Genomic DNA, 113,956 nt, shown 5'->3' with positions numbered 1-113,956 from the left:
CCTTATTATCCAACATTTTCGCTTATCCAACGTTCTACCGGTCTGTTTCTGTTGTATAAACAGATGTCTATTAATGTGGTTCTTTTTCATTTGTAGCTCTTAAGTTTGTGTAGTCAATTCACTAGTTCCTTGGATTGAAGCATTTGTTTCAGGGAAGTACTTGGTTTGCTTTTGTTCATACATTGGTTTTGTTTCGTGTAGCATCTTTCATAACATAATGTTGTAATGGGGAGTAACATGTTATCAGGAACCCAGCACACAACTGCAATGGGTTGCATTGTCTTTTCTTCCTAAATAACATCTCCTTTTTAATACTCAGAATGGTAATGCACATAAAATGGGAGAGGAATGGAGGCAGGAAGGACTTCAGAGGCGGTCCCACTTGCACTCAGGCTCATGTTTTGGAAGGTGACAATCTTGCGCGCCGACTGGATCCTGGATGGGGTGTTCCCGTTTTCACATGAAATGACAAAATGTAAACGGCAGGTGTAAGGAAGTTCAGTGTTGTGCAATCTTACTCCCAGTAGCTGTGTCACCAACAGACTTGGAATTGACAGAAAGGGAAAAGTCATCCAAGCTGCGTCTGCAATTCAAGATGACAAGCGAGGGGTGAGTAAGAGCTGCTTCACACTTTGGATAGGCAACATGTTTGCCAAAATTTACAGATGGTTCCCATATGGAATACAAGAAAAGTGTGAAGGACAAGACGTGTTCCTAAGCATTGTACAGTAGCACATCAAGCCCAGGGGACCCTGGCACATGTTGAGTATCATGTGTCACGGATGAGGGGCTGTCCACTAAACTTCCAACACTCGCACTCCTTCCAACTGGCAGGAGACTGACTTCGCAAGGAAGGAGATAGGAAGGCGTACCACCTGAATACCTCCTTGTGGGTTCATCTTGTTCTTATATCTGTCCTCAGGAGCCAGAAGATGATGATGATGATGATGATGATGATGATGATGATGATGATGAATTGTTTCTTACCTCTCCTCATGGCAGGTTACAACATAGCCAGGGTTCAAATAGCCGTTCAGCTGTGAAACACTCTCTCATCTTCAGAGAAAAGCCATGTCAAAGCACTCCTAAACAATTCTTGCCAAAAAAACCTAACAAACCCTGAGATAGATTCATCTTAGAGTTGCCATAGGTTAGAAATTGCTTGAAGGCAAACCACAATCATCTGTTCCACACATTACCAATGGTGCCAGGGGACCAATGTGATGGTAAAGTGGGAAACAGGACTACCAGAATTAGAGCCAGAATTTGGAAGCTGTCTTGAGTTCAAGGAGCTACAGTGGTGCAATGGGTTAAACCCTTGTGCTGCTAAACTACTGACCTGAAGGTTGGCAGAACAGCTGACCTGAAAGTCAGCAGTTGAAATTCGCAAGATGGGGTGAACTCCCGTCTGTTGGATCTAGCTCCTGCCAACCTAGCAGTTCAAAAACATACAAATGAAAGCAGATAAACAGGTATGCTCCAGCGGGAGAAGGCAAAGAGACGCTCCAAGAAATCTTGCCAGCCACACAACCAGGAGGTGACAATGCAAGCTCCTCAGCTTGAAAATGAAGAAAGCAGCTCCCCAGAGTCAGAGATGAGCACCACCTCCAGAAGCCTGGAAATGAAAGGAGAAGCCTCTGCCTTTGTTTGTGTTTGTGTGTCTCATTGTATATGATGGTAAAGGCATTGGATGTTTGCCTATGTATGTAAATGCTGTAATCCGCTCTGAGTCCCCTAGGGGAGAAGGGCAGAATATAAACAAAGTGTATATTAATAATAATAATAATAATAATAATAATATTGATTTGAGATATGGAGAAAAGGTGGAATGGTGATGGTGATGATATCAAGGGTTTTCTAAACCTCGGCCAATCTTCTGTCTAATGCCACAGAAAAAAGAAATTTGGACACAATAATTTTTTAAATCCTTGTAGAACAACATTCTTTTTGTCCAACAAAACTCCCACCGAACAAAGAAGCAACTTACTTTATGTAGTGGAGACTGGTGGCTCTGATATCAGTAAATGGCTTAAATCTACTCTGGGTTGTTGTATGAAAATGTAAAAGATCTTTCCAAAATACAGAAATTCTTCTGGTTTTAATTCTTACCTAAGTCAGCAATATAAGCGATCCGATGCCTCAGAAAACACACAAAACAAATCTGCAAAATTGAGTGTATAAGGTCTGAGATAATAGGAATAGGAAAAGAGTCGTAGGAATTCAATAGCAAGGATCTAAAATCCCCTCTCCCTTGTCTACAACACATTATACTCGAAACAATAATTTATGTATCTACTCAAAAGTAACAGCGAGCAGTAACACAGTACAAAAACCTATGTTATGCATGTCATATAGAAGGACTGAATTGTTATTTAGAAGTTAACATGGGCAGCAATGTCAGAATATCCAAAATCTTTTGTTTTGTATGTTACTTACTCGGACTATGAGGGATCACCTAAGTAAGTAAGTAAGTAAGTAAGTAATTACTTACTTACTTACTTACTTACTTACTTAGGTGATCCCTCATAGTCCGAGCATGATGGTCCCCCAAGTGTAGTGTCTTGGCGGTGGATCCTTAGGCAACTGTGGAGCCCTATTCTTGATCCGCATGTTCTCCTGCAGTGAGGACATCAGTTTCCAGGTGGAAGGCTGTCCTAGTGAGGGTTGGCTTGACGTGCCTTCCTCTTAGCCCATATCTCCCTTTCGCTCTCCATTCATGCCTCTTTGAATTCTGAAGCACTGCTGGTCACAGCTGACCTCCAGTTACAACGCTCAAGGTCCAGGGCTTCCCAGTTTTTGGTGTCTATGCCACAGTTTTTAAGGTTGGCTTTAAGACCTTCTTTAAATCTACTTTGGGAGATGGTGATCAGGCATTCAGACAATGTGACCAGTCCAGCGGAATTGATGGTGTGGAAGCATCGCTTAAATGCTGGTGGTCTTTGCTTCTTCCGACACGCTGACATTTGTCCGCCTGTCTTCCCAAGAGATTTGCAGGATTTTTCGGAGGCAAAGCTGATGAAATCATTCCAGGAGCTGAGTGTGATGCCTGTAGACAGTCCACATTTCATAGATGTATAGCAGTATGTAGTAATGAGTGGCAGAAGCAGTAGTGGTAACCATCATTACAGTAATAGGAAGAGAATACAACATAACCACATACAAACAATCATATGAATATATATTTTTCAGTTCCAGCAAAACATTTTATTTCAGAAGTGTCATTAAGCCTCGTAAGCTCGATTAGTGGGAACGAGGGACAGGGCCTTCTCAGTGGTGCCCCTCTGGCTATGGAACTCCCTCCCCAGGGATATTTGATCATCCCCTTCCCTCCTGACTTTCCAAAAAAAGAGAGAGGAAAAATTCAGCTTTTTGAGCTAGCTTTTGAGAACGCAGTGGAATAGTTGACATAAACCTATGATTGATGAACATGGAAAGGCTAGACGATGGATAAAGTTTTTAACAAAATGACACTGATGACTAGATAATTTAATGGTTTTTATCTATGTTTTTATATTTTTATGTTTATGGATTTTAATTGCACTTTTATGAGTGTATGGCATCGAACTTATACCAATCTGTAACCCGCCTTGAGTCGCCATATGGCTGAAAAAGGCGGGCTATAAATATTGTAAATAAATAAATAAATAAATAAGCCTTCAAGTGGAAAGAATAACAATGTGCGGGAGGGAAATACTATATATTCTCTCACTCTCTCTTTGCAGAAATCTACATATCTTCGAGGCAAGAGTTCATTGAACATTGGCAAAAAACCAAATGCTTTGCTTACCCTCCCATCCATATAGGCACACACACACACACACACACACACAAATACATACACACTATTTGTGTGAATAGCCACATGGGTCCAACTGTCCTGAGTTTTCCCCATCTTTTAAGTGCCCTCCTCTAAGCTTCTGTGCTGCTTTCACTGATGGTTTTACCCCACTTTCTGCTGGACAGATTTTATTCCTGCTCTAATATGTGCTGCAAATCAGGAGAGACTTCAGAGCAACAAAGGAGTTAATTTTTTTTCAAATAATTTTACAAGGAAGGACACCTCATTAACTGTCCTCTTGTTAAAGGATACATGCATTCTACTGTCAACTTTTCACCCTGGGAATCTACATTCAAAAGTACAGAGTTTAGCTTAGTATTACGTACAGATGTTACTGCAGGGATAGCTGTGGAAAAATAGTTCCAGCTTTGATGTCACCCTGGGAAAAATACCAGATATTCCAGGATGCAAAAAGGATAAGACAAACACCTGCATTCACCATTTAAGTGGTGAATGCAGCGATAGATTTGTGAGTGAAGATAAACCTTAAGAAGTAAACTGATGGCAGACTGGAAGATAGCACTGGAATGATGCCTACCATCAGGACCTTTTCAAAAATGGGATAAAGATAAGCCAAAAGTAGAGATGCCTTTGTTTTAATTGATCACCTGGGTGGGTGTCAGGAGGGAATAAAAGAACCAAGATAAAAATGAAAAATTGCAGTGCTTTTGGCAGTCTCCAACATAGGTAGGTCTTTGATAAACTGCCTACGCTCTTCCTAATTGCTACTAATTACAAAACGCTGCCCTAAAATGCTGATTGATACTGATACTGATCAAGCTATCCCAGGAATAGATACATGTTTATGTACTGCTGGATGCTGATGGCAGATAAAATGCTTGTGGGTACATCTACACTGTGTAATTTACACAGTTTGACACCACTTTGCCATAGCGCAATGAGATGGGATCCTAGGATGGGTAGTTTGGTGAGTCACCAGAATTCTTTTGCAGATAAGCCCAAAGACCTTGCAAAAAAACACACAACACTCATGATTCCATAGCATAGTGATAATTAAACTGGTGTCAAACAGCATTAAATTTAATTGTATTTTAACTTTATATCCACACACAACTATTTAATTGTTTTATATCTTTTTTTGCTTTGTTTTGAATTGTGATTACAGTGTGTGGTTGTTAGCCTGCCTTGAGTTCCCACAGGGAGAAACCTGGATATGGGTGTGAATAAGAAGATGCCGGGAATGCTGTGAATGTAGCATATCTTGATTTCAGTAAGGTCTTTTGACAAGCTTCCCAATGATCTTCTTGCAAACAAACTAGTAAAACGTGGGATAGCCTTCTTTCACCAAACTACAACTGCCAGGCTTCCATAGCACTAAGTCATGGCAGTTAAAGTGGTGTCGTTGTTGTTCATTCGTTCAGTTGTCTCCGACTCTTCGTGACCGCATGGACCAGCCCACGCCAGAGCTCCCTGTCGGCCGTCACCACCCCCAGCTCCTTCAAGGTCAGTCCAGTCACTTCAAGGATGCCATCCATCCATCTTGCCCTTGGTCGGCCCCTCTTCCTTTTGCCTTCCACTTTCCCCAGCATAATTGTCTTCTCTAGGCTTTGCTGTCTCCTCATGATGTGGCCAAAGTATTTCAACTTTGTCTCTAGTATCCTTCCCTCCAGTGAGCAGTTGGGCTTTATTTCCTGGAGGATGGACTGGTTGGATCTTCTCGCAGTCCAAGGCACTCTCAGAACTTTCCTCCAACACCACAGCTCAAAAGCATCTATCTTCCCTCGCTCAGCCTTCCCTAAGGTCCAGCTCTCACATCCGTAGGTTACTACAGGGAATACCATGGCTTTGACTAGGTGGATCTTTGTTGCCAGTGTGATGTCTCTACTCTTTACTATTTTATCGAGACTGGACATTGCTCTCCTCCCAAGAAGTAAGAGTCTTCTGATTTCCTGGCCACAGTCTGCATCTGCAAAAGTGGCGTCAACCTGCATTAATTCTGCAGTGCAGATGCACCCAGAGAGAATAATCAGGTCAGGAACAGATAGCATTGGATAAGCCACCTTGAGTTCTATGATGATGGAAATGCAAACTATAGATGAATGTACTAAGTAAATAATACATGTAAAGCAAATAAAATAAGAATATTACTCAACATTTATGCAATGGGTTGTTGTAGGTTTTTTCGGGCTGTATGGCCATGGTCTAGAGGCATTCTCTCCTGACGTTTCGCCTGCATCTATGGCAAGCATCCTCACTACCTCTGAGGATGCTTGCCATAGATGCAGGCGAAATGTCAGGAGAGAATGCCTCTAGTCCATGGCCATACAGCCCGAAAAAACCTACAACAACCCAGTGATTCCGGCCATGAAAGCCTTCGACAATACATTTATGCAATGTTTTCATCACTAAAATTAAGCCAATCAAGTCTGAAATTGCCTGTATGAAATAGCAGCATTAGTTTTAAATACTGTACATCATAAACCTAGATGAAGATATTAATGTAACATTGGTAGTGTATAAAAGGAGCCCCCAGTGGTGCAGCGGGTTAAACCACTGAGCTGTTGAACTTGCTGACCGAAAGGTCAGCGGTTCAAATCTGTGGAAACATGCAAATGTGAGTCGATCAATAGGCACCATTTCGGCAGGAAAGTAACGGCACTCCATGCAGTAAGTCAGGCTGGCCACATGATCTTGAAGGTGTCTATGGGCAACACCTGCACTTAGGTCTAGAAATGGAGATGAGCACCACCCCCCAGAGTCGGATACAACTAGACTTAATGTCAAGGGGAAACCTTTACCTTATTTAGTGTATGAAACATCTCAAAATATGCCTATATTTTTTTCCCAATACTGAGCACTTTTATTTGACCTATTCCGATCTGAACATGTACTTCTTCTCTCCCAACCTCCAAACTTTGTGTTTTTATTTTTAAAAGTGTCACATTAATTAATATTTAAACAATAAAAATTGGGGCATCGTGTAATCAAAGTAATTTTAACTATTTACATTTACATATATTTGCATATGAGTGAAACAAATAGTTCAGAAAACAAAACTGTCACTGTTTTCAGATGACGCCCGTGTGCCTCATAACAGATATCTTAGAACAAACATATTGTCTTGAGAGAAAATGGCGAGTGCCTTCAAGATGGCATCTGCCATATGCAGACTCTGAGTGTTCGCAATGCCTCGGTTACAACAGCAGAACTAGGGGTCATCTGAGGAAGCTGAAGCCGGTGGCACTGAGGGCAGGCAAAAAACAGCAGTGCTGAAAAATGTATAAACTATGGAAATTACAGTCATGGAGGCGTAATGAGGGATATTCAACTTGGATGAAGTTAAAAAGGAATTATACACTATATGAAATGCCTCCTGTGTCATAAAAATGTTATGAATGAACACGTAACAGCAGAAGTTGCTACAGTTCACAGCCTGAACTGTTCTCTACGCAAAACTACCCTCCAACACGGTCACTCACTATCAATTTGTACACATTTGCGCCTTCGTTTAATCCAGGCATCAAAACCATTTTGGAAAATATCAGGGTTTTGCTTCGTGACCCATGATTTTAAAGCTGTTTTAATGTCTTTCAAGTCATTGAATCTGAAACCTCATAGGTTGTCTTTCAGAGGTCCAAACAGGTAGAAGTCATAAGGAGCCAAATCATAAATATTCTTCAAGCGATTATGGATTTCCTTAGGTGCACAACCTTTTTTTGCAAGAAATTCAGTGACAACTCTTTCTTTTAGCTTCAGATTTTCTAATCAGTGAACCAGAAAAAGAAAAGACTATATCAGTAGAGGAAAGTTACCTCTATCATACCATGCATAAATAGTCCAGTAGCTGTGAAAGAAATAAAAAGTTAGAGCAATGGAGGCATTACTTTTTGACCCACCCTCGTATGTCCCGTCCACCAGGGTACATCCCAGAAGGCACATACTTAGATAGCTGAAACTGTGCATAATAGTGGACTCTCTTTATTTTAAATGGGCTGTTTTTGTGTATTTATTTAGTTTACTTTTATTCCACCTTTCCCCCAATACAGGGACTCAAGGCAGCTATCATAGAATTGCACTGGAGGACCCAGAAAGGCCCACAAATACATCCAAGAGATAGAGCAGTGGTTCTCAACCTGTGGGTCCCCAGATGTTTTGGCCTTCAAAGCCCAGAAATGTTAACAGCTGGTAAGCTGGCTGGGATTTCTGGCCAAAACATCTGTGGACCCACAGGTTGAGAACCACTGAGATAGAATATTGGTTGGGTAAGTTTCTGGTGTGAGAGAATTGGCCGTCTGCAAGGACGTTGCCCAGGGAACGCCCGGACGTTTTGATGTTTCATCATCCTTTTGGGAGCTTCTCTCATGTCCCCGCACAAGGAGCTGCAGCTGATAGAGGGAGCTCATCCATGCTCTCCCCAGATTTGAACCTGTGACCTGTCGGTCTTCAGTCCTGCCAGCACAAGGGTTTAACCCACTGTGCCACCGGGGTTCCTAGGTTGGGTAAGTGAACAATGGAAACTGAATCTGTGGATAAAGGGACCGTATGGTATGTCCAATCTATCAGTGGCAATGAGTTATGATAGCTCTGCATGAACTCTTCTATCTGAAGTAGTATATTGTTCAGCATCAATTGCTGGGGATCATATAGCATGTGCAAAATCACATATATATACACACAAAACACATATACACAGACTGGGTCATAGCAACATATGGCATGGGATGGCTAGTATATAATATATAATAGAATATATATATTGTGTACACATATAATATTGATAATAATATTATAATGTAATACAATACTAATAATAATACAATATAATACATATTTCATATTACATGTAATATTACTAAAATTTACAGCATAGTGGTGTAGTACAATATGGGAATGGATGGTACTAATATTGTGCTATGTTAATAATATAATATATTGTATTTACATATAACTTGTAAGCCGCTCTGAGTCCCCTTCGGGGTGGGAAGGCCGGCATATAAATGTTGTAAATAATAAATAAATAAATAAGCAGGAGGGTTTAATTGTCCTCATGTCTGTTTTGATGGTCTGTTTAGCAGCCACCCAACAGAATGCTGGGCTAGATAGTCCCTTGGTTTGATCCAGCTCGACTATTAACTTCTTAATCTTTTAATATCTACTCATAAATTGGGATACCTTTATAACTCATCAAAAGTTTCTAAAATAATCTACCTGGTTGATTAAACACTAGAGTCCTTATTAAAATTTAATTGAGGATGTATACTGTCGAAAAGCACAATAGTTAAGATTGTTAAGGCTGCATGGAGGACTCCGGTTCTCAAAGCATATTTGAACTCAGTCTTGAAGAGGAATAAGTTGCACCCAACTAGGTTATGAGTGTGTACAGCTAGAAGATGTTATGTACATTTGTAAGTACCTTTAGATATTGGCATCTTTCTAGACCAGACATTGATGCAGAAGATGTACACGTACAAACAAGCCCTGACCTATTTATTGCATTAACTGTGCTGAAAAAGCAGCTATGTCTAAGCATCAATTAACAAACACAGATATCTCTCTCTAATGACTTACATAATAGGCAAGGCAATAATTTATATATTTTTCTTTTTTTTTTCTATAAAGGCAGATGATATCTTCCTGTGCTTGCATTTTCACATTAAAATGTTTTGTTATTAGTGATTACCTACATATTGTACTTTTTGGTTGAAGTCATGCTATAAAAAGACATGTAGTTTATTAAAAGCATTTTTAATTGTTTTTCACTCATTAGTGACTTCACCTCACTTTCCGTCCCTGTGAGTTTTGAAAAAGTTGGCTTGTTGTAGAAACAAATATTAGAGATAAAGCTTCAGAGGAGAGACCTTTTCCCCATGATAATCCTTTCCTAGAGGGAGATTTCTCTCACTTCCTGTTGTCTCATTCCTGTTTTTAACTATGAGTCGTTTGTAAGTTGGATGTTTGTAACTCAGGGACTGCCTGTACTTTTTAGCAATGTCATTTTGTGGTCCATACTATGACAGATGTACTTGAAATGAGTTGAGCAAAGAAACCTAAGCAGCTAAACTTGAGCACATGAAACAATCTCTTAGTAGTTTACAAATATTAAAATGTGAGAGGCTTTGGTAAGAGCCCTAGCAAAGCGGTAGTAAATTCAAGAGTGTTTACTGATTTACCCTTTTCTCAATTTAGGCTTTTTCTGCTCAAAAATTAGTTCATAGTTTTCCGTCCTGGGTGTGTTCTTGTTCATGACTCTGCCATTATCCATCCCAGATATTGTTTCTAGTTTCAGGTGACATATCCTTTAAGCACTAAGGTGGGGGGGGGGGGGCATGGTTTAGAGACCAGATCAATCCAAGCATATTCTTGGGAAATTGGAAACGGCTTTTATTCCAATGGGCTTTTGAGAATGGGAGGTCTTCAAAGGAAAGGTGCTATACCGTTTAAAAGATATTTTAAAATAATTTTAATTATATGTTTTAGTCAAATGTCAGTGTGCTGGAAGAAGCAAAGACCTCCAGCATTGAAGTGATGCTCCTACGCCATCAACTCCACTGGATTAGTCACGTTGTCTGTATGCCGGATCATCATCTCACAAAGCAGTTACTATACTCCCAATTCAAGAATGGGAAATGTAACGTTGGTGGACAGGAAAAGAGATTTAAAGATGGGTTTAAAGCCAACTTTAAAAACTGTGGCCTTGCAGCTTCAAAGACTGGCTCTTTCCTGCCTGGGGCAATCCTTTGTTGGGAGGTGTTGGTTGGCCCTGATTGTTTCCTGTCTGGAGTTCCCCATATCTATGGCAGGCATCCTCACAACCTCTGAGGATGCCTGCCATAGATGTGGGTGAAACATCAGAAGAGAATGCTTCTGGAAAATGGCTATACAGCCCGGAAAACTCATAGCAATCCAGTGATTCTCGCCATGAAAGCCTTCGACAACACATTCTTTATTCTGTTGGTTTTAATGGTTCTGACAAGAGCAGCAGATATCAGTACTGTATGTATAATCACTTAATTAAAGCAGCTTGTTCTCTGGACTTGTTACAATAGAAACCTAATTAAGAATCGGAAAAATGTAAATACTTAACATCCACTGGGGTTGGGTTTTTAAAAGCAGAAGCAGAGTGGTGATATTTAAATATCTATTAAAACTGCAGCTCATATGTTTTTTAAACAACTTTATATATACTAGCATAATATGCACAATGAAAACTACTGCAGTTTATCTCTTGAAATGTATTTAAATATGAAACATGGCTTTTCAGTATGATTTCTCTGATAAAACCAAGCTGTAATGGTATTTGGGGTGAGTGTCATGTATATGAACTAAATTGAATTGCTTAAAATGTCAGTTTACTGCTCTTATCGGGTAAGAGGAAAAAAAAACATTTTTTCTTACCAATTTTTAATTTTCTTAACCATTGCAGTGCAAGTCAAAAGGCGCTGGGCTTTAGCACAGCAGGCTAAACCACTGTGCTGCAGAAAGATCCTGCTGATCAAAAGGTCAGCAGTTCGAGACCGGGTTGGAGATGAGCACCCGCCATTAGCCCCAGCTCACCTGTCCACCTAGCAGGTCAAAAGCAGAAATGCGAGTAGAGAAATAGGGACCGCTTTTAGCGGGGAGGTTATAATGGCGCCCTTAAGGACATCAATCGAGAAGAAGCTCCTTGGCATGGAAGGTGGAGCAACATCACCCCCTGTGGTGAGAGTCTAGCACAGCCTCCAAGATGCCAGAAATAAGATTGGAAAAGCTGCCTTTATCTCTTCTGTGTTGCCTGTCCTTGTTAATTGTATAATTAGCATTGAATTTTTCCCATATGTGTTCTCTAAGCCACTCTGAGCCCCCTTTGGGGTGAGAAGGGTGCGGTAGAACAACTGTAAATAAATAAATAAATAAATAAATAAATAAGGGACAGTATATTCAGAATACATGGATGTCCAATGCACACATGCATGTCTGCACATACAGGCACATATATACACACAAATAATTTTTGTAAGTTCTTGCTTGTATGCATTATTTATTTATTTATTTATTTCCTTTTATCCAACTTTTCTTCCATGGATGGGACTCAAAGTGGCATTATGTTGCCACAACAGTTTTGTCCATCAAAATTACAGATATGTCCAATTTCCTTGTTGGAGACCTGTGATCTGTTATTAAGACCCCATCTACACAATGGAAAGTATAGATTCATATAGTGCAGTTCAGTGAAGTAAAACGACATTATATGAGTCCACACTGACCATATAATGCTTTATTATGGCCAGATTAAACTGATATAATGCAGTTTCAAACCGCACTATATGGCAGTGTAGATGGGGCCCGAGACAATACAGGATATCACATTGGTGCAGAAACACCTACCGAGTTCATTTGCTCCTTTACAAAGCGATTTCAAGTCCTCCGTTTTTAAAACAATGGCAGCAGCTATGTTTATCCTACAGCAAGTATTGTGGTCTACTAATAATTTACACAGAAACACTGATATTTTTTAAATAAATCTTTGAAATTTTTAATTCTATTTTTTACATCACAAAGGAGCAAAAGTCATTGCTAGTGCTTCAGGATTTATAATATATGTGTCCATGGAATGATGTGTAAAAATATTTTTACATTATACATTGCAGCATTTAAACTTCTGGGTTACAGCGCAGCCATCTATTTGTTCTCCGGGTACCAAAAAAAGCAGTGCAGACCTTTCCTACAATTGTGATATGGTTTATCAAGTTGGATGCATGAGCATATGCAAAAGCCTTTTGTCACTGTCTTGCTTAGTGACTCTTAAAATCTGTTTAAAACCCAGAGAGGCTCTGTGATCTGAAAGTGCTTCAAAAGTGGCCAAGACCAAGGCGCATCAGCCGGCTGCATAGCTGCTCAGGAATGAGTAGAACATGGGGAGCTTCAAGCGCTGCTGGTCCTTGCGACACCAAGCAATAACAGTTCCTTCATTATTTGCCGTATACAAGTGATGTCCGTCACAGGAAAAGGTAAGGCTGTAAAGAATTTGGAAACAAAATAAAGTCTATCACAGCTTATATAATATTCTGGCATTGCCATGTCATGCATTTTCTTTGTGGCTTTTCCCTTCCTTCCTCTTGTACCTTTTTTCCTTTCTCTTTCTTCCTTACCTCCTTTTCCTTTTGCCCACTCCCTCCCTCTGTTCTCTCTCTTCACTTTCCTTCTTTTTTCTCTCTTTCCTACCTTCTTTCTTCCATTCCCTTCTTTCCCTTTCTTCCTTCTCTCCCCCTCACACCTTTTCCCTTTTCTCTTCCTTCCTTCCCTCCTTTTCTTTCTCCCCTTCCCTCCCACACTTCAATTTCCCTTCCTTTCTCTTCCCTTTTTCTCTTTCTTCCCTTCTCTCCCTTTCTTTCCTCTTTCTCTTTCTTCCTGCCCGCCTTTTCGTTTCTCTCTTTCCCATTTCATTCTCCCTTCATTGTTTCATTCTTTCTATCTCTTCCCTCCCTTCCCTCGTCCCTTCCTTCCTTCCCTTCCTTCCCTCCATCTTTCTCTCCACTCATAGCTTTCATCTTTCTTTTCTTTCCCTCATTTTTCTTTCTTACACTTCCCTTTCTTTTCCTTTTCCTTTCCCTTCTTTACTCTCTTTTCTTCCTTCCTCTCTCCTTTTCCCATGTCATCTAGCAGCAGCCAATTCTGTTTTGCTCCATTTGTTTCCCAGTCACGTCACAGAGGGCTACTTCACCTAGCCACATCCAATTTACTTTGTTCCTTTTCTGTCCCTCTGCTTTAGCCCAAAAAGGGTGGGGGGTGGGTTTTATTCCAGTTCAAACCCCAGAATTATTTTAAGTTGGATAATGAAGGGTATGTGTGCCAAGTTTGGTCCGAATTCGTCCAGTCATGTAGGCTTGATGAATGCTTTGGCTTTTATATATAGATATAGATACTGAACATTTACAAGACATAGGGATACAGTTTGAAAGAGAAGCAGACGAAATAATGGAATGCCTGTACTCGAATAGACATTACTTTAAAATATATATTGATTCTATGTTTTTGTTCTTCAAGACAACGTTTAAAGGAAAATTCAAGGTACTGACAATTTTACAATAGCGCACTACAAAAGCAACTGTAGATATAATCAAAGCATATGAAAATTGAATTTTTTATGTTGAATAGGTATTTCAAAAGTTATAACAGTAAATTCATATGAAGCAAATGTTTTGTTTTTTTTACCTCACAATAGGTTTATTTGATTTAGGAAATGTAATTTCCCGGACTGGTTTCAAATCCCATGTGCTCCACAGCCTAAAGATAAACAAATAAATAATTAGAATTAATGGTACAATATACAATCTAATTGCAGGCAAAGTTTTCCAGAGATCTGGAGGTAGTCTTGTGCCTTCATTAATGATCACAGTATAAACATTCTAATAATTGGTCTTGGTATGATCTCTAGGCATACCCATGTTGTAAGTTTTTGTAATTTTAAAATTTCATCCAGAAAACCCAAAATCTAACTCTCTGCAATGTCGCTCTACTGCAGTGGTTCTTAACCTGTAGGTCCCCAGGTGTTTTGGCCTACAACTCCCAGAAATCCCAGCCAGTTTACCAGCTGTTAGGATTTCTGAGAGTTGAAGACCAAAACATTTGGAGATCCACAGGTTGAGAACCACTGCTCTACTTAATACATATATATATAGTATATGGCTTAGGTCCAGGTTATCTGAAGGACATTATTTCCTTCTATGAACCTGGTAGACATCTATGATCAACTGAGGAGGGCCCTCTCTCTGTCCCACCACCTGCTCAAGTGTGCTTGGTGGGAACACAGGAGAGGTCCTTTTTGGTGGCTGCTCCCAGACTGTGGAACTCCCTCCCAAGAGAGACCAGGATGGCCGCATCCCTGATGGCCTTCCATAGGCACCACATAAGAAAGGTAGCTGGAGCTCAAATATGTCCAGCCAGATGCTTCTGGGAAGTCTTTCCTGTCATTGGCCTTTCCTCCCCAGCTACTGCTATTCAAACACATTTCATTTCCTTTTTATAGCTAGTTGTTGTTGAGAGATCCCTTCCATAGTGATGTGTCTACTGCCTCTTTTCAGAACACCTAAACCATGTCTTTCATATCATTTTGTTGTAGTTGATTCTGTATACAATAAAAAGTACTTTTCTTTGTCTGTCCTTAATATGTTGCTGATCCATTTCATTTGATAATCTCAAATTGTATTGGATGAGAAGCATAAGCCATGCATATTGCTCTTTGTCTCCCCCAAACACCAAAGCATGTAAGCTTTTCTTCATATGGAAGCCCAATATTTTTACCATGTCTATGACTCAGTAAATCCATCTCTCTTAGCCATACACAGAGAGAATGAATAGCTTTGGAATGATATAAAGTTTGAATTCTTTTTTAAAAGATAATGAAAGAATGGATGAACATTCATTTAAAAAGACCAAAGAGCAACCTGTTTCTTAGATATGTATGCCATTTTGATAACATTGTCTAAATACATATTTTGTTCAGTAATAAATATATTACCTGTTCTTTTAATTTTTATAAAGAGTAAAATACATTTTAATGTATTGTAAAATGGTCACATCTCTTCAATAACTTGTTACAAAGTTGACAAGTTAGGATCACGAAAATAATAACAATAATTACAATAATTATTATTACTCTGCTTTATCTCTCCAAAAAACAAGACTCAAAGCGGCTTTCAGTAAAACTAATACAATATAGTTTAAAAATCTCCAAAAATATAAACATTAAAATAGAATTAAATATTAAAGGTATTAAAATAGTTAAAAACCTTAAAATCAATTAAAAACCTATTCATACGTAAAACCACAATATTCCCTGATTTGATCTTAAAAACCTCCTTCTTCAAAAGCTTGCCTGAATAAAAAGGAAAAAATGGGTAGGAAGTACTTCACAGCAATAATCATATTTTTAAAAGAGATGTTAGGAAAGAAAAGGAGGGTAGATAGTTCCAGAATATGTCACTGTAGCTTTTTAAAGCAATGCATACAAGCAGAAAAGAAAATTATTAATTATAGCCACTCACCGTACAACCCCATTTTCTAATCCCCCAGCAATCACATTGATAGAGACACCTTCAGGCTGGTTAGAGAAGGCAACGGAGCATATGATTTCCCTGCAGTGCACATGCCCCACAAGGTCCCCGTTCACTGTCCACAGTCTGAGGTCACTGCCGCCACCAACTGAAATGCAAGAGAGCCAGAAATAAGATAAAATTATATATTTCCCCAAAGAACTGCTCAACTAAAAGTATTTAGTTTCCCTAGCTGCTACAAGAGCTGTGGACTAAAGGAAATGAGGTTGTAGCCCCTCCCACTGGCTATATACTATTTGGCAAGAGTGGGTGGGGCTTCCGCCAAATGGATCAAGAGCTTTCTAGAAAATTCCATTTCTGACTGCGCAGGCATAGGAAATACCATATGTGTGATTTCACAGAAACCATGTGAAAGATTTATACGATCTGAAGAGAAACCAGAGTATATGGAAATGAAGATAGTTTGGGATGATACAAATCAGACATTTGTGATTGTTCTCATGTCACTGCTACTATAATTTTAAAGAGCCAGTATATGGAATAAGTTATAATGTTTACATTGGAAAGTGCTTATTGTACTTTTAAAGGTTATATATTATGTCATGTCATGGCCTATGGTTGGTACAATAAACAATTCAATTCAGAGACCATGCTGAAGAAACAGCATTTTATAAAACAGCCCCCCCACCCCCCACACACATGAACAAATCTATTACTTAGAACAAATAGAGTCACTAGGAGATTCAAATCATACAGAAAATCCACAAACCTAATTTGGGGCTTTTCAAACATTTAATGTTATTTAATGTTATCTATGTACTTTGTGAGATACAAACCAACTACCCCAAACTGCATACAAACCAGCAGCAAGGTAAAGCTTTATTTCTAACGATATAGGAGGATAAACACAGGATAAACACTGAATTCCACAATGGAGTCCACAGCTTTGGTTTTCTAGGCTATGGTTAGGGATGTGTTGCAGAACAGTACTTACAATACCTAGTTTTTCTTGGGTAATCTTTTGTGAGAATATTAAAAACTGGGAAACAGAATACTAGAAACATTTCAGTTAGATTTCTATATTGTACTAAGATCTTACAGTTTTGAGTATCCACGAGAGATTCTACTAGCTGCCTGTAATCAACAAATGGCTAAAATCTACATTAGCGTTAGCTATTTTTTCCTTCTCTTCTAGATTTGCATCCATTTCAGAGGCAATGGGAACATCACTGCTATTTGTCTTCATTTTGTATCTATAGTTAATGAACACTTTAATACAATTCCCATGCTGCCAGTTACTTAGTATGAGCAGGCAAAGAGGAGATGTAATATTAGCAAAAGCAATTTAGGCTTGTATTCCCCCCTTAGGAGTTTCTGTGATGCAAAAGTTTGGAGAACAAATTTGACCCAAGGGTGATTTAGTCAGAGAATTTAAACTACCATGTACACTTGTGTACCCATGCGTATTGCTAAGCAAACTTCCATTTTGTCTATGAACATGCAGAGTAAACAAGCTGACTGGAATTAAAGTGCTGCACTGTGTTCTGCCCAACAGTACCTCAACCCTTGATCTGCACATACCAATAGCATCAAGCTACATGGGGGATCCAACATGAGGCAAACTGTGCCAAGGGGCTCTCCGGATCCCTGCTAATACCATCTACTGGACCAGTCTTTGTTGTTATGAGCCAGCAAGGATTTTAGCAATTAGATTTTAAAGAGGCATCACGGTTCAGTGAAAGAACATGTGCTATACAATGAAGATGGTCTCTGCAAGTAGAATGGTGGAAAACTCTTTGTATCAATCTAATGAAGTGACATTTTGCTTGTAAGAAGACTGTACAAAAAATCCCCATTCCCTGAAAGACACATTCCTGTTCAGGGCTCCGGCCAGATTTGAACACCAGCCGTATGATGTAATGAGAGGAAGTTCTGAACAACTAAATGATAGCATTCTGCCACACACAACCTGGAACCAAGATTTTGCTCTGTTGTGCTACATGGCAGCAAGTGAACAGCTACTGTGAGTCGAGACAGACAATACTGAGCAATACTGAGCAATACAGAGAACGAGATTGACCTTGTAGGAGGCAACATCTAACATATGTATTCATATGTCAGAACAAGTGAGTTGTCCTAACAATTTACCTGTCTGAATGCATGTCCCTCTATGAACCATCACAGAGGTTAAGATCTTCTGGAGAGGCCCTGCTCTCGGTCCCACCATTTTTGTAGGGGCGACTGGTGGGGATGAGAGACAGGGCCTTCTCAGTGGTGGCCCCTCAGCTGTGGAACTCCCACCCTAGTGGGATTATATTGGCCCCTTCTCTCTTGTCATTTTGCAAACAACTGAAATCTTGGCTTTGGGAACAAGCATTTGGCCCAGCATAATTATCGGTGCAATACAGTTGGAATTGACTTTGGATTGATGAATATGATTATCTGATTATCTGGCTTTGGATCTATACACAATAGATTTCTATGCACAATAGTTGTCTAACATTTACATACGTTGGTTTTAATGTTGTTTTAATTGTTGTTCGGGCATGGGATAATGCCACTCATGCAAGCTGCCCTGAGTCCCCTTCGGGATGAGAAGGGTGGGGATATAAATGTCGTAAATAAATAAATAAATAAATAAATAAGTATACTAATATGAACACTAAACACTATCATTTTATAGTTATATTATTGCAGAATATTATTATTGCAGAACAAAAAATGTGTCCTTTTAATTCTAATTGGTCAAGTCCCTCTGCATTTACCAGATACTCTAAATTGCCTCAGTTGGCTTAGGTGAGGCATTGTTTAGATCTTCCTTCAAGTTGTGCCATCTCTTCTCATGTTTCATAATTTCACCTGGCTATTTCCTGGATGTCTCCTTCGCTAGAGCATTTCATGTTGGGCAATGCACTATGAAAGTCCTTGCATGTATATGAAAATATCCATCCCATCCTTGCACTGGCTGCCTTATAGTGTTTTCCATATGCATTCAATTTGTACCAGATTAAGGATTCTCCTTATGTTTCTATATTTTCTTCTGTTTACTTTTCTAGCTTGGCCACGTGCATAACTGGGCAAGGAGCCATAGTTTCGTTACCTTAATATTTGTCCTCCTGTCATGTGACTCTTGCCTTTCCGGGTGGTAACAATAATCTAATCCCATATGATGTTCATACACAAGACTTTCATGGGACATACCAGTCTACTAATATTCAATGCACCTGAGAATCAGTTACATTTTCATTTAGCCCAGTTGAAATTTCTGGACAACATATCCCAACAGAAATTTGTTCCACGTGATTTAATTTTTTGAGTCTATATTTCTCTGTCTCTCTTTCTGTTTTATGCTGTGGTGTATTTTATATTTAGCCTTTCCTGAAGTTACTAAGGTTACAAGACCAGGCAATTTGCTTGGAAGCACCAACCTGAATCACAAACTGTTGCAACGTCCCCTGTGGTTTCACTAGCAGACACTGCTGTTACGGGGCTCTTGTGTCCAGCAAGACTTTGTACATAGCACAACCTGTGAAAGGCAAAGTTTTCAAATTAGACAATTAGATTACCACATCAGTACCAACACATTGTTTCACACAGCTCTTTCCCATACTAATTTTGAATAAAGGCAATTCCCAAATTACAAACAAGATGGGTTCTGTAGGTTTGTTCTTAAGCTGAATTTATGTGTAAGTCAGAACATGTATTTTTTAAAGTGTAACTCCAGATGTATAATGCGCTTTAGATAGCATAGGGAAGGGTTCACAGCCCCGTGGTGTTTGTTTTGCTGTCTGTGCCCCTGTTCAGAAGATTTCCCCTCACTTTCTGTCCCTGTGAGAATGGGATTTTGAAAAAGGTGGCTTATTGTAGAAACAAGAATTGGCGATGAAGCTTCAGTGGAGACACCTTTCCTCTATGATAACTCTTTCAGGAGTGAATTTCCCTTCTGAGGGGTAAAGAGTCATTTATATAAGTTGGATGTTTGTAACTCAAGGACTGCCTGGGTCCTACCACTAAAACTTTTCTGCAGTACCAATATACTAAGTATGGCACGGATGGAAGAGATGCACAGCTTACACATAAATGTTACAATTCACGAAACAAAGCAAATCCATCCTAAATCAATAAAAGTTCAGTACAATGCAGATATGAAGACCTATTTACCTGTTCAAATCCCATATGATGCAGGTTCCATCTTTGCTTACACTTATCATTATGCTGTAGGGCTTGCAGACAAACAAGCTAGTGATCTCTGCAGTATGGCCATATAGATGCACCTGAGATTCCATTTCAATCTCAGAAGGCTGAAAAACAAGATCACCCTATGGTCAAAATGTATTGTGCAGAGAAGAAAATGGGGCAAATACTGTCCAGTAAATGTAGTTTATGGTGAGACTTATGTGGCAGATATTTTAATACTTTACTTTCACTAGATTCAAGGGACTAAATCCAAATGTTAATCCCAAACACTGAATTGGTAGAAATTTGGTAAGTCCACTTTTATGTCAATTTGACTGATTTAATGGGTGTAGTATTCTAGTTAGGATCAACTGAAACGTTTTATAATTCTGATCTATACAGTAGTGTTTTTTTTTTATTTCACCGGGTTGTAAAATAGGTTGTTCAAGGCTCAAATCAAAGGCACTTATAACTCTTAAAAAACTAGAATACTTAACTGACAAAGCAAAGGTAAAATTTTCCCCTAGTATTAAGTCTAGTTTTGTCCAACTCTGGGGGGTGATGCTCATCTCAGTTTTTGTCAGTTAAGTCCCACTTGTGACTTTTGTGACTGGCTTCAAAGCATGAGTGGTACATTCCATAAACACATGTAGTATGCTCTTCTTTTGAGCAAAACCAGACTAGACACTTATAAAGGTAAAGGTTTTCCCTGACATTAAGCCTAGTCGTGTTCGACTCTGGGGGTGGGTGCTCATCTCCATTTTTAAGCCCAAAAGCCAGCGTTGTCCATAGACATCACCAAGGTCATGTGGCCGGCATGACTGCATGGAGGAGCACCGTTACCTTCCCTCTAAGGTGGTACCTATTGATCTACTCACATCTGCATGTTTTCAAACTGCTAGGTTGGCAGAAGCTGGGGCTAAGAACAGGGGCTCACCCCGCTCCCCAGATTCAAACTGCTGACCTTTCTGTAAGCAAGTTCAGCAACTCAGCAGTTTAACCTGATGCAACACCAGGGGCTCCCAAGCTGACAAGTAAAGGATAATATGGCATTATCTGTGAAAGACACCTTCTTCAGATCTCTCACACAGTTATTAGCATAAAAATGACCAGATGACTGTTTGAAGAACCAGTTACAAGTAAGCTATCTGTTGCTCTATATCAGGCATCCTCAAACTTTGGCCCTCCAACCACTTAAGCCTCCAACTCCCATAATTCCTGACAATTGAACAAGCCATTAAGGATGCCTGCTCTATAGAATTGGCCTGCCTCAATGTACATGTTCTTCCTTAAATTCATATTTTTCCCAGTGAAGAGCACAGTGATTTTATGCCATAGTGAAGAACAAACTGCTATGAGAAAAAAACCCAGCTACAATATTTAATTCCATTTCTCCCTGCCTTGAAAAGCCAGAGTGCTAATTAAGCTACAGGATGTTGCTACAGAAGGCTAATAATGGTACACAGTCGAGGTGAGAGACAACAATCAAGATACACTAGTTACACAACTCGAGAAGTCAGGTTTGCTAGACTTCAGCAGCCAACACACCAACCCTAAGATGTCTTGTGCCAAATGTTCAGGAATATAAATGATCTTTTCTGCTCATAGAGTTTTACACCTCAAAGCAGTATAGTAGCATATTGACAGAATGCTCTAGTTTTCAATGCACAGAGGTGGCAGTGCAAACAGTGTGGAATCGCAGTGTTACATACTTCAGTAAGTTACATATGAAGACTGTCATTGGTATTTTCTGTGCTGCACTGAAACACGTTGTTCCCTATTACTCTTATTCAGCTGGGACCAAAAGCCAAGACAGATGCTAGTGAGCATGTTGTCATGCCATATGGCCTTGTCTCAAGAAGCTGATTAGACCCAGAAGCTGCACTGCTTGCCTGCTGTGCTGACTATGTGCAAATGCAGGACTGTGGGGAATCTACAGGGGAGGGACAGACACACCTGTGCAGCAGTGTATATAATGGGCACTTAAACACTATGTAGGCCCAAACTGCAGTAATTTATTTGAACATTACATTTTGTTGTAGTTTAGTTGTTCAGTCACTTCCAACTCTTCGCGACCTCATGGACTAGCCCATGCCAGAGCTCCCTGTTGGCCGTGGCCACCCACAACTCCTTCAAGGTCAAGCCAGTCCCTTCAAGGATATCATCCATCTACCTTGCCCTTGGTCTGCCCTCTTCCTTTTTCCTTTCATTTTGTCCAGCATCATTGCCTTCTCCAAGTCTTCCTGTCTTCTCATTATGTGGCCAAAGTACTTCATCTTTGCCTCTAATATCCTTCCCTCCAATGAGCAGTCGGGCTTTATTTCCTGGAGTATGGACTAGTTTGATCTTCTTGTGGTCCAAGGCACTCTCAGAAGTTTCCTCCAACACCATAGTTCAAAAGCGTCTATCTTTCTTCGCTGAGCCTTCCTTACGGTCTAGCTTTCACATCCATAGGTTGCTACTGGGAATACCATTGCTTTAACTATGAGGATCTTCGTTGCCAGTGTGATGTCTCTACTCTTCACTATTTTATCGAGATTGGTCATTGCTCTCCTCTCAAGAAGTAAGTGTCTCCTGATTTCCTGGCTGCAGTCTGCATCTGTAGTAATCTTCACGCCACAACACTATTTTAAAACTGTAAATAAATCTACTTTTTGTGGTCAAAATAACCACCTGAAAGCAGCTGTATTACTAATCAGATTTTTTTCAAACCCAAAAGTTAAAAAATAGTTTCAATGTAATAGGTTTTAACTTGACATACCCATTATGTTCTGGAGAATTGTTAACCAAATGTCAAAAAAGTGTCTAATTTTAATGGGCAATCCTTCCCCCAGTCCTTTTCCCTAATAGGAATTTCTTTTCCAAATCACAGTGCTTTAAAAGGTACATGTTGCAGGTATTATCTATTTATTTACTATTTTTCTCCACTTTTCTTCCCATAGCAGCTAACAACTACATAATTTGATCACAGTTCAAAACATAGCAAACACAACATTAAAAAAACCAAATTAAATAACAATTACATATGTCTTCTACCAGTAGCACTCATCTCAGTAGATCTGCAGCCTCCTCCAGATACTTTGAAACACATACTCTAGCTACTGTATCACATAATCTTATTGTAGATATCCTACATCTCAAGGGAATTGAGGCCAATTATCTATTTAGAAAATCTATGAAAAGCAGAAGCATTTTGCTGTAATATTATACTGTAGTATAGCACATATATTACAATATAACTGGTGCATAGAAATGGGAAACATTTCCTTTTTAATGTTATCATGACTTTTAAATGATCTATAACAGTCTGATTTTTAGAAAGTTAACAGTTTCCTGGTTTACTTACTGTACTATTTGTGAATCTGTTCATATAGGCTGTGATGACACCACATTTGCTGCCAGTAAAAAGTTGACAACTGTCTGGCACCCAAGCACAACTTGTTACCTTAGATATAAGAACAGAAGAGACATTATAAGCATGCAATTTTAAATACTGGAAAATCCCTCAGCAATAGCTAACGTTCTCTTAGCCACAGAGGTACCTAAATGCAGTTAATTATCAGTCAGCACTGATTTACATAATAATTATGTATAAGCAGTTACTCCTGTGATACATATGATACTTCATGGGAAAAGGTGTAGCGATTGCAGAGGTGTGGTACAGAGCAACACAGACAAATTGGCTGCTGAAAAATGCAAAGTGCCATTTATTTTTTTATTTTTTTTACAGTATTTATATACTGCCTTTCTCACCCCTGGGGCCTATGAATGAATGTGGACATACATGAATTTCCTGTATCAAGACTCATTAACTTCACATTTTCTGCATGCCCTATTCCTTTACACCAGACATGGGCAAACTTCAGCCCTCCAGGTGTTTTGGACTTCAACTCCCAAAATTCCTAACAGCCGTTATCAAAAAACATCTACTCTCCATAAATATCTTGTTTCTATTTCATGCTCTCTGGAGACACAAATTTAAGCAGACATCTTTAAAACAACACATTTGTTTTACTCACAACTTTATGTATTTAAATAAACAGGCACATTTCTTGTTGGTTTAAAGTTTAAAACATTTCAGTTTGTGTCTTCAACTTTCAGTCTTTATCAGTCTCTGTACAACTCTCCTTTATAATCGTCTACTTCCCGCTGTCATCTTCAATGGTCATCTCTCAACTGTTATCTTTTAACAGTGTTCTAAACCACGCATTCACAAACTGTGGCCCTCCAGCTGTTTGGGCCTCCAGTTCCCAGAATTCCTGACCATTGAACAAGCTGGCTAGGCCTTCTGGGAGATGATGTCCCAAACAGCTGGGGGGCAGCAGTTTGAAGATGCCTATTTTAAACAGTTCCTGATCTGGTCACATAGTCTGCAGCCCCTCCCACAATTTCAAGAACATAGATTTAGGAAAAACCGCATACCAAAGAACACATATACACTTCAGTACTGAAACAGCATATTATATACAGAAAAATCATTAAACAGAGGAGGCTTGAGAATGTTGCCTACAGTTTTCTAGTATATCCAAACAAGTAAAATGTGGCTAGATCTGTTAACAAACCAGAATATTAAACCAGCATCAGGCCCTGATCAGTTTGTAGAGAACAGTAACCTTGTTCAAATGTAACTGCTAACTGTGCATTTAACAAACTATAGCATAAATGATACATCCAAGAGGAAGAGAGGGACAAAGACAGAATAAATATTTACAAGCCTTGTTTTGAATTTACTAACACAGTATTTGCCTAAGGCCTTAGTTGTAAATGTACCATAAAATTCTGGTTTTTTTTCTTGCAATGAAATGACTGTTAACCTTACATTTTTCAAGCATTGTAGTCAATAGATTAAAAATTAATTTACAAGAAAAGAATTAAGGAATTATACCTGATGAAATTGTGAACTTTGTACAAAGTTAACTGGAGGTTCACTCTGCTTGCTCTTCAGCCTTAAGATATTGTCGGCATAACCCCAACTCAGGATAGCTGACCACTGGATATCTGTACTGTGCATACTTCTGACACCTGCAACAATAGTCAAGACATTCAGGTGAAACAGGTAATATCCACTATTCTAAGCTATAACAAGCACTGCTCTTATAGTGTCCAGCTTTTAAAAACAGAATGTTTATGCAACAATATATGGCATTTTTGACTTTATCCGAGCAGTTCATATATAGTATAGATTTCCCTTTGACATTAAGTCTAGTCATATCAGACTCTGGGGGGTGGTGCTCACCTCCATTTCTAAGTCGAAGAACCAGTGTTGTCCCTAGACACCTCCAAGGTGAGTTAGAAGACAAATACCCAGAATTAAGAGGATTAAGGGACAACAGGTACTTCCCCTTTAGAAAATCAAAAGACCCAAAATCAAACTTTGCCGGTTTTTGCCTGGCACAACTCCAGTTCAACTTGGATCTACTGATCTTAAATGGATCAGCCTCAGAGGATAGCTGTGGCGAACTCACTTTCTCAAACCCACTCGGCTCCAGTACAGTGGATTATGCCTTAGTCCTGAGAAATGCCTTTTATAGAGTCCAGAACTTTAGCATTGGTACCAAAACTGATAGTGACCATCAGCCCTTGATTCTGGACATAATTGTCTCTGGTCATAAAGTTTGCTTAAAGTTGTACCAAGGATCACTACCACAGGGAACCCATTTAAGCTTAGTGCTAAATGGTCAGACGAAGCCCAGGCTCAGCTTACAGCCAGACTTAAATCAAAACCAGCATCAAGTCTAAGATCAGTAATTTCTCTTGGATCGACCAATGGAATCTACTCTGAGAGCTTATGGTGAGCTAATCATTGTACTACAGGAAGACCTAACTTTTGTCCCCAAGTCTGGCCACCTCCAACACACTGACAGCAGACCCACCAGACCCATCTGGTTTGACAAAGAATGCCAGATGATGAAAAAAATCCTTAAGAGACATTTCCAAGGTCATGTGGCTGGCATGACTGCATGGAGTGCCATTACCTTCCCCCTGGAGTGGTACCTATTGATCTACTCACATGTTTGACCTGCTAGGTTGGCAGCAGCTGGGACTAACAGAAGGAGCTCACTCTGCTACCCGGATTTGAACCACCAACCTTTCAGTCAGCAAGTTCAGCAGCTCAGTGGTTTAACCCACTGCACCATGTGAGTAGACCAATAGGTATCGCTTTGGCAAGAAGGTAACGGCATTCAATGCAGTCATAAGGGCCACATTATCTTGGAGGTGTCTACGGACAACGCCGGCTCTTTGGTTTAGAAATGTAGATGAGAACCATCCACTAGAGTTGGACACGACTAGACTTAATGTCAGGGAAAATCTTTACCTTTTACCACAGTTCATATATTTGTATTAATATTGCAAGCACATCTCAAAGAACATAAACTGTGTAACTTTTAGATTTTTTAATATGAATCTCTTTTCCTGAAGTTGCTACAAACAAGTCCACGTGTGATCCATCAGAATTGCAAAAGAGAGTTCAAACTATGCTGAAAATTGTTTACATAGACCAACTTCCTCATGGCTCCTAGAGGGTTTTTTTTAACTACATCTGGAGAATAAATTAAAGTCTGCATGATTCTGCAGATGTAATTAAAATTGCTGCAATGCACACGGGATCCATACAATTTCTTCCAACATAGTTCTGCTCCCATACAGTTTGGGATTTCCAGAAGAACTATACCATCTAAGCAGCACATGCCTCAGTATTATGTGTAATCTTTTGGTCTGTTAGATAACAGAGAATCTAGATAATCCCACTGCCATTACAATTTCTTTTTCCAGGGCTTCTACCCAGACAAACATAAGATAACATCCTTACCTTGCTCTTTGCTATATATCATCAGAAGGCAGAATTTTCGGGACAAGCCACAAATAGCTCTTGTGGGTAGAGCTTGCAGAGAGCCAAATCTTTCTCCATGTGGCTGGCTGAAGCAAACAACAGGATCAGGGGCACTGGGAGAACCTACATATTCACCCCACTTTAAGCCTTTGATCCAAGGTAAAGGGCTCTAGAAGAAAGACAATTGTCAATAAAGAAATTGTCAATAAAGGAACTGTAAAGTACCAGAATAGGAAGATAAACTGAAAACTTAAAAGTAAAGATACATGTATCTAGTTAGATATAAGGTCCTAAAAAGTATCAAAAAGGAAAGATAGGAGGACATAATGGAAAGTTCAGATGTAACAAGCCCAGTCTGTTTAGTTCAAAAGGACAGTTCTGGTTCTTATCTCAGATTTAGGGTTCCCTTTTCACCACTTTCCCATTTTGGAGTTTTTTTCATGTGTCAGGAGCTACTTGAGAAACTGCAAGTCACTTCTGGTGTGAGAGAATTGGGCGTTTGCAAAGACATTGCCCAGGGTATGCCCGGATGTTTTACTATCCTTGGGGAGCTGGAGCTGACAGAGGGACCTCAACCTGTTCTCCCATGATTCGAATAATGGAATGAACAGAGTGGAGTAATGGAAGCTATACTTTAAGAAACCACAACAGTGCTGCTGAACGAGGATTTGAGAGGATGAAGGAAGGGGGGGGGGGGGGAAGGAATTCTGTAACCAAATAGAATTGGATTTTTTTTTTTATCAGAATTGTTCACCGGGCAAATCATCTAAGGCAAATCACATCAGTCTGATCTTTTCATTTTCAGAGCCGATAACTGGTTTCCTGGGTAAAAGATGCACACTAAATCTTATCTTGGATTTTGGTAAAACATTTCTGCTAAGAAACACAGTGACACGATTTAAGGAAGTAGTATTCTGCTTAAAGCTTTAGAGAATTACTTAAAAGAAGAAAAATATCTGACCCACTTTCACATGGCAAAAATGCTCCACTCTTCTCCCATACAAACATTCATGGCCATTAAAATAAAGTAAGAAAGCACTTTAAAACACTAGTGATGATTTGATGGTTTGCAGTGCAGCAAAAGGAGGTTCCAATTCAAGTACAGTGGGAAACAGAAAATTAATTCTGCCTCCGAGTCTAATTTCCTTCTAGATGCTCTCTTGACAAGTTTCCCCCCCTCTAAAACAACTTTGTTTTAATGGAAAAAATGGCAATGCTACATACTAAATTGTGGATAACCTTAGGAATAACACTGATATACCCTTATGAATAACAGTGATATACCGGATAAACAATCTCTTTGGTCGGCTCCTTCGTTTCTCTGAAGGCGAACTGCACTAATAATCCCATGGCAGCAGGGAGCTCTCCTTCCATAATGAGTTTGGATCCAGGTCTGCTGACATGTGCAGTGTGGAACAGCTGGCGAGGGGTTTGTCCGTATGTCTTTATCATAGTCTCTAGGGCTCTTCTCTGAACAGGATCTTCAACAGCCGATACATCCATGCCAAAGTATGTCTAAAATATGAGTCAGAGACAGAAAAATAAAGCACTGTGTTTGTGTAGGAGGACACACACACTATATGGGTCTCACTACATAACCTGATGTTCTTAACATGTGAGTACATATTGTGTACTTGAATCTTTATTTATTAGGCAGAATTCTCAAATAGCCAGGCACAATTCAAACCTTGAGCAAAGTTCTACCAAAGCCTTGGAATTAACTTCGTTATTTTCTCTAAGTTTTCTGTATTATCTAAATAAAACATATTGCACACAGAAGAGAAAACGGAGAGTTCCAGAACTTGAAAACAAAAAGAACCAGTATCTTTAGACTACTGTGATGTTTCTGGACTCATGTCCAGGATACTTATCCTACCTATTTCTGTTAATTGTTATGAATAAATTGAAATTATTCTCAAGAGATTGTTATCTACTCCATGGCTTCTTGACCCCACTTGGCCTAATAAGTTTTTACGTAAACAGCACACAACAAATTTGTGTAGAGTCACTAGGTAATGTTTAGAAAACATTTGCTGTTGTCAAATTTTTGGGACCCCAACATGGAGCTAAGGAGATCCCGTTTGGGGTCGGGACCCACAGTTTAAGAAGCCATGATCTATCCCATACTTTCTTTAGCACAGGATGGGCAACTGCAGCCCTCCAAGTGGCTTGCAACATCCATCAACTCCACTATACAAGACTACTTTTCTCCAACCAGTTTCTATATTGTACCAATGCAAAAAAAAAAAATAATGGGGAAAAAGGATACTTACAGCAGGGTGAAACACATTGATAGCTTGAACTGAAGCTTTCCCTTTTTGCTTATACCCAAATACTAAATCAATCCAGTGACAGATGGTCTGGGAAACATGATCAGACTCTAAAGCTTGACGGTGGATCAGGATAAAAAGTCGGGGGTCATTTCGAGCCCATGGTGGGAGGTTCACGTGGTTTACTCGTTCACCATTCTGACGTACCCCAAAATCAAATCCTATAAAAATAGGCAGTAGTTGATACTATATGGTTTATATTTGTATAATTAATAGAATACACATTTCACTATTATAGATATTATATTATTACATTGTAGTGTTATGTTGTTTATTTTTATTTTTATGTTGTGAGGCTGGCAGGGAAGACATGAATAATCTATTTGCCTTGTTTGTTTATCCTGTAAGTTCCTAAAAATCCTAAAGACACCAGATACAATCTGAAACCAGGTGCTGTAGGTTACATTTCAGAAGAAGGAACTGGCAAGATCACCTCTCGACACTCCTTGTCTAAGAAAACTCTTTGAAATTAATCGGGCCACCACAAGTTGACAGGCAAATTGAAGACATAGACAGGAGTGCTACACTCTTGTATTCAACTTATATTTCTAACATTCCATTCAGATACATCAATACAAAATTATAATGGAATTTACATTGCCAGATATACCTCACAATTGGATGAATGTTATAAATGAAAACGGTTTCTATTGAGTTTATCCTAAACAGAGTTTTCTGGATCTTAACCAATAAAGATTTTCAGTACTTCAAAAAGAGACCTTCAGATGTAGAACTCAGGGTAAAAGTCACTAGCATTAAATGAATGGATCAGATAATATACAATGTTAAACATATATACAGACTCTGGGGCATGAATGTATATTTCCAATCCACTATGGTTGCAAGGAGATGGCTAAAGTAGAAGCAGATTCTTTCTAAATGCAGTTTGTGGCTGTGTTTTTACAGTTTTAGTAGGGAGATTAGGTGACTGAAGTCTGGCACAGGATCAATGACATTTTATGCCACAGCGATGGAACAGGAAAAGGTTCCCACATTGGTGATAGAGATAGGGCCAAAAGGAAAGGGAGGTAATAAATAATTAAAATATTATTATGGTTATTGTTGTTGTTAGCCAAAGTCTTGGATTCCACCAATTTATCCCATTGGTGGAAACAATGGGATAAAGACGAGGTAAGAAGCCTGCATAGTGGTTTGCTGTGAGTTTTCTGAACTGTATGGCATGTTCCAGAAGCATTCTCTCCTGACATTTTGGCCACATCTATGACAGGTATCCTCAGAGGTTGTGAGGTCTGTTGAAACTAGACAAGTGAGGTTTATATATCTGTGGAATCAATCAGGGCCGCTAACACCCCCCAACAAAGGATTCCCCCAGGCAGCAATCAGCCAGGCTTTGAAGCTGCAAGGCCATTAAATGCTAATCAAAGTGGCTAATTGCAACATTAACACTTGCCTCAAACAGACAAGAGTTCTTTCTCCCACCCTGGACAACCCAGTGGTTCCGGCCATGAAAGCCTTCGACAACCTGCACAGTGATCACCCAGTACAGTCCCCATGAAAGAAGCTGGTCTACCCAGAAATGCCAGTCTGTTCAAGTCCTGTCTGAAGTTTCTTCTTAGTAAAGGCACTATGGGAAAGATGGCTTGGGAAACTACTTGTTGAAAAGGCAGTAATTTCTAAACCCTCCCCTCCAAAAGTGGCTCTGAAGAAGTAGGCAGCTCTGGATACATGCAGCTTCCTGTGAGAGACACGTACTTGGCAATCTGCAGGGTGTTCTGCTCTGCTAGAAATTAAACAAGACTTCAAGTTGTTATTATTTTTTAAACTGATATTGGCTCAATATTTTATCAGCATACCTTCTCTGTTGACTAAGAACTCAGGAAGATAGAAAAATTCTGGGATCAGCTCCTTTACATCCGTCATGGATTCATAGGATGAAAGGCGCCAAGTTGTATTAGTGGAGTGGAAGGTTCTGTCTGGTATATCAAAACTCTGATCTGTAAAATAAAACCATATCAATCTGAAGAACATAGTATATCCTCCTAATTATACATTAAGGGAATGTATAATTACAATGGTGAAAAGAGAACACATATATTTTGATCTTAAGATGTATATACAGAGCAAATTTACCTTGATATGCTAAAAACATCTTTGTAAAAGGAGGCATTCTAACCAGGAAATGGAGCACTGTCCCACTATTGGAATAATGAGATCCATAGTGATAAGGCTGCACAGGTGGCATTGGGTCATCTTCTCTAGCTCCTTTACGGTATTCGTCTTCTAAATACTAGAAGAGGAAGAGCCCAGAGAACAAAGGTTAATTTCTCTGTAAGAAAGAATGGACATTGCTTATCTACACCAATATATATATTTGAAGCATTTAATACTCTTCCTTGTAAACAATAATAAAGTTGAAAGACATTATGATAAATATCAAAGTATCGGATAAAATTAAGAATAAATAAAATAGATATTCAGTGGTTCCCAACCTGTAGGTCTCCAGGTGTTTTGGCCTACAACTCCAAGGAATCCCAGCCAGTTTACCAGCTGTTAGGATTTCTGGGAGTTGAAGACCAAAACGTCTGGGGGCCCACAGGTTGAGAACCACTGGGCTAGATCAAATGAAAACGTTTTCACATGGCACCAATAGATTGGTGGCAATCAATGCACTGTGGAAATATCAATCCATGTGAGGCCTTTTCAGTGGTGGCTCCTCAGCTAAAGAACTCCCTTCCCCAGTGATATTAAATCAGCCCATTTCCTCCTGACTTTCAGAAAAAAGGTGAAAACATGGCTTTGCGGCCAAGCCTTAAGAAACTAATATAGTGCAACAGATGACTTGGATTTATGTGTAATGATAATTGGAATAGCCTGACCTTGATTGTGGATAACATGATTTTATAGCCATAAGTGGTATTGTTTATGTTTCAATTGCTTTTAATCTTGTTTAGATTTTTTAACAAAATGTTATTTAATTGTTGAATTGTTTAAGGCGTTGAATTTTTGCCTCTGCTGTAAGCTGCCTTGAGTTCCCTTCGGGGGTCAAAAAGGGCAGAATATAAATATAGTAAATAAATAAATAAATAAATAATCCCTCTCAATGAATTCATGTTTCACTTCTGAAAGCAAAGGAACTATGAGTAGAGCCTCTGGAGAAAATCACAGGAAGAAACAGTTCAGTAACAAACCAGTTCCAAAAGGACTGAGAAAAACAGTAAAGCCACTTTCTTGCAGAAGCAGACTTGGATCAATTTATTCCACTCCAGTTAATACTTTAGCAAGCCCAGAAATGATTAAACCCAGCTGTTATTGCAGTGGTCTCAGAGGGGGGAAAGAACCAGCAAAATCTTCCCCACTGTCCTTCCTTTTTCCTTGTGTGTTATGTCTTATTTAGATTGTATACCTGAGGGCAGGGAACTGTCAAATCAACAATTTGTCAGCAATTCTGAGAGCGTATTTGATGAAAGGGGAGTGTTTATTCTAGCCCAGAGATTTGCAAACTGTGTATTGAGACACACTAGGAGGAGGAGTAAGGAGGAGGAAACATGGAGGAGAACAAGGGTTAGTAAGGGCTTAGAGAGGGGTTTTGGTGAGAAGGAAAGAACAAAATTGAAAGAGACCCTCCTCAAAGGGCATCTAGTCCAACCCTCTTCAGTCAGGCAGGAAGACACAGTCAAAACCCTCCCAACACACAGCGATCCAGCCTCTGTTCAAATACTCCACTGGAAGAGACTCTCAAAGAGAATCTAGCCCACTCCCTTCTGCCAGGCTGGAATGCACAATCAAAGCAACCCTAGATGGCCACCTAGCCTCTGTTTAAAAACCTCTAGAGAGATTAATCACTAGAGAAGTGGAGTGCTGGTGCTGTACAAGTATAGGTACTGTTGCAACTTTTATAATTTGCAGAATTTGTTGATTGGGTTGCAGTAATTATCACTAACATTGATAAAATTTTAATTAAGAAAATAAAATCTGTTGAAAGTGATGTTTGTGATTTAACCATATGGAGCTGCTATAAACTACACAAGAATCAACTGTAGTACAGAAGTAGTGTGAATGAAAAAATTCCAAACCTTGTTTACAGACACACTCACACACACACACACACACACATATAGAGGGGAGGAGTTAAAATCATATAAGGGGTTGGGTTAACCTCCAGTTTGCTATTAAAATTGAATTACCATGTCGCAAAAGGATGCAAGTCTAAAAAGCATGTCCCCAACATAAAATGTTTGGAAAGATGTGCTCTAGTTAGAGTGCCAGCTACAAACTAGTTTTAACAACAAACCTTGCCACAGTTGTTGCATGAATGTCTGATTACAGTAGTCATAGACAAGGTTTTGTAGTATGGGCTAACTCAGGAGGGGGGGACAAGGGTTGTTGCAGGAAGGGAGGGGTTCACAAGCAGCTTTGTGGGGCTCTCGGGGGAGGCCCACACAGCTGCGTGTGCCTGCAGGGCACTCCTCTTCATGGGAGGACTGGGGCCAGGACTATGCCATGTTCTAGGGCCCAGGCCAGGACCTGAGGTAAGAGCCCAAGGGGCTGCATCTGGCCCGCGAGCTTGGATTTGCCCATGCCTGTGCTAACTCTAAAAAATACCCGAAGTTCAGTTTCAAGAAGCCCATGGTATAATGCTTTGGAGTATGTTTTCACTGTTTTGTTTCTTAAAATAGGGTCTGAGGGCTTTAGCCGTTTTATTTGGACCACCAAAAGAGGTGGGTGCTCTATGTGGTTTACAATTTCCCTACTACTGCCCGATATCAGCCAAGAAGCACCCACTAGCAAATTCTATCACTGCTTGCTTTATAAAGTTTTTTAATTAATGTGTCTTAATTTGTATGCATAAAAAATAACTCCTTAATTTATTTGATACTGGTAAAGCAAAGGAAGGAGGGCATCTTCTGCTACTGCTTGTTGGGGTTTCCAGGATCAGCAGTTCTTATCCTTTTCACCAAAAATACATGTGGAGGGAGCGTTGAGATTGCAAAAACAAACCCCCCCAAACAAACAAAAAACAAAAAAACAAAATCTTTGCAGATTAAGTACAGTTGGAATAATTCCCATCCTGCCTTAATAAATGAATGCAATGTATTGAGATCACTACTACATTGCGGAGCCATATTTTTAAAAGCAGATGGCAAAAATCTAGTCATGCATTGTACCTTTAACACAGATGAGGTATTTTTATATCAGCGAAGCAGCCAAAACTGTTACAGTCTGTTTTGTAATATTTAGTTCAAGACAATTGCACCTCAAAAATGACTGAGTAGCTCAACAGTCTGAAAATGGTTTGGAAGATGAGTAAACACAGACAAGAAAAATATTCTGTAACATCCTTCAAACAACACTGAGGTCAGTTGAGAAGATGTATGTGATGGCCTTTGATCAGAAGCCTGTTTAGAAAAGAACACTGATTCATATTTTACTGACCTTCACTCATATAAAACCACAGTCAAGAATGTATCAAAAACAAGGCTGTGGAATTCCCATATATCACAGGCGAGGTTTGCCTCCTCTGATTTTTTTTAATTTTTAAGTTTCAGGAAAAGACCTTTTGTTTACCTAGACTTTTGACTGAACTAGCCAATGAAACAGTCTTTTAATTGGGGTATGTTATATTTCCATTATAATTACATTTTAAATGCCTTTTTCAACTTTTTAAATCAACATTTTTAATAAGATTGGGTTTCTGTAGGATCCGTTGTTTTGTCTGCACTTGGTTTTATCCTGTATAATGAGCTGCCTTGGGAAGGCACCCCCGGTGGCACAATGGGTTAAACCCTTGTGCCGACAGGTCGGAAGTTCAAATCCAGGGAAAGCGCAGATGAGCTCCCTCTGTCAGCTCCAGCTCCCCATGAGGGGACATGCCTTCCACAAGGATGATAAAACATCCGGACGTCCCCTGGGCAACGTCCTTACAGATGGCCAGAAACAACTTGCAGTTTCCCAAATCACTCCTGACATGGGAAAAAAGCTGCCTTGGGAGAATTACAGGATAGAAATTAGAGAAATAATGATTACATGAAATTTATTTAATCATAACAAGGATAGGTTAAATATTTCCATACCTTGTAAGTGTCCACATAGCGGTCTTCTTTTTCTTTGGATTGTACAGCTATTGGTTTGATTAGATTTCTGGAATTATAAAAATATTAACATATTCTCAATTCCATAAGCTACTGATATTTACTGTAATTGTAAAAATAGGATAATAAATGCAAATTAAATTGTTTGTTAAAATATTTCTTATACCTATAAACAGAAGGATCATTTAGGTCCAGTGTCTCACTAGTATAGTCGGAAAGTATAAAAGGAAATACTGGATACTGCATGAGATCGTTGAAGGAACGGCCTGCGTGTTTGTTTAAATGAGTGAGGTATTCAAAATTAGTAATCTGTCCGGTGTACCAGAGATGGGTCAATGCAGTAATGTTTCCATACTCCAAGAGGTTGGGGAGATTGTTTGTTAAAATGTTGTGGTACACATCATCACGCACCTAAAAAAATTCAAAATATCATGGTTTTATCAAACTAAAAATGATTTAGTTTTCTGAAGCACATACATTGTCAGTTGACCTCATTTTATTTCAGCACTTTATTTTAGCACATCCTTAAAATCTTAGTATGCATTAGTTTTCAACACTCCTTAGGCGGTCATTCAAAAAGATAGCTATTCCTAACAAAGTACACAGACACACAGAAATATTTCTATCCTCAGTATGCGATTTATGTGCCAGCTTTAGAAAACTGCATCCTCTAATAATCAAGGTTCACAATAATACCTCCAATAATTCATTCAATACGAAAAAAACCCAGAGTGCCTTAATCTTCATCAATGGATTATTAAACTTTTTTGTTCGAACAACCCACTGAAAGAACTTGTTTTTATAAAGCTCTCTCTTTGGTGTAGAGGTGTTGAATGTTATTTAATCAATTTTGACCTTTTTTGGAAAAAATATGTAACATTTTAATGAATAAGTGTTTCAGTCAAGACCACTGAAGTAGTAATCTCAATACTGCCAGGACAGAGTCATCCTACTCACTGAAACAAACATGTTCTCTAGTAGCAACTGTTATTACATCAATGTCTGTACATATTTTTTCTGTCATAATTGGCACAAGGAGGATAAACCCAATTGGAGTGGTTTGCTTTTCTGTGCCATCTAAAGAACCGACCAATTTTCACCGACTTTTCCTCTAAAGCTTTTAAATGGGATTAATTCTAAAATGTTCCCATTCTTACAAAAAATCAAAACTGATTCCCACAACTGACGGCCATGCAACAGACTCAACGTAAGATGAAAATGAAGTAAAAAAAACCCTTGGTTATCATTTCCATACAATTGTTTTTTTCTTGCTTTGGCTAGCACAAAGATATCTATGCCTGAAATGTAGCAATGAGTCTGTCACTCTTTCTCTGTCCCATTTTGGATTCTTCCATAGACATTTTGGTGCATATTAAATGTAGGAAAACCCCCCATACAAATTGCAAAATTGTTACCTTTGTGTTATCAAAAGCTAATAGTAAAGTTCTCCCATTGGTTAAAAATATTTCCACGGCATTGTCTCTTAGTTGCCACCAACGCTTATGGACTTCTTTAATTTCTTCAAATGTCCAAGAAAATGATGCTGGTTCTGTTTCTCCATGAAAACTCTGAATAAGATAGAGCAAATTATGGTTATTAGCTTTAAAGTACAGCATGTTGTGGTTATTAGGTTTTAAAAGGGCATGATTTTAGAATTAATTTCTTTGACATGCAAATAGTTTCTAAACTTCACACATTTTCGCAATAAAATTTGTTATAAATGGGCATATTCTTCAGTATTGTTATTGTTAATTCTTTTGCTATTGTTGATGTTATATTAGAACCAACAAACTCCCAATACTTTCAGGGAATTTCCATTGGGCTTGGAAAATGTATATGTAGCCTCCAAAATGTCTTTTTTGCCTCTCCAACAATGTATCCCCCCGCCCTCCAAGTATTTGTTAGCCAGTGTTTTAGTCCACTGTGAAAACTGGTAGCAAACCACTCAAAGTACTAAATTCAATGAGGAAAGGAAGGTTATTGACTATGGCACTGACTCTCCTACTGTCTATTTAAACGAGGTAGTCAATATATACTCAAAAACCAAGATTATATCAAAATCAATTTAAGTAGATGGAATGTTCTTCTGCATGTAAATTTAATTAAAGTTATTTGATTATTGAAAGATTTTATTAGTAGATAATGAATGAATGTGGGATTTTTAAAAATTAATAATGCAATTTAAATATGAAAATATAATATAAACAGAAAAGTGGTTTATTTTCATCAGTGCTGTGCATTTGCTTCATTAAAAATACGCTAAGCTCTCCTTGGTCCTTGGCTAACTGAGTGTGTGGGCCTCACTTTCCCAATCTGAAAAGTGGCTGCTGGTTCCATAGACGTAGCCCACCCTTCCTTTAAACAAGAAACATTTTTTCATAAAGGTATCCTGCCTGCATTCTTGGCAGCCGATTTAAAGAAAACTGTCTGAAAATTGATACAGTTGCTTTCAGCACAATTCTTTCAGCAGAAAATACATTCAGGATTTTGAATATATAAAAAGGAAGTTTACTTCTTAAATTTTCACAAAGGAAATTTAATTATCCTAATTACATCACACATGGAAAAATGGTTTTGATACCTCAGCATTCTTAAAACAAATTATTATTGGAATTCCATTGCAAAGCAATTCACAGCTTTCACTTACGGAGCTTTCTACTGTATCAGAAGCATTGTCTTCCACGAAGTACATTCCACATTTGCCTGCATGATTAAAGAGGAGTATTTTAGAAGCACATGATTTATAATGCTTTTTAAAGCCTGCTTTGTGAAACGCAAACTCACTAAAGAAGGTACATAACCAGGAAGTAAACCATTGTCAACAAACTGACTTGAAAATATTTTACATTAGGTATTCAACAACTGAATGCTTTAAAACAGTAATTAAACTGTGTTTATTATACTGTGTTCTCCAACTGTAAAACCCTCTTAAATTACTTATTTCTCCAGTGCTTTAGGATCTTATAGGCAGGCCCTAGATAATAAAACTACAACGAGAGTATCATGAACTAGTAAGATGATACTAGAAATGTCACTGGAAACAGTAAACAAGTATACCGTATGACAGGAATTGACCAAGCAACTGTAACAGCAGTATTGCTATATCAGTTGAAAGAGGACAAAACTGTTTGTTTGTTTATTTATTTATTTATTTGCCATATTTATCCTGCCTTTCTCAACCCTGAAGAGGACCCAGAGTGGCACAAAAGGCACAATTTGATGCCATACATTACATACAATACATATCCAGCAAATAAAAAACATATACATTAAAACACCCGCTAAAAACATATCAACATATCTTTAAATATCATCGAGCATATAATCGAGCTTGACTCCAATTTCATCACAGTACCAGATGAGGTGATTGAGGCATCTGCTTGTCCAATTCTTTTAGGCTTGTTCTTCCTGAGACTGTGGAAGAGGTCCTTGGAGCTGTGAGGGCGATCACTTCGACTCTAGACCCTTTCCCATCATGGCTAATTAAATCGGCCAAGGAGGGGCTGGTTGATTGGTTTGTGTTGATCATTAATGCATCATTGGAGCAAGGGATTTTTCCATCTAATTTGAAACAGGCTGTGGTTCGTCCACTCCTCAAAAAGGCTTCCCTTGACTCCACAGTGCTGAACAATTACAGACCGATCTCCAACCTCCCTTTTTTGGGTAAGGTGCTGGAGCGGGTGGTCGCCTCCCAGCTCCAGGGCTTTTTAGATGACATCAACTACCTAGATCAGTCACAGTCTGGTTTCAGGCCTGGTCACGGCACCGAGACAGCCTTGGTCGCCTTGGTGGATGACCTCCGTAGAGAGCTGGACAGGGGGAGTGTGACTCTGTTGGTTCTCTTGGACATCTCAGTGGCTTTCGATACCATCGATCATGGTATCCTTCTGGGTCGTCTCTCTGGGATGGGTCTTGGGGGCACGGTTTTGTCGTGGCTCCGATCCTTCCTGGAGGGTCGTTCCCAGATGGTGAAGCTGGGAGACGCCTGCTCGGACCCCTGGCCTTTGACCTGTGGGGTCCCGCAAGGCTCTATTCTGTCTCCCATGCTTTTTAACATCTACATGAAACCGCTGGGAGAGGTCATCCAGAGTTTTGGAGTTAGGTGCCACCTCTATGCAGATGACACACAACTCTACTACTCATTTCCACCGAATTCCAAGGAGGCTTCTTGGGTGCTGGACGAGTGTCTGGCCGCTGTGTCTATCTGGATGAGGAGGAACAAGCTGAAGATCAATCCTGACAAGACAGAGGTCCTTCTGGTCGATCGCAAACCTGACAGGGGTATAGGGTGGCAACCTGTGTTGGATGAGGTTGCACTCCCCCTGAAACCACAGGTCCGCAGTTTGGGAGTCCTCCTGGATTCATCGCTTACGCTTGAGGCTCAGGCATCGACGGTGTCTGGGAGGGCTTTCGCACAATTAAGACTCGTGCGCCAACTGTGACCGTACCTCGCGAAGGCTGATCTGGCTGGAGTGGTCCATGCCTTAGTCACCTCTAGGGTGGATTACTGTAATGCGCTCTACGTGGGGCTGCCCTTGAAAACGGCTCGGAAATTCCAACTGGTTCAACGAGCAGCAGCCAGGATGTTGACTGGTGCCCCCTACAGAGAGAGGTCAACCCTCCTGTTCAGGGAGCTCCACTGGCTGCCGTTTATCTACCGAGCCCAATTTAAGGTGCAGGTGCTTACCTACAAAGCCCTGAACGGTTTGGGACCAGCCTACCTGCGTGATCGCATCTCCGTCTACGAACCCACATGCTCTCTTCGGTCATCTGGAGAGGCCCTGCTCGTGATCCCACCTGCGTCGCAAGCGCGTTTGGTGGGGACTCGAGACAGGGCCTTTTCCATGGTGGCTCCCCGCCTCTGGAACACCCTCCCCAAAGATCTCAGACAGGCCCCTACATTGGCAGTCTTCAGAAAGAACTTGAAGACTTGGCTGTTCTGATGTGCCTTTCCCGAATAGGAAACCTCCATTACCAAGTCCCACAAGCACTTTATTAAAGCCAAGACCACCGCACACTGCACTTGTCCATAAGCCTCATTTCCACCTGTCACATCAGCACTTTTAACCCTTGTACCCTTACTCTGGCCCGGCCCAGTTTTATTGTGTCTTAGTGGATTGTTCATTGCTTGTTGTTTTAGATTGCTTTAATTGTTTTTAATTTGCCTAGGTTGTATTGTTGTATTGTTGTTGAGGCCTTGGCCTTTGTAAGCCGCATCGAATCCTGCGGGAGATGCTAGCGGGGTACAAATAAAGTATAATAATAATAATAATAATAATAATAAATCACATAATCCAACATCATAGTCCAGACCATTCCAGTTATCACTGCAGTATAATAGAAAAGGTCCCTTCTTTAAAACCAGCTGCCTTTACCCAGTTCCTTTACTCCCCACTTAAAATCAATTTCACGAATTACTTAGGTTACTGCCCACCACACTTCTCTTTCTGAATAGCTGCTGCTGGGACCAATATAGGACCCTCTGCTATCAAAATAAGTAGCCGAGTACACCGCATTCTGTCCTTTTCCAAAATTATTAATACAACAGCTGTCAATATTTTATGCCCTCCAATGCTTGGATGGAAGATTAGTCTCAGTTCCTTTGAGTTCTAGAAACAGCAGTTCATCAGTAAAAAGTCAGAGAACACAAAAGGAGAATTTTAAAAAAGATCTGGTATAAAAGAAGAGAAGAGTGAAAAAAGAGAGAAGACACAAGTACCTAAATTGCAAAAACTGGTCACATTTAAACAGTTCTTGCTTTATCATCTCTTTATAAACCCTCACTGAAGCATCATTCGCAGCTACTTAGACAAAAACCAGTTTGTAGGGCTAAAACTAGACATTATATTAAATGTGGAACTATCAAAGCTACTTTTAGGCCTGCAAGGGGGTCTTCTACTGACACCAATTTTACTGGCATTTCATCAGGAAGAAATATTATTAACACAGAATATATCTGGAGCACTGCAGCCAGGGTTCTAACTACTTACTGTTACATGGTTGTTATTTAGAAGAAACTGGGCACATTAATCATCAGCTGAACACCATATCCAAACAACAGGTACATGTTTGTATCCAATAACGTATATGTCTAGTTAATTTCCACTCAATAACAACCATGTGGTGATCATCAATCAGGTTCTGGACAAAAGTGCCCTCGGTGTGTCCCACTTCATCTATATTTCCAGAGCATTACAAAACCCTCTTCACAAATAAACCACTGTTATGTAAGAACCCCATTTTTATAACACTAGTGAAAACAGCTTTCTTACCTAGTAGCAATTCCCCAGGAGTCTCTCTAGATGGTGCCACATTGATGCATCTTCGATTAACTCTGTAATGATATACAGAACTAGTTTTTATGGATACCTAACACGTATTTGAAACTACTATTCTCAGAATATGTTAACAACACACCATCTGTGTTCCAGAATTTCAAATACACCATTAAGAATGAACATATTGGTGCAATGCATTGATTTCTAATAGCATATTTACCTAGACAAATTTTATATTTATTATGGACTAGAATATCTCACAATTTTAAGACTAGATTATTTAGGGCACTTTCATGTTTTGTTTTGTTTTTTACTTGAGTTAGGTGAGTGATGGAGTAATAACATTTTGAAATTTCATGTCAGGCAGACTTAATTGCCAGTACTTACTTACTTCACACTTACTCAAACTTTGGCCTTCTGCGTTAAGCCAACCCCGACCGGGACTGCCTTCCTCCTGGAAATCAATGCCTTCACTGCGGGAGATGATGCAGATCAAGAATAGGGCTCCATAGTCACCTACGGACCCACCCTGGAGGATTATCCTACTCGGACAACGAGGGATTGCCTAAGTAACTAAGCACTGGCAATTATTTATTTACTTACTTACTTTATTTGTATACCGCTCTTCTCAGCCCTTAGGTGACTCAGAGTGGTTTACAACAGTTTCGGTATACACAATACAAAATCATTAGGCATTTAAAAGCAATAGCATCACAAATCATTAATCTGCCTGACATGAAATTCCAAAAAGTTATTACTCCATCACTCATCTAACTCAAGTAAAACAAAACAAAACATGGAAGTCCCCTAAATTCCACTTATATTTAAGCTCAGTATAATTCAAACTGACCTTATATGCTCACTGGCTGCTTTATCCTTTACAGTAGATGAGTGAGAGGAATGTGTTTTGTCTTCAGAGAGGTAAGCCAGAGGGGGTTTAATCATCTCTGTTAAAGTACAAAACAAAACAAAAACTTTAATGCTTTTATATTTTAAGAGAAAATGAATGAGATGACAGAAAATAGTAAAAATTACCTTCTGCCTTTTGCCTGTCTTTAAGAAGGTACTTATTTGGAATAGTTAAGTAGCACCTCTGCAAACGCCGCCTCTCTCTGTTAGGGCCTTCTGTTGGATCTAGTTGCCAAGATGTAGGATAAGATGCAGGGTCATACCAGAGTGCTCTGAGAGCAGAAGAAGTTGACAAATGATAAGACACAACTTCACTACTCGCTTAAGATAGTGGTACAACATGCAGAACATCTAGATCTTTCTGATATTACTTTAGGATTAACAGCTTGGTTCCGAACAGCCTTAAAAGATGATCATACATTCAATATGTTCAGTTAAACTAGAAACAGATAAGAAAAACATAATCCCTTCTCAAGAGATGTAAAGCTGGAGATGGTAATAGTTTTGGAACACTATCAGCTTGATCTGGCTTTCAGTGACCTGCATTAAACTAGGAGTAGCGCTGGCATATGTCATTTTGTTCATATCCTACAGACTTAACTGATCCTGACTTTTGGAAGACATGTAAAAAAAACCACCGACAAGATTTGCTTCTTTGAAGAACAGATTTACTCTTTGTAGAACAGGTTTGTTCCTTGTAAACACTGAATATGTAAAAGTACTGTACCAATAAAACAACAGTAACCAAGACACTACATTAAGTAGTTAATAAATGAGGAAACGTTATCTACATATATTTCAAGATTTCCCTTTTTTTTCTTTTTAAGATAGCAGCAGCCACAACTCATGCTTCAAAAGGCAGCTTATTACAGTGAAGTGGCTTACCTATCATGTGTAAGCTGCTGAATAAGCTCCTGCCAGTGCCTGCTGGCACTTAGGTCTGTTTTATACATCCCTCTGATGTGCTGAATCACCTTCTTTCTTTCCATTCCCTGGGACAGAGACACAGCCTGAGTGATGTCGCCAGCTATTTTAGAAATATCCTTTGATTTTGCATCCAAGCGCTGAAAGAGACTGAATGAGGATACCAGCTTAAAAGGCAATTCCCCTGATTAACTAATGACAAATAAATAAAACCGTTACTAACAACCTAAACTACTATATTTACTTGAATCTAACGCTCACCTTTTTGGCTAAATTAAGTGACTAAATGTGAGGTGCACATTAGATTCAATGGCACATTAAAATCGCTCACGTAAACCTACCTGCACCCCTACGTCAGGTTGAGTCTAGCAAACTCACCAGCCTCAGCCTGACAGACAGAAGGGCACAGCTTCCCAAGTGGCCTCATTCATGATGCCTTCAAAACCTCCCCTTTGGTTCTGAAGGTCTCCTAAATGAGGCCTGAGTTGGGAAGTTGCCGCCTAGCCTGATGGACAGAAATGGCTTTCCTTTGCCTGTCAGCCATTCTGAAGCAAGCAGAACAACCAACAGGTAAGGGGAAGATGTCTGTCAGGCTGAGACTGGTGAGTTTGCTAGATTGAACCTGACGTAGGGGTGCAGGTAGGTTTACGTGAGCGATTCTAATGTGCAATATGCAATGTGCACCTTCAAAATTGAGCTGTGCATTACAATTGATGGAGCATTATACACAAGTAAATACAGAAATTCAAAGAGCTACATGCAAACCAAAGTTTTAATGTCTCCCCTTTCCAGTCTTTGTAAACCCCAAATCCTCTCTTAAAGTTGCAGGATCCCCAGAATTGGGTTCAACTTGGCTTGTGATGATGAAAGTAAACAAGCAGTTTCTCCAGCTCACTTTTTACTTTTATAAGACAAATATTACATTATAATGCTGTGAGACCAGGTGGATAGTATCAATAGAGCCCCTCTGATCCGCTCTGAGTCCCTCCGGGTGCACGTGTATGTGTGTATATGTGTATGTGTGTGTGTATATGTGTGTGTGTCTATCTATCTCAACCATTTTGTGATTTGGAGCCTAAGGCACAACCACCAACACCATTGTAATTGAGTCCAGTAGTAACAAAAGATGTTGACAAAAACACAGGTGCTCTAAGCGGCAATTTAATACAAAGTCTACCTAATTTCCCCCCTCTAATGCATAATAATTCAGTCTATGATGTTTCCTAATTATCTGTTTTCGGTTTCACACCATCAGTTGATACAAAGACAGATGTAGGAAAATAAACAGTGCAACAAGTCATATATTCCTTTCATTCCCATAAATTATCAGGCATTTGGAAAGGGAATACTTTGGTGCTCCTTTCAGTATCAGTGCCTTTTATGATCGGCCAAAAAGAAAAAGAAAAAAGAAAAAGGTAATAACTTACGTTTGCCGGTTATTAGCCATAGTTTTCTCCCAAGCAGCTTTGTTTACATCTTCTTCTGACTCATATTTCTTTTGGTCCTGACAACAATATATATATATTTAAAAATATTAAATAAAATTTCCATTATTTCCCTATTACTGCATGTTACTTACATGGGGAAATATTGATTTTACATAATTGCATACCCACCTCCAATTTTATTTGCCTCATATACATAATAAAAACATCTTAAGAAATTAAGAACCTACATGATGGAACTACTATTTTCTATTATGTATAAACATATCCCAAATTGGAAGGCACATATATGCATATGAACAAGACATGCAAGGACTCTAATGGTGTCAAAGCTAATAGGTTAATATGCAACAGACATATGATGATCACAGATGTCCATCACAGATGAGGATTAGTATAGAAAATGATCATATAAATGTACGCACCTCTTTCATAGCTTTTATGAGGTCTGGCTTTGGTGGTGCATTGATAGGAATATATTTGTAACCACAAAGTTTTAATGCATTCATAAATGCTCCCACTAGTATTTGCTCTTCACTAGTTAATTCATCCTTGTGATTATGAATTAACTCAAATAAATAGAGAGACAACTTGGGCCCATGCTGTAAAAAATGTAATACAAGGAAATAGCTTATGTGATAATTCACACACATCTAATTTTCACAGGTAGCATTATACATCTTGTTACATGTATCCAAGAAGTTTTGCCTCCAACAGCAAGCAGTTCACTATGTAACATGTCAAACCATTTTGATATTAAGGAACTGGAAGGAATTTGTAATATAGCTTTATTTATTATTCTAAAAGGTATCAAAATCTCATTGAATCAGATTATACAAAACTGCCAATCAAGATGACAAAAAGAGAGTCAAGTCATTGTGAAAGTATCTGATTAATGTTGTACATATATAACTGGAACCACTGTGGTTATGCAAGTGACAATGGGTGGGACAGACTGACCAGTTAGGAAAACATTCAGTCTTGAATATATTCACCACCTCCTCAATTGGTAGGATAGTCTCTTGGGATATTTCTCAATTCCCACATGGTGGCTACAATCCTGGAATGTGCTTTCCAGCTTCAATTGACTAATTGTGCTTAGCTACTAGAGAGTTACCGCAATTACTATAATAATTTGTTTTGATCTTAAAGATCTCTTCAGTCCAAGTGCATAGGATCTGGCTAAACAGCTCTTATGGAAAATGCCATCATCTCATTAGGGAAATATACAATCTATGAAGAATAAAACGTTCTCTGGGAGTCCTGAAATATTCTCCAAAGCACGTGAGCATTTTGTAGAATAAATCAAGCAAGATCAAGCAAAACATAGCATACAATAGGCAAAGTGGAAATCCAAACAATTATTTCTTTGATTTGTCATGATACACTTCATAAAAGGAACATTTTGTCTGATAAATTTTGTGGCCCATAATTTGCCTTGAGAGCAAATAATATGGAAGTTTTAAACTGCATTATGCTGATTTTACCTATAAGAAGTGTCGTAATGCTTACTTGCAAAGTCGGACTCAGACAATCTCTCAAAATTTCTTGCTGATTAATTTCCATTAAAATCTCCAGTGTTTGCTTCCTTTCTTGTAGACAGCGTTTTGGAGACAAAGCATACACAAGCAGTCTTCCAAGCTGTGTTCGAAATGTATCCTTGCAGGCCAAGAGAATTCGCTTCCACTGTTGCTTTGGGGTGCTTATCCGGCTGGTACCCTAAATAAAGAAGAGTGAAATCCCCTTACTGTTTGCTATTCCCTAACCTTATAAATGTAGGCTTTAATGAACTATAGAGTTAGAAGAGACCACAAGGGCCATCCAGTCTAATCCCCTACTATACAGTCACACACAATCAAAGCATCCCTGACCGATCACCATCTAGTCTCTGCTTCAAAACCTCCACCACACTCCAAGACAGTATATTTCATTGACGAAAATGGTATCTTACTGGACTGATGCTGGCAGATAGGAGTCGGTTATACTGTTTTACAATTGTTCTGCTCCTATCTCCAAGGTTGGTTCTAGAGGGAGACATTGGGGGTAAGACTACTGAGCCCCATGGCTATGATGTTGTGCAGAGCCAGAGGGTTCAATCTTGTCTCCTATACTATTTAATATTTATATGAGGCATTATGAGTTTTGAAGCTAGGTGTCATCAGTACACAGACCTTCTTCTCATCAGAGTTCGCTAAGGTTGGAGCACTGCCTGGATGCTGTAATGGGCTGGATGAGGGTGAATGAATCAAAGCTGAATCCTAAAAAGAGAACAGCCCCTGTGGTTCTGAAGTATGGAAACTGGGTAGGGCACATGCCTTGGATGAAGGGTACAATCCCCCTGTGATGAAAAATCTGGGATTACTCCTAGATCCATTCTTGTCACTTGAGGGCCAGATAAACTTGGGGGCTCAGCAGGCTTGAGGCCAATTTTGACTGGTGCACCAGTTATAGCCTTTTCTTGACAGGGATAGCTCACCACTGTAGTCCATGCACTGGTAATTTCCCAATTAGACCACCGCAGTATACTCTAAATCGAACTGTCCTTGACAATGCTTCTGAAAGTTTGTGCAAAATGGAACACCTAGACTGCTCATGGGATTCCACTTGGATATTATACAGCATCAGTTCTGAAGGAAATTCACTGGCTGTCAAAATACTTCTATTCTGAGTTCAAAATGTTGCTGATAAAATAAAAATAAAAAACCCTAAGCCATTTGGGGCACAGATACATGAAATACCACTTTTCTATATACAGATCTACCCAAGAATTGAGACCTATTGGAGGGAGTCTCTCCATCATCAACAGGGAAATGTATTACAGAATGATATGGGAAAAGGGCCACTTCTGTGTTAACATTCTGTTTGTGGAATTCCCTCCCTCTGGGTTTGATGGGTGCCAATACTAGTATCATTTTGGCTAAAACTTGGCTTTCTATTAAATACATGTTTTATGGTTATATTGTCGAAGACTGTTTTAATTTATTGGAAATTGTATGTTTTTAATTGAGAAACTATATATGTTAAACTCAGGGGGCTGCTCTAATTTGTAACAATTATTTATTGTTTGAAATTGTCTTAAGCCACACCCTAAGATCTTTTGATAAAGGGCAAGATGTAAACACTTTAATAAAGTAAATAAATAAAATGAATGAAATTGTTCTTTGAAATTATTTTGATTTTATGCATTAAAATATAATGCAAACATTTAAATGAAATTAGTTACTCCTGGCATTTAAATGAAATTAGCTACTCCCCTCAATATACACCATATATTTGGTTTACAAAAACAACCAAAACAACTTAAAAGAACCACAGCAATAACCACAAAATCAGGTTTGGATCAGAAAACTTTGAGATTTTTAAAAAAATGATGTATGTATAAAAGAGAGAAACTTCCAAGATTATTCATATTGTGTTTCTTAAAAAGCATATTTACTTTTACAGATAAAAAAAACATCCAACAGAACATTAGAAAAGCAAAGACTAGAACATACATGCTCAGAGTAAGTAAGCAGGTTAGAGGTAGGGAAGACAGCACATTTCAGGAGATAGCATCAAACATGGTTACTTACAACTGATAATCCAATTCCTTCAATCATTATTTTAAACATTTCTTTCAAGAAAGGATTTTTATAAGTAGGTAACTCCTGTTGGTCTCCTTTATCTGTCTCATCCAATTGTGAAACTGAAATTCTGCTTTGGACAGAGCCTTCTATCATATGAAGATAGCTCTCAGAAAGTTCTGCAATGTTTAAATAGTATCATTAGGTCAGCGCCTTATCAGGCTAATTCAAGTCAGGCTACTTTTGTAAATACAAATCAAATAACCATTAAATTATAGGAAATAACATGTTTCTAAATCAGAGATGGCAATCACACAACTCAGGGGAGGAGGCAGTCAATTAGGCCTTTGACACAGATGATAAATCCATCAGTGTGCTTTTTAACCAGCTGGAATTTCACTTCTAGCTTCAGAAAAATGTTGGTAGCAAGGTCAGGAGGATCCAAAAAGGGCGCATGCATGTATTTAGGCTGCTCTAACCATATGCATATATACTATAAAATCAACAATTTACTATCTATGAAGGGTTTACTAGAATCTGGCAAGATTATCATACATTTCTAATGGAATGTAAAATACCCTTCTCAAGTCTGATTCCTGGAACGAGAAATAGCAGTTTCTATCTTTATTAATCCTTATGTGTTACACCACATTATTACATTATGATTTACTGACATCTAATCTCATCCAAATAGTAATACTGAAAGCTGCTCATAATACTTAAGTTATTTTATTTGGTCTCCTAATGCTGTGATGATTTTTCTCTCTTATCCTAAAATTGTAAATACAAATCATTTCAACCTTTCAACAATGTAAAATTAACTTAAGTGCTTATCAGAAATAAATCACTTCAGTCAAAACAATCCAAATGACCTACAAAGTTTGAGTTAAGAAAGATGCTACTTATGTACCTATTGGCAAAAAGGAGAGCTTTATAAGATCATTTCTGAAGTACTGTTACCTTGATACATAAACCTGTTGGTTGCTAGAACCGTGATTCGTTGTAGCCTCTGTATCATTTCTGCTTCAGTGGCACGGACAGGATTGTCTTGACTCATTCTCTGTTGCATCATCACATTGAGTTCTTCGCTTGCGATGGCACGCATTCTCATTAGCAATGTATCCGACAGAGCGAGAGAAAATTTTCTTGATGCTTTAAAAAATGAAAAAGAAATACAAATAAGAGTGCCACTGATAAGCATCTCATGGAGAAGTTTTATGCTTTGTTTTTCCAGTAATTCTTAACCATCTACAGTACAAGGGGTGACTATAATTACACTCCCATTTGGACGGAAACACAGTGTTAGGCATTAGATTTGATTAACACATCATGAACTAGAGGGAAGGGGAAAATAAGAAAGGTTAACTGTATAATGAATATAAACAAGTCTAATTCACTGGCATATCATCAAGTACTATTCTGATGATACAAATATTCTATATCTAGTTCTACAAAAACATTTCTTCAAAAATGTTTTCTCACAATGTTCTGGTAGACACAGCTACCATTACTGCACCTGTTTCTGTAGGGACTGAACAGAAAGTAGATCCAAGAGGGGACAGGAGAAATGACTCCAAATTTAACAGACTGATGGAAGAACGCATCTGATGGTGACTGTAGGAATGTGACTGTCTTGGCAGATCAGAAACAATGGAATCTTTCACTGAAACTGAACCTTTGTTTCAAACAATGAACAAAATGTATCAGTTTAAACAATAACTAACCTTAAATAGGTAGGTGCATATCTTGCTGCAAAGTCACATTATAAAATGATTCAAGGTTAAGAGATTTAAGCAAAGGGAAGTCTTGAAATGCAAATAGCTGAACTGCATGATGAACAAATATCACTTCATTTCATCAGCTTTAGCAGTGCAAGGTAAAGGATTTAAGCACAAGAATATTAAGATAAGACAAACCTACAGAATAGTGTGCTAATTAGATATTTAATCTTTTATATAGGAGATGCTGCCCTAGGGGGTTGAGAAGGGTGGGGTAGAAGTGCTCGAAACAAACAAACAAATAAATAAATAAATAAGATGTTATAGACAGACCTTAGGACCTCTTGTTTCTGCATGCAAAACACATGCTCTACTACTGATCTTTGCAGGCAATGCCTACTAATTGAGTGTGGCAAGGCAGATGATTCAGAAAAAATGTTCTGCATTTGCTCAAAACATTTCTGATTATTGATTCATTGACTGTTCCCTGTAGCTAGTCACTTATTATTCCACTTGCAGTGGATCAAAATCCTCTAAACGAAGTAAGCACATCACAGTTTCCAGAACTATTAGCCTCCCAACATTACTAGGTAACCATCATATTGAAAATGTTATGGCCTATCCAGGGGTCAAAGGAACAGTCTGGGGGAAGGGAATTTAAAAAAAGTATACTTGTGAAAGACTAATAAGACAATGTGTGCCAGGCTTCAATGGTGACAACAGCTCCATGGGCCACTGGGGGCTGCGGCCTTATTGTTTAACATCTGTTTATTAGAAATACTGTGTTCCAGTTTCTTCAAAATAGCAAAGTAAGTGGAAGTATTATTTATTTATTTACCATATTTATACCCTGCCCTTTTCACCCAAAGGGAACTCAGAGCAGCTTACAATAGGCAGCGATCTGATGCCACGCAAAGATAAAACCAATGAGATCAACATATATAATAAAACAATTCAATTTAAAAACATCTAAACTCAATATTAAAATCAACTGTTAAAACTATGTAATCCAAAACCATAGTCCAAAGCCGTTCCAGATGTCATTGCACTATTCCGTATTTCATTTCCTCTCATCTCTTAAGTGCAAGATGTGTTAAGACCATTGTGATCTGTTATTCTGTTCAAAATGAGGATGGGTTTAGTTTCTAAAACATTAAAATAATATATTGTATGTACATATATCTTGTAAGCCACTCTGGGGTGAGAAAGGTGTAAGCCACCTTTGGGGTGAGAAGGGTGGCATATAAATGGCGTAAATAAATAAATAAATAAATAAATAAATAAATGAATGAAAGCCATGCATTCAATTAGACTTAAATGTGTCTGTCCTATTCATAGATTGTTCAACTTCTGCTCATTTACTGTATTCTCCTGTCATCAGTGAAATAGTTATAACACATTTGGTCTATTTTTGCCCAAAAGAAAACAAGAGTTATGGATGGCTGAGAAGAATACAAAATGATTTCCAATGTAAAGGATAATTCCAAGGGAGTCAATAGAGTAGATTATATAGAATGCTGATTAAACTTGGAAACTAAACAGGTATCTGTAAACTGTAGGATTGGGCAACTATGGAGGCTCAGGGGCTCTAGTAAGCCTTCAGGAGACCGTAGAGAGTTGCATCCCCTATAAAAAAATAATTTGCCCTTAAATGCCTTCTGGATATGTGTTGGACATACCTGACATGTCTTTAGGTACACATGAGGCAATGTAGACTCACAACAAGCTATTTACTTCCATATCATATCATGGTCCTAAAATAACAAGGGGGAGCAAAACATAGCAAAACTGCCCCCTCAAAACCCAGTCAAAGACATTGGGAAGGAATTTTCTGACCCCTGGAGTGTATGGTAGCCACAAGACAGTCCCTGGGGACTGAATGTGATCTTTGCATCACATTTTGCTCAGGTATGCTCTCTAGAAAAATGAGTTAGGTTTCATTACAAAAGATGGTTAAGGGCTACTCATTTCAGGGAACTGTACCCAACTTCCATTACTTACCAGAAACACTCTTGCGCTTTTGAAATATAGCCTGATGACGTGTAACAGGTACATGAAAGGAATTGCTGAGATCTTCAGACTCTTGATTTCCTGCAGTCTTTATGAACTCAACAGCTGCCTGCAGGACTCTGAACTGCAAAGCAACCGCTATATCTGAAAGCAGAGATCAAATGAACACACGTTTCTTCCAATTATTCCAAAGATTATTCAACAAAAATAAAATTTCTCTCTAACACATCTACATAAAGGCTTACTCTGAGTCCTTTCATTCTGGCTGTTCTGAAGATGTCCAAGTAACACCATGAGATCTTCAATGATCCGAAAATACTGGGAACCCGAGGAGCTGCAGGCATGGATAGTTACTGCTACAAGTAACTGTTGTATATCACACACAAGTAGCCGGTAGTCATCAGAGAGGATGCTGATGAGGAAGTGAAATCAGTTATTAAAATTCCATATTTTAAAGACAGAGTGTGAGATAGTGAGATGTCAAACTATACCTCCTAATTCCATTGTTGTTTTGTTGACAGCCATATAATCCAGAATATCAAGGCAGAAAATCCCATAATATCTGCTTTGAACTAGATTATCTGAGTCTACACTGCCATATATTCCAGTTCAATGCAGATAATGTGAGATTTTCTGCCTTGATATTCTGGGATATAAGACTGTAGAATGGCCCTCAGTTCAATTATGTTTGCCAATTCCCAATGTTACAAAATATTATATGTATATGGCAAAAAAGCGGAATCACTCAGAATATTCTACCCACTAAGATAGAAAACAGACATATAACTAATTCAGAAATGGCAATACTTCTATAGAAATGTAGAAATACTTTTAAAAAGAAATGCAATTTGTCTGGATTATTTCTAATAAGGCCACGTAAATTATAGTAGTTCTACACTCAAAAACAGGGTTGATAAAATTCAATGTGTGTGTGTGTGTGTGTGTGTGTGTGTGTGTGTATAAAATTTATGGTAGTCATATTTAAATTTTTAAATTGGATTCTTAAAAATTAAAATCAGATTTCAATTTTGTAATAGTTATTTTTAAAAGCCAAGGTCAAATACATAATCATCAATATTATATAATTTTTAATCTGATCCATCATATTCTGCAATTCACATGCCACATCTTGCCCCCCCCCCCCCCCCCACTTCCCGCTTCTTTAAAGTTCTAGTATCTCTAACTGCAAAGAAGGAAGAATGGAGAAATTTGGAGACCTGGAACAGATATCAACAAACAGGCAAAATATGGATGTAAACAAAATCCCATTTTTGGTAAACTGAAAAATCCATTTGAAAATAGTTTAGAATTTCTTAGTGTATTTTGTTAATGAAACCTACAACTCTGAATATGTATTAAGGTTATAATGAACAATAATGTAGATGCTTCTAATAAAACAATGATTATAATCATGATTAAACAGAATCTTTCAGAGTTAAACTGTAATTTAATTCATTAAAATTAATATTTCAGAGAAATAAATAAAATCAATTCAACCATGTTAAAAACTGGCCTTGTATTATGAAGGCTGACCAACAGAGGATCTACTTGAGAAAGTCTTCATCAAAACTGTGGCCCATATTTAAAATGCAAAGCTGTCTTGTTCTTTGTGACTCCTCTGTGTGTTGTTCATTCATAGTATTTATTTATTTACTATATTTGTATCCTGCCTTTCTCACCCCAGTTGGGACTCAAGGTGGCCTTACAACACGCAGCAATTAGATACCAAACATACATGTATCAATAGCCCATCTTCCATTTGAAAAGTAAGAGAACTAAAGTTCCATTCTAAACAAAACAACATGAAAATACACGACTTACTTAGCTTCTAATCCATTAAGTGCTGCCAAAGTATTACAAAGTGCATACAACAAGCCATTATCTAGCAGCATGTCTGCCATTTTAGAGCAGGAATTTATTATTTGGAGCAGGAAACAGAAGGAATTGTGCAGCAGGTTGCTATCATACAGGGAATTCTCGATAAGGCCCAGAATAGGTATCACACACCATTTTTGGAAAAGTCCTGCATTTTTTACTTCTTCTAGGTTAAATCTATAAAAAAACAGAAGAAAATTTTGCAATGCAACTTTATATCCACAATCAGCACATGCCTTATTGACATTTCTATCTTAAGAATTTTAGGACAAATTGGCATTGATCATAAGATGAAAGCTGGATTTACACACTAATATACATATGGATATTTTTCAGCTTCTGTCATAAAACAACAGTATAATCTGACACACAGCACAGTTTTAAGTACTTAATTTACTAGAGGTAATAACTACAATGTAGATTCTGTTTTGTAGGCCAAAGAAATACTACACTAGTGTTGTTGTTGTTCATTCATTCAGTCGTCTCCGACTCTTCGTGACCACATGGACCAGCCCACACCAGAGCTCCCTGTCGGCCATCACCACCCCCAGCTCCTTCAAGGTCAGTCCAGTCACTTCAAGGATGCCATCCATCCATCTTGCCCTTAGTCAGCCACTCTTCCTTTTACCTTCCACTTTCCCCAGCATAATTGTCTTCTCTAGGCTATGCTGTCTCCTCATGATGTGGCCAAAGTACTTCAACTTTGACTCTAGTATCCTTCCCTCCAATGAGCAGTCGGGCTTTATTTCCTGGAGGATGGACTGGTTGGATCTTCTCGCAGTCCAAGGCACTCTCAGAACTTTCCTCCAACACCACAGTTCAAAAGCATCGATCTTCCTTCACTCAGCCTTCCCTAAGGTCCAGCTCTCACATCCGTAGGTTACTACAGGGAATACCATGGCTTTGACTATGCGGATCTTTGTTGCCAGTGTGATGTCTCTACTCTTTACTATTTTATTGAGATTGGATATTGCTCTCCTCCCAAGAAGTAAGCGTCTTCTGATTTCCTGGCCACAGTCTGCATCTGCAGTAATCTTTGCACCTAGAAATACAAAGTCTGTCACGGCCTCCACATTTTCTCCCTCTATTTTCCAGTTGTCAATCATTCTTGTTGCCATAATCTTGGTTTTTTTGATGTTTAGCTGCAACCCAGCTTTTGCGCTTTCTTCTTTCACCTTGATTAGAAGGCTCCTCAGCTCCTCCTCGCTTTCGGCCATCAGAGTGGTGTCATCTGCATATCTGAGGTTGTTAATGTTTCTTCCAGCAATTTTCACCCCAGCTTTGCATTCATCAAGCCCCGCACATCGCATGATGTGTTCTGCATACAAGTTAAAAAGGTTGGGTGAGAGTATGCAGCCTTGCCGTACGCCTTTCCCAATCTTGAACCAGTCTGTTGTTCCGTGGTCAGTTCTTACTGTTGCTACTTGGTCCTTGTACAGATTCCTCAGGAGAGAGACAAGGTGGCTTGGTATGCCCATCCCACCAAGAACTTGCCACAATTTATTATGATCCACACAGGCTTTAGAATAGTCAATGAAGCAGAAATGGATGTTTTTCTCAAACTCCCTGCCTTTCTCCATTATCCAGCGGATATTGGCAATCTGGTCTCTTGTTCCTCTGCCTTTTCTAAACCTAGCTTGAACATCTGGCAACTCTCGCTCCATGTGTTGCTGGAGTCTTCCTTGCAGGATCTTGAGCATTACCTTACTAGCATGAGAAATAAGGGCCACTGTACGGAAGTTTGAGCAGTCTTTCGCATTTCCCTTTTTTGGTATGGGGATATAAATTGATTTTTCCCAGTCTGATGGCCAGTCTTGTGTAGGGAATAAAAAACCCAATTGGTCATCCTATTGACGGTGATACCTCCTTCTGCAACTGGTAGCACCATAAAGAAGAAAGCAAAGAACTCTTTGCTAAATATAAAATATATTGGCTATCAACAGAGAATTTGATGCACTGCACTGATCATGGATGATACTATGAACGATAAAACCATATTCTTTTAATACCTTAGAGGCCAAGGTGATCCAACGGTACCCTCTGAACTCAAATCTGTTCTCTGCCCTGATTTTTCTGATCCTAACATCACATTAGAAACACTAGGTGCTCTCTCATCTTTCCATAAGCCTTTGGGGTAACCTTTCTTTTCTTGGGATGGAGAGAGAGGAGTTTCTAACTGAAAATACACTATCACTCATAATAGTTTCAGCCACTAAAGAACACAACAAGAAAATTCCAAAGTGCACTATTTTTTTAGCTGAAAATACATTGATCTATAGCAAGCCTGAACAGCCTGCAGCCGTCCAGGTGTTTTGGACTTCAGCTCCCAGAATTCTTTGCCTCTGGTACAGCTAGCTAGAGCTTCTGGGAGTTGGGAGGCCTAAAAACATGGATGACTGCAGGCCTGATCTATAGGGCAAATATAAAGCAATATTTACTCTTCATTAAGGCCAGCTGATCGGCCAAACAACATTTCCATGAAGCATTCCATAAGTTTCTGGGTTCCTCTGTGAAGATACAACTGGTTAGCTAACAAGGAGAAGCCTCGATTCTTCAAAAACTTCTCCTTTTGTTCCCTGGTTGCTCTGTTGAAATATGTGTCCAAGAGCTAAAGGAAGAAAAAAAAACACAATAATTTCAATATTTTAATTTAGTCTGTTTTTTAAAGATTGTTATTTTATCTCATTTATTTTTGTTAGCAGATCATTGTTAGCAATACACAATCCAGACATAACACTAATAAAGTAGTATTAAAATGCAAACAAACAATACTGTTGTTTATACCATTAATAATATGGAGGCTTGATGGTTTGCTATTGTCCCTCCATATTTGTAGTTTTGACTTTTGTGGATTTGATTATTTACAGAGCTAATTAAAATGTTCCCTCTAGGAATCTCTATATCCTCCACTGTGACTCTATGGTTAACTTCCTCTAGTAATTCCCTCTAGGAATTTCTGGGTCCTCAAATGCAATTCTACAGTCAGCTTTCAGTGGACATTGACCACAGATCCATGATGGAAGACTCAGAAATTCCCAGAGATGATCTATCAGGTTAAAAGAAATAGCAATTTTGTTATTTAGCGTTTTTCACTTTCACAATGTTCCTGTGTCCCTAACCTCAGTGATTGTGGAATAATAACTGTAAATAACTAGTTTCCAACAAACCTCACAACCTCTGAGGATACCTGCCATAGATGCAGGTGAAATGTCAGGAGAGAATGCTTCTAGAACATTGCAATACTGCCTGAAAAACCTACAACAATCCAGTGATTCCAGCCATGAAAGCCTTCGAAATACAATAACTGTAAAACCTTTCTGTGATAGTTAAAGTGACCTGTGTTGTGACTGTTAAAACACGATATTCTCTTTTCGCAGGTAGAAAAAGCCAAACAAGAAGGGACGATTCTACTACTATGGAACAGGTGCCCTCTGAACAGCATTCAATTTCAAACAATGGCCAGACAGATGCTTCTGGAGACTTTACATTATTTCCTACTTGTCTAGTAATTCAAGGTAGTTCAATATGGAGATTCTAATTAATTGTCATGACAATCCATAGTTGGTGGATATGTCTTCTAAAGCTATCTGAACTAAATACCATTTCATTTCTTGTGGTTGTCAATTCCTTACATTTTCAAAAACAAATCTCCCTTATACATACATTTCCCATCTAAAAAACAAATAATGAATTTCTAGTTTAGCTTCAACAATGGTGTAACATCAGCTGCTTCTAAGTATTCAATAGCATTTACACATTCAGTAGCATGTGAGAAATTGCCCTTTTTCTCTTCTGCACTGATAATTCCTATTAATTATGGAGATGGAATGATCATAGGCACCCAAGTTAAAACTTGAGTGACAATTAATACAACTGTTCATAGTTCTTACCCAGGCTATAATATTCTGCCCTGTTACATCTTATGAGCACCCACATATATGGAAAGAGAGACAGGTAGACACAAGCATACACACACACACACAGAGGTGCCTACTTTAATGACTCCTTCTTGTATGAGGGTAGATGGGTGATTCACAAGAACCACAAGAACATCAGGCTGTATAAGTTTGTCCATCACATCTGGAAGCATAACATCTGGCAAGATCAAAAGAACTCTGCGCAAGAGTTGATAAAGACCACAGCATATGAGTACAAGACAATCTTCTGTTGATCTGCCAGGGAGAAAACAGTACATTATTTTCCATTAATATCCACCAAATTTACGGGAGGGGGAGGGCATAAAATCTAGTGAAAAGAATAATATACTGCCAAAAGATAATTTCCCAATTGATTCATTCTACCTTATAGGGGCCATTTCTTTCTTGAGTCTATTAGAGGGAAGTTCACACTTCAAGGTAATAATGCTTAGATGTTTCTGTTAAGTTCAGAGCTACACTATATTTATAACTTTTAAATGGAAAGTCCCTACAGTCATTTTTGGAAATGGCTCAAATAGAAAAATGTCCCATGACATTACAACTCCTGCTTTGTAGCAATTGCTGAGGTAAGTGTGAGTGCACATAATATCATAGTAATCAATAAGTCCCTGCAGTATATATGAATAGCCAATTAACAATGTATTCTCCTGTGCAACTGCATACACAGGGACACAAAGTGCAGAGAAAATGACAGAATCGATACCCACAAGAAGCATCCAGAGCAAAAGCCATCAACTAAGATTCAGAAGAGGAAAAGTGATTGCAAACACAAATCCTACTTAACCTACAAACTGAGAATCCTAAGGATACAAAAGCACGATGTGAAAATTGTTGTGTCTCGTCTACATACCTATCAGAAGTGATTTCAGATTCTCGAGGAGCCTGCTCCCCAGCTGAAGAAAAGACAAGTTGCTCCCAGTCTTCAGGAGGTAAACTCTTATCCACCAGACTTGGCCAATGAACAATTGTAGATCCACCATGAATGGAAAAGGCCAATCCCAAGCCTGCAAAGTTGCCGTGACTTTTTTGGAAAGGAAAACTTGAAAAGTTCAATATATCAGGACGCCTCAGGGGCGATTCAGAAGTAACACTGTCTTCACTAGATTTTATTTCTGGGCCGACTTCTTGGTTCCCTGAGGTCTTGTCCAACACTTCCAAGTCTATCTTTGAAATATCACACCTTTCAGCAGACGTTGCCACTTCCAGATCTACAACTGTTTTTGCAGACTCACAACTACTGATTAAATGCTCCTCCTGGATCCTTTTAAAGGCCTCTAAATTCTTTACAAAGTGTTTCTTCTGCAGCAAGTCATTTTCACTTATTGCAAACAGGTTGTCAACACTCCTCATGGTATTCCCGCAAGCTTCTTTTTGATGCAATTGAGGAGAGGAAGTAGGGGATGCTGGTAGGCTTTTACAAAGCCGTTCAGGTGTTTCAGAAGAATAATGTCCTATGAAAACATGCATGAAAAGTGCTTTTCTCATTTCTGAAACGTAATCAATTAAAAATAGCTATTATGAAACAAAACATATCCACTTTTATTGTTTCCACACCAGATCTGTAAATTACCTTCAGAGAAAATCTAAGAGCATTTTAACTTTTATTTGAAAAACAGATGGCCCTCCATACCCATGGATTCGGTTTCCACGGTTTCCTCCATCCACAGCCTGAATGTCTAAGATGTCTAAAAAACAAACCTTGATTTAACCATTTCACATAATGAATATCATTTTACTTGAGTGGATTTTGGCATCCATAGAGGCCCTGGAACCAAACTCAGCAGGTACCAAGGACCTACTGTGTGGAGATTTGGAAAAAGCTCAAGTTTAGCTTAGAACACATCAGAGGTCACCCACTTCAACTTTCGATTCAAACGTTCAACTCTTTATACTTATCACTGTATTTTAAAAGTATTTTTTCATTGTGTGTGTCAGAACTGGATAAAATACGGAGGCACAGCAGTCTCTTAAAAAGTGATTAAGTATGTCAAATTTCAGGCAAACAGACACACAGAGAGATCAGAATAGTTCTTTTGCAGTCTGAGACATGCTTCTCTCCCTAGTCTTTTTTTGTGAGTAGTTGTTAAGACAAGTGACATTTGCAATACAGACAGGCTCTTAGGACTTTATCACAAAAGGCTGCTAAACTGCAATTACAGTAGAATAATAAAGTCTGTAAAAGGTAAAGGTTGTCCCCTGACATTAAGTCCAGTCATATCTGACTCTGGGGTGTGGTGCTCATCTCCATTTCTAAGCCGAAGAGCCAGCGTTGTCCATAGACACCTCCAAGGTCATGTGGCCAGCATGACCGCATGGAGCGCCGTTACCTTCCCGCCAGAGCGGTACCTATTGATCTACTCACATTTGCATGTTTTCGAACTGCTAGGTTGTAATTAGTACTTATTACATGACATTGTGCCTCACCTGTAGCTACTGGGAAAGGCCTTCTCTCTGTCCCACCATTTACACAAGCATGTTTGGTGGGAAAGTTGGAATGTTGCCAGCAGGTATTAGGAAAAGGATAAGGGACACACTGCTGGGGAGGTTGTGGGTGAGTTTTTGGGGGGATTCTGTGTTTTAAAATGCATTTCAATTTAATTTATTATGTTTTAATTGTATTTTTAACCAAATACACAATACTATTGAGTTGTTTTTTAATTCCTGAATTTTCTTTGTTTTAAATTGATCAAAGTGTGTGATTGTTAGTCTTGAGTCCCCTCGAGGAGAAAGTTGAGCTATAAATAGTACGTAAATAAACAGATACTTTGCATTTAAATTATTGATAGAGTGGACTTTTATATTGATGGGGGGAAACACCAATGGCTCCCAATATTGTTGATTAAGTGGCCATGATTATCCTGCTCTTCCCCTTCTTCCCCCTTGCTATTCCTAATCAGGATGAGATTGGTTTTACATTTGGAAAAGTAAACCTGGGGCAAGGGAGAGGGAAGTTTATCAAGAATAGCTCAGATTTCAACCCAGGAAACACCCCATTCCTTAATCCAATGCCCCTCATTTTGGGCTGATCGCTCCATACTCCAACTCTTCTCATATCACCAGCTGAGTTGTCTCTTACAACAGAGTGAGGGGTACTCAAATAGAGAAAAAAAGAAAGGGAGTTGCATCTGCTTCAGTTCGCAGTTGCTTTTGAAAAACAGAAAGGTAAATAGCTACTCTTCCAAAACAACAACTATACTATAAACGATTGTTTGCATTTTGTAAATGTAACTACCACACATTGTTAAAAATACTAAACTCTAGTAATCCTACTTCCTTTCAATTGCTAACATTTCACCCTGATATTAAGAAAATAGAACACACTGCCTATGTTTCCTTCTTACAAATCCCAATTAATGATGTTTTTCAGCAACATACAGATTCTAAGGAGTCCCACTATCTCCCAAACCTGTTCAAATCAGCCAAATTCACATGAAGCCAAAGCACACTTTAGTAAAAAGGTGCTTGAATGAGAAAAGTATATTGAAGGGTTAAGAGGTATAGACTACCGCAACGCACTCTACGTGGGATTGACCTTGAAGACTGTTCGGAAACTTCAACTGGTCCAACGAGCAGCAGCCAGGCTGCTCACCGGAGCGACATACAGGGAACACACAACTCCCTTGTTGTGTCAGCTCCACTGGCTGCCAATCCAGTTCCGAGCACAATTCAAGGTGCTGGTTTTGACCTACAAAGCCCTTTACGGTTCCGGTCCAGCGTATCTGTCCGAACGTATCTCCCTCTACGTCCCACCCCGGAATTTGAGATCATCTGAGGAGGCCCTGTTCTCGACCCCACCACTATCACAAGTGAGGCTGGTGGGGATGAGGAGCAGGGCCTTCTCAGTGGTGGCCCCCCACCTGTGGAACTCACTCCCAGGGGAAATTAGGACATCAACATCCCTCCTTGCCTTTAGGAGAAAGGTAAAGACGTGGCTATGGGACCAGGCCTTTGGGCATCCTGACAATTAGATATGGAATCCAGATAGATAGGACTGACAATGTGCGGAAAGTAGAACCTAACTATGAGTCTGTTAAACGCTGTCCAGCAATGAGGTTTGTATTGCTTTTACTGTTTTAATTGTTTTAATTGCTTTTACTTTATGGGTTTTTTGGATGTGTCGCCGATAATAATGACTGCTTAGGTTAATTGTTATCATTGTTATAATTGCTATTGTTATTGATGTTATGTTTTGTTGTCATGTAATGCGGGCATCGAATTGTGCCTTGTTGTGTAAGCCGCCCTGAGTCCCCCTCGGGGTGAGAAGGGCGGGGTATAAGCGACTGTAATAAATAATAATAAATAAGAGGTTGCAGTTCTATTTTAAGTAAATAAAATATAGCTAGCTTCTGGATCAATAGTAATATACATCAGAGTTGCAGAAATTGGCCTTTCAGCTGCTGGAAAGCATCCTTTAATATTTCCTGCTGCACTATAATTTATTTAGACTAAATGTAGATTGCTAGTTTATCAATGTAATGTTCATACAAGTAGAGCATTTCATAATGTGTCTCCAAGAAGAAAAGATGCCACACATATCTTCTTAATCCATTAGGTAATTAACATCAGAGACAGCAATATCCGAATTTAGAAGCATTAAAGAAAAATGATCCCAGGGCAGTGTTGATCACAGGAATTGTTATCTGGGCCATTTAAAATGTAATTAAAATTTCATCAGGATACAAGAAATGGAAATGGAAAATCTTATCCAAAGCTTTCTAAATCATATCTATTAGTTTGCTGCTCCTTCAGAAAGAGGGGGGGGGGGGGTATTATATGGGCTAAAATTAGTCCAGATGCATTCCATAATGCCTGCCACAGTCTTAAGAGGTGAATCACACGTCATCTGCAGGATGGAGGAAATTCCAAGGTGCACTCTATTTCACCCAACTTTCCTAAGATGAACCCGGAACAGCATATCTGGCAACAAAACATCACATACCAGACTCAAGCTGCTGTATTTCTACATTTGAGTCCATATTTTAAGTTCAACTTCTTCAGTTTGGAAAGCTGCCCATATACTTCTGAAGCTTCTGAATAATTCACACTTATAACTCACCTTCTTGATGGGCAGAAGAAAATCCAGTTTGACTTGTAATTATCAAGCCTGGGCTGTCAATAGATTTTCCACCACTGCTAGAATTTCTCAGATACATGATTGACTGAACCTTCTCTTGAAAAATTTTACCATCTTGGGAAAAAAATAAATATGGTAAGACAAGTCCCAAAATATTTTACACTTAGCACAAAAAAAAAAATACACATTAAATGAAGACTGTGAATTATGTGTCTGAACCACCAGAGTCTCTTTGAATAAATCTATTAATGGCTATTGTTACAATGGCTACCCTGATTCTTACCGGTACAGTAGTTACCTTTCTCTTTTAGATAGTCATCCTATGAACCTTCACTCATAAGTAAAGTCAGCCCTAAATATGCATTTGGCATAGGGGCACAGAACATTATGAAAGTTAAAAAAATACCGGATGTAAGCCACCCTGACTCTCCCCCCTCCCCCATGGGGGGGGGGGGGGTTAAGAAGGATGGGGTACAAATGTTTGAAATAATAAATAAATAAATAAATAAATAAAACCAAATGAATAAACGCATTTCTATTTTTAATCTGGGAAAACACAGTGATAGAAATTTCTAGGTCTTCCACCATGATTTGATTGTTGACTTCTGCTGGATGGTAGCCACAGAACTGAACTGGAAAACTTAGAGATTCCTAGAGAGGTGTCCTCTCTAGAAATCTCTAGGTCCTCCAGCATGGCCAGAGGAAACTGACTATACAGTCACGCTGGAGGGCCTAGAGATTCCTTGAGAGACCAAATCCATGAATAATCAAATCTGCAAGTCCACAAGTGTGGAGGTGACACTCGTTATCTTATATATGCATCCATAGGCTTGATTCCAATTAATTAGTTTCATTTACCATACTCACTGAATCAACTGCTAAATGAATGATGATGAGCAAACATATAAATAAATCCCACTGATTTAGTAGGCCTCTTATAAATAAGACTAACAATAGAATTTGTTTATTTTCAATGAAGCATTTATTTATACAGTAAAGGGATTTAAGCTAAATCCTATCTGCACAAGAAAAAATTCCAGTCAATTCGCTGGGACTTAATTATAAGAAGTCCCTAGTTACTTGGAACTGGAGAAAAGTCACATCAACAAAACAAATAAGCATCCCCAATGAGCAGTCCTTAATGAATACAGGCCTGATGAAAATGAAGTCCTGTCTGGCCCTCAAGCATTTTGTCCATTAATTGCAAAAGCAAAAACAACATTCTAATTGGAGAATGTAATCTCTACACAAAATTGAATGAAGAAACTTCAGAAGTCTGTTGCATGCCTTATAGTTCACATAAAATAAGGTAAAAATGAAGGAATAATTTAGACATATGGAAGCTGCCAAACAAAGGTACTAATATAGGAGTTAATGTACCACTTTCCAATGACAACCCATGTGAGTATAAGGATTAGGAAGTGTGCCCTCACAGTGACAATTACCAAGAAATTGTAGAATTTTCACAGCATTACTCCACAAGAGATCTAGGGTCATTCTTGCTGGGTAATTTTACCCTGAACAAGCTAAATGAGCGATAAATACCTTAGAAGAAAGTATTTCTTGTGAAAGCCTTTGCTTACTTTGAAATATCCTATTGCAGCTACACATGTTCCTATGACATTACATAGCAATGTGCAACTTTACATACACTGGATACGGTTTTTTTAACTGTTTCTAGCTATAAATACTGAACACTAAAAAACACACTCAACGTTAGTTACCAATTTGAAATGTTCTCTTGAGGATCTATGTTACTTACCTATGTGCAGGGAAAAATAAAAATCTCTAGGATTATGACAAACGTATGTATTAGTAGCAGGGTGAACTGCTACGAGAAAATTGAAGATCAGCGTCAGTAATTCCAGATCTGGTGGAGATCCAAGCACTTCTTCAATTATTTTTACAAATGATGTGCAAACCTCTGTAGGCATAGATGTGAGATACTCCTCTTTATGCTCCTAGCAAAGAAATATAGAGGGGTGTAACTGAGAAACATTCCTGTAAAGTTTATAATCCCCTTTTGTGTTCAAGGTTATAGACAGGAAAATAAAGTCCTACACCTAATGAAAATCTATTCCTTCACTTTATAGGGTACTCATATTTCTGAAATAGCTATGTATATCAAACAGGAAAAGTTAATATAATATCTAATAATTATTTGTAGTTTATTACCTCTAACTTTTTCTGGAAAAATTATGAAAAATTGACTTCTTTCAAGCTAGAAGATTGGACAATGACTTTGCCCCTTTAAAATCTCACAGTTTTTTTCCTTAGCAGTTAGACTGGAATTCAAAACATAATCAGTTATGCTTTACTTATTACCAGGAACTAACAATACCACCTGGGTAGTACTGAAATAATAATGGTATGCAGAACTGCACAGCAACAGCTCGAAACATTGTTGCAGGAACTATTTTCACAAACTAATTTTAACCTAACTTTGAAGCACATCAATAATCTCAGATATAGTATGATCCAGTAAGGCCTAAGGGACAAGAAAAGTTAAAGCACTATAAAGATAATTTTAATCAAAACATTTCACTGTGAAGAGCATTATGAATACAGGCCTATGATGAAAAAATCTTTTCAGCATTGTTTCTGTCCTAATATATTTTTGCTGCTGAATTTTAAAAACAGAATTAAAATGTTATAATACAGACAGTTATTTCACAAATTCAATGTTTTATATTAATTTTGTTGATACTCAGTTTTATTTAAGTGGGCACTGATGTTTCAATGTGATTGCTTTTAGTGCTTTTGAAAATATTTTTTCACATTAGTGAATTAAAGTGTTTTGAAAAGCTGTTAGAAGATTGACTGTTTATCCTTAATTCCCGAAAGAAATTTCCCTCAGTCATATATTACAAAATAAAAGTTTCAAAGCAAGTTGTAAAAAAAACCCTACATGATAAAGCAAAATATAAACTACTTTTTTAAAAAGTAATTTTTATTGAATTTTTAGGGGGGGAAAAAAGAAAAAAGGGGGGGAGGGGAGATAATAGGGGGTAGGAGAGCTTAACGGGTAGGAAGCTAACTATGGAAACTACTTTATATATTTTTAGAAAGAATGGAAAAATAAGAAACTGATACATTATGTATGTACTTTCTTCTATAATGCATACATAAATATATTCAAAACTTAAACAAATGGCATAGTACCTGTAGAACCTGGCATGTCCTCAGGAAATGAGGGACAACTCGTGCTTTGAGAAGTTGCTTAATGTTAAACATCTGCTGCCAATGGGTATCTCGAATAAGTACTTCTAGACTGGATAACAGCATTTCCCAGACACCTTGCTGCAAAACAAAAACAAGTCCTAGCACACAAAAAGTGTAACAAAGTAAAAAAAGAAGTTGTAATAAAAACTGTTGAAAATACTGGTAGGATGAAGAAGTAATTGGTAGCACAATTCAAATACTCAAAAATATTTCATTTTCATTCTTAGGTCAGGGAAAGTGCACCGCAATCACATAAGCATGCATGACTCACATTTTACATATAGGCACCAGCAAGGTTGTAATCTAAAGTAATATTCACATTGTTTCAACATTTCAACAGTCTAAAATAAATGGAGATGTGAAAACTACCAGAAATTGTAAATTTGTATTCAGTGTAGTTCAGGTCTCTTTAGTAACCAAACGAAATTACTAATTGTTACGTATTATTAAAGTTATTATGCAAATATGTGGCTTTTCTCTTTTTTTCCCCTTTACTTGCACTTCAAATAATGCATATAAAATCCTGCCTCTGTTCTATTCACATCCAAATATTAAGTACTGTTCTCCTCTTATATTTCTTTAAGCCTTTACTTGATTTTACCTATTACTGGGATAATAAAGAAAACATTTGCAAAGCCAACACTATTTTAATGAAAATCAGTGAAGTTTTTCTACTGACACAATTGCTGTACTGCCTAGTTAAATATGGAGAAATGTGATCACCAGATAACAAACTGGCTGCAGCAACTAGAACAGAATGACGATGTTTTTCCAGGAGGAAGAAATAAGAGAGAATGAGTTAAAGAATGAATGAATTTTATGCCTTTAAAAAATCTACTTTTGTTTCTGTTTTACAGTTATGAACAGGTTCCTGACTGCAAAGAGCCAACTCTTCCTTGTTTTGACTACTGCTAATGAGCAATGACAAAGACTTCACAGACTCTTCTGCAATTGCATATAGCTTACTACTGCTATTTAAGTGAGGAGCAATGTGCCATTCTTGTGTTAGTCCACTGTGGATTGGTGTACTCCTGTAAATAGGAAACCCCAAAAGCAAAAGCTTCTCTATGCGCAGTCTTAGAAGCATTGCACCTCAAATCTCTAAGATTACAGGTACACAGAGACCAAGTTAAAGAAAGAAATGAAGAAATAGCTCCTTAAGAAAAAAAATGGGATGGCTGCTACCTAAAGATAATTTATTTCTTCAATCTTCTAATCAAATCTTAATTGTTATTTTAGTATAAAACAAGTTCTAATAAAAATCATCAATTTAAATTATTGTTTTGAGAGTTAACATAAGAGTGTAAAAAACAAGGGGAATAACTGATAAACTTCTGAATTTCTAATTCTTCGTTACAAAAGCCATTTTAAATTGGAAGCCAGTTGAAATTTCCGAGATTGAATAAAAAGATATTTAATAGCTAGCAACATTAATATTTTAACTTTGATTTAGTTGGAGACCAGTCATTTTATAATCTGTTCAAATCACCTGGGATTTTGACCATATCTTCCAATCAAGTAACAGCTCTTCCAACAATTGAACATCTTGGATTACTGCTTTAGTTTCTACGTCAAGGATGAATTGCCCATTCTCATCCATATGAATCATCTTCTCACTGCAGCAACCTGCAAGGAGAGTCTTTCAAAGAGTAACAAAAGGGAATTCAGTGATCAAAATAAGAACTCTGCTTCTCACATCCTACACATGCCCAACACTACATTAACATTAAAACCTCAGCTCAAGATGGGCAATCTCCTACATGCCAGCATGCTTAGGCAAGGTTGGAAACATCCACAACAAGTACATTGAAGACATAATCCTGAAGCATAAAGGAACTATTTGATTAGATAGACCATTGTGGTCCAGAACAAACAAGAAAAACAATACTCTGCACATTACTATTTTTAGTAGGACTTGCACTGCACACTTGAAATAATTTTATTTAATATTTAACATTTTCCTTAATTTAGGTATTTTCTAAGGGAAATATTTACATAATAACCCTTAAATACACTTGCATTCAAGAAGGCTGGTGCCTAAGCATATATGAATAGACCTGCAACTAAATTCATACAAATTCTAATTAGAGCAATAGTTCCCACATCTAGAGAACACTGGGGAACATCATCTCCCAGAGATCTTGACACTGGCCATACTGGCTGGATTCTGTGGGAGGTGGTATCCAACAACTGGGGACACAGGTTTTGGAGCCACAAATTGGGGGCCCTTCCAGGATCTGATCCCAGGTTTTCTGTTTATCCCAGATTATCTGGCAGTGTGGACTTATGTTATTCAATTTTAAGTAGAAAACATAGGATCAGCTCCTGGGATATAGGGGCTGTCTGGAAGGGCCCTTAGAGGGATAAAGGGGTAGAATTCAACCCCATTGTAAAACAAGCACACTTAATGTTACATGAAGAAAGAGAGTTTGAGATTGAAATATAACAACTACTTTTAAAATCTGATCTAAAAGACAAGAGATAAGGACAAAACCAATTTAAGCTTACGTGTTACAACAAGATCAGTACAGTGTGAGAATCCCTAATAGGTTAAAAGTGTTTATGTATGAGCTGGTTCAATAAGATATGCAGCATTTTCATTTTCTTAAAACATTATTCTCTGCTCTATGCAAAAAAAGACATTATTACAGATACTAAAAGCCACTTGAACCCCCTTGGCAAAATCAGCTAGTGAAAAGAGGAAAATTCAGCAGACTGTCTTACCTGCAATATATGAAAGCCAACAATGCAATTGGGCTTCATCAACACCTGATGAATCATTGAATATCCATTGCAGTTTTCCAGCTCATTAATTCTTTGTTGATTATGTTTTGTTAAGGCAAGGATAACTTTTAAAGCCAATGCTTGTGTTTCTTCACAGCTGCTGATCTCTGCAACCTAAATGTAAGCCAATATATATTTGATGTAATAAAATATGGTTTACAGAGTGATGTGTTTTTCTTTGCTTGGCTTTCTCTTACACTGGATCTACACTGCCATATAATGCAGTTTCAGAATTCAAATTAACTGCATTGAACTAAATTATGTGAGTCTAAACTGCTATATAATCCAGTTCAACACAGTTAATATACAATCTGAAACGGTATATATGGCAGTGAAGATCCGATCTTAGTCACTGGAAACCACATGGACCTATTTGATCTACAAGTACCTATGGTGCACTTGATTATCTTTACTGGTGATCCATCTGTATCATATTGCTTGATTTGTAAGGGAGGAGCATATCCCTATACCTATCAAAAGATGTTTCAGAACTATTCCACAACAAAACTATTCTTTCTGTCATAAGTACTGTGGAAATGAAAGAAGCTTGAAGTGAGGTGACTAGGAGTTTCATTCATAATGGCTACTCAAGTTAATTGGACTTTCCCCCACTACTTACAGTTCTTGTTACTCCCAGTAGGGTGACTGGATCGTAACATAACAAACAACACAATACTTCCAATAGTATGGAAAGTCTACTTCAATGATCAGCAATTAATAGTTTGCACCAATCACAACAACAACAACAACAACAACAACAACAACAACTTTATTCTTGTATCCTGCCACTATCTCCCCGAAGGGACTCGGGGTGGCTTACACAAGACACAAAGTGCCTAAAACAAGACATGACACAAAACACAATATAAAATACAATTGAATAAAACACATAAGCATGTAACAACAAGATAACACTCAAAATAAAACAATGCATATCCATCAGTGGCAACAGCTAATGTAAACATGGCCAAGTTGTAAACAATAGGGCCAGAGAAAGGGAGAAGTACAGAGCTGTAACTATGGTATGAGGGCATGGGATAAAATGCAAGGCTGCATAACAAGTCATTCTTCAAAGCTTGTTTGAATAGCCAGGTCTTCAGGTCCCTACAGTCCCATTAGTAATACAAAGAGCTGTCTTTCTAGAAGGAGTATGCAAACTTATTGATCTTTCCTCTATTTTAATGGCTCACTACATCTTAGCAACAAAAAGCCCTGAAAAACTGCCATAACAAATGTGCTAATACACAAAGCAATTTTCTCAACAACTTACCCGGGCAAAAAGGAAGACAAATGACCCTGTTCCACCAATCTCATGCAGTACGCCCTGAAGACCTTTGTATTCAGCAGGCTGTAGCATTTTCAGGTAATGAGGATCTGGTAAATTGCCTTGTACTTCTTTTGAACTGAAAGGTCGTTGGGAAGGAATAGTTTTTCCTTGGCCTTTTAGTCGGATTACTGGTTCATAGATTGTGTAGTGGCCTGGGCAGCAAGTACTATAAACAATAGCAAGGCTTTCCTAGAATATAAAGGGCCATTTAATAAGCTAATATTTTATAATTTATCCACATATTCCTATTAAACATCTATTGTGCTGAACAACAGTCATCTTTATATATGCACTAATATTTCTCAGTGTTGGCTAAATATGTGCTGGAATAATTCATAACAATATTAAGATATCAGATCAAAGTGGATATGCCCTTCAGGAAAATCTCTGCCTTAGGAAGAAGCAGAAGCTCCTCAGAGGAAAAAAATTTAATCTGAATAATTTGGGAGAAGGAGATTTTGAAAGGGGTCATATTCATTGCATTCACACATTGTTGCATCCTCCATTGCAATTTATTCCATTTGTAGATATCAAAATATTTTTCACTTGCACTCTCAGCTGGTCCAAAATACGAGTAAAAACTGCAATGTACAGCACATCAAATACACAAGGTTGCAAGAGATGTCCTAAACATATATATTATTCCTAGTATGCTGTTAGTAGTGACAATACAACTAAAATAACTTCTTTAAAATGAGGTAGGCTAGATACCAAATAATTAGGAAAGCAAGGCACAGCACAGATCTCACTTGCTGTTTCACACTGTCATCCACCCAACATAATCCACAGCATCAAAGCTGTATACAGTCTCTAACTTTGAGCCTTCAGCTTAACTGAAACTCTTGATATTTTTACCTAACCTGAGACCCTGAAACAAAATGCAGTATCTACACCTAAAGACTAAAAATAAACATTATGGTTTGAAATACAAATATTTATCATGTTTATTCAGAATTAATGGAGCAATTTAGCTTGAGGCAATTACATAATTTTGCATTCATTAAAACATGAAAGGGGTACTTCTTCACCACAATGCAATTAAAGCATTGCAACAAACGCAGGCTCTACTGATATCCGTTTAGGCATATTAATTGCTCCAATAAATATAGATAAAGGTAAAGGTTTCCCCTTGATGTTAAGTCTAATCAAGTCTGACTCTGGGAGGGAGGAGTGCTCATCTCCATTTCTAAGCCAAAGAGCCAACGTTGTCCCATAGACGCCACCTAAGTCATGTGGCTGGCATGACTGCATGGAGCACCGTTACCTTCCTGCCAAAGCAGTACCTATTGATCTACTAACATTTGCATGTTTTCGAACGGCTAGGTTGGCAGAAGCTGAGGCTAGCAACGGGAGCTCACCCCATCCCGCAGATTTGAACCGCTGCCCTTTTTGTCAGCAAGTTCTGCAGCTTAAGAGGTTTAACCCACTGCACCACCGTGACCCCCAATAAATACAATAGCACTGAAGGCAAAGTCTTAGGAAATGTCCTAGCAATGTCAAGGTAAGTGAAATTCCATTAGCTGATAAATAAATAAACATTAAGATCATATTCTTGATAATGGACCGATGAACTGTGCTTATTTTCTTAAACTACAAAATAAGGACAGAAAAAATGATCAACAAGCCAAGTACTGTCAACAAGCTACCTTTTGACAGTTGCTCTTTCTAGTCTAATTCACCCATTATTTCTTCATTTAAATGTTGATATCCTGTCTTTTCACAAGTTGTCTTTCTTATTGCTGAGCCACTTAGAAAATAAAACCAATGACTAAAAGATATTTAGCACTGAAGTTACAACTTACAATTAAAGGTCCAATGTCCACTTCTCTCTTTGTCATTATGAGCTCTTTTATCTGTTCACATTGCAGAATTTCTTTATCTACATATCTAGAATAATCAGTTGTCGATTTGCCATATTTACAAGGCATTAATGAAGTGAAGTCTGGCCCAGAAGCATACAGATAAAATGCTTCTTCTGGGCCTATTTTTGCACCTATAAAAACAAAAGACTATGTAACAATATATGTTGCTTTATATACAAGAAATAGTAATATTACAGGTGTTATAGCTCATATTTCTGGACTTTCTCTGCTTTGTTATTACAAGGTTAAATTTCATATCACCTTGCAGACATCAATAGGAGCAAAGAGACACCCTGCATGAAACCTACAGAAAATATCCACACATACAGTGCTTAAAATTTCATATCACCTTGCAGACATCAATAGGAGCAAAGAGACACCCTGCATGAAACCTACAGAAAATATCCACACATACAGTGCTTAAAACATTAAGTACCATAAACCTGGTTTCACCTACCCACATCTGACAAAACATGCCCTCTCTAAGTACCTTCTCCAGGCAATTCTATACTATGTTTCTCCTGGAATTTACCAAGAGTTACCCTGGATGACCTAGCAAATTCCTAGAAAGGCTACCTCTCTAGGAATTTGGTAGATCTTCCAAGTAACTTTTGGTGGAAGTTGTTCATTTCAATAGATAATGCTATTATCCACAAGTTCCTATTTCCATTCTAAGTTCAGGAACAGATCCCCTATGGATATAAAAATCATACTGTATCTTCAAGATCACAGGATCTGGCTGAAATCCAAAAGCCACTGCTTAACAGAACTCCCTCCTGCATCCATGGAAGTAGATCTGAATGTGCAATCTAACCTAAAGTACTGTCGTATTGATATGTGACAGAGGACCTCCTCAGACAACATGTGAAAAAGTCACTGATATATTTGAAGTCTGCTTAATATGGTACAAGTGCAAACTTCAAAATGCTTTTTAAAAGTTAAGATTTAAAGACTGCCCCTCTACTTTGCAGTGCTAAAAAATTCTCAAAGAAGAAGATAGAAACCAACATTGCAGAAGGAAATAATGTATTTTCCATGTAGTGCCACAATGTCTCAGGGAGTTCAGTGGCTTTACCTTTGTTGTGGAACCTTCCTTGCTATATATATATATTTATTTAGTCTTTCTGTTTCTGGAGAAAGCATTGATTGTTTGCTCTAAAAGGCTGTTGACTCAGTGCTATAATTGAATAGAACTATTGTTTTTTTAAAAATAACTTCATTAATTTTTGTAATCTTAAGCACCATTATTGTCTCAAACGCTGCATCGTTGAGGCATTCCTAAAAGTTAAAATGCATTCGGCTCTTATTGAAACACCACTCTTCTATGATTTTTACAGATCTTTTACTTAACCAAACACATTTGTTAGTAGTTAGAGAATTAGATGTACAACAGCTTCCTACTTTTTTTGAAAAGCTACAGTTCTCAAAGGAAAGCGAAGACACAAACCACACAAAGCCTCATAGAATCATAGAGGTGGAAGAGACCTCATGGACCATCCAGTCCAACCCCTGGCAAGAAGCAGAAAAATCGCATTCAGAGCACCCACTACAAATGGTGGCTATTCAGCCTCTGTTTAAAAGCCTCCAAAGAAGGAGCCTCAACCACTCTCTGGGGCAGAGAGTTCCACTGCTGAACAGCTCTCACAGTTAAGAAGTTCTTCCTCATGTTCAGGTGGAATCTCCTTTCTTGTAGTTTGAAGCCATTGTTCTGTGTCCTAGTCTCAAGGGCAGCAGAAAACAAGTTTGCTCCCTCCTCCCTATGACTTCCCCTCACATATTTATGCATGGTCCTCATCATGTCTCCTCTCAGCCTTCTCTTCTTCATGTTAAACATGCCCAGCTCTTTAAGATGCTCCTCATAGGGCTTGTTCTTCAGACTCTTGATCATTTTAGTTGTCCTCCTCTGGATACATTCCAGCTTGTCAACATCTCCCTTCAATTGCAGTGCCCAGAATTCGAAACAGTATTTCAGGTGTGGTCTGACCAAGGCAGAATAGAGGGCAGCACGACTTCCCTGGATCTAGACACTATACTCTATTTATGCTGGTCAAAATCCCAGAGGCTTTTCTTGCCTCCCTCTTGCACACATGGCAAAAGTTAAGCACAAGATGATCAGCTATAGATAAAGGGAGAGGAATACAACATACCATTGAAGAGCAGGAAATTTCCCAAATCCCATCTCCCTGACAATTGTAAAAATTCATCTTGGGATGCTGCATAATGGCCAGTCATACAGAACGTCTTGTTACTGTCAGATGATAAACTTGTTTTCCTTGGAAGTGTATAATCTAAACTTATTTCTGGTTTTCTAAAAAACATGAAAGTTCAAAAATGCATGCTGAATAGTTTTTAAAAGTGGATAAGAATTTTACAAAAGGTACTTCTGTTTCTTATAATTCAGAATGAACAGATACACAAAGATTATATCAGCATAGAATTAATATTGTCTACAATTAGCATCATACTTTAGTACCATAACAAATTTACTAAGTTTTCTCAGTACATTATGTTCTTTCCCTGTTTCTAATGAGGTGCCAGCATGAAACATCTGATGCCCCAATAGAAGAAATATAATAACTTGGCGTGCATGTAGTGTTAATCTACCCCAGCCATCATCCTTACATCTTCCCAGTCATCACATTGCAGCTTAGAGTAGAAATCCCACTTCCCTATATACTGCCTTTACAGTGACTGTTTGTCGTGCTATTCTTAACAAGTGCTAGTCAAGCAGTTTTACATAATGCTTTTTAATTCTATGAGTATGTTATCATATTTACTGGTTGGGAAAATTACCTCTGACCAGAAATCCATAGTGACAACGTTCCATGGATGTTTTTCTTGCTTTCTGGCTGTTGCAAGTATGTCAATGCCAAATGCTGCCATTTGCCTATGAGAAATGTATTTTCTGGTGTTTCAACTTGTGCCAGTAAGCCAGCTTTCATTTCATCATTTGGATCCATACACATACTGTGATAGCAGTAAAGAGGAAGCTGTGGTTAGGCTAGTCCAACATCCTTCTAATAATTCTACTTTTGCATTATTTTTGTATCACATATGCTCTGAAACAAACACAAAATTCATGCGAAGACCTTGGAAACTTAGGAACTTTATAGTCTAGAAATGTCTACATTTATAAAGCTGCATTTCTCAAAATATTGCACTGATGGTCACCAAATCTGTGAAATTAATAAAGATTAACAGACCAAAAATTAACCCACCCTCTTACTATTCTTTCTTCTATAACAGTGTCCTCCTATTTTGTGCATGTATTTTTCTTATTAAAAAAGGTTTAGTTATGCAAGACTGTGGCCTTCTCTGCAATTCAGCTGGTTTGGTGTAAGAAATTACAAGCATGAACAAACTACACATGTGGCTACCTAGAAACAAGAGTGTCAGTAAGATTTTGTTGTTGCTGTTTTTTCACAAATCCCCATAACTCTCATACAAAAAGAATCTTGCATGTATTTCTGCTACAAGGCAAGAACTGCACAGAAATATCAATTTTCTCTGCAGAGTGGAGAAAACCATGCCAATTTTTGGCCTTGGTTTTGCTTGAGAGAATGAAGAAGTTGAAAAATAACATCCCCAACACAACCTCTATCCTGTATTCAAGCTGGCTACCACATTTTCATATCAAGACTAGCAACTTCTCAACCACTTCGTGTACCTTCTATGGTTGTTCAAAACTCTCTATAGTCCATTTCCCTTTTTTTTCCATATAGTTTATTGTGACTATTCATCCTATTTACAAGAAATAATTGAAGACACCTTACATCTTTTTCATTCCAATTTGAGTGACACCAGTAATAAATCATGAACTCACATGAGAAGAGGGATACATGAAGCTTCTTTAGACCAGTGTTTCTTTAACTGTGCTCCTCCAGGTGTTTTGGATTTCAGCTCACAGAAATCCCAGCCATTTTACCAGCAGTTAGGAATTATGGGAGCTGAAGTCCAAACCACATGGAGGAACACAGTTTAAGAAACCCTGCACTAGACTAAAGGCAATGCTTTCCTATATATCAGTCACCTGAAAATATTAAGGATCAGTGCAGCAATTCCTGACTTTTGTGGATATTCTGAAGCAGTTGCTGTAACAACATGGATACATTTTAATGCCAATTAAAATGTAATAAACTAGTATTTCAGTTACAGGATATTGCATTAGTTGAATTAGGAGTAGAACAAGCATTATATTTAACACACAAATAAAGGCTGCCATTTAAAGGAAGTCTTCAAGAAGTAGGTCTTTCATACTGCACAAATCTTCCTTTAAAAGCTTCTGACAAAAACATCTGCTAGCAATATGCTACTAATTATAACTGATTCAATGAAAGTGATAATTTCATATTTCACATTCTCTGAAATTGTAATAGCAACAAGTCTGACTAAATTGAACACATACAGAGGAAGCTAATGTCCTTCTTAGCTGACACTACAGCAAATCCCACAGAACAAAAGAAGAAATATATAATCTTATTAAAGGCATTATTCTGTTTGTTAAAAAAGAGCGTGGTACCGAAATATGAAGGCTCCAGTGTTCACATTTGCCCACACTTGAATCATCAAAGCTTTCGACCCCAATGAGAATATATGAAGGCAGCCATCTTCCAAAAGTTTGTCTCCCAAATTAAGGTAATCAACTCCAGTTTTACTTTCTTCTAGAACACAGAGTATTTGTTAAATCATGGGCACAGTTAAAAATGATGACAAGTATATCAGTCTTGCATTCTATTAAGTATAATAATGTAGCTAGCACTCCAGAACATAAGAAACTGTAACCCAAGATTGGCATGAAACATAGACTGTGAAAATGATATAACCAGGGCTACTTTTATACACTAACAAATAAATTACAGTATAGGGGCTCCGATTGTGAAGGTCCTCAGTGATGCTATTGTTTTTTTGTTAAGTGAGAATCGAATCTGGGGTAGTTATGCTAAAGAGCCTCTTAAACCTGACATAAATTGGGACCTCATCAGATCTCAATCCAGTCCTAGTAACACATATGGATTTCTACCCACATGATTTTTTTATTTTCTCAGGGTACAGAGAGGAAAGATAACCTAAAATAAGTGAGTTTTACTAAAAACCGCTTGTAAACTCTTAACATTTTAGCTAAGGCCCTTTTACACTGCCATATAAAATCCAGATTATCTGCTTTGAACTGAATTATATGGCAGTATAGACTCAGATAAACCAGTTCAAAGCAGATAATGTGGATTTGATAATATGGATTATATGGCAGTGTAGAAGGGCCCTAAGAGTCATGTTTGAGGCACTCAACAAACTAGGGGCTATTCCACATAGCTATATAACCTAGAATTTCAAGGCAGAAAATCCCACAATATCTGGTTTGAACTCGGTTATCTGAGACTACACTGCCAAATATTCCAGTTCAAAGCAGAAAATATGGGATTTTATTCAGCTGTGTGGAAGGGGCCTGGGAGTCAAAAACAAACACTACTGTTGCAGAACATCCCGACCAAGACAAATTTTATAAATTATGAAATTATTCAGAAAAACAAAATCCCATTTAAGTTCTAAAACATGAAAACAACTAAAGAGCTTGATAGTCTATAGCATGTTTATGTTAACAGCTTAATGTAAACACTCCACTTGCCTCATCTCCAACAGATCTCTGAAGATGCTAGCCACAGATATGGATGAAACATCATGAGATAATGCTACTGGGAAATGGCCATAGAGCCTGAAAATCCCACAGCAACCCAAACACAATTGGCAACAGTCACTAAAAGTATTTTTGCATCAGCTGCCTCTAGACTATGGAATGACTTGCTAGAAAAGCTCTGACAGCTACATGTGCTGTCAAAATGTAAGACACAACTAAAGACCTATTTCTTCCGGCAGGTCTACCCAGTCAATTTTGAACTGTGAATTTTAATTTTGTCTTTTATTGGTATTACGTTTTAATCTTTGTACAATAAACTGTATACATATCCTGAGTGAGAGTATCTGCTTAGGTACATTTCCACTAGTGGGGAAAAAAACCATTTATCCCAAATAATAACAGTAAAGATAATGATGATAATAATAACTACAAATGAATATGTTTCAATTAAAAATGCACTGTAAATGCTTTTCAAAGAAGCAACCATATTGGTCTGTTGCAACAAAAAAAAAGGAAAAAAGAAAGAGAAAAAAATCTAGTCACATGTACATATACCACTAAGTGCAATTAGAATAAACCTCATTTACTTTAAATTTAAAGCACATCAGAATACTTTACAGAATGAATTCCACTATATTAACAACTCAACAATATAACTTACCAGTTTCATCAAAACTGCTGTCATGTGAAATTAGTAATTTGCTTCTCCGTTTCGTTCTTTTTAATTTCTCCAAAGAACTGTCTGCTGCACTAGCACATTCCATGCAAAACCACAATGAGATGCTGAAGCCTTCAGACATATGTGGCCAACAGTTTTGCCCAACCAAAGGCAAATGGATTGGAGCAACATGCCAAGAAGAAAGAAGATGGTGGGGCAAGCTCTCACCATCTGGATCTTTCTTTGTTTGTGCAAACCTTGACCGTCTTAGTAGGCCTAAGGCCCTGCTGTTGAAAGTGAGTGTGGGTTTTTGGGAAGGGCTGCTGCCCGAACTTGATATATGATGAAAAGGAAATGAGATGTGCTGTAAAGGCTTCATGTCAGCATTTGCCTCCAAAATCTTCAAAATTCCTTTAAGTAGTGTACTCTAAGAAAAAATAAAGAAAATAAGGTAGTCACTGCAATATATGTCTTAAAGTAAAATATTCAAAAGATCTTTGAAGCTGCTCATGTAGTGTAGTTTTTTTTATTCTTTCAAAGCTTATAGTCAAACACCAAAACAACCTAGTAAATAATACATACGTTACCACACCCACATCTCGGGGGGGGGGGGGTCCCCAAATGTCTTCTAGAGGACATGGATGTGTTCAGGCCATGTTTTGGACCTCCTTGTGCCCTAGAGGGCTTAATGGGTCGATTTGAGAGCAAAAGGGTTTTTTAAAAAAACTTTTTGAAAAAAAGTATTTTCACTCAGGAGCTCAATGTGGATCTACCATATTTCTTCAAATGTAAGAAGTCATAGATTGTAAGATGTGTCCTACTTTCAGTACCACCACCATCAAAAATACATAAGCTATACCTGCAATTCTAAGATGCAGTCAATTTTAGCGACATTTATATAGGAAAAGGTGCACCTTAAAATTGAAGAAATACAGTATCTAGCACAGAAATGGCCTCCACTCCCTAGAGATAATTTGAGAGCATTTTGAAAAGCAAAACTGACCCTGGGGGCCCTGAGGGTTGCATGCAGTCTGCAAGATTCACTTTGTCCACCCCTGGTTTAAAGCTTAGAGGAGAAAACCAAGAATCACAATTTAAAGCAATGGTTCTCAAACTGTGGGTCCCCAGATGTTTTGGATATCAACTCCCAGAAATCCTAACAGCTGGTAAAATGGCTGGGATTTCTGGGAGTTGTAGGCCAAAACACCTGGGACCCACAGTTGAGAACCATTGATTTAAAGCATGGTAAAAAACTAGGAATCATAGTTTAACACACAGGGGAAGTATAGCCTGAGGACCATACCTTAAACCTATTTTTTGCAAACAGCCAAGAGTCCATGGTCCTCCTACTTTTAAGTGTTTAAGGCTCCCTCTTAAAACTGGCCCAAAGTCTCCCAAGGCCACAGAATGCTCGCAACTCAAAATTGTGGGGGAAGAGGGGGGATTCCAAAATGACTTAAATGGCAGCCATAAATGATGTGACTTTTTGCTCATGTGTTTAAACTGATAGTATGGCTTGCTGTGGCCCACTGTCTGGAAACATATGTTTTAGGCTGGCAAAATAAAGCAGCACACATCACTGTTAGCTCATACTCATATTAAAAATAATAAAGTGAAACCGAACCACAGTTTCCCTCCTTCTCCAGAAAAACAGAGGAGAATATGAGCCTAAGGCTTTGTTCAGGTGTGCAGTGACTCTTATAAAGTTAGGCCACATTTAATATGAAGTAACCTGCTAATTCCATAATTTAACATCATAGTTTGAATGCAAGCTACTAACAATGTGAATGCATTCCACAAACTGTGAAATGATAGGAAATATCTTATTATAGTTGAAATATTTTGGCTGAAAACTACAACTCAAATGATTTCCATCAGGAGAAAAATCCCCAATCCATGCTGCTTGTTAAGAATTTAATTGGACACTATTTACATAAAATACATATAAACTCATTCTTCTCTCTTCTCATTACAAGCATGAAAGATTTCTTATGTATGGAGATTATCTAGCACAACCTGCTTCTCAAAGACAAGATTATCCAATATCAAAAGCATTTTTAACAAATGAGAATATAATTGCCTCTTGAAACCATCCAAACAGCAGCTCCCTGACAGTTAAGCTGCTCTTATAGTCATGAGAGTTTTCCCCATTCATCAATTTATCTAACTGTATTCCATTCCTAGTGTTACGTATGCTAGACATATATTTGGAAAAGTGCCAGCGTATTACAATTTTTTCAGCCTTCCTTCATAGGAGCTAAATTTTCTTCACAGCTTACTCTGAGTTTCAGTTTGTCAGCATGCTAATTGAGGAGTAAGATGACAATAAACTTCTTTAAAACTACTTCATCTGCACAAATAGTACATTCAAACCAATATCCGACACAGTAAATCAGGTTTATTAGGAAATGGGAAGTTAAACTAATTCATTATAAGAGGTACTGATACATACCTACATTGTAATAGCAAAATATATGGAAAGCAACATATCTAATAACAACCTTTCATTTATATATTACAAATATATGATTATTGCTTATTTCACATAGACTCAGGTTTTTTTTGTTACATTTGTATGCCACACCTACACACTGCAGCCAACGTACTAGTGTGTCATGACACAGTGTTTGGAAAGCTCTGCTCTAAATGTTTTGGATTACAATTTTCAGAAGTGTTCAATGGAAGGGAATTATGTGAGCCATAGTCAAAAACATCTGAAGGATCAAATGGTTCTTGGGACCTGAGTTAGACAAATGGCATGTCGCTTTACTCTGAAATCTCTTTATAGCTATTACATTGACATCAACAGTTGATTTTACTTCAAAGTACCTTCCCATTATGAAATTCTTACCGTAGATGGTGTTTTTTCTAAAAAGATCCTTAAGAGAAGGGTTAGTTCTTCTGCACATGTACTTGAACTCATCAGAGACACCAACAGGTCCACGAGTACTTTTTGACATGCTGAAAAGCAGCATCATAGTTTGTTTATAAATGAGCACACATTACTCTGTTTTGCTAAAATGCTAAAACAGACTACAAGGCAAATACAGCTATAATCCAAGAAAGAAAGCTTCTAAACCCCAGTTACCACCTAACAACAAAACACACACTGGGTAACTGTCCTAAAATGCAGGGCAAAGGTTCACTGAATTTGGATCAAGGAGTGAAATATCTTCACCCATAGATTGAGGGGTGGGGGTCACATAAACTTTGAGTTAGAACTATAATCTGCTTGTAGTGCTATAATCTACTTACCCAAAATGGGTATAACAAAGAATAAACGGATTTGGCAAACCCTGTACATAACATTTTACATTATACTTAGAATCTTGTTTAAATGTCTGCACAAATTTCCCCTTCCCAACATCTTCCTCCACTAAATTTATAAATAAATAAATAAATAAAAATAAAGCACACTTAAATCTTAAATAGATACACTGAAAGTTTCTTAACATGTAAATTAGAAAATAATCATTCTACAGATGTAAACCTTAAACAAATTTACTATGAGTTTCACATCAAATGTTGGGGAAAAAAACCCTAACTTTATTATTTATTTATAACTCACCATGAAAACTGGAATCTGTCTCTGTCAATATGTGAAGAAATCCCCCCAAGATACTTTTTACAGCACCCTAAAACAAATCCAAGGCAGACATTACACATGGAACCAAAATAACTAAATTGAATTAACAAAATATACACCAAGAGATAGGAATGCCTTACTTTTTATTATTTATTTCACACATTTGTACCCCGTCCTTCTCACCCCTGAAGGGGCACTCAGGGCGGCTTCACGACAGGCAACCATTAGATGCCAACACATACGGTAAATTATAAATAAATAATCACAGTTAAAATCAAATGGTAAAAACATCAATTATTAAACATCCATTTAAAAATATGCAAGTTCAAAATGATAATCCAAGGTCAGTCCATTGTTGGTCACATAAAATCACTCTCATTTTTGTTGCTGCATCTACTGCTCAAATGCTTGGTCCCACAACTATGTTTACGTTTTTTCCTAAAGGACAGGAGGAAGGGGGCTGACCTGATTTCATTGGGGAGGGAGTTCCACAGATGAGGGGCCACCACTGAGAAGGCCCTGTGTCTTGTCCCCACTAGTCGCACTTGAGAGTATGGTGGGACCGAGAGCGGGACCTTCCTCAATAATCTTAACCGTCGAGATTGTTCATAGGGAGAGATACATTCGGACAAGTAAGCTGGGCCAGAACTGTTTAGGATTTATAGACTAAAGCTAGCACTTTGAATTGTGCTTAGTAGCAGACTGGCAGACTGTGGAGCTGGTGCTACAGGGGAGAGGTGTGCTCCCTGTACCCTGCTCTGGTGAAATATCTGGCTGTTGCCCGTTGGACCAGTTAAGTTTCCAAGCAGTCTTCAAAGACAACCCAATGTAGAGGGCATTGCAGTAATCTATTCGGGATGTAACAAGAGCGTGGACTATCATGGCCAAGTCTGACATCCCAAGGTATGGGCGCAACTGGCGCACAAGTTTTAATTGTGCAAAAGCTCCCCTAGCACCGCCAAGATCTAAGGTTCCAGGCTCAACGACGAATATAGAATCACTCCGAAGCTGCAACTACAAAAATATACTACAGCTGAGTGACTGGCTATAGCACAGACCCCAACATGCTGCCTGACATTTTTTCCAGTAGCCCCTTTTTCTCCTTAATTCTACATCCTTCAAGATAATTTTCATTTCAGCCCTGACTCCTTTCACCTTTCCCATAAACTAAAATTGATTTCTGTTACTACAGATATGACCAACATATTGAAATCTGCTCAAACAATGCATAAATGTTGAATAAGCGCAATTTGTTTTTTTGTTCCAGGTATTATTGTCAGATTTTCAAAATAGTAGTAAGGGACAAACAAACCTCAGGGTTGAGATACTAAAAATTTTATGTTCTACCTAAATATCAAATGAAAGTACAGGTTGAGCCTCCATTATTTGAAATGCTTGGGACCAAAAAGTGTTTTGGATATATCCCCCCCACCCCGGCTTTTTGTTTAATATTTGTATCTACATATACATAGTGAACTAGAGATGACAAGAAAGGAGGCTAGCTACACATCTAGCCCCTATAGAGCTTTATTCAAAGAGCTCTCGCTTAACCACTTCAAGATATTTGACAGGGGAAAGTGTCCTGCATATTGACTTAGACCAAGCCCCTGTAAAAAGCAGATGTCAAGGGAAGGGAAAGTCCGAACATGCCTGGCTGCAGCAGACTCAGGGAATGTTGAAAAGCTCCAGCTGCCCAGCCAATCAATATTGTGCTCTCCTTCTGCCCAGCCAAGAATAATGCATAGTGAGGTGGATATCCTGGAAACAAGGTATAAAGTGCAACCAGGGCACGGATTGGCTGGGCAGCTGGAATTTCCCCGCATTCCCTGCATCAGAGGCAGCCAGATACATTTGGACTTTTACCTAACCTGACACGTGCTTGTTACAGGGGTTTGGTAAAGGAGAGGACACAAGACTTCATTTGTTTCCCTTTCTGCTATTAAATATATGACAGTGTTAGAGCTCCATAACAAAAACACATGAACACTCAATGTGTAACTAGCTTCCTTTCCTCAAAGGTGGAAGTGACAACACTGACAGCAAAAAGTTTCTGTTTTTCAAGTCTTTTAGATTTCTAGACAAGGAAGACTCAATCTGTATTGATTTAAGTAAACCTAGTTATGTATTTTTTTTGTAAAATTTTACATAATTTCCAAATTCACAGATCCCATAATACTCACATTTCTGTTTCCATATAATCAAATAATTGATTTTTGGAATCTCTTTCAAAAGAGGGGAAATATTTCCAAGTCTCAAATATGGGATAGCCCTTATAAAAAGGGGCACATGCCAGCCTATAATGCACAAGCTTCCTGGTCCTCAAATAGCAGGTGTCCTTTATAATAAAGCCTATTACCAGGACTTAAACTGTGCATCTGTTTCCTAAAGTTGTGCATTATTTCTGCATTTCCTGTTAAGCAGACATACTGCTTTCTGATTGTCGGTTATAGCCGTATTTACTACAGATGCATTTTTTCTAAGTCATTTAAGCACAGTAATCTTTGCCCATTTGATTAGGAGGCTAACACTCATGCAAGTCAGTCTGAGACAGAGAAGACTTGGTGTAATTTTATGCTGCACAATGTTCTGGGAGCCCCCGTGGGCAGAAAGTGATTAATTCCTAATTTAAAAAAATAGTCACTGGTGATGACAGAGCACAGACTGAAGGTTCTCATAAAAACAAAAGAAAACAGTTCTGTGGGAGGGTAGTGATAAACTCTCTCCCAGCTGAAATGTTCATCAAGTGGTCTTATAGTCTTTCCATTCTTCATAACTCTAGCAGTACCTCTCCCACCCATGATTGCTATGTGGTTCAAAGGAGTGAATGTGAGGCATTACTGTAGAACATTTTGAAATGCTGCACAATTTATAGCCATATCACATACCAAGGTTAACACTAAAACTCACTAACCTGTTGCATTAATACTGTTGCATTTTTCTCCTTCAGCCTAATTACTTTCATGAAGCTCTGGAAGACGTGAGTAAGGACATCTAGGCTTGGGTTACCAATAGAAAGTAAATGTAATTCCAGCATGCAGATTTCCGGGTATATCAATTCTCCTTGAATTAGATGTTCAGCTAGGTCACTGGGAAAACTGGGAAAGCCAAAGCATCCTTTCTCTCTCTTAATATCTCTTCCTGGAAGAGAATACACATGACGATCCAATAAATCAGTAATTCAGCTATTTGTTCTATCTTCTAATTTATTTGAACATCATAGCTCATTACTTCAACAATGAAACTTTGTGTCTCAGTGTGTGGTGGAAACTCCTTGAAAACTTTTAAACAGAGGCTAGATGGCCATCTGTCAGGGATTCTTTGGGCTTTTCCTGCATGACAGGGGGTTGGACTAGATGGCCGATGTGGTCTCTTCCAACTCTATTATTATTAGATTCTATGATTCTGCTCTGAAGCAGACAATCATTTTATGAGAAGGTGAGCCTAGATAGAGAACACAACCATCATTTTTTTCCCTGTCGCAGGTGACACTAATAGTTTTTTGCCCCAAAATAAGCTAAAAATCACAGTTTTCAAAATTTCAGGGTGGGTTTATAATAACTATTTTATTATAAACTAAGGTTCCAAAAGGGCTGCAGGTATGATGGCTAAACTTTGCGTTTGTGTCCTTCTCCGATTTTTAAGATGACAAAAGTTCTGGCAGCCATACAATAGCTACATTTAGAGCAGGTCTCTTCAACTTGTGGCCTTCCAGTGTTTTGTACCTCATCTACTAGAATTCCTGACCATTGCTACGGCTTCTAGGAGTTGGAAGTCCAAACACCTGGAGGACTGAAGGTTGAAGAGGCTGGTATAGGGGCTATATGCAGTATGCATAATTATCTGATCTTAAGAGAGAGGCAACATAAACCCCATATCCTACAAGATCTACCCGACAACAGTTGAAAGACAGACAAGTATATTCACATGTGTAGACTGCATAATTCACATTACAACTATCCACTTTTTAATATGCTGATGGAGTATTTTTGTTCATCACAACTATTACACTTTTGTGCCTAACCATGGCAAGCAAATACATAAAATCCAGAATGTTTTATTAAATGATGTGATAAGTTTTTGAAATAGTATTAGAAAACAATGCCTATGTGCAAAAAAGAGATGATACCACTTCATTCATATTAAGTACAAGGATAAATAGGTTTCTCCACTGCCAAAGAGTAGACTACAGTATATCCAATTAAAGTATCTTGACAGAAGGGTCTTTTCCATTAGTAAGATACGGCACTTTGATTTGATAGTTTTTATAGTGGCTAAACAGCATAGATTACTTCCTCCATAGTTTCCTATTTCCCCAAAATCTGCTCTAAGAGGATTGAGTTACCCTGTCGAATACTGTGGGAAGAGAAGACTGTAGAATAAGGAGGAAGTCGGCAACTGTGCTTCCCAATGCTTTCTGCCAACAATAATATTCTGAGCAGAGGCTGCTTAGGGATGAAAAGCTCTGTCTCATCAACTTGAAAAATCATCAGTGAAAATTCTAAGAAAATTAATATTCAAATCTGCTGAAAAAAGCCTCAGTCTTCTTCTTCCATTAGTAAAGTCTACAGTTGGCCTTCCCAGGTTTAATCTTTGTGGATTAGATTATTTGTGGATATATATATATATATATATATATATATATATATATATATATATATATTGGTGTCAAGAGTGACTTGAGAAACTGCTAGTTGCTTCTGTTGCGAGAGAATCGGCTGTCTGCAAGGACACTGTTCAGGAGACACCCGGATGTTTTGATGTTTTACCATCCTTGTGGGAGGCTTCTCTCATGTCCCCGCATGGGGAACTGGAGCGGACAAAGGGAGCTCAACCTGTTCTCCCCGGATTCAATCCACTGACCTATCAATCAGCAGTCCTGCCGGCACAAGAGTTTAACCCATTGTGCCACCATGGGATCATTTGCTGCTGCTTCTGCTGCTGTCTTCCACTATTTATTAATAGAGATTTCAATAATATATTGAATTTTTTCATTTAAGTCAGGCTTAGTCAGTGGTAAAATCTTTGATCACTGAGAGGAAAACTCTTGGGGGGGGGGGCGGGGGCAACCAAATATATGTTTTCTTGTTCACTCACTTGGAACAGAGGTAAGAAGATGATGAGAGAGGGAAGTGGGGGGATGGAGCCAGGTGGTACATGAGTCTTTGAGGCAGACAGAGGAAGCAGGAGGTACTCTTATGGCATCAGCCTCAGCAGATGTGCACTTAACATGAAGTAAAACTTATAACTCCCTCTTAAGCCCTGAGCAAAGCCTCCACTCTCAGAGGAGCTACCACAGCACCATTTGGTTGCCCTTGTTGTGAGTGCTCCTCTCAGCAACTCAAGACTTGGCCACTGACTTAACAGAAGATGGACACTGGTGTCATCAAAGTCCCTGTAAAAATGGCATAGGGCAGCAGTGGAGCTGGCAGCAATTAATCCAATGACCATAGAGGTGTGTTAAATATGTTTGGTAGTGGGGAGCTAGTGATATTCATGGATTTTCTTGATTTTCATGATGGTCCAGCATCCCAACCCTTGTAAAACTTGATGACAGACATTTCAAATCCTATACCAGACACTACTTGCATATCGATAACACTTCCCATTCATAAAATATAGTTGCACATTTGCATCAATATTACAAGTAATAGATATGTTGTCTCAAGTATGAGCACCCATGTTGACCATAAAAACAATAAAAATGCTCATATTGTTATAAAAACAACTAACAGAGCTATTACCACTACCACAGTATGGGCTTTGCAATGACATAAAGTGAAAAATTACAACTTGCCTTCATCTTGGCTCTCACTTTCATCAGAATTACTTTCGCTATCTGCATCATAACCTTCTTCTTCAGCAAAAAAATTAAAGCCACAGCACTGTGACTCTTCTGCTTCTTCAGATATGTCACCTGGTTGAGGTGCAAGTTCTTTTTCAGACTGATGTATCTGTGGCATATATATTTCAGAATATTAAAATGACCAACTAAACACCGATGCTATCATCTACAGCAAACTCTGGACTTCATACAGTTTTGACGATACTCAATATTTAGTATAGACCTGACACTCCCATCCCAGCCCATTGAACCAGATATCTGATTCTCCTAATTTATGTAACTTAATGTTTATAAATTGATTTTTTTATCATCTTATTCTACTACTGTTTTACTCCTGTGCAGAACAAAAGCAGCCTGGACAAAATGAAAAAGATCATAAACGTATACTAAATAGTATCACGAAATTAGCTTTCAGCTTATACATTAAAATGCACAACAAAAAGCTAGGTGTTTGTTCAAATTTAGTTTGGGCCACAAATCTTCAGCTATTAAGCCTCCTCCTTGTAACTAAGGATGAATCTATAATTTCTAGGAAAGTTTCATACAAGCATAATGACTCTCCATGCTTCAGATAAGGAGACAAGCAATAAAAACATTCATTTAAAAGTTATACCTTTTCTTTCTTTTCTTCAAAATGATCTGGATCCGCAAAATAGGTTCCAAGTGCAACCCGAAGCAAAGAATCAAATAAAGGCTTCACCAAGCCACTTTCCATAATTTTAGATTTTGTAAGTTGATCTCTCATTTCAAATAATATATCTTCAGTGGTAACGTTCTACATGAAAATATAAAAAAAATGCCCACAGGTGAAATGCTATTAAAAACAAATACATTTTCTCTCTATTACAATTCTTAATCCTATATTTGACAAAATCAAGAAAAAGTATATTTGTCAATGGTTGCACGTTATTTCATTATCTTTAGATAATCCTCTTCATTCCTTTTTGTTTACAGACCTTGGAATTATTTTGAAAAGCATCCCTTTAGCAATTATTTATTATCTATTCCCTCCACCATGACATTAGCTCAGTGCATTAGATAGCATAATTACTAGTTACATTAATCTGCAAGAAATGTAATTGTTATGCCCTCAAAACTGTTCAGACTCTTTAGAGTAATACGTTGTAGGTAATGTTCATAGTTACGGGTCCCCTGGTGGCACAGCGGGTTAAACCACTGAGCTGCTGAACTTGCTAACTGAAAGGTTGGATGTTTGACTCTGGGGAGTGGGGTGAGCTCCCGCTGTTAGCCCCAGCTTATGCCAACCTAACAGTTAAAAAACATGCAAGTGTGAGTAGATCAATAGGTACCGCTTCTGCGGGAAGGTAACACCACTCCATGCAGTCATGTTGGCCACATGACCTTGGAGGTGTCTATGGACAACGCCAACTCTTTGGTTTAGAAATGGAGATGAGCACCACCACCCCAGAGTTGGACACAACTAAACTTAATGTCAGGTGAAACCTTTACCTTTTAAAAATGTTCATAGTTCTAAAATGTTATTTCCCATTTCTGCCTTTAGTATACAGTCTTCCCTCCACATTTCTGGGTGCAACCTTTACAGATTTAATTATTCCCAGATTATTTTCTGCCATCTCTTCTACTGCTCTACATCATATTTAACTGAGACTTTAAAAATACTGGTGTTCACCTTGAGATTTGGTCAGTTAAGTCAAGTTTACTCAGCAGTGAAATCTTTGGTCGCTGGGAAGAAATCAAATTGGCAAGGTAGCTGGCATGGCTATGCATGTGTTTCCTTGTGAATACACTCATTTGTGTGAGGGTTGGGGGCAGGGGGAGAAGAGTTTGGGACAGGGGAGGAGGGAAGCCACAAGTGTATGTTCTCTCATGGAGTCACTCATTCACATGAGAGTGAAGGGGATGGGACAGGGAGCAAGAGAAAACAAGGTGTGTGTGCATTACCTAACTCACTTTTGTCTTTTAATATGCCCTTCTGTGCTGATATATGCATGAGTGAATGAGTAAGGGGCCACACTTGTGGCCATGCTCAGCCTCATCAGCAGTCCAGGTATATATGTAGTGTGCTAAATGTGGTTTGCAGGGAAGGCTATATATATATATTTAAAACTTTTGCAGGGTATTGTGCACCTAATTCATGCAAAAGTTGAAGGTCAACTGTACAGTCCAAACCTTTGCTTGGCAAAATAACTCTATAAAAGAGAATACCAAGATGTCATGAAATGTTAACTAGTTTATTAACTGGCTATTTTCATTATATTCTCTTAAGCCAAGCACTATGCCGAGACCTCTCTATAAAAATGCATCCCACATACTGTTTTCTATGTGGTTTCTTTTTATTACTGAAACTGTTTTCTTAAAAAGCACTGTCATTACACAATCCTTAAAATGTGAATATGCAAAATGTGCAATTACAGCTACATTTTTGTAATTTCATTAAAATTTCTTTGTAAGTTCAGTTTGCTATAAAGGGAAATGTTATTTTAAAAACTGAAAGATATATGATGGTTCCTGTAAAACAGCTTTGAACTGACACTGTGTATTCATCCATTAATCACACATTACCTGGAGAAGGGATTCTGTTTCTGCCTTCTGCTGGAAATTATTTGTACTGTGTAAACAAATTGCTAGTAGAGCTTCCAAAAGTCTTATCCCGTGCAGCCACCACTCGTTATCTTGAATTATAGTTATTTTTGATTCTGCTGGGCCTTCAGATGATATTTGTTCTGTAGCTGGTTGCTCACAGGGAAGCCATTCATGGTGCTCAATGCTGTCAAGATTTTCATCAAGGCTATCATGGTCTGATGAAGCTCTCTCATTACTGAGGATCAACCGTGATGAGCCACTCTGTTCACGTTGTTCCTTTATTTCATTTATTGCAAGTTTCTGAATAATCATGGCTATTAAGCGATGACACACTTCAAAGCCACCAAGCCTGTGGAACTGTCTCTGGAAAATCGAGCTACATAAATAGATCCAGTGACACATTGACCAAATGTCTGCTGCCCTGTGAATGTGTTCCAAGGAAGGTAAAGACAGACTTTCTGGCGATAGACAAGGCAGCCTGTGACTCAAGGGTTCACTAGCTGTACTGTCATAACCTGAAGTATCTTCAGAATCATTAGCTGAATCCCGATCAGCATCTGCTTCTTTACTGATGCATAAAAAAGCAACACACAGAAATATGTTTATCATGTTGACATGAACATCTTGACTTGCTGATTTCTTCTTCTTGGGACAGTCCTCTTTGAGTCCAGCATAAAATTTGCTTAGACTTTGAGGTGTGTCTGAAGTTTCTTGCTGCTGATGAACAAAAACATCGAGGTCTAACACAGATCTCCTTTGCTCATGATCTAAGCCATCTAGGTCTGGCATCAACTGCTCTGTTTGCTGGTCTCCAAGGCAAAATATTAACGTTTCAAATACCTTCAAAGAATAACTTCTTACACAGTCCAAATAATTTAGTTCAGTCATTTGATTTACTCCATTGCAGCTTAAGAATAATTCTCGTATTATTCTGTGGAGGAAGGCAAATATTAAATTATCAAGGCAATGAAACAAGGACAAGAATAAAACTGTACCATTTTGTTGTTTCCTTTAGGATACTTAAACCACAAAACATAAGAAAATGCGGTGGACTGCAACGTATTTTAAAATGTAAGGAGTAGACTTAAGTCTACTAAAGCTTATGCTACCCATCTATTTTTCTAAATTAGTCCCCTCTGCATACTGATTTAACAGTAACCCAATCTATCTTGTTTGCACAATATTTCATTTTAAAATAGAATAAAAATATATTTGAATCCAACATTAAATGTATTTTGTAGGCCAGAACTATTTAAAGTGGACTAGTGCTATAGACCAATGCCAATCCATCAGCCATCAGCTACTGATCTCTGGATGTTTCCATGAAAGAAAGGGACAAATGCAACCAATTATTTTAAAAAATATGGTACAAGCCCTCGGTATGCTTGAAATCAATGCCTATCTCTCACCTCAGATGACTTAAGAAAGACAATCCAATAAACAAGACACCAATACATACTTGAATTAAATTTGACTTTTTAAATTTTTTAGAATTTTTTTAGAACAGTCCACTGTCTGGTTTCTTAGGATATTATTGTTATTGTGTGTCAAAGTTTGACCATTCCACCTCTGAGGCTGAGAAAGCATGATTTTCCCAAATTCACCTAATAAATGTCCATCGTGAAGCAGGGATTTGAACTCAAATTCCCAATGTGCAACACGCAAACCTTTAACTAAATCAGTAACACATGTCACATCATTTTGAAATTATAACTAAAGTCAACATACCTGGATTTAAAGAGTGCTGGCAGTGTCTGCAAATAGATTTCAAGCACTTCTTCAGGCAAACATTTTTTGGGGAAGCTACCTGTCTGTTCGAAAGTTATAACAGCACCTTGTTGTTGGGCAAGATGAGCTAGCTCAACACCTCTCTGGAGCACTGGGCTGAATATATAGCTGTACAGTTTCCACTGAATAATCTCATTGCCTTTTTGGATCAAATTACACACATGACTAGCTAGCTGCATAGAACGCAGTTTGTCATCTTCTTGGAAGACAACATTTTGATAAACCTCCAAGGCATCCCACTTCTGCAACATGTCTTCAGATCCCCTGCTAGGCAAAATTCCTTGAAATCTGTAAGGTGCTGAAGAGCTTGGGACAGAAACAACTTCAGTAGCATTGCCATGAAGAACCTCATCCAGTTCAGCAAGTTGGTCCCCGTCAATAGTACAAATGTTGCAGGAGGCCTGAGTCAGTGTCTGAGAAAGCTGGGCTCCTCCCAATTGGTCCAATATAAACTTATTAAGGATGCTTAATATGTGCGGCTGAAAATTTTTTAACACTTGGGATTTGAAAGAGTGGAGCAAGGGATTAATGACAGACCTGGGGTCCATACAACAACATATGCCCACATTATGGATGCCAGATAAAATTTGAAAACATGTGCTGTGAAGAGAAAGTTGCTCCAAGAGCCGCAAACACTGGTGAGCACAGACAGCAATGCAGCAACACCGGTCAGGATACTGAACTTCCCCATCAGCTGTTTCCTCAAATGGGCTCTTAGAGACTTGATTTTTAAAAGTTGAAACTGGTAATCCTGAGAGGTCTCTGTGGTGATGCATAAAGTGAGAATACTCACATCGCCTGTGTCGTTTCCTCGTACAAACAGACTGATGAAGTTGTTCTGACTTCACTTTCTTTACAGTGCTAATTATTTTCATAATGCTATTAATAAGGGCTTTGAGATATTCTGGCGCCTCCGCATTTATCTTAGTGTCCCTTGCAACCAGACATTCCATTTGGAGTACTGTAGCTTCAAACAATTTGAATCCCTGATGTTGTATGAACTCATGAACCAGATCCATAGCTTGACTAAAATAAATTGGATTGGACGCTGCAATTTGAAGGCAACAGATCAGGATTTGCAGAACTCCTTCTACAAACTCAGGCAAAAGGAGGGCTTTGTGATGATACTTTGAGAAAAAAATGTCATCTTGAATATCCTTCTGCAGTGTTTCCTGTTGTCGTGAAGTAAAAGGATTGTGTGTTTTTTCCAGTAAATATTTGGTTACTAATGCTGCTTTAAGTAAATCAGTAATATTTTTTCTCAAATTGACTGGCATTGAGTCGGCACTGATAACATCCACTGCCATAAGATGCAACACTGTCCTAAAGAGCATCCGCTGAACCAGAGCAACTGGCTCTTCTGTCCAACTTGAGGAAACAACCTCATTTTCAGCAGCACTACTTGCACTATAACACTCTCCAAGTTTTGACAACAGTTCTGTTAGCGTGGACACAACATTCGCTGCCAATGCAGATTTATGGTTCAAAGCAATATCAAACTTACACACTTTTTCTAGCAATGACAATAAGACAAGACATAAATCAAAGGGAGAATTGTCTAGGCAACTGACAGATGCTGCAGCTTGCTCATCAGACACCTGAGAACTGATTTCTGGAACTGGAATGATTGGTTTGGACTCATCGGCATTGTCCACATGTATATTGCAACTCTGGACATCTTCAGCTTCTAGAAAGTGACATCTACCTGCTACATACTGTTCCTTAGGTGAATTTGTTAAAAAAGGCTGCAAGATTTGTGACCTCCTAGGCTTCAACATCACAGAAGACTTCTCATCTGAATTGCCATCTGAATCAGAAGTGGACAGCTGGGATTTCCTTGCCTCCCTCACAGAATAGCGATGGGTGGTTTTGCGCTGACGTCGATTTTTCCAGGAAGCAGAATTCCATTTTCCCAGTGGTTGAGCAGACAGATGAGCATTTTCTTCTATGTTTTCTTTTTCCTGAGTAGACTTGAGAGAACCAGGAGTTGTCTCTTTGGTCAAGCATATATTGACAGAAAAGGGCAGATTAAAATCTATTGGAAGACAAAAATTACAATTAAATTATTTAAATTGAATAGCTTAGTCAGCTCAAATTTTTTTAAAAAAATTGATAATATATATATATTAAACATTTTAACTGTTTTGATGTTAAAAGGGATTTTAACCAATTTGTATGTTACATCCTATTTTAATATTTAGACGCTAGATACTTTGAATTGCATTTTTTAAATTGTTGTGAGTCGCTCTGTGTTTCAGTTACAGAAATCAAAGCAAAACGCAAATTGGTGTTTAGGACTTCAACTCCCAGAAAACATAGGCAGCTTGTCCAATGGTCAAGCATTCTGGGAGCATGATGGGAGTTGCACTCCACCTTCATCCAGAGAGCTCTGTGAACATTACCAACAATGGATTTGGACCAAACCTGGCACACATAATCATAATGACCAAATATTGGCATGGTTGGGGGAAAGGGCAATGAAAGAGCATGATGGGAATTACACCCCACTCTCATCCATACAGACTTGTAAATTCTATCAACAATAGATCTGGACCAAATTTGGCACACATACCTACCACGACAAACTTCAAATACTGGAGGGGTTTGGGGGCAATGACAGATGATGATGGGAGTTTTAGTTTATTATTATTTATTTACAGTATTTATACCCCACCCTTCTCACCCCAAAGGGGACTCAGAGTGGCTTACAGAATACACATATGGCAAACATTCAATGCCGATTATACAATTAACAAGGATAGACAACACAAACAGATGTAAAGGCAGTTTTCCCCGTCTTCTAAGTTTGCAAGGATCACACTATAACTCTAATATTGCTATCCTCAACATGCTGCTCAGGAAGATTACCTGAGTGCTGAGGAATCTGTCCCAAAAAGACAGAAGCAGTAGCCTTACTAAGTTATTGTGACAAATTCTGCCAGGGACATTGAACATAAAATTGATTCACTCAAAATGTGATGTCACAGTTGTAACAGTTTTGTAGTGGGGCAGGATTAGTTTCTGTTGTTGTGGCTTGATAATGTGGACAAAGAACTTAAATCAGTTCATCTCACTATCATGTTCTTTGTTCATTTTTGCTGATGGCATCTCTGATCTCATGATATAGGATAAATGAACAAATATTATTAAAGTATAGGAAGGGTACCTACCTATTGCCTTTTCTTCTTCTACAGGTATTTTCCAAACTAGTGGTAGAAGCGACAGGAGGAGAGTAAGGAGATCTTCCCGACAGGTCAGCTCCTAGTTAGGAAATCAAGACTTTCTTACAAACCATATTTTTGTGGGAATTTAAGTACTGTAGTCTAGCAAAGATCCAAAAACAAAGTTGAGTTAAAGCTTTTCAGCTTTCAGACAAATTCTCTCCAACACTCTTCTACATATTTCTATGCAGGGTGTAAAAGGTGGGGGCTTATTTGAGGCAAAAAAATCCCAAAATGATGAACACCAAATGTGATTGGAATCTGGCTTCTGTGATTAAAAGCCAAAATCAAAAAGCTGTAATGAAAGCTGGAACTTTCTTCTGGCTGAATAACCCTTTTGAAAACCCTCTCTGGCCACCACTAAACTTAAAAGCACTGATAAGCCCTTGGCTTACCCGAAGTATCTTAGGCAAGAGTGTGTTGGAATTAGCACTCAGGCTTGTGCTCTGAGGTAACACTAAAAGATTGCTCTTTATATTATACGCTGCCAGCATAGACTTTTGTTTGCTGCCTGAAACTGCTTTTTAAAATTCCACCCACAGAGGCACCCGTGAGGAAGATGTTATGAACAACAAAACAATGATGTTTATTTAAGAGAACTTGAGCAAATCAGTTATAAAGTTTAGTTGTTTCCAAGTATTGGCATAAAAGCGTGTGGTTTCTTTAAGCAGTTCAAATCTTAGTTACAAGTTACACTCCTTTCTCCCTCCTGAGATTACTGACAGGATTGCTTCTCTGAAAGTAACTCTAAAACTCCTCCACACACAGATAGTCCTACCCTGGATCTATCTCCTCACTCCTCCACCAGCTATCTCCCTAATAGCTGTAAACTTCCCACTAGCTATCTCTGCTAGCTAACTGACCACTTCAGGCCTCTCTCCCTAATCTCTTCTCCACCTCGAGCTCTTAGCTCCTTCTCCTTTGACATCCAGGTTCATAAAACTGCCTGACAGGGTTTCAAAACCTTCCCTTAAAGTAATTTTTTTCTTTTGCCAAGTTAAGCTCCACCCACCCTCTCTCAGCCAATTACTAACTCCCCTCATTTCCCTCCAAAACCTTTCTTTCTAAACACGCCCCCTTCAGGAAATGAGTAACTAAAATGGATTCCCCCGGCACCCTTTCCAAAATGGTTCCTGAACTTCTTGGACCTACTTTTCTAGGCTTTTCCTAGCCTAACAGGTAGGAAATTCACTACACAGGGCACAGAAATAAGCCATTTTCACCTCTGTGCTCTCATAGTGTAAAGTGAGCCATTTTGTAAAAGCGTCTAATTTTTAAAATACTTTCTATTTTCTTAAATACTTTGTTCTATATCAGTCTATTCTTCTTTATTCCAGTTTATCAAAATGTTAGTAAAGTTTCCCACAAGTCAATTCTTTTTAGTTTATAATGTATTCTAATTTGCTCAATTCATAATATTTTATAGTAGACATTATCTAAGGAAATGCTCCTGTTTCACACATTTTATACACAAGACCTCATGAAAAGTAAACAAAATTAAACAGAATATCCTAATCGGTGGAAATTTAGTGAACACTACAGGACATGGTTACAGGTGGCAATTTTGGCTCCATTCTTATCACATTGGTGTAACAATTCTCAGATGAAAGACCTGATCTGCAAAATCTGAACTACCCAATAGAAAAATATATGAAAGAGGAATAAAAGGACTTAGACTTCTTCTGTCTATATCTGTCCTATCTGAAGCTGGTAATCAGGTGAAAGAGCCTTCTATTCCATTTCTCAAAACATTCACTGGAACCATAAATACAATTGAAGGCCACATAACTTTCCATAGCACTCAAAGCAGTCTAAATCCAAAACCCTTTCTGAGATCATTTCATACAAACAGATAAAATTCAAACCAAATTATAGACAGAAAAAGCAATGAAATTTATAAAGAATAAATTACCTGATCAATAATGGAATTGAGTTTAGTAAGCAAAATGAATCCGCGTCCTTTGACAAGGTATTGCCCAAGTGCAGCTATGTGTGTTTTCTCCTCTTCCTCTTCCCTGGCTTCCACCCTTTGGTCCACTGCATTGCAAAGATGGCTGACATCTGACAAAAATTCACGTGCCAGTGAGTTACTAGCACTGCTCATGTCTGAGCTAGTGGAATAAAACCGAGAAAAAGGGAAAGTAGTTCATTTCAAACCATTCAGTTTTTCAAATTGAATGTAACATGCACAAAACTGAAGAAACTTGATTGAAAGTTTTACAATATTACCAACACTACACTACGTATTGGTACAAGATTTGGCTTGCAATTAATTTTCCCTTCCACTAACAGGGAAGTCAGGGAAGAGAACATTCCTGCCCTTTTAAGTCTATTGTGTGATCAATGGGAGAATTGCTCAGTGCACAAGCAGAAATCTATTCACATAATGTTAGATTCTGCCCATAGGCCTCACTGTTTCCCTTATTATGGAAATGAAAAGACATCTTATTTCATACATGAAAAAACCCATAACATTAAAATGTTTAGGGGAAGAAATCATAAATCATCATGTTACATGTTGCAATTGATTCTAATATTTTACAATATATTGTTGGGAAATACAATATAAATATTTTGATATTAAAAGTTTTCAATCCTTTTTTAACTTTTTAACTGATAAGATTATTGTGTTTACTGTACAATTTTACCTGAAATGTACACCATATTTAAAACTCACCAGAGGTTATACGTCTTCTCTCATTGATAGTATCATAGATTGTTCTTAATATGCCCCTACAAACATAAGACAAATTCAGAAGTCAAAATAAAATGCACAGAGAGTGGTAACAAATATATGTCCTTAAATCCTATTATAGAAGTTCTTCTAAAGCATGTGTGTGTTTTAGTCCCTTTCTATACTACCATATAAAATCTGCTTTGAACCAGATTATATGGCAGTGCAGACTTACATAACCCAGTTCAAAGCAGATAATGTGAATTATCTACTTTGATAATCTGGATTATATGGCAGTATAGAAGGGGGTCTTGCTCTACTGCTCCTGCCTTTCATCTCATATGGTCCTGAGTTGTCCTGTGATATTGACAACACACCTGACCTAAGACCTCTATGTACTGAAGTTTCAGATTTCTGCCTAAATTATGATTTAGCCCCCTTTTACACTGCCATATAAAATCAAGATTATCTGCTTTGAACTGGCAATGTAGACTCATACAATCCAGTTCAAAGTAGATAATGTAGAATATCTGCTTTGATGATCTGGATTATATGGCAGTGTAGAAGGGGTTTTTTTAAAACCTTAGGAAAGGTTTGGGCAGATCAGACAACATTTTTATTAAAGAAAAATGGTTGTGAAAGAGGAAAATATAAAAGATGAATTGAGGCAAGATATTTTAGTCATGTCAACGTATGTAATTATATCTACTGTGATTTCTCTTATAGGCCATATTGGAATTATTATGAATGAACTACAATGGTATATTCATGAATGGTGTGTGATCACTCCCATTTGGCCCATCCAAGAAAGCCAATCGTCCATATCTTTGTTTTTACTGTGAATGCAAAGTAGAAACTCTGACGTGTCTCTCCCCACACAAGCCAGGCTTGCTTATGACCATTATTTCTCGCACTTCTACCCCGCCCTTTTCAACCCCCGAGGGGGGACTCAGGGCGGCTATGTTTAGGAAGGCCAAGTACAAGTTTATGGCTTCTATGTTGACTTCAACATAATATAACCCTGCAGACATATCAGACGTGCTGTTCATATTAGGCCTTTTAAAGATACTGCTAATTCTTGCAAAAACACCAAAAAAAGTCAATTAATTGCCCTCTCGTAAAATTAGATTTTATGCAGATTTCTATACGTTAATTGAGTAACTTTCAGCAATCCTAAACACTGGGTATGATTACTATGGTTGCTCAGGATCTCAGGATGGTGTACAATTTCAAACAAAATTATGTACATACCTATCTCCAACATATCACAAATAAAGACTGGCACATATGTGGCCGATCAACATTGGATTGTTGCAAAAGACATTAATGAGGAATAACACACAAGCTAACCAGTTGGCTTTGAACGGAGTCTACTGGGAAGTGCAAAACTCCATCGCTTCATTTTCTTCACACAGTTAATTGAGTGCAAGTGCATTCTGAACTCACTTTATTGCAACTGAAGTAAACTGAAGACAGGGAGGGTGAAAAAATTAGGACTAGTGAAAGGCAGCTGAAAAGGTTAGAAAGACTGTTCCTGCTAAATCAAGACAGATTCTGACAAAATGTTTTACTAAAAGATGTTTTCTTTCTTCTTGGGTTAAGCCAGAGCTAGTGTCCATTAGACCTTTATGGGGAAGGCATTCCTCAGCTGCTGGGAAATGCCGCTGAATATTGGCAAACGGTGAACAATTCCTACCCATTTTAAAATGTAAACAAACATTAGCCCCAGGAATATTTATTAGATTGGAAATTTAAAAAAAAAAACACAAGAGGGAAGTTTAATATATAAGGATGATATCAGCTGTAAAGGTAAACCTTTCCTATACTACAGTCCTATTTTAAGCTAAGACACCACAACGGAACAGATAAGAAGTCAAGACAAAATCAATTACACATTGATTTTCATCCACCTTTACACAACCAATGATATTCTTAAATTGCAATGGATTTGAAATCCAAATAAAAATTTAACCTAAGAATAAACATGCTTAATATTAAATTATCTGCACATAACTCTAACTGAACCAACACTGGATACATTAAGAATCAAGCTAGATATTTGCTTAGTACATAATTTCATATCCTGCTCCTACATAATTAATTATATGGACAATCCCTACTGGGAAGGTTGCAGAGAATAAGGAAGCATATATCTTCTGTCCCTTCCATGAATATAACAAATCCTCTGCTTATGTGTGCATTTTTAGAATAAATGTTTTAGTCACCAGGGACCGGGGGGGGGGGGGGGTAGAAGTCTCCCTTCACTGCACTCTAAGGAAGGATACATCGCCATGACGTATTAAAGTAAAGCATGTCTCTTCCAGAAATGACGAAAATGTTGAGATGTAGTAATGTCTATTCTCAGGAGTTTTAAAATATTGAAATGACCTGTATCAAACTATTTTCTGGCAATTCCCTTCAGTATCTGCAACATTTTTACTCTTATCTCAATTAGTGTCTAGATCCAGGGAAATCATGCTACCCCTCTATTCTGCCTTGGTCACACTACACCTGGAATACTGTGTCCAATTCTGTGCACTGCAGTTGAAGGGAGATGTTGACAAGCTGGAATGAGTCCAGAGGAGGGCGACTAAAATGATCAAGAGTCTGGAGAACAAGCCCTATGAGGAGCAGCTTAAAAAGCTGGGCATGTTTAGCGTGAAGAAGAGAAGGCTGAGAGGAGACATGATGGCCATGTATAAATATGCAGGGAAGTCATAGGGAGAATGGAGGAAGCTTGTTTTCTGCTGCCCTGGAGACTAGGATGCAGAACAATAGCTTCAAACTACTGGAAAGGAGATTCCACCTGAACATTGGTAAGAACGTCCTAACTGTTAGAGCTGTTCAGCAGTGGAATTCTCTGCCCCTGAGTTTGGTGGAGGCTTCTTCTTTGGAGGCTTTTAAGCAGAGGCTGGATGGCCATCTGTCAGGGATGCGATTTTCCTACTTCTTGGCAGGGGGTTGGATTGTGTGAGCCACTCTTCCAACTCTATGGTTCTGATTCCATGCACTACAGCAGCAGAATGCAAAAACAACAACAAGGGAACCTCAAACTATAGGAACACACCAGCACATGATACCTCCGTTTTTTACATTGCGGGGAGATCTGTAATGCAGATCATGAAATCGCGACAAAAGATTCAGCAAAATAATGGAATATATGGATACAGGAACAAGCAATAACGGCAACAAGCAATTCCAACAAAATCCAAAGAGCTATGCGCCAATAAGCTATGCTTCTTTATGTCAGTCTGGAAGGGCCTACAGAGACAACAGCTACCCAAAGCATAACACTTGTGTGTATGTGGCTTCAAGTCATCTGCTGGTTTAAGGCACCCCCATTAATTTCATAGGGTTTTCTAAGGCAAAGAATACTAAGAAGTGGGTCTCACAATTTCTTCCTCTGAAATACAGCCTAGCCCTACAGTATGTTTCCTATATGAATGAAGTACCAATTTCACCATTTCTTATATTTAAGAGTACTTACACATTACACAGCTTAGCCAATGAATATAACCAACTCTAGTTTACCTAGTAGCTTGCTTGAGTTAGACAAGCCCAAGAGTCTGGAAACTTATCTCGTTCATATGTCTCCAGACTGCCATACATAACTGCAACAGTATAGGAAAAGGTCATAACAAAGCCACTCTGTCCCAAAAACTCAGTTTTCTAGTCATGAACTATTCATGAGTACATCACTCCCAAAGACATCCAGATTTATACACTTTATATTTGTTTTCATTTTCATGAGCTCAATGAAAGAATATTAATTAACTAGTAGCTCCAGCAGATCATTTGTTTGTAATGGCAAATGACACAAGCAAGCACATATTGACATCATCTATCACATACACGAGAAAACCAAGTACCACTCTGCCAATATTTGTCTATAAATACAAATAGGAATTATCTAAACAATGGATTTAAATTTCATGAAGATAATCTCATTCTTAAACCAAAGAAATTCAGGCTGGGGCAATTATTTGTAGTTTAGGAATTCAGAACCATTTGCCACAAAATGTGAAAAAAGTAAGACTATGGGACAAGTGAAGTCTTATTCCATGCATCAGATATGTTGGGATAAAAATTCACAGAAATGCACCCTTCCCTGATTCACAGCAGAATTCTGCCTCAGAGACCCTACCACTTACAAAGAAGAGGTACTGCAGATTGTTTTCTTGTGCATACGTTTAGAAGGGACACAGGAATGACCTTTCTGTTTCTCCTCTAACACAACCATCAGATCAGTGCTTGATTGCCATGTGATATGTACATAAGAAATATAACATGAATTTATATACAATGATGAGAACTGAACCAGCAGCCCTCTTAGTCTGTGTCCTTATAGTTATACTCCATGTAGTTTGCAACATGAAGGCTGCTTTTGTAATGGAAAAAAAAAAACCTTGGTAGTCACAAGAGCTTGCTTGGCCCTATCTCCTGGTAGTTCATAAAGCAGTTTAAAAAACAAACTGATTACCACATGTATCAAGCAAGGAATCCATACTGATTGATACATGCCCCTAGAATATACCCATTTCTTTGCCACAGGTCTCATATGAGTAATAAAGGGCAAATGAGGATAAATAGCAGCTGACTCAACATCAAACGATGAAGCAGATAACCTTAATAGAATTCAAGCGGAATTATGGGATTCTGGTACAAGGGCAGTCTGGGGCTTGGTCTTGTTTTGTGTTTAAATCCGTGTTTCTCAACCTGGGGGTTGGGACCCCTAGGAGGGTTGCAGAGTGTCAGAGGGGTCGTCAAAGACCATCAGAAAACACAGTATTTTCTGTTGGTCACAGGGGTTCTGTGCGGTAAGTTTGGCCTAATTCTTGCATTGCTGGGGTTCAGAATGCTCTGATTGTAGGTGAACTATAAATCCCAGCAACTACAACTCCCAAATGTCAAGGTCTGTTTTCCCCAAACTCCATCAGTGTTCACATTTGGGTATATTGAGGATTTGTGCCAAGTTTGGTCCATATCCATCATTGTTTGAGTCCACTGTGCTCTCTGGATGTAGACGAACTACAACTCCAAAACTCAAGGTCAATGCCCACCAAACTGTTGCAGTATTTTCTGTTGATCGTGGGAGTTCTGTGTGCGAAGATTAGTTCAATTCCATCGATGGTGGAGTTGAGAATGCTCTTTGATTGTAGATGAATTATAAATCCCAGCAACTACAACTCCCAAATGACAAAATCAATCCCCCCCAACCCCACCAGTATTCAAATTTGGGCATATCTGGTATTTGTGCCAAATTTCATCTAGTGAATGAAAGTACATCCTGCATATCAGATATTTACATTATGATTCATAACAATAGCAAAATTACAGATATGAAGTAGCAACGAAAATAATTTTATGGTTGGGGGTCATCACAACATGAGGAACTGTATTAAGGGGTCACGGCATTAGGAAGAGAACCACTGGTTTAAATAAATGCCTTTCCTGAGTTGTAAGGAAAACAACACAGATGGGGTTCACTGAATTAGCTATTTTAATTTTAGATGAACTCCATACACCCTCCTCTAGCTCTAACTATGTCTGCTCCTCAAATGGGCTGCCTTCCTAATGTAGTTTTCAAAAAGTAAGAAACATTTTCTATTCCCATTATAAGAAATGTATGAATTGCTACTCAAACTCATAAACAGCAATTAACCACACACCACAACTCATGCAGAGCCTCTTTTCATTCACTTAACCGTACTTCAAGCAACCAGCAAAGTGGGTGAGAACAACAAATAATGTATGGCTGGCTATAATGAGACCCAGAGCTGCTATCAGATGGCAAGTACTGGGATAGCTATCTGAGCAGCCAACAGCTACAGTGAGTTGCTTTTTGCACAGGAATGCATAGTCATTTGCTCCATCTACCAAGAAACAATATGATGGTGTAAACACTATCTTCTCTGTACTTCTGCTTTTTTTAAAGGAAGCTGTACACATTTGCATTTTGCTTGCTAACTACGAAGAAATTCTTCTATGGCTCTATTTGTCTTATTTACATTTTGAAATTAGGCAACATACAGAATCTGGCTTTGATTGAGATTGCAACAGGTGATTGATTCTTTCAAGGGAAATACTCTGTGTGTGTGTTGCAAGAAAAAGCACATTAGCACATGATACAGGTAGATCCACTGGAAAGCTAATTCAATGAGTTCTTATAGCACCTTCTCAGAAAAAGATACAGCTCAAACGCTTCTAAAGGCAAGTGTTACTTATTTGTTTCACAGACGCACAAAAGGGAACACTGCAATATCTTTAGGAAGGCCAATTTAATGTTCACAAAACACTGCATAAAATTTAAGTTCTCCAGAGCTCTACATCAGGCAAGATGTTCAATGAAGCAGAACTGAGATTTAATTTGTGGTATTATGCCCTATAGTCTGCTAAAATGCCAAGATGTCTTTCCAGTTAAGCCTAAAGGACCTTATCACACTAGAGCCTTTATCTACTTTAGATCCTGTGACTGCCTTCTGCAGGATTCTGAAGTTTGTAGTTTAGAGAGGAACCTTTAAACTGCTCAGCCAGTGGGGTCCTGGGCCTCACTAAATTACAGACTCCTGAATTCTGTAGGTGGCATTAACAGGATTAAAAGTGGATATATGAGCTAGTGTGATGAGATCATAAATTAAGATAGATCAAAAGCATTCCTTCAGGTTCAATTAAGATACCAAGAGGATACAAACAGCTGGCAAAAAACCAATGTGTCCTTCAATAGTATAAAAGCAAGGCCACCTTGATAGTAATTATATGCAGAAATCATACATCATTTAAGACACTACAGTGATCAGTCTTTCTATTCGACCAAATTGGAAGCACCCTTAAGAATGCAAAATATCACTCTTGATACACACACTTTTAAAAAAAAAATAGGTAAGGTCTCCAATTAACATTATCTCTACTAGACCAAAACATCCTCCTCCAACATATCAAAATGCCTGCAATGGTTCCAGTAGTAAAGGCATAATGAGACAGTGAGACCACCTCTGTTGGCTATTATATATTACCAAGATACAGACATGTAGTATGGAATAATAATTACATATTCTGTGATTCAAAAGAAAACTTTACAAGAAAATCATCCAAAACGAAAACTATACCTAGATAATACTGGTAAGTCTTGCTATGTTCTCAATAACCTTAAGCTACTTGTTATTATTCCTGTTAAGTGCCTTCAAACTGGCTCTGAGTGAGTGTAAACCTACCATGGGTTTTCTGGCCAAGATTCATTGAAAGGAAGCTTGTCATTACATTCCTCTGAGACTGAAAAAGGATAACCGGTCCAAGTCACCTGGTGGTTTTCATGGCTCAGCTGGGATTCAAACTCTGGTCTTTCTGAGGCCTAGTCCAACACAAACCAGTACATCACACTTGCTCTCAAGCACCCTAAAGCAAGTTGAAAATGCAAATGACTATGATAGACTTAAACCTAGTATTGCTTTGATCCTGTGATTATTATAGCAAACTTAAATCTAGTTCTTGATTTGATGGGGAGATGGGCTTCATATCTTAGAATAGAACATAGACATAAAATGAAGAAAGCAAAGCCATTGCTAGGCCCCTGCCTCCAATTCTTCTCCAGAAGCCAGGCTTATGTCAGAGCCCAACTTGTAGGGATAGGGGAGTGTATCATCCAGAATGTATGAAAGAGCAGCCCTTCCACTGCTATTGGTTGAGCATACATGCCCCTATTGCTTTATAAGCTGAGCCATCACAACTTCTAATATAAAAGTGAGTCAACCCAAGTTTACACTTAAGGGTGGGGGAGATTACTAGTATTCCATGTTAAATGTGTTACCTTGAAAATTGTGTAAATATGACATTTTAGTCTCTGTAGTAGAATAAACTAGATTTCAAGACAGACTTGAAAAAAATAGTTCACCATACAGAAAAATCTACTGAAGTTATTAGTCCCAAGACATTTGGATGTCTGTCACACATTGTCATGTTGGACATTTATGACAATCTATGTACTGGAATAATCAAGTTAGAAGAACTTCCCTACCTGGGTGACCTATTTTTGACCCGGCATGGATGATAAGATTAAAATGTGAAAGAAAAATAATCACTTATGTATTCAGGTCACTTAGCTGTTCTAAGTACAAATTTGATGTCTGCCAAAAGTAAACAAACTAGCTTCATTTTTAGCTGTACACACATGCTGAGTGTGAGCCTAGCTACATCTATCAACATCAAAAATCGTGTCTTATCTTCAATAACTGATAGCTAAGGTAGCACATTCAACATGGAATACTAGTAATCTCCCCCCACCCTTAAGTCATTACTTTTTATTATTTCCTACATAGCATATATATATCAGCATTTCTTTCACTATTTTTTCCTATTTGGTATAAAAATAAAATATAGTTCTTCACAGTACCGAATGTATATATTGTTACTTAATCCGGATTCTAGCTGACTTTTTCCATTAAATTGCGTCCAACTGGAACATTGAGTCTATATTTACATACATTTAAATTATAAGTAGGATGTAATAATCTTCAACAATCTTCTAGAAAATAACATGTAAAGGAAATTCCTGAGATTAGCTTGAAGTAGTATTTCAAATGGTTATTCACAGAACTCCAACCAAGATTCTGCAAAAATATTTCTGAAACTCAGAGACAAACATGAAGGCCATAAAGAAAAGAATCACTATGGATGTTAATATCAAATATTAGTTACTTCTCTACCTCCAGGCTTTTCTAATTCTGCAGTTTGTTGTTGGTTACTGCCTCAAGTCAACTCTGACTTATGGTGACCCCATGAATGAAAACTCTCTCCAGTACGATCACAATAAAGTAGGTTTCAGATTTCCTAATGTCATTAAAAAGGTGAATAAGAAAATAACAGCTTTAAAAAACATAAAATGATAAAATAATGATACTGGGAAAATCTGCGAATGTTTAACAACTTTTTTTAAGCAAGAGCCCTTTATACTTTTATGTATGCACAAAGCCTAACAGCTTTCAGCCAATCGTGCAAATAGTCGTCAGGAGTGATGTGTTCAGAAAAGATAATAATAGATAATAAACAGAGAATTACTCTAAGTGTGTTTATTTGACAGAACACACAGCAATTTAATGTACGATGTGGAAGAAAGATAAATACCAGGGATTGGCTAAGTGATGCATTATCTACTTAAATGATCTCAAATTGCTGGATGGGTATTTCATACAACAGCAAATATCATCAAGGTGACAGCATGACTCAAATATTTCATGTCCCTATTAAAAACAAGCTCAAGAGACATAATGATTCAAGGGATGAAATATTCAGTTTGAAAATAGGAAAGTAAATTCAGATACCTACTCTGCCTTGCACAAATTACTATGGAAAAAATAAAGATGAATAACACCGGCCTACACACATTTTGGTCCCTCAAATGTTAGACCTGTTTCTTGGTATATTTGGCCTGCTGATTCAAAAAAAAAGGCACCAGTTTTCCCCTATCAGCTCTAATTTGTGAGATACAGGGTGTATGCACTATTCACTCTGTTCCGTCCATAAAAAAATCAGGATATTTTAATGTGTTTAAATTAATATGTTGTAAGCATCAAGGAATTAAAAATTAAAAGTGTATTAATGCTATGAAAATCTACTTATTTCATACCATACTTTCTATTATAAATTCAACCAAATCTAAGAAATTACAGCCAATGCAATTTTCTGAATAAGTACCCCAAATAACCCTAGAGAAAGTCCTAAAATCAGGATACCAAGATTTTGTTTTGCAAACATGAAAAACCAGAATGCACAAGGATAATCAATCACTGCAGCCTGTGTGAGATAACATATATTAGATTTCCTTCAATATCTTTTTTTTAAGTCCAGGATTATTTTTAATATTTACACAAACAATAAGATGGCTCACCATCAGTTCCATAGAACACAATCATGAATCTATAATCATAAACATAATTACATGCAAATAAAGCCTGTGAACTGTGGTGTTGGAGGAAACTTCTGAGAATGCCTTGGACTGCCAGAAGATCCAACCAGTCCATACTTCAGGAAATAAAGCCCGACTGCTCATTGGAGGGAAGGATAGTAGAGGCTAAGATGAAGTACTTTGGCCACATCATGAGAAGAAAGGAAAGCTTAGAGAAGACAATGATGCTGGGGAAAATGGAAGGAAAAAGGAAGAGGGGCCGACAAAAGGCAAGATGGATGGATGGCATCCTTGACGTGACTGGATTGACCTTGAAGGAGCTGGGGGTGGTGATGGCCGACAGGGAGCTCTGGCGTGGACTGGTCCATGAGGTCACTAAGAGTCGGAAACGACAGAACGAATGAACAACAACAAAGCTTGGTGACACATCTGAGTAAACATGTTTAGGATTGCATTCACTTGTAAAAAGGATCAGAGTTCCTCAAGTACAAAAGGAGGACAGGCTCTTTCTGGCCTGTTTGGTGCTTTGCCCTTATTTGAGAAAGTAAATGTCTGTCAGCTACTCTCCCAGCTATTATGTTGGTGGCACCCAGCACTGAAAGACACCTCTGTAATATCAAAGCTTGCCTGCTTTCCTTGGAGAACCTAAATGTAACTGAAAACTTTCTCAGTCCCAATTCCTATGATTCATCTGAGATTAAGAGCCAGAGTAAGCTCTTCTGACTCAAACCACTGCATCACCATCAAAGACTTTGGGCTCCCCCAGTGTATTTCTTGGCCTGGTGAGATTCCAAGTTTGCTACAGCAGAAGAAAATAACAGAAGTGACAGCAGCAATCAAAAACAATATGAGGAAGTTGTCTACTGCATGTCGGGGGGGGGGGGGGGAGAGGAAACAAATACATTTCATAATCAAGGTTTCCAATCATGCTTGTTTATTTTCTACAGTTCTCTCCTTCGGACTGCAATTGCATTTCGCTGCTGTGTTAATGAGACTCCTGCCCAGCACTGTAATGCGTTGTTTTTCTTTCGTGCGTAACCTGGGTACTGCTTTAGCTAATCACTATCAATGCCTTTTCTGGAGCCTGGCTGATGCTCAGAGACAGACGCGGGGGAGTGGATTCCAGCCCAGAGCATCAGCCTTCTGGCAAGTATGGTATTCATCAAAGCTGCTAATGTACCAAGGATAATAATGCAGAGCCAGCAGCGAACAAGAAGGGAGGGGGTAAGAACCTTTCTGTGAGGTTGTAAGCATCAGGGAGCACAGCCTAATAGGTCTGAGAGAGGAAGAACTCTTTAAGTGACTCCCCTCACTGTCCTCCTTTTGTAGGGACTTGAAGACGTGGCTCTTTGATCAAGACTTTGAGAATATTTAGTCCCTAGTGGTCCTGTGTTATAGTCGCATATCCTGCACTTTATCCCATGCCCTCTCTCCATTACTGCAGCTGGTACTTATTTTATTCCTAATGCTTACAGCTTGGCCATCTTTACCGCCATGGTTGAGGACTGCACTTGATTGAGTCCGAGTTGATGTTTTATATGTGTATGTGTTTTATTTTATTGGATTTTATATTGTATTCACTTTTATGTTTTGTTTTTAAGCACTTTGTGCCATCTGTAAGCCGCCCTGAGTACTTTTGGGGAGATAGTGGCGGGATAGAAGAATGAAGTTATTGTTGTTGTTGTTGTTATTATTGCAAACCAATTGGTTCTTCTTTGATGACACGACCAAAACACATACAAACTCACAAAAGTCACCTGCTTCCCTAAAGACTGCCAGATCAGAACATTATTGGGTGCAGTAGCATTACTGCAGTCTGACATCACTTAAAGTGCCAAGTCTCAATGGTATGGAATCCTGGGACTTGTAGTTTGTTTGTTTTTTTGAAATACATTTTTATTGAAGTGTTATATTATTACAAGGAAAGTGGGCGAATAATTGATGATTATATTGAAAATAGGTACAAAGATTTGTAACTGGACTTAGCTCTTAACTAAGAAATATACAAATTGGACTTATATAAATACAGACAAAAAGGGACAATACGGGCCCAATTAGATGGAAGTCCTTTTTCCTTTTTTTCCTTTCTCTTTTATCTTTTTTCTTTTTCTCTCAGTTCTTGTGGGTTTTTTCGGGCTATATGGCCATGTTCTAGAGGCATTTCTCCTGACGTTTCGCCTGCATCTATGGCAGGCTTCCTCAGAGGACCTCTGAGGAAGCCTGCCATAGATGCAGGCGAAACGTCAGGAGAAATGCCTCTAGAACATGGCCATATAGCCCGAAAAAACCCACAAGAACTGAGTGATTCCGGCCATGAAAGCCTTCGACAATACATTTTTTCTTTTTGATTTTTGACCTGAATTTTTATATTTTTTAGACTTTTTTAGATCTCTCTTTTTACTTTTTTAAAAATATATATGTTTATATGTATGTTATATTATTTATTTATTATTTTCAGTTTTTATATTATATATTAAACATATATTTTTTATATTTTTATATGTATGTTATATTTGCTCTTATATCTTTCTTTACAACCTTCCTACTTTTCTGGGACTTGTAGTTTTACAAGCTCCATAGCCGCCTTTGCTGGTGCTTCACCAAACTACAACTCCCATCATTCCATGGCAGTTAAGTTCATGTCTACAGGAGGAAGAACCCTTTCAGCGGCCATGTCAATCAACTCAAACAATTTTGTTCTACCTCCCTTTGTACAGCAACACGAAAAGAGACTCAAAAGCTACTGTACCTCCTGACCCGAATATCACCGGGCACGTCTACACCAGGCATCTGCAAACTTTGGCCCACCAGGTGTTTTGGACTTCTTCCAGACCCAAATATCACTGGGTGCATCTACACCAGGCATGGGCGAACTTCAGCCCGCCAGGTGTTTTGGACTTCAACTCCCACAATTCCTAACAGTTTACTGTCTGGTAGGAATTGTGGGAGTTGAAGTTCAAAAAACCTGGAGGGCCGAAGTTTGCCCATGCCTGGTCTACACTGTAGAACTAATGAAGTTTGAGGCCACTGTATATGCAATGGCTCAATGTTACAAAATCTCAGGGTGCGTCTACACCAGGTGCATCTATGCCAGGCATGGGTAAACTTTGGCCTGCCAGGTGTTTTGGACTTCTGACAGAGCCAAATATCACCAGGTGCATCTACACCAGGCCTACCGGCTGTTAGGCATTGTGGGAATTGAATTCCAAAACACCTGGCAGGCCTAAGTTTATTTATTTATTTAAAACATTTATATTCTGCCCTTCTCACACCGAAGGGGGCTCAGGGCGGAGCAAAGCATATATATGACAAACATTCAATGCCAGAGCAAGAATTCATATGAGTATACATAAACATTAAAAACATTTATCAAAATATTAAAATACACTGTTTAAAACGGTACGCCTACACCGGGCATGGGCAAACTTCGGTCTGCCAGGTGTTTGGACTTCTGCCAGATCCGAATATCACCAGGTATGGGCAAACTTCATCTCGCCAATTGTTTTGGATTTCAAATTCCACAATTCCTAACAGCATCAGGCACCTTCCTTCCTTTTAACTTGTAGTAACATCATAGAATCCTAGGGCTGGAGGAGAGGTCATGGACCATCCAGTCCAACCCCCTGCCAAGAAGCAGGAAAATCACATTCGAAGCACCCCCGACAGATGGCCATTCGGCCTATGTTTAAAAGCCTCACGCACACCAAGCATCACCTCCTCACTTCACAAACAAGATACTGAAATGAGATCCTTTTGTCTGGAGTGGCCAGCCCCAAGGGGATAATAAAGACACACTCCACCCCAAAGCAATGAGGGCCCTACAAGGAGGGAAAGAGAGCCTGCAAAAGGGGCAGCACTGTTTACCCTCCTCCCCATACAATGAATAGGAAGGGGTAATTGCAGAGTGATTGACACATAAGCGTCTCCTCACTCACTATGGGTATTTGCCTTTGCATGGTGTTATTTAAGAGCCAGGCTGAGGCAGTGAAGGGAGGCAGAGGAAACGTGGCAGGGCAGCAGCTCCCTCCTCGCCTTTGCCACTGAGGTGCCACCCCACAACCGACACCCTTCTCCTTCCTTCCTTCCTTCCTTGTAGGCCCCGCCAGCCTTTCTTTCACGCCTCCCTCTCCCTTCAGCCGCTTACCTGCTCCCCTTGCCGCCTTCTTCTCCTCCTCCTCCGCCTCAGCCACTCGGCCTTCTGCGCTTATTGTTACCCTTTTGACAGCAGCAGTGTTGGCAAAAGCAGCAGCTGAGCCCGAGTCCTGCAGCGGCGGCGGCTGCCCATGTCAGAGAGGGATCCTGCCCGCCTTCACTTCCCGTCGCCAAGGAAACCCAAAAGCCCGCCCTCCTCCTTCCCCCCCTCCTCCTCTTCCTCCAGTAGTTGCAATATTAAAAACACCACTCACTTTGCCTGCGCGCAGGCGCAATTCCCGCCCCGGCCCGCGCTTGCGTCACGTGCGCCTGAAGGACCAATGGGAGGCCAGCAGGATCAGCACCTTGACCGGAGAGCAAGGGAAATCCTTGTTCTTATCGCAGAAGTGGGGGCGTGGCTGAGGCTGAGCGAAGGCACCTCTACACCAGGCCTGGGCAAACCTGGGCCTTCCAGGTGTTTTGGGCTGCAACTCCTATCATTCCTTTCCCCCCTCAGCCACTTAAGCCTTTTGGACTGCAACAGCCACCATTCCTAACAGCCTCAGGCCACTTCCTTTCCCCCCTCAGCCACTGAAACCTTTTGGACTGCAACAGCCACCATTCCTAACAGCCTCAGGCCACTTCCTTTCCCCCCTCAGCCACTGAAACCTTTTGGACTTCAACTCCCACCATTCCTAACAGCCTCAGGCCACTTCCTTTTCCCCCTCAGCCACTGAAACCTTTTGGACTTCCAACTCCCACCATTCCTAACAGCCTCAGGCCACTTCCTTTTCCCCCTCAGCCCATTAAGCCTTTTGCACTGCAACTCCCACCATTCCTAACAGCCTCAGGCCCCTTCTTTTTCTCCATCAGCCCATTAAGCCTTTTGGACTGCAACTCCCACCATTCCTATCAGCCTCAGGCTCTTTCCTTTTCCCCCTCGGCCTCTTAAGCCTTTTGGACTGCAACTCCCACCATTCCTAACAGCCTCAGACCCTTCCTTTTCCCCCTCAGCCCATTAAGCCTTTTGGATTGCAAATCCCACCATTCCTAACAGCCTCAGGCCCTTCCTTTTCCCCCATTAAGCCTTTTGGACTGCAACTCCCACCATTCCTAACAGCCTCAGGCCCTTCCTTTTCCCCCTCAGCCACTTAAGCCTTTTGGACCTCAACTCCCACCATTCCTATCAGCCTCAGGCCCCTTCCTTTCCCCCCTCAGCCACTTAAGCCTTTTGGACTGCAACTCCCACCATTCCTAACAGCCTCAGGCCCCTTCCTTTTCCCCCTCAGCCGGGGAAAAGCAGCTGAAGGGGGAAAAGTAAAGGGCCTGAGGCTGTTAGGAATGGTGGGAGTTGCAGTCCAAAACACCTAGAAGGCCCAGGTTTGCCCAGGTCTGATCTACACTGTGGAATGAACACAGTTTGACACCACCTCCACTGCTTATTCAATACTATGGAACCTTGTGAGGTATGGCTTTGCAAAGTCATTAGCCTTCTCTGTCAGCCTTCTCTGTCACAGAGTGCTTCTGCCTCACCCAAACTACAAACCCCTTTCATGGAGCCATGGCAGTTCAAGTGGTGTCAAACCATTCATTTCACAGTGTAGGTGAATCCTGACAGGGTTTCTTTTTTTCTTTTTCTTTTTGTGCCTCATGGTCTCCGTTCTGCGCTCTTCCTCCTCTCCTTTTCTTCCTCTCTTTCTTTTTGCTTTCTGACCTTAATAGTATTACCTTACCCGAAATGTTTGAGACCACAACTGTTTAAGATTTCTGATTATTATATTTTGGAAAATATTTGCAGGTTCACATCCATTAA

General features: G+C 38.6%; 1 protein-coding gene across 1 annotated transcript; it reads right to left on the bottom strand.

Moving 5' to 3' along the window:
• Positions 1-12,286: 12,286 nt before the first annotated feature.
• LYST (lysosomal trafficking regulator) lies at positions 12,287-112,356 on the bottom strand. Its single transcript, XM_067465009.1, has 54 exons — positions 112,157-112,356; positions 98,118-98,173; positions 97,353-97,551; positions 95,390-95,480; positions 92,160-94,254; positions 90,411-91,362; positions 88,480-88,641; positions 87,815-87,975; positions 84,936-85,158; positions 82,007-82,073; positions 81,290-81,399; positions 78,442-78,865; positions 76,668-76,809; positions 74,942-75,115; positions 74,296-74,456; positions 72,089-72,279; positions 70,230-70,475; positions 68,900-69,073; positions 67,665-67,814; positions 66,116-66,253; positions 64,716-64,914; positions 62,936-63,067; positions 58,730-59,330; positions 57,936-58,113; positions 56,380-56,549; positions 53,888-54,118; positions 52,312-52,478; positions 52,058-52,210; positions 49,855-50,013; positions 49,299-49,490; positions 48,348-48,517; positions 46,288-46,494; positions 45,201-45,377; positions 44,758-44,834; positions 43,292-43,480; positions 42,533-42,678; positions 42,348-42,444; positions 41,492-41,553; positions 37,867-37,922; positions 36,635-36,787; positions 35,386-35,630; positions 35,202-35,268; positions 31,261-31,417; positions 30,984-31,124; positions 29,113-29,330; positions 28,124-28,354; positions 26,819-27,008; positions 24,893-25,029; positions 23,354-23,452; positions 19,993-20,132; positions 19,260-19,357; positions 15,823-15,979; positions 13,991-14,062; positions 12,287-12,792 (listed from the first exon to the last, which is right to left on the bottom strand). The coding sequence occupies exons 3-54, from the start codon at positions 97,542-97,544 to the stop codon at positions 12,654-12,656; spliced, it is 11,460 nt and encodes a 3,819-aa protein (XP_067321110.1). The 5' UTR covers positions 97,545-97,551; positions 98,118-98,173; positions 112,157-112,356; the 3' UTR covers positions 12,287-12,653.
• Positions 112,357-113,956: the final 1,600 nt, after the last annotated feature.

Source organism: Anolis sagrei, chromosome 1, assembly GCF_037176765.1.
Source record: "Anolis sagrei isolate rAnoSag1 chromosome 1, rAnoSag1.mat, whole genome shotgun sequence".
NCBI lineage: Eukaryota > Metazoa > Chordata > Lepidosauria > Squamata > Dactyloidae > Anolis > Anolis sagrei.
The sequence above is the reverse complement of the archived record's forward strand: the minus strand, read 5'-3'. Positions and strand labels throughout refer to the sequence as shown.

Bases quoted from the DNA above. Each gene is read 5' to 3' on its own strand.
- LYST (XM_067465009.1), bottom strand. From the start codon at position 97,544: ATGAGCAGTGCTAGTAACTCACTGGCACGTGAATTTTTGTCAGATGTC. The intron at 59,331-62,935 runs GTGAGTTATAAG...ATGTTTTCATAG, and splicing joins TTCTTCTGCCCATCAAGAAG to GACATTATTCTTCTGAAACA. The intron at 58,114-58,729 runs GTATGTAGACGA...TCTCCCTGGCAG, and splicing joins TCTGAAATCACTTCTGATAG to ATCAACAGAAGATTGTCTTG.